General features: G+C 40.2%; 4 protein-coding genes across 4 annotated transcripts in view; all 4 read left to right on the top strand.

The window, feature by feature from the left end:
- Positions 1–21,123, top strand: part of LOC112964031 (cytosolic phospholipase A2 epsilon-like) — a 33,724-nt gene extending 12,601 nt beyond the window's left edge. Inside the window, exons 3-20 of the mRNA XM_026061619.1 lie at positions 2,346–2,482; positions 6,214–6,345; positions 6,899–6,939; positions 7,401–7,443; positions 8,191–8,254; positions 8,959–9,122; positions 9,406–9,498; positions 10,813–10,850; positions 11,502–11,637; positions 12,908–13,044; positions 13,933–14,155; positions 14,722–14,836; positions 15,360–15,497; positions 17,575–17,682; positions 18,237–18,431; positions 18,966–19,132; positions 20,300–20,486; positions 20,915–21,123. Of these exons, the coding sequence (XP_025917404.1) occupies positions 2,346–2,482; positions 6,214–6,345; positions 6,899–6,939; positions 7,401–7,443; positions 8,191–8,254; positions 8,959–9,122; positions 9,406–9,498; positions 10,813–10,850; positions 11,502–11,637; positions 12,908–13,044; positions 13,933–14,155; positions 14,722–14,836; positions 15,360–15,497; positions 17,575–17,682; positions 18,237–18,431; positions 18,966–19,132; positions 20,300–20,486; positions 20,915–21,123 (2,327 nt within the window). The remainder of the gene's footprint in view (positions 1–2,345; positions 2,483–6,213; positions 6,346–6,898; positions 6,940–7,400; positions 7,444–8,190; positions 8,255–8,958; positions 9,123–9,405; positions 9,499–10,812; positions 10,851–11,501; positions 11,638–12,907; positions 13,045–13,932; positions 14,156–14,721; positions 14,837–15,359; positions 15,498–17,574; positions 17,683–18,236; positions 18,432–18,965; positions 19,133–20,299; positions 20,487–20,914) is intronic.
- Positions 21,124–30,880: 9,757 nt separating this feature from the next.
- LOC112964047 (cytosolic phospholipase A2 epsilon-like) lies at positions 30,881–68,709 on the top strand. Its single transcript, XM_026061666.1, has 20 exons — positions 30,881–30,913; positions 40,353–40,425; positions 44,670–44,806; positions 46,736–46,867; positions 48,347–48,387; positions 49,534–49,576; positions 50,385–50,442; positions 50,872–51,038; positions 51,165–51,251; positions 53,312–53,349; positions 55,328–55,475; positions 56,348–56,484; positions 57,595–57,817; positions 59,269–59,383; positions 60,617–60,754; positions 62,465–62,572; positions 64,391–64,582; positions 65,430–65,596; positions 67,150–67,333; positions 68,501–68,709. Exons 2-20 carry the CDS (start codon positions 40,398–40,400, stop codon positions 68,707–68,709), a joined length of 2,352 nt encoding a protein of 783 aa, XP_025917451.1. The 5' UTR covers positions 30,881–30,913; positions 40,353–40,397.
- Positions 68,710–73,214: 4,505 nt separating this feature from the next.
- On the top strand, positions 73,215–95,114 carry LOC112964046 (cytosolic phospholipase A2 epsilon-like). Its single transcript, XM_026061665.1, has 21 exons — positions 73,215–73,256; positions 73,908–73,991; positions 77,580–77,652; positions 79,210–79,346; positions 79,743–79,874; positions 82,483–82,523; positions 83,263–83,305; positions 84,112–84,184; positions 84,381–84,550; positions 84,685–84,771; positions 85,797–85,834; positions 86,504–86,639; positions 87,768–87,904; positions 88,327–88,549; positions 89,263–89,377; positions 89,757–89,894; positions 91,529–91,636; positions 92,283–92,474; positions 93,010–93,176; positions 93,552–93,738; positions 94,906–95,114. The coding sequence occupies exons 1-21, from the start codon at positions 73,230–73,232 to the stop codon at positions 95,112–95,114; spliced, it is 2,517 nt and encodes an 838-aa protein (XP_025917450.1). The 5' UTR covers positions 73,215–73,229.
- A 15,163-nt stretch (positions 95,115–110,277) lies between these two features.
- The window catches only part of LOC112964030 (cytosolic phospholipase A2 epsilon-like), a 42,110-nt gene continuing 8,208 nt past the window's right edge, over positions 110,278–144,179 (top strand). The window contains exons 1-15 of the mRNA XM_026061618.1: positions 110,278–110,304; positions 110,727–110,813; positions 129,934–130,107; positions 130,869–130,997; positions 131,685–131,725; positions 132,284–132,326; positions 132,739–132,802; positions 133,745–133,914; positions 135,057–135,094; positions 137,274–137,409; positions 138,906–139,042; positions 140,226–140,451; positions 141,699–141,813; positions 142,265–142,402; positions 144,162–144,179. The exon at positions 144,162–144,179 is cut by the window's right edge and continues 90 nt beyond it. Of these exons, the coding sequence (XP_025917403.1) occupies positions 110,278–110,304; positions 110,727–110,813; positions 129,934–130,107; positions 130,869–130,997; positions 131,685–131,725; positions 132,284–132,326; positions 132,739–132,802; positions 133,745–133,914; positions 135,057–135,094; positions 137,274–137,409; positions 138,906–139,042; positions 140,226–140,451; positions 141,699–141,813; positions 142,265–142,402; positions 144,162–144,179 (1,543 nt within the window). The remainder of the gene's footprint in view (positions 110,305–110,726; positions 110,814–129,933; positions 130,108–130,868; positions 130,998–131,684; positions 131,726–132,283; positions 132,327–132,738; positions 132,803–133,744; positions 133,915–135,056; positions 135,095–137,273; positions 137,410–138,905; positions 139,043–140,225; positions 140,452–141,698; positions 141,814–142,264; positions 142,403–144,161) is intronic.

Raw genomic sequence — 144,179 nt, 5'->3', positions numbered from 1 at the left:
ACAGCTGGAGCTGTTTTCCTAAATCTGTCTTTGTTTATTTCCCCACCGTCACAGGACACCTGCAGATCTTCTGATCATTGTCATCTTTGTAACAGTCATTCAGGCATTAGAGGACAGAGTATTACCATGTCATTTGTCAGTCTTTTTTTTTTTTAATGATCAAACCCAGTTCTTCAATTCTTCCAGCTCTTGCTCATATATCAGGCTGTCTAAGCCAGTCCTCTTTAATCTGCCCATGTTTAATTTCAACAGCTGATACAATTACAACCTTTAACAGTGGTTAAAGTGGGAGGAAGAGAATGGAAGCGAGCTGACAGAAGGCACTGCGCATCTGCTTGTTCCTATCCAGGACTCTGAGCGTATGCAAAGAAATCTCAGCAACAAAGATTGTCTCCTGCACTTTCCTTTAGCATTGAGTATTTGGGATCTGGTCCAAAGATTAGCTAAATCTGTGTTGTGTATATAATTTATCAGATAATCCCTACAACAGTACAGTTTGGCATAATTTGTTATTCTTCAGGTAATGGTCTGGCTGCAATTGGCTGTTTACAGATTCAAATTTCATTGTCCCTATCTGCATTCTTTTCTTGGGCTATGCTGAGACTCAGGTCTCACCAGCTACTGAGTAAGCTGCTGTTATGTATGGATCATCAAGTTGTGGGACTTTGGTTTGCTCTTATTAAAGGTGAGCAGACTTGTTATAGACTGGACTGATTTCTCAAGTTTGCTGTAGGTTTGTTGTGTTCAGAGAGGATGAAGGATTGAGTTAAGAATTCACCACTGTCCTATCTAGATGCAAGATTACAAGTCACAAGTTTAGAGCTGGCTTCTCTGATACTCTGAAATTAATAAACACCTATCTTTTAAAACAGGATTCTTAGGTAATATGTATGACAAAGAGATATCACAGAACATAAATGAATGAATTCTCTGAAAACACAAATTTATTAAATGTCAATAACTAGCAGGTATAGTTACTGAAGAAACAGCTGTTCCCATTCTTATCTGCTTCTCTGGCACTGTCTGAGGACATAACTATGCAAAGTCAATACTTTCTTTTTTGATGGTTAAAAGTCAATGGAGGGCAAAGAATTGTAGAAAATATTGTTGTGAAAAAGCTAAAGAAATGATTTTATAACCTCCTTGACCAACAAATTGTTACCTAAAGGTACTTTGCACATGTTCTGTATTTTAAAGTTGTGGTAGTAAGTCTAAAAATAGCATAATATTACATTTAAAAAAAAAAAAAGGGGGAAGTCTGCATTTGTCACATTAAAGTCATTTCTTCCCTGCTGTGGAAAGTAAGGGGTAAGCTATCAAATGCATGCTGAAAAAGTGGAAGATGTTTCATGCTCAGATTCTATCAGAAGAGTTAAAAGATAAATCGTGCATAAAATGGTTCCAGACACGCTTTAAGCCATACCTATTCACAAAAGTAACACCACAAGTTTAAAGCGTAGAATGAGAATCAAGGGACTGGTAAAGCAAGAAAAACAAAGTAAAATAGAGAAAGCGCTCTCTTCTTGTGCGTCCTGTGAAAATAATAATAATAGTGGTTACTATTTGTATGTTTTTAATCATGGGAGGTCAAAGCAGATTACAAAAAAAGGGAAGGATCATTATTGCAGTTTTATAGGTGGGGAAATGAAGATAGAGAATCAAGATAAATTCAAGGGGAAGCAGTTGCACAAGGTGACTTAGCAGGCTGGAGCAGAGCTGGGATCAGAGCCAATACACCATGAGACCTTTTCCAGCAGCTTACCCACTGACTGCATGTTAGAAGATGTAGTCTGTTCCCTCATTACAAGGACTGGCCTACAGCTGTGTGTGGGCAGCAGACCGGAGAGGGCAGATCCTTTGTACTCAGTTCCTCATCAGCTTTTCTGTTTCCCTCTCAAGAGCTAAGGACAGTTAGCCACTTATTTTCAGTATGATTTCTTTTTTGAGAGTACCGATCAGAAAATGCTCAGAGTTAATTAAATATTTTGCTCTTTAAAAAAGTTTTCATAAAATGTCAACTTTTTCTTCACTATCACAGAGATCTGTTGATTTGCTTTGAATATGGGACATATAAATAATATATTTTTTTGTTAAATAAAACTATCTCTGCATTTGTTTTTGTTATCAGCTCCCCTTACTGCAGTAACTTCTTTGAATCTCCATTTAGGACCAGAGCTTCCACCTGATCACCAGAACAAGTAGTAGTGCTATTCATTAATGTGGGACAAATTATATGAAAAACAGTATCTCCTTTATGCAGCTTACTGTCTATACAGTGCTATAAGCCTATGCTCTTAAATTTTCATGGAAATTTGTTAGTTACAATATATATCTTTTAAATACAGTTAGTCAAACTGATTGCTATGTAAGCCTCTCCTTGCCCACTGCTTCCTCTGAGACTGTCCGGACCAAAACCATCAAGAACTGCAAAGATCCAGTGTGGAATGAAACATTTTGCTTCAGGATCCAGAGCCAAGTAAAAGTAAGGTGCAGAGTGCATTTGTTTTTCTTTTGGGGCAGAGATCTCATTGTATTATCAGTATCTAGGGTACCTAGAGAATACACAGGTGTGAAGGATGAGGGTATGGGATATGGAGTAAGATGCGGTAGAAATTTAAATTTTATTTTGAGCTCAAGTCACCAGGATATTCCACATCTATTCATAAAATGTCCCATCACTTTTTTTCACTTCAAGTAATTCAAGTAAGAATTCAGAGTAAATTCAGAATTCAGAGTAAATTGAGCTGCATAAAAGACATATGAGCTAACTAGTAGAAGAATCACAGTGCTGTACTTTTTAACTGCTCCTTTAGAACTACCTTGAGTAAAAAAAAGCACTTTAAAGATTGCAAGAGAAAAGCAGCTGGGCTTTTACCTTGACATAGAAATGTGAGAGTTTAAGCAGCTTTGCAAGTCCCACCAACCACTCCCTCCAAAAAGCAGCACCTACATCTGCTCTTCCTCTCATCATTTCAGAGTCCAGGTAACCACGAAGATAAGTGATAGGTTCTAAATCAAACTTACATTGTGCCTGGGGCAATCAAACCCTGCTTTATGACTTGCATCCTTAATTTCGTGGTGCTAGTTACAGAAAGGGGCAAGAGCACCACTACCAGGTGCCAAAACAGCAGGCCAATTTCCTGTCTCTCTTGGACATCAGTAGACTACTCCAACAGGGCATTCTATGTGTTACTATGTCAAAGGGTCTTCCATGAACAGTTCTTCTTTCCTTTGGCTATGGAAGCTGCCAACACTAAAAGCCCTCAAATTCACTTCACTTCCATATAGTTAGGTGGTGTTCATCCTGTTTAGCACAACTTTCAACTTTAAAATGTCTACCATTCTGTGGCATATGGCCAGTGTTTTCCTTGCAAACCTAAAAAATTCCAACTTCTTTCAAGATACGACTGAGGCACAATTTCACTGAGCCCTGCAGACTTAGCATGAAGGCATAAAGGCAAGCTACAAACATTGCAACGTGGGAACAAACACCCGCTGACTGATTTGTAACTCTTGCACCAGAACACTCTCGCCTTGCAATGCCTTATGGCTGACAGGTCTTTCAAAACTGTGACACCACATGTAAGAGATGAAAAATATCTTGGAGCCAGTGGCCACAGGAAACTGCTGAAACTAGTCCCTGCTGGAATAGCATCTGGGAAGATCCTATGTTTACTTTGAAACTGGAAGTAACTCTGCAGCAGGAGACAAGACATACGGCATTAGCTTCAAAAACTTTCAGTGTAGCAACAGCAGTGGTACTGTATTGCTGTGGCTTTAGTGTGGGCTGCACAAAACGTGTCCTGGGGATTCAGGACAACCAAACCATTCTAGTGTGTCTGCACTGCAGCCTCACTAAGTTAAACCTCTCACGGACTTCTTCACATATACACTGCAATTACACTGCTTGTTACACTGTGAGAGGAGTCGGACTCTGCTGGTCTGGTTATTTTCGCCTCGCCTGTCGTGTATAGTTCAGATATTCCTCTTGCCAAAACATGGGAGCTAGAGCTCAGTAAAATCACTTAATACACTATCACTTTGGAAAAGAACAAAATCTTGATGCTTGGGTATGTTCAGCTAATTCCCATCACAAGCTGAAACATTTATTGAAATGCATCTGTTTGGATGAACTTCTGAAAAAAATAATCAGTGAAGACGGACTTCCTCGGACTGCTGCCGTGAGACAGCTCTCCCTGTGGTGCATGAGGGCTTCTGGACACACTGCCATGGAGCTGGGAGGCTGGATGTCCTTGGAGGTCCCGCTCTGGTAGACGCTTGGTGCCCAGTGCTACTGTGAGGTGCTGACACCTGGAGGGTCCTGGCTCGAGCCCTCATTTTAGGCTTTGAGGCTCCCAGCACAGCCATGCTCACTTTCAGTTAGTACATTTCCAAGCCAAATGTTGATCTAAATTCTGTAGCAAATAATTATGCTTTATATACCCTCTTTTAAGAGGCACTAGAAGCAACAAATTGCCCAGAGAGCCCTTTCTGCTTCCCATGCAATGACTGCAAGTTGCAGCATCTGACCTACCTTAGTGAATCAGCATGTCACATACGTCATTCCTGGCTAGCTCTGAATAAGTCAGGGATTTTAAATCAATCAGTCACTAAGAAAATAAGTCAATTAGTTTAGCCAAATAATGACAGCCTGTAACAGAATCATAGCTAGGAAAATTGATCTGCTATCCAACATAAGCATTCCTTCTACAAATTACAAATTATCACTTTTAAGCACATTCCCTCCATCACCTTCTGTAGTCTTTGCAAGCTACTTATGCCTGGTATATTTTGTATATTTCTATCTTGTCATTCTTAATCATCTCCAAACTAATACATAGGCATTTTAAAATCTCTTTCCTTTTCCTCTGAAATTATGTTCTACAGCTTATTGACCTAATTGCAGTGGCTGCTTTTCTCTGATTCTTGTCAGTAGGTTTCTGTTAATGAGTTTGGTGGGCATGAATCTTGTATTCCATTCCCTGCCAGCACCGAACAGAGAATTTTATTTGTCTGAACCATGATGCTCTGCATTTACATATATGCCCTTAAATGGCAGCAGCCTTTCTGTCTTCTGACAGCAAACTGCAGACTCAGGTTTACTACTGCTTGCCATCCATCACTTACTAGTTTCTTCCAGAAATGAAAGATGTCAAAATTACCCTGAATATTTGGATTCTGGATGATCTTCTTTTAAGTGCACTTGTCTATTCAGTTGTCTGTCCAGTTTAGTTATGGTTCTTCCTGTGATTTATCCTGAATTTTTAAGGCAACAAAGCTCATGTGATCACTTTTTTTATGCATGTGTTTGCGCATGAGACCATGTACAGTTCTGTTTGCGTGTCCTTAGTAAGCATTTAACCCATTGGCAAGTTTCAGTTAAATCTGACAGATAGGTAGCAATCTGTTGAGATAAGAGTTTTCATTTTGGCTATATGGAGAGAGACCCACTTTCCCCACTGAAAAAATAGCTGTTAACACTAAGTTGCTTAGCCATTCTGTTAGGCATCTCTGAGCCAGCCAGCGTACATATAGCTACAAACTGGCCACAGAATGTGCTGTTACAGGCAGGTGATACAGGAGGGAGAAGAGGAGCACTGTGCAGTAGGAAGAAGGAGTTGGGGTTTGAGAGATGTAGGATATAAATCCAATGGAAACAAGCCTTTGTTCTGCTGCTTTCTGTGTACTTTTTTCATCAATTTGAAAAAACATAGCAGTTTCCATAGATTATGTGGTGAGTATTGCCATGTGATTCATTTAATAACTTACAGGAAATAGTTAAATAACCAAGCAATAGTTATATAACCCTTCCTTAATGTATTTTAATCACTGTTTATATCTGAGGATCTATATTCTGCAGCTAGCAATAAAGTCCTGACCACTAAGTAGTTTCCTACAGATTAGAGAAAAGTGGTGACTTCAAACCAAATTAGATGTCAAACCTTGATTCTCAATATGGAAACTGCATATTCAATGATTTTACTAGACTTTGTCATTTAAACTGCTCTGCAGAGGAAAATCAGCAACAAAATCAGCTATAAAAGGTTCAGAACATATTTCTTCAGATCTGTGTGGATGAATATTTTGGACTTGCTCTCTCACTTCTCTCCATTCTTTCTCTGTCTTCCTTAATATGCTAAGCACATCATACTGTTCCTCCAGCTGCAAGGGCTTAGAATAGGAACGTTCCTGATTCTCTACCTCTGTTCCCAGAACATCCTGGAGATGAAAGTCTATGATGAAAATGCAGTCACTAAAGATGACCTTCTCTTCACTGTCCTCTTTGACGTAGCTAAAATCCAGCTTGGAGAAACTGTTCACTTGACTTTTCAGCTAAATCCACAGGTGAGGAATAAAACTGCCTTGGCCACAGGAAGGATACGTATTTTTGGTATTACCTCCTAAATAAGTTCTTGTAAAGCAGTTGTAGGTGGAAGGGTTTATTTCCTATTGTACTGCATGCACCTTATAAAGTACCCTCCAAACCTTTCTCAGCAGAAAGTACTCCTTATCTTGGACTTCATCCTGAAAGTTTTGACTAGCTCCTTAAACCTCTTAGCAGGGTTTTTGATACCAGAGTTCTCTCTTGTCTTTTTCCTGACTCTGATGCTCAAATTGCTGGGGATTATCTAACTGATCATTCTGCTCTGCCTCACAACTGAATGGACAAGTGCAATCAATTACTGTCCATTAGCTGAGGGCTGACATTTACCAGTGTAGGAAAAATAACTTCCAAAATAACTCCAACTCATTTGCTTTCACTCATCTCAGCATATCATAAAAGAGGAGGGAAATTGGATTTTAAGAGCTATTTCAGGAGCCAGAATAATTACTGACAAGAGTAGCTGGTGAGAAAGAAAATGATTTCAAATGCTCAGTATTAATTCATCTTTTACAGACACAAGAGGTGCTGGAGGTGGAGTTTGCATCAGAGAGCATGTGAGTAAAAACTGTATGGGACAGAAGAATTGTACTTTGAAAAAGCAAGCAGTCATAAATACAGGTAGGGTTTAATATAATATAGTTTAAAACAATTAGCAGAAACACTGTGCTCCTTATCTACCAAGAATCATCCTGTATACTAATCTACCCCAACATTTCCTGGAGAAGGAAGAGGAGGAGGAGGAGGAGGAGGAGGAGGAGGAGGAGAGAGAGGTGTAATAAGAACTGCAACCACAATGCTTGTTATTACTATTCATTACAATTACCTTTAACAAGAATAAGGAAGCCACATCTCAGATATCTCCTTTGAAAACAGCAGTGAGTTTAAAAATAAGTGACATATTAGAGACTGTACTGGGCAAGGCAGCCTGTAAGGGAAGTGTTATTCCTGCTGTTCATTTAAAGTGGCATTTAGCTCAGATTAGTTCTGATTATATATATTTTTTTCTGTCTTTCAGTCCGGTTCCTCCTGAAAAGCTTGTCAATAATGGTGTATTAGTGGTAATTATTCATTGCTTCTATTTCTCTTCTACCTTATGTTCATTTTCATACTGGTGGTGGGACCAGTGAATCTGGGAGGGGCCCCAACACCTCACTGCAGACAGAGCTGAAGGAGAGGTAGATAGAGAACTGAATGCTGTGTTTGCCCTGGCCACCATCACACTGTGGCCCTGGGATGCCCACAGAAGTGTCCTCCACCACCAGCTGACAGCAAGCCTCTTGGCTGAGAGGGAAGTGCTGCTCCACTGACTTACTGTGTCTGTATCATCCCCTGCAGGGACTACTCATAGCAACCCCATCACAGCCGTGTTTTCCCCACCTCTGTAGGATGATACAGAAGTAGCTCTCTTGAATGCTCCTGACTGACTGTTTAGAGGAGGTAGCAGCAGACTGTGAAACTTCACCAAAGGCAGCTGTCTGCAAGGAGAGCCTTGTGATCTGGCTGACCCGCTGTCCCACCCTCGTGAGGCCTCTGCATGCTCCTGTTCCTTCCCTGGTTATTTTCCCTCTGTTCTCAACCCTAGAAAACCTTAGGATAGACCACAGCACTGCCATTTTTCTTTCAGCTAAAACCCCGGCACGTCTTCAGAGTGCCTGTGTCATTCCCTTATCAGCCTAAGTAAACAAAAGGTGGACAGTTTTCTGGATCCCGGGAAGCCCTGGTGGCAAGGCATAGATAGCAAGGAAGTGACTCAGATGTGGCATGTTTTGTATACTTAATTCTTTAATCTTTCATCCCTGCTACAGTCTCGTGAAATTTCCTGCATGGAAGTCCAGGTGGACAGTAGATGGATGAAGAAAGAAGCTTCAGGTTAGACTTCAAACTAGAAAGAAAAAAATTTTTTTTATAGTAAATAAAAAAAAAAAGCATAACTAACTCTTTCAATTTTCATTTTTTTATGTCAAAAAAAGCGCTACAAGGAAGGAAACACAGTGACTGTGGGTTTTGAACCCTGTGAAGTAGAAGCAACTTGGATATTTCAGAGCTTCTCATTTTCTGTCATTTTCTCATCCTGTAATTTTCCTATTTTGTTCTTTTAGTCAGAGCAAAGGAATTGCATAGTTAGGAATACATGTGGGACCATAGATCCAGCAACTGTACAATGTATGTCTGTCTGTGCTGACTAACTATGAAAACTGGACTTTGAAATTAGAGCGTGAAACTAATTAGTGCTGTAAAATAGAATTAAATAAAATTTTCTATATCAATAATTTATTTTCTGCTGAATTTTCCTTCATTGCTGAGTTTCTACAAGGGCTTCTGCTGCTGCTATGTGAGCTCTTCATTTCTTTTCCTTTTCCTTTTCCTTTTTCTTTTTCTTTTTCTTTTTCTTTTTTCTTTTTCTTTTTTCTTTTTCTGTAGTGCTCTTTGTTTGGATAATTATTATTTAGAGTCTGGAAGCTTTTTAACATTGTTAGTGGCTCATATGTAAAAACAGCTTCTAAGTGATTGCTTTATGTTCTGTTTCTGTAATCATAATCATTAGTTTCTCCATATGCTTTTTTTTTTTTTAGAAAAAGACTTCTTATTTGCAGTGAAAGGATCCTATGAAGAGAGGCAGAAACTTTCACTGCGCTCTCCCCTCAAGTCCGCAGAGCCCATTGTGTTCCATTATGTCAAGTACAGTCAATCAGAACTATGCATTGCAGTACCAGAAAAAAAGTCACATTTCTGCTTGGTACGTGATCATTAGCTTAAGTAAGCACAAAAAACCTGATGATTTTCTGTACTTATAACAAACATCAGTGAGGCAACAGGAAAGAATTTGTATTTTTAACTAAAAATCGTCTTGCATGATATTCTGCCCTGGAAAAGCACAGTACCCACTAAAACGCCTAAATATTAGATGCCAACTTGGAAACTGCTGGATATTGACCCTGTCTGAAAAAAATAGGTTTGTAATAGTGCTTTTTTGTGGTGTGTATATTAAATATTTTTCTACATTATAATATATTTTTCAGTGTCCGTCAGGTGAAGAGAAAAGAGACTGCAATGCAACCCTTACTATTCCTCTGGATTCACTTCCCTTCAAGGAGAAAGTAGCAGTAGCCAAGGTGATTGATGCCAACTTTTTAGAACAAATCTGAAGATATGATCCAAAGAGTGATGGGCTTGAGCTAAATGGATGGTTGTGAAGTAGAGGTTTAGATATATAACTGCTAGTCCATCTCATTTATACTCCACTGGGAATTAGAAAACTATGCCAAAATAATAACAGGTTATGCTGGGGGTGTGAAGGAATGTAGGACAGGTATAGGGCCTTTAAGATACTCTAGCTATCTCATGATGATTGTCCTATGAAACAGACTATATTAAATAACACTGTTTAATTAAAACTTGCACACAGTATAGCAGACCAGTCTCAGAATTTATGGCTTGTTTGATGATGTATGTAAGATGCTGGCAGTATATGATCCTCAGGCCTGTCTGTTTCTTCCTACCTTTGTGCTCCAGTGTGCTACCTCTCATAAGTTTTTTATAGGACAGAAATTCCCAAGGCTGGTATTGCCACAGAGGCCCCACGTTATTGAACCACAATCTCAGCAGGTCCTGAGCAACATGGAGGAATTTTACACTTCTTTTGGAGTTATTTCCCAGTAAAAATACATTCATAGTGTGGCTGGAAGTGAATTCTGCTGTTCGTGAGCTGGTACTTAGATGGGATAAATTTACATTCCTAAATAAAAAGTGTTATAGACCTGTAAATTTTCATCTGAATGGAGTAGAAACAAAAATCAGACCCCCAAACATCTCAGACCAAATATTTACCAAAATGGGAGTATTCAAAGTATTTGTAATGTTATTCAACACAATTCAATATATTCTTTCGTGGCTTTGGAGGATGTCCTGAACCCCTGGATATGGCCCCATAGTGATAGTTTAGGCTCACCTGCACCTATTAAGGATTTCCTGACCTTGTCTTAAGGTGAATGTCTGTTCTGGAGCCTGGTATGGTGCTGTGGTCTGTTTGTGAAGGGGTGAACTCCATCTATATCCACTGGTGCTTATGCTGCTCCAAATCACAGCCCGACATTTGAAAGAGGGATTTTTGTGATTGCCTAGAGGTCTAACGCAGTTCAAAGTGTATGCAAACACTGAGGCAAGACTGAGGGCAGCTTGGTGGAGTCGGTGATGGTGGTGTTTGCTATATACAGCTCTGTATATCTAAAATGGCTGAAACTTTAGGATAAAATATTTGAGTGAAAATAAGGTGCACTTGTAGAAGTTTTAAAAATTATATGGATTTTCTGATTGTTTTGGCTTTGGGCTATAGTAGTGCTCTCAGAAAAAGTGAAGGGTTTCAATGCTGACTGAAAGGAAAGGATAAAACATAAAATCATCTCCAGTACTTACATTGTGTTTTTCAGGATGAAACAATCAATTTACATGTGAAGTCAAATGACTGGTAAGAAAACTTCTCTTTGGGTTTTGTGGTTTTGAATAAAGATGTTGGCCATCTTTGTTGTCTTCTTACCTCTTTATGTATCTAAAGGAGATAGTATTTAGTCGTTGATTTCATTTACCTAGGGGAGTGTTAGTTATCTGTGACTAGAAGCTAGATGTTTTTAACTGTGCTGGCTGAAATTTCCCATTATCTGTGTTACGCAGCAGTCCAGGTTTGATGGGGAGAATAATYTTTTCTGGCTGCAAAATCCCTGGAGCTACAAGCTTAGAAAAATATGCATTTATTCTGAACTTTCAAAAAATTCAGAATATTTTTATATGTACAACCTGGAGGCCTTCATCAGGCAACAAATTGTAAATATTCCACTGTTAATAGTATCCGTATATAGATTGTAGTGTTTGTTAGTTCTCGAAAATCAGCATAGAAGTAAACAGTATTTCCACTTTTTCCATAAGATTTTACAATTTTTTTTATCTCTCTCAGCCTCTTCTCCACTTTGTCTATGCCCTCTGCTGATGTGCCTTTGTGGGGCTGTAAGACTGGCTTTTCTTAGCCTAGTTACAGAGTTTAATACTTGTAAGTACAGGTCCAGACATTAATTGATCACATAAATAGGCTTTCCTTACTGTTTCACCCTGGCCTATGTTTAAGGACAAAAAAATTAGATGTTCGCTTGGCATTTGATCTATGCACGGAGGAAAAAAATTTCCTACAGAAACGGAAGAAGTTTGTGGCTTCTGCTCTGAAAAAAGCCCTTCATTTAGAGCAAGAGCTACAGGACCACGAGGTATGTGGAGCACTATTTAGCTTAGACTGTGCTGTGTAAATGTTTTATGTTTGTAGCCGGTAGTATATTGTTCCTTAATGAGCTCTGATGTATTCAGTGTCTCATGTTAAGCATCCAAAATATTTAGATGAAACAACGGGAGAGCACGAGTGGTATCAAAACTGCTTGCTATACCTGTTTACTGAGAAAATAACCATGAACCAGAATGTTTTTTTCTCTGCCTTATTTCTTTTTCATCTGTAACTTATAGTCCTACTCTCTTACCTGAGCATTCAGACACCAAGGCCCTAAAGAAGGTATTTTATATTATCAGATTTTAGGGGGATACCTATTGTAGTGATACATAACAATGATAAAGTTTCTTACTGCAGACTTTCTTTTGGTGCTCATCATCTCAGCTGTATTGTCACTGTGACAGCACAAAGACATTCACATTTTTCTTTCATCTGTCTGACTTGGAGCAATTGTCTTTAGAAATCATACATCATTCTGGATAACCCTGATACATCAGTTTCTGTTTGAAATTTAAGACAAGCATAGATCTCAGAACATATGAACCACAGTTCCTTCAAAAACAAATCTGAGTCTCAAACTCCATTTTCCAGTTTAGACTTCGAGTAAAAGAAGTATTCCAGTCTTTCAAAATATCACTTTGATTTTTATGTTTATACCTTAGAATCACCTTATTTTTTTATGACACTGATAAGAGAGAAAAATACAGTGCTCCTTCCAAGGAGACATTCCTTAGGGTCCATAGATGAGGCACAAGATACTTCAGCATTTAGTACTGTTTAAGTGTAAATCAGGTTTACATGCAATTAGGCCTTGTGGTTCATCACTGTGATTAAGTACTCTTGGTACTTCATGACAAATATAATCCAGTCATTGCACTTATAAGAGAGAATGAGATCTTCTGGTTCTCAAAATGCAGCTGTCATGAGATGATGTTCCAACTAAGGAAAATGCAGTCTAATACTGAAGTGCATTGAAACAAGAAGTTATGAGTTGTTTCAATAAGCCAGCATGTAACAATTTAGAAGGCTGGAATCTTTTGATCAAAAATGTCAAAACTAGCAAATTGCCACTTTTTTTTTTTTTAATTTCTGTGCCAAATACCAGCATTTCATTTTTTCCTCCCCTATTTTGGGAAATACTGAAATGAGACACTGTCTTGTAGGACATAAATTCTGTAATTTACTTAGCTCTAATCTGATGTACTGATGTAAGCTAAGTTGTTGCTTACCAACTGCTTGTGTTGATGTGTAAACAGGTACCAGTTGTAGCAGTCATGACAACAGGGGGTGGCACCCGGGCACTGACATCTTTGTTAGGCAACCTGCTGGGCCTTCAGAAGCTGGATCTCTTAGATGCTATTTCATACATCACTGGGTCATCTGGCTCAACATGGTAAGGAGATCCTGAACAAAGCTGTCATTCGTCACCTCTGTAGTTTGCTCTATGAAGAGATTTATTCTCTTCATTTTGGTAAAAGAAAGCATACTTTTTTAGTCTCAGGCTCTTTTGTTGTTACATTGGGATAGCTTCTGAAACTAGGATCACATTGTAAAATATTTCACTTGTTTTTATCATGTTGGAGTTTTCAATTTCTATTCCAAAATTGACTCTATCCTAATTTTCACCTGCCTAATATTTGATAGTTAACTCACAATGTTTAGCATGTTGATTTAGTTAAATGCAGTAACTTATTTGTTCATACATGATAGATTTTCTAGAATCTCTAGGAATCTTTATATAGCCACACTGAGAGGTTCAAATAAAGACAAACAAGCCTTCCACAACAGTTATTTTATTTCCTCAAGTTCTGGGAATTTCTAAAGCCCAGCCTGAAAAGGGAGATGAGGTCTCTCCCTGGCCACATCAGCAGCAGGAGAGGGGAACAGTGAAATGATGGAGCTGCTCCCCCAGTGCCTGAGCCAGCATATGGCCTGGACATTGCTAATGGGGAACAGCTTATTCCCTGGCCTCTTGCTTCACCTTTAGAATCTTTCCTGGAAGCTGATGTGGGATTTGAGTGACCCTGGTGGCAAATCGTAGCTTTGTGTGCAAAGTCTGTGCCCCAGATTGCATGGAGGGGCTTTTCACAAATCCTCAAGTTTTGCTATGGATTTGGAGGTCCTCTAAATCCAAAAATCTTTTCTCCTCCTTGATAAACTGAGCCCAAAAGGTGTTTTCAATGGATCTCAAGTAGTTCAGTTGATGTAGTCCTTAAATCCAAGCCTAAGAAGTGAATGTATATGTGAGGATATGATAATGTATTTCCTTTCTTTCCCCTAGGACCTTGTCGCATTTGTATCAGAGCACTGACTGGTCACGCAAGGATCTGTCTGGACCGATTAGTGAAGTCCGGAGGCACATGACCAAGTGCAAGCTGAGTTGCTTTTCCTTGGAAAGCTTTAAGTACTATGACAAGGAATTAAAGCTGCGGAAGCAAAAGGGATACCAGATCTCTAGCATTGATTTGTGGGGGCTTCTACTGGAAAAAGCATTAAATGATGGGGTACTGTGCATATATTTTCCCTGTTACTGCACACCATTGTATGGAAAATGAAACTCTAGAGACTGGTGCTGACCTAAYAGTATGCCAGCGTTATCCAGGCAGATGATTTCTCCTGACTAACAGGGGATTTGACCCCATGTGTCTCTCAGCACATAATTACCAGCTCCAAAGGTGCTCAGTAGAGCAGGGAACCTATGTCTCCTTCTACCTGTATGAGTATTTGAGCTCCTAACAGCAGAGTTCTGCTCTTGCTTTCTTTTTCTCTTTTTATCCCTGTAAGAAATTAAATAATCTGTACAAAATGGGTGCACTTACTGGGAGGAAAGAGAGCCTGTTTTACCACAAAATGTCCTACAGCTCATCAGTAACTTAATGAGCTTATGTGGATGTGTAAATGTTTAGGTCATTTTTTTTGTTAAAAAAAATGTATGGACACAAAATGAGTGAAGAGAATAAGAAAATGTAACTGGAAACAAATATTTATTATTCTTTAATCTTGCAAACCCAGACACAATGGATGAGAGGTCCTTAGTTATACACTTTGTCTTTTTTTGGTCAATTCACAGAAAAATGACCATAAACTTTCAGATGAGCGACAGGCATTGGATCAGGGTCAGAATCCTCTACCTATCTACATGATCCTCAACATCAAAGAAGATTACAGCCTTGCAGAGTTTAAAGGTGATGGCAGAACTGAGTTGTACCTGGGCTCAGTTGATGTATGAATGACTTGCATTATCAGTTAATAAAGGCCCTGCATCCCCTTGCACTTCTGAACTCCAGCACTCATGTCCTCTTCCTCTTTCAATTTCTTTTATGCCCAGAATCTCTGAGGAACTCAGCTTCTACAGGTAGGAGAAATTTGGGGAAAGCTCTTTAGGACAGCCAAGACACACCCAGGTCAGAGCCTTGGTTCCATATGTAGAGTAACTTAAGCCAATTCTTTCTGGTGTAAACTTCATTTCTGTCTTATCTGGAGAGGCTCTTTGGAAAGTTCTGTATGAAAACCTTAAGGAAACATTGCTTCAGTGAGTGGCTGAAACTAGATGAATGATAACTCCTTACCCTGATGAAAACCAGTCTGTGATCACTCTGTTGATAGGGCTTGTCCTGCAATTGTTTCCTTTTCATTTCAGAGCTCTGCCTGAAAGGAGGTAGGGATGGGATTGAGATTTAAAAGTCCGTTTTGTGTCTCTACTTGCAGAATGGGTGGAGTTCACCCCTTATGAGGTGGGATTCTTAAAATATGGAGCCTTCATTCGTGTAGAGGATTTTGGCAGTGACTTCTTCATGGGTCATCTGATGAAGAAGCTCCCTGAATCAAGGATCTGCTTCATGCAAGGTGATATGCTCACTTGGGAAAATTTGGATTGCATAAAAATGTATTTGCTATAATACAGTTTCTGCACACTGCAACCAGTGCCCTGCAGCATGCAGGACTGAAATATAATGTACAACATGTTGTTCCCAATTCTGACTAAATTCCTCAGACAGTGACTGGAGATGGAATAACTGGGTAGAAAAGTGCTCAAAGAAAGTTTCAAATAATGCTATTCACTTCTGCTTTTCAGGTGATTCTTAAGTCTGAAGTTTCAGGGCTGTTTAAGAGCATCTTTTTTTTTTTTTTTTTTTAAACAGCTCAGCAGCAGAGTTTTACATCGGAAATATTTGTATATTGAAACTGGAATCCTAAAGCCAAATTTGTCTACGAATGGGCCTATTCTAAAACAAAATGCAATGTTATTGCTGAGTTTTTTATAAAATACAGCAATTTTGAATAGTTTCCCAATTGTTAATAATATTTTTGCAAGTTTAATAGTGTTCTAAATCCTTTGTAGCTTTGCTAGCATGATTAAATCAGTGAGTTTTGCCATCCTTATCTCAGTAAAGTGGGTGGCTCCCAATAATGGATGAAAGACAGCTTTGAGGTTTTTATGCAATTCTTCTTGATTTAATTTTACATAATGCTAGGATTCTCTACCACACCCCTTTATATCCTGGTTCTCTGGAGTTAAGTTGTCTGTAGAAGAGTCCTTAAACTCCGAACAGTAGATGCATTACATGTAAATAAGCATGATGCACTGCAGGACACCAAGGATACCAGCAATAGCCATGTCCAGTAAGAAAATGGTTTTTCTTACAGGCTGAAAAACCTATATAACCAGCAACATGGTGTGGTATTCCTTATCTGGTATGCAGAAAACTTGTACTCCTCAATGTATGATGCAAAAGGAGTCCAGAGACACATTAGTACAATCATGAGAAAATATCTGGGTATGAAGAACAGAACCTTGTGTTTAACCATACAGACAGCTAATTCTCAGAACTTTAATAGCTATGCTTGGAGCTTTTAGCAATGTGATGAGTTAAGAAAGAGGTGACTTAGGAAGAATACTGTAGACAGCTATAAAATCCTGAATCAAGTGGAGAAAGTGAACAGAGAATTTAAATTCCCTGTGTCTTACTGTATGAGAATAAGGGGCACAGAGTGATGCAATGGGAATTGGGTCCAGACCAAACAGAGTAAAATCATAGAATTCATTGACAGGAGGTGTCACAGGAGCCACAAGTATAAATAGGTCCAAAAGGGGGAGGACAAATTCATAGAAGGTAAGGCCATTGGTGTCTCTGAAACATAGCAGTTTAGATGCAAGACTTAGCATTGGAAGTACAAATCCAAAAGATTCGTGAGATGCTAGGACAGTACGGTAAGGAAGAAATCCCTTTATACTTGCCATTTTCTCATTTTCTTCCCTTAAGCACCCTCTGCTGACCACTGTAAGTAGGAAGTAGATTATGGAGCTAGGTGGGACTACTGAGCCATTCTTCTGAGAACTCGTACCTCAGTTGCAGTTTTGCAATGATGATGGTGTGGTCTGGGCATACCCAAGGTGGTCTGTTAGCAAAGAACCCAGCATCCCCAGCCTGGGCTCAGTCCTGATCCCAGTACCTGAATTTGGCAGGTGACCCCAAAGACATACATGTATTTTTAGAAAGGATAAGATGGAGAGTTAGAGTAACATTGCCACCTAGTGATATAACATACAAGTGCCCCCTTGATTTGCAATTAAAATGTACTATCAGCTATAGCATGATGGTTTAAGGATACAAGTGAGGTGTCATTTGGTGGAAGAGGTAATATGTTTTATAAGAGCAGTGGCTAGAGCTGGAAAGAAGGACAACAAATTATAGTAGCTAAAGGCTTGGCGCAATGGTTAAAACCATTTAGATTCTTATCTGAAGACAAAATGTAAAAGAAATTGCTACAGATTTTAGTGAGAGATTGGAAACCTTGAAGCTTTCCTAGACTTGTTGCAAGAGTTAAAAGGTTATTTTTTTAAAGTCTGTAGAAAAAGCAAAGAGATGTTTTCCATTAAAATGTTTCCAAAGTGGTCTCTCTCTTCTTTACCATTGCACAGGCCTGTGGAGCAATGTCTTCTCCTATAACCTGTTGGATGCCTGGCATTTGTCAGATCCTTCGGAAAGATTCTCACTGAGGTGCACCCAACCCAGAGCTGTTGATGTTGGTTGGTTATGTTTCTATTTCTGTTTTATCTGTTGTCTTATGAATCTTTAAAAGTTATGTGCAATTGTACATACAAATATCGTGCAATTTTTATGAAGGCTTTTTATATCTTAAAGGTGGGGCCAATACTGCACTGCTTTTTTACTCTTAGCTGTCACATTGTTAGTGATATGTAATTGGGTTTCTGCTTTCATGTCTGAATGCATTCTTAGCAACATTATTTCCATTAGTCTCCTAATCTTGGAAGAAACAGGTCCAGATTCTCAGCCTCCACTAATTTACACACAGAAAATTCAACTATGGCTTCTATCAAACAATAGATCACTTTTTCCAGCTTTAAGGAGTTTGTTTCCACTGTCATTTTGTTTTCTAGGGAATATGCTTTACTGAATGTTGATTCTCTTCTTGTTCCTACTTTGAGATTGATATGATTGTGTGTTGCCACATTTCATTAGGATCTTTTCTCCTTTAGCTAATGTTAGATGCCTTTGGTATTGCAATTATTACAAAGAACTGCATCAAGACAATAATTTGTTTGTATCCTCTACCAATCAGGAGAACAAGAGCCTTTTCTACCAGCAAGGAACAATGAGTTGGAGACTTACTTGGTGACCCCTGAATGTGGCATCATGGGTATTGTTCGACAGTTCTTGACAGAGAGGGTGATGGTTTCAAAGTTCTTCAACTTCCTAAAGGGATTCCAGATGCACAATGAATACCTACAGAGCAAAAGCTTTTGTATATGGAAAGGTGAAAAATCCTGAATTTTGATTTTGCCTGGGTAGATGGTTTGACATTTTTATTAGTGAAAAGAAGGTAGAAGATGATTTTCAATGAATTTCAATGTAACTAATTAAATGTCATCCAGTCAAATCAGCTGGACAGAGCTGAACATCCTTAACAGAAGTGACTTTTTAATCTCAGTCACTTTTTCAATGAGCCTCAAGTGAATTTGCAAAACAACTCCAATTCTGGCACAGCTCTGTTTTTACTGAAATTAGAATCTAAACAGATACTCCAAGAAGTCCCTTTGTTCCAGAGAAGGGCAACTATTGCTAGTCAAGGATGGGGGAAGAGCTGCATGAGAAGGGAAAGAGATGGTCTTTTTACCTTGGACAAGATCTCTTTTTTTCTGAGTCAAGGCTGAGCTTCAGTAAAGCAGCAGGGTCTTGCAAGAGCAAAAGCAATGGGGAGACAAGTTACATTTTATTCCTCTTTTGCTAGCCAGCCAAGAGATCTATTACTTCTTCAGTATCACTTATCAAAAGAAATATTTCCTTTTAGATACCGTACTAGACAATTTCCCCAACCAGTTGACACAAACAGCAGAGTTTCTGTGCCTAGCAGACACAGCTGGATACATCGATATCAGCTACCCACCACTCATGAGGCCAGAGAGGAAAGTGGATGTTGTCCTACACTTAAACTATTCTTCTGGATCACAGACGTTGGTGAGAGCACTACTCTGTTTTCTCCAATAATAACCACTGTCTTTTAGCCCTTTTTAATTCCTAAGGAGTCACAATAGTTTATATAGAAGAAACTTACTATAGGAGAAAAAAATTCTTGTCTGACAGTTCCAGTTTCTAGATGTCTAGATCTCATGGTGATGCTAATATACCATGGCAAATTCCATAAAGAGAACAAAAATAGTATCAATTTTCTGAAGTTTTTATTTTAATCAAAGCTATGATAGCTAATTGGCTATCTCCTAGACCCATGTGCTACTGAGACCTCAATACAGCTGGCTACATCCTCTCTATTGAGTATTTTTCTGGAACCAGTACCACCACTTAGGAACTCATTTTGTTTCTGTCTCATGATATCTGAAGATAGACACATGCAGTTGGATTAGAAGTAACTTGTCCAGTTGTCTTTAGTACAGGAACTTGTTATTTTTTTCAAAGTCATGGAGAAGAATGTCCTTTGATATCATATTTGCTGTTTGAAATACCAGCTAACAACTTGGTCTAGAATTCCTGTTACTAGGTATGGATAAGACAGAGCTTCTTGAAGACTAGAGATGAGTTTTCATAAGTGCCGACCAGATTCAGGAGCAAATGTCCTATTTTCCAAAGTGACTGACACAGCTGCAAAATTGAATTAACATTTCAGTCAAGATGTTTGTGCCATGATGCCTACATCACTTTTTATAGCAATCTTTAGGCATCTAAGACAGTTAGGGACTTTTGAATATTTCTTGCCAAGTTAACAAGATGTCTGTACCTTTGTGAATCTGCATTTAAAAATGTACCATTTCAGATTCCTGGCCTTTCTGCTGATTTTAGGATTTTCTCCAGTAGTGGGCATGTTTCTGTGCTCTAACTAGCTGGGCCAACCCCTGTCTGCAACTATGAACATTTTATTTATCTTGCAGATAGTTGCTGAGGAGGAGGTAGGACAACAATCAGGAGTTCAAATTAGAGGCTGGGTCTTGAAATGTTATTCTGTTAATAACTAATAGTTAATATCTCACAAAAGAGACAAAGACCAGAAGAAACACTGATAGCGAGCACCAGTCTCTGATCTTTGTGAGGAAGCCTTTGGTGGATGTGTTGAGCACTGAAGAAAGTTGGGGGAATAGCATTTCCAACTTTTTTTTTTCTGTCTAAATGCAGCCTTTGGAAGAAGCCTCTCAGTACTTCTTAAGGCAGGGAATCCCATTTCCCAAAGTTCACCTGAGTGACGAAGAGAAGAAGAACCTAAAGGAGTGTTATATCTTTGAAGACAGGGAGACCCCCGAGGCGCCTATTGTGGTATTTTTCCCGCTGGTGAATGACACGTTCAGGAAGTACGAAGAGCCGGGTAAGCCACCGGGGCAGCCAGTCGCCCCGCTGCCGCTGGATGGATGGGAGGCCGGGGTCCTCCTGGGCCGGGCGCCGGCCTCCCTCTCTGCCCCGGGGCCTTGCTTCCTCGGGGGGGGGGGATCCCAGAGGGGCGGGCTGGCGTGGAGAGGCCTCGTGCTGCGCTGGGGCGCCCCGTCCTCTGGGCAGCGGGAGCAGGCGCCGAGGCCCGCGCCGCTCTGGAGGCCACCGGGCCGCTCCGGAGGCCGCCGGGCTCCTCTGACCAGCCTGGAGCGGAAACACTAGATCCTGCTTGAAAGACAAGTGGGAGCTAAATCTCTCAGTACAATTGCTGGAGAGAAAACCTCCCTTTTTGCTAAAACGGACCATGACTTAAAAAATGCTGGGACCACAGAAGTGTCCTGTTAACGGTCTGTCTTTATTTGGCAGGGGTGGAACGCAGCCCGGCTGAGATGGCCCAGGGTAACGTGGACGTTTCCAGCCTTTTCTCTCCTTACTGTATAAACAGCTTTACCTACACAGAGGAGGAATTTGACAAGCTGGTAAAACTGACCAGCTACAACATTCAAAACAACAAACATTTGATTCTTCAGGCTTTGAATTCAGCAGTAGAACAGAAAAAACAACAGAAAAAATAAATGCCATTCCAAGTTTCAGAAAGATGTTTGGATCATTTTTTTTTCCATGCAAAAAAATCAAAAACCTGTTTGTGAATGAACAATACAGACTTTGGAAAGTACTAAGATTTTTTCTTAGCTTGTGGTTCCTCTCTGCCAAGCTGCAAGCCAAGATAAACCAATTAAACAAAATAATGATTAGCCTCATAGGTGCTTATTTAATTTGATTTTCACTGTTGAACATTTTATATGTCTGCATGTGTGTGTGTGTGTGTGTRTRTATATATATATATACACATAGGTATGTATACATATATACACTAAATGAAGAGTTGCTAGGAAATATGGGACATATTGACAAGCTCTTAAATACATGAATGGAGGACAGCAATGCAAATTCTTTTAAAATTTACTACACTGGTAAAAGTTACATGTAAAGTGCAGATAAATAAGCTACAGATGTTTTACTTATTCTAAACTTAGTACAAACAGAAAAATATGTAATAAATCTGGACAGTTTTAAAGAAATACAGAAAAGTGTATTTTATTTTCTATTTCATGTCAGCATGAAATTTAGTTGCAAATAACATGCAAAACTATACATAGAAATTATAGAAAAGAGAGTTCATGTGGAAAGTATATATTGTTTGAATTTACAAATTTTATTTTGGTTTGGAAAATCCCCTAGAAATGACTGTTCCAAACTGTGAGTCAAGATCAGCTCTTATGGTGCATGTGTAAGTACCTAACCTGGGGTTGTGCTTTTCAGTAAGGACCCTTGGCTCCAGCTCAGCATCTACTTCCCATTAATTTCAACAAGTTTAGTGGTAGTTCCCGTTATTATAATGTAGGGATGCTATGAGCATAAAAACATTAAAATCTGGAAGACATTCAGATTTTGTGATAATGGGGCAAGCTAAGTGTTCTATGCTGATACTCATAATTTACATTGATAGGTAATTATATAACTTTTTCAGTTCCTAAATGTTTACAAGCAACAGAAGCTCTTTTCATTGAGCTCATTTTTGAGCTGAAGACCAAAATAATTATTTGCTTTGTGAAGGATTTTAATAATGCAAATACTCTCTAAAACTGTTTCATTACAGCAGAGATGTTGATCTAAAAGAAGATAAAATGTTTCAATCAGTATCATCTACTCTTAATTACTTCAAATTTGAATGAAACTCAGTAACTTGTCTATGTTGAAGTAACATGTATTAGCACACACACAGCTATGACTGGTACATTATGAATTATGCAATCATAGTGAAAATAGAAAATAAATCCTTAAACAAAATCCTAAATGAAATGTGAAGCTCTAAAAGGTTGAAAATTTCTCTTCTCTCTGGCTGTCATCTCCTGTTTCTCACTTTTCCTTCTAGCATTCCTCCATGACTTGAAGCCCTCATCTTCTTCAGACTCCCACGCTCATCTTCAATGACTTCACCTTCCTTAGCGATAGTATGTCCTTCCTCCAGCTGTCTTTTCCAGGCTCTCACACCTCTATGCAATTTGCAGCCCTGGTTTAAATCTTCAGTGCATTAAAATGGCTGTTTACTTGATTGTGTTCATCAAGTACTCCTCTCCTTGTGATCTCTGCTGCTGAATCACACAGTCCCTTTTGGCATTGCCTCTCCTCTGGTCCAGGCTCACACACAAACATGAGGAGCCATTCCAGCTCTGACCTCCCTCTCAGGCTTCCCAGTTCATCATTATGGCAAAACCGTTTTGTGTGACACGTGTTTGCTACTTTTCCCATCTGCTCATCTTCCAGCTGTAGTTTTGGGCACCTTCAAGAGCTGCAAATGGACTTCCTTTCTTTGCCTTCCAAGGCCTTTAATGAGGCCAAGTTTGAAGAGGTCTGCCTCTCTTTTTCCATTCCTGCCCTTAACTAACTTCCTCTCACTTCCCTTGCTGGTTATTTTATTTTATTTTATTTTATTTTATTTTATTTTAATTCATTCTGAGCATGCCATTATGGTGTCCTTTGCTTTGCTGTACCAGTCCCCCAGGTGCAATTCCCACCTCAAGGCAATCTGGCCAGATCCACAAGCTGGCTCCTAGCGGTGTTTCAGGTATGGCTGAAGTTCTTGGACAAGAACTGGATCTTCCTGTCAAGCCTCCTCTTGTAATCCTCAAACATCCCATGACTTTCTTCTTGCAGATTCACATCTGCAGCTTGCTCTCTCGCCTGACCCGCAGCCACCTGAGTCATACAGTGAGGTCCTCAGTGTGACACTAGAAAATACCTGTTTGTCCTACATTGTTGTAGACCCTGAATAAGGTCTGGCTTGATCCTCTATCTAGCAGTCCACCTCCTTGGACACTGGGGGCTTTCACCCAGAGATCCCGTAGGCAATGATTCTGAGTCAGGGGGAGGACATGGGCCCCAGCTTGCCATACTCAGTAAAGTCCCATTGCACTGTCCCAGTGCCCCCAGCTCCTGTCTGTGGTATGTGCTCAGCTGCCCTTCAGCATGCTCCAGCTTGTGTGCTGCATCCCAGCAGACAAAGGCATGTTGACCCTGCAACCAGTACACAAAATTATGTGACTAGATGGCCTCACTTAGCAGCCTGCCACCTCTAGGCTTTCCTTCTCGTCTAGAATAGACATTCAGGGGAATTTGTTCCTTCATCTCTGAGATATTGTAGAGGTTGCTCTGGGTGACAGTTTCTCAGTGATGGCCTGTTCTTCTGAATCCCAACTAGTCAGCACTCCTGCTCCACGTTTAGCAGAGGTGTTTTTTTTTTTTATGACTTAGCAGGTTGGTTAATTTATTGGCCTCAGATTGCTTTTTATCTTTAAATGTATTAATTAATTACACAGACCACTTACAGAATATCCTGGTCATCAGTTCTGCTTGCAAGCTAGTGTGGAAGCTTTGTTTGGTGTTGTTTTCTGGCCTTTTTTTGTTTTGGTTCAGCTGCTAATTGACTGTGCTCAGCCTCTGGGCTGTACTAAAGCATTGAAGGAATGTAGGTGACAGCTACAGATGTGAACTTTTAAAAGCCCTTTTGGTTTTGCAGATTGAGAGTGCCCCTTTTTACAGGAAATAGGAGTAATTTCATGGAATTATCCCTTAAAGGCAGAAAGCAAACAAGAATAGAAGTAGTACTGTAAAAATCCAGGCCCATACTGTATTACAAATATTAGCCTCAATAGGGGTAACATGATTTTTCTTAACTATTTTAAAAGGCAAAATTCTTGGTAGCTGTGCTGATAGGAACTATAAGCATTAATATAGTGACCTCCTTAATTCTAATGAGTAAGTTTTGCATTTTTTCTGTGTCTGGCTTTTATTCTTACCTATTCATTATCTGTAGGTAAGTGAAGGGATTACCATGCAATTGCATCCTTGCCCCAGCCCTTATGATTATCACAAAGATGCATCAAGAACTGGGCAGCTCAGTGTGGTGAGTCAGCCTATAAGAACCTAAGAAAAGCAGCACTGGGAATTTTGAACCCACTTGCAAGGCGTGAGGGTACTTGGATAGTCATGTTGAGTGAGTGCTGCTGATGAAGCAGAAACTAATGGCATTCTCAGGGTACTTTAGCCACAGTATTATTTTGTCTGCTGTGATGGACAGTGCCATTTTATACTGTTTTAGTTCTTCTGTAGCCCAAAAATTGATCAAACAAAAAATTATTACAGTCTGAGTGAAGTGAGCTATTCATTTCTGAGAGTACCACTTGTTTCATTTGCATTACAGGAAATGTGTCTGCCACTGAGAATGTGAGAAAATACGGATGATAGAGCAAGATTCCCTTCTGAGAAACCCTATGCCAAAACTTATTCCAATTTAAAGTTCAGCTGTGTATGTACAATATCCTATCATCCTACTATAGTGATAAGCCTCAGAGGAGGCCACCGGGGCCTCATTTCTAGCAGGTTTGATTTCCTCATGCCCTGATCTTGGTACGCTGGTCAACAGGTAGCAATGGGTGACATATGTGTGTCTTTTATGCCATGGAACATTTGTACCTTCGAGCTCCTCCTGAAAGTCATTCTCTTGCAGGTTTCCTACCAAAACATAGCACACCCTCTGAATTCATAAAGCACCTCCCAAAACCTCTCCCACCTCTCCAGCTCTTCATATCAAAACTCTGGAATATCTTTTTATGTCTCCAATTTCTTTCTCCTTGGTTCCTGAGGCTCCTTGGTTCCTTTTCTCTCTCTTTAATTGCTTATTTTAGTACTATCACCTTTTCTCCACACAGTTGGGTGTCTCACCTGGGCATTGTGACATGATCCTAGCTACTCTAATGGTTGTAGCTTTTCATGCTGATTCCAAATATGACCAAACTCATATTGTTCAGACTTGAAGCTTCTGGAAGCTTCAGACTTGAAGCTATTGCAGTGTGGAAGAGACATGAGAGAGAAAGAGGAAAGATAAAGAAAACAGGTTAAAAGGCAAGGGAGGGACAACTGGAAGAAAGAAAAATTGTTGTGTAATCTCTGAAAGAAAGTGAAAAGGGAATTACAGCTATGTGGTATTGAGATGGACAAAGGAAGGGAATGGGTGTTTTAGGAATTCAAGGAGTTAATAAGAAAGGAAATCTGGAAAGAAATGCAAAGAAGAAAATGAAGAGGAAATCAGGAACAAAGAGAGTGGAGACAAATATTTAAGATGAGATAAAGGTGTCTCCCTCCTCTGCTTTCTTCAAAGCAGTCTTGGTAGGCTGTTCCCTTAAAAAGAATAACAAGCAAAATCCCTAATCCAGAAAACATGATGGTATTAAATACTACTGCTGAGACTGTGACTGTAATTCTCTCATTTTGTGCCACACAGATTCCTAATACACATATTCTAAATGCTTTCCAGCTCCCAGATTTCTCCTGTTTTGGCTAAGTCTCCCAGGTTAATTTTCTGATGACTAGTCCTACACACTGGGAAAAGAGGGTCACCTGCACCCTAGAAGTAGCATTTTGCTGCCAGCTGCTGCTTACTAAATGAAATGTTTGCTCCCCTCCTATTTCCTATCTTCTAGCAAGGTAATAGAGTTTCCTTAGAGGCTGATAACTATCAGGTAAGTACCTGCATGTTTCTACATATAGTAGTGCTCACTTTTAAATCTTAAGCAATTAATAGTTGTTTCTTTACTTTTGCAATTTCTGCTGCTGCTCAGCTGGCTGACAACTAGAATTATTCCAGCCAGTCTTGAACCAAGCCATGTTCCAAACTCCTTGACCTGTAGTCATTTTGGTTTGTTATCTACTTTGTAAATGTATGCTGAAGTTTATTTTTGAGAGTTGACAGATGATGTAATACCTCACACAGACCAAGCTCTGTGGGAGAAGGTATAGGCAAAAATGGTATGAAAATGTCTTAGGATTCCTTAAAAATTAATGTCTTTTGGTTATATATGCACAAAGATCTTCAAAAAATCCTTAGCAGAGCTTTAATATGAATATCTGCTCTGGTTATTCTTAAATTTTGATCCATTGTGACTACTGATACCTGAGTTGGTGGCATGTAACCCACAACCGAATTGGGGAAATCAGAGAAAGCAACACACAGTTCAGACTGCCTTCGTCATCATTAATGATGTCAATCTCTACTGGGAAAGTGATATGTCTCTGTATCAGAACTGTGTACCAGTTATACGCCTAATAAATGCACATGTATATATGTAATGGATACAAAGCTCCATACTTTTCTCCTTATGATCATCATATCCTCACAGGAATATATTATAGTATTTTTTTAAGTCTTGGCTTAAAGGCTTGTTTTAAAATTTATTTCCCAGAAAATTCCTGCTTGCCTTTAACAAGAGTAAAGACAACAGATAGCATCAGTGGTCCTGTCTCCTCTCCTACTCCAACTTTCCTTCCTTGACTAACCTCACAACTGATGTACTAAGGCATTGCTACTCCTGTGGGAAAAGCCGGAGTACTCATCTGACTCTGCTCTCCAAATGTATATTTTTCAGAAGTATCTAAATGTCTGTGCACAGTGAGGTGGTCACAGCCAATCCAGGCTATATTTCTAGTTTGCCAGAATAACCCCAGGCTCATTTCTCCTGGTCTATTCAAAAACTAAGCAAGCAAGGCATTTAAGAGGGATACAGGCTATCAGCAGCTCTGGTCAAGCCCAAGAAGGTGCAAAAAGAAATTAAAGACACTTTTGAACTTGTTAAAACCATAAAGAGTTCCTCATGGAGGTTCATTTCTCCACAGCATACCTGTGCAGTCTGAAGTAATACAGAGACCTCTGCCAAGTGATTAATTCTTCTCTGAGCTATGTAGTATGTGTGATTAAGAAGCCTAAGTATTAGAGAGACTGCAAGCACTGAAGGAACAAAGCAATGTGCTCTTTGCTGTCAGGGCAACTGTAAATGAAATAGTTAACTGTAAAGGAAATAGGTTATTTTGCTTTATCTGTCTTTAAATTACTGAAATATGAAATGTAAAGAAATAAAATAATAGCACTTGGAGACTCCACTTTTTATTTTATAAATTGAGACCCTTCAGCTTTGTACATTCAGATTTTAAATTAGATCACATTATTTCAATTGTTAATGACAGCCTCAGAGTTTTCTTTTGTACGATGTTTCTTGCAGAGACAGTCAGGTGGGAGCAGAATAACCTTGGCTACCTGGCCACATAAATCCTTTCAGATGGCTGAGTATGCATATAACTGGGGAATTAACTCCACAGGCATGGAAATCTGTGAGCAGAATCTGCGTATGCTTCTCCATCTTCCCTGAGGATAGGGATTCTCAGCTTTCTTAAGATTCATCACCTTTAGAGGGGTTTCTGAATGAACATCATCATTTACATTAATGTTTGTCTGGACTAATGGGCCTTGGGAAAGCTGGCCATGTCTAATAGCAACTGTACTGGTATTTTCAGCATCTCATGGCAGGTCTTCCAAGGTCAGGCAGGTTTTCTTTTCTGAGGAGGTTAAAAGAAAATTAGATGATTGTTCTCCAAATTCAGCTGCAAGAAGAGTTTTCAAGGATGCAGTTCAGAGTGTCCATGACCTGAGGCCAAAAGATGCTCTTGCACTTCAAGTGTGGGCAGAACTACTTCTCATACTGGGAATACAGATGCTATGACACAGCCTACTGTTACCGGAGCTGCTAGTTTGTTATTCATTTGTTTTTCTGTGTTTGAAGATAGTAATTTCTTCTGTGTATGCACAGAGATGTTGGTGTGCTCCTCTGTTCACACTCTTTGGTTGAACAAAACCTCTGTAAAATGAAGCTGAAACACTAGATACTGTATTTGATTAATTTATTTCACTTGATATGGGTTTTCTACAATTGCTCTGTAAAATTCAACTGACTTTTTCCGGAAAAATGTACAAAAATGTAACTCTTATCTGCTCTGCACAGTTATTATATATTTCCTTGCCTTTTTGTCTAGTATAAGGTACTTTCAGATGCAGTAGTAGCCCTAGGTAATGCTCGTAGCCTTAGTCACTGGCCTCAACAGCTCTCTGGTAACCCCTACAACTGTTCGTCTCTTTCTCCCCTGTCGTCTTATCAATCACATGCAGTTTTGGGCTCCTAGTCCATGTCACTTACTTACTACCCTACCTACTGCTTGTCTTTACAAACCTAAGACTCAGCCCTATGTCCTTATCTCCCCACGCCTTCGCTGTCACTCCTGGTACTGAACAAGAAACATGAGCCAGCCCACAGGGAGCTGGGAGCTACTGGTCCATGCAATAACCAGTTAACTGGTGGAGGTGGCACTTTCCAGGGGGAGGTTATCTTGTGGCAGAGTCAATGCCTCTTTGCAGGTAGTTACATTCAGGTGTCACTGACTATATGGAGGTTTTCACCAAGGTGGAAAGGTAAGGATCTGCGTACAGGTTGGTCACTGGTAATTATTTACACACAGGCACTTTTTCCATGGCTCAGTTTCCCTCACGCAACTACATATGACCTGCTGTGACTTACAGCTTGATGCAGTTCATGTATGGCAGGTGGGAAAGCTCTGGTTTAGAAGGGATAGGTCCAGATAGCTGTGCCCTTATTGCTTCTCCTCCTCTGCTCTGCAGAGCGATGTGGATTATCATTCACCGTGAGGAAAGTTGGCTGCAGGACAAATTCGAATGCCACTGGGGAGGCACAGGCTTCGGGATCCGGCATGAGGAAGGCATCCTGCCCAGCAGGAGCGGGCGGGCCCCTTTTGCTAGCACGCTTCCCCTGAACAGCTATGAAGGAAGGCTTCCCCAGAGCAGTCATCCTCCACGCTCAGTCCTCTGTGGCAATGGGAGGGGATTCCTCTACTCATAGCACTGAGATGGGTGGGGCCCCAGGTAATTTTATAAAATAACTTGTCATTGACTCCTACAGGAGTAAATCCTGCAAACACGTCTCAGGAAGAGCTGCCAATGGAGGTGACAGAAAAAAGACATTTTAAGAATACAGGAAAGGCCAGGATAGCATCAAGTACCAAAGCACCGCAGGTAAGAAAATAGCTTTAAAAGTTTAAGTTATGTTTAAGATACATTTGACAGAAGACAAAATCTTGCTTTGAGATTGCATTTATACACAAGCTACTGTACATACTTACACTCAGATGGGACTAGACAATGTCTCTGCCTCAAGGAATTTAAGTTGAAATGCTCTTTTCCTTGAGATCTGTAGCAAAAGGTCTGCTGACTACACTGGAGCCAAAAAATCTCAGCTTTTAGGTGAAATGAGAGCAGTCAGCCTGGCAAAGGGGACAGAAAAAGAAGAGAAAGTCCAAAAAAAGAACGGGGAAAGGAGACAACTTGAAGATAACAGGGGAGCAAGTTATCAGCCTAAATCAAGACCAGGACTTAAAAAAAATGTTTTCCATACTTCACATTTCTTTAGAAAAAAATGACTAGGTTCATTTTTAGTAGACTTTTTTCTTCCATAATCAGATGTTATTTTTGTTAAAAATTGAATACTTCTGTATCAATATTGATGGCATTTTGATATATTTTGATTGGTAGGTCAACTTGATGTTTTGTTATTGGAGAAGGGCTAAGGGTAGGCTACGAAATATGTTTAATTTTATATCCATATTTCCATTTTGTTCTGAATTTTACATTTTGCTTTGCGTTCTCTATGTCATTTCAAGATTTGCATTTAATTTTAGCACAGTATACATTATTCTCTGTGTTCTTTGACTGGATGAAGACACATTGTTTCAGGAAGTACTCTGAAAAAAAAATAAAAGCTTTTGACATTTTTCATAGAAACTGTCCTGCAAAGATGTTTTCCTATGAAGCATTACAAATAGGAGCATCCTACATTTTGAAAATACTTTTGAACTTCTGTTTCCTGAAATGTTAGATTTAAATTTTTGCAATTACAACGTTTTGTGAATCAGAGATCCATTTTTTTTTTTAATCTAGATTTAATTACTCCTGAGAGAGGGAGCAGGTAGACAAAAGATCACGTTTAAAGCAGAGAGCAAACCTTTATTCACGGAATAAATATAAAGGCACTTGGGTTTTTTTAGTGCCTCACAACTAAAATGGTTCTCCCTTCATTGCTTTGTTGACATGGTACCACTTGTATGGATTTTGTACCACGATACCCAGTAATATCAGTGTGTGCAGAACCACCGTGTGGTTTGTTCATTGTTATGAGAACAGCAACACAATGGGGTATAACCATCAGCCATTCTTTTGGGAGTTTCAGCATGAGTTACTATAAGTAGGAATTAATAATCTACCCTAGAAAAACTGTTGTGGTTTGAATGTTATCATTTATCATTCCTTTCTGTCATCAGAACCAAAACTTTGAAACCTATCCTCTGGGATATGCTGCACCAGAAAAAGGAAATGAAGAAAGTACTGAGCCAGACAATGGTGATTTCAAGGTATTATGATAAGAGAATTCTGAACCGAAAAGGGCTAAGGGTTTTTGTTGCTGAAAGGGAAGAAGCCTCAGATAGACTGGCTGCTAACCAGTGGTTTGAATAAATAAATAATCATGGCAGCAGTTCAAGTGTTACAAGGGAAACACCCTTAAGTTTATTGTTTGGATAATTTTATTCTGTTCACGTTTGTGATTTTCAGAATTGCTTGCTGTATTTTTCTTCTGTGTTTTATTGGAAGTGTACAGAATATCTACTGTTTTAATCGCTCCCTTTTTTGTAAAGAAAAACCATCAATGGGCTTTCCGTTCCACAGTGCTTTTTGCAACTGAATTGACTGGAAGTAACAGTGATGTATACAGCTTCCACAAACATAATCTCTAGCCTAGCAGTTTGTATAAGGCTGTTAAAGATCCTGGGTTACTGATCCCTGATTTCCATCACTTCTGTACTCCTTTGGAAGAAAACTGTAACAGGGGGATTCAGTGAAATGAGTGAAGTTTGTATGCAAGCGTTATTTCTTGTGTTTGAAGAAGATCAGTCATAAGTTTATTTTTGTTAGAAATTACTGATTTAGAGGGTTCTCATTCAGCTAGATTCTTTGCTATCTGTGCAATAAATACAGGCATTGTTTTGTATCAGAATTAGAGAAATTTAAATGAAGATATAACTCATACTTAACAATGTTGTCCCAAGAAGTGTCTGATTCTGAGCCCGACAATTCTGTGAAGATTTGGYTGATAATCCATGCAGATGAGTTATACTGAGCAAAATGAAGCTGAAGTAGGAGTTTTTTCTGGAACTTGAAATGATACTGTAAATTGGCAAGAAGGTGAGCTGGGTATACGTGTAGGTAGTCCTAGTACAATGTAGGCATCAAGAAATTAAATTAAATTCTCATTTTACATTCCCAGTATTTTTACTTTTTCCACATATGCTTTGTGCAGTTTAGCCTTCGTATTTGCCCATTATTAGGATTTATATTTTAAAATAGTCAGTGGCACTAAAAGATTTTGCTGTGTTTCCTCAGGAAATGTTCTGTCAGTTTGTAGTCTTTTTGCCTTGTACATATTTATCTTACAAACTCCAGTATCTCCAGACTGTGGAGATATCGAAGCTTTGGACCATGTATTAGATCAAGGATTTTTCAGATAGTAAAAACAGGCTGAAAAACAATGAATCCATAGGTCATTAGTATAATGCTTCCTGCTTAAAAGCAGTAAGGAACCTAAAATCATGGAGGGAGAAAGCAAAGAGATTTGAACTCCTGTGTTATAATTACCTATGATAATTATACATATGACAGGCAAAGTCTCATCTCCATTTCTTAATCCCACACAGTGATGTGTTTGTTTTTCCATTATCTGCTCTGGGGATGGGCTTAGCTTAAAGCCAATTAGGAGTGGTGAAATCTAGAAGAGGTAGATGTGACAGAAGTGGACCAAAAGAGGCGCCTTATGTGCATGGAATCGTGACCTTCTTCTAGATCACTATGTTGCAGCTGTTGCTCACAGAAAGATTATTTTTCACGTTTCAGAATTGCAGAAGTTTCAAAAATTAATGAAAATCCATTGATGAGAGACAGACTTGTTGGTCTTGTATCGGATACATGCAAGTGCCAGTTTTTTCTTCTGTGATCAGAACTCAGCACTATATTCTATGTACATGAATGAACACAACTCAGTTATTGCAGCATATCGTGTTTTGTGTGAAGGACACGTGCATGTTCTTATCTCTTGCTCAGTCTTTCTTTCTGAAATGTAAATGTTTCATCACTGAAACATATGAAGACTTAAATATGAGAGTCTCTGCCTGCTAAGGTGAATAAGCTGTTAGAAACATATCATAGCATGTTGTAGCAACTGAGCATGCTTTATGCTGATTTTTATCTGCATGAAAAAATCTATGTTATTCAGGTCTTGACTGTTACTTTGTCCTGTGCTACAGTAGCAGGTCGAGCCAGCTCTGGCATTCCAGGCATCACTGCATATATTAAAACATTTGAGGACTGCAGCTGCTCTCATACAACAATTAATGTGGGGAAAGGGAGGGGGAAGATTTGGATGTACAGTTCTGAACTTGGCATAAGCCATGTCTTAAAGAGGGGAMGATACCTCATACCTCAGGTCAGTGGTATTTCTTCCCTGCCAGGCAAGGGCTCCTGGTTTTTGCAGAGTTTATGCAGCTGTGAGAACAGTTTAGYAGGAGAGGAGCAGGTTAAACTCTCACCCCTGTGCAAAACAGGAGCTCCAGATTCTGCTCAGTTTTGAAAGCTGGAAGCAGATCCTAAGATCACGGGAACAGTGGGGAGCTGCTACCCTGTGTGGAGAAAAGACCATCTGGTAGGAGCTAATGACTAGTTCATAACCCAGGGAAGGCTGGAGCCATTACCTCTGACACAGGCCAGGCTTTGTCATAAGAAGCAGCAGCACCTGCTGCTGCTGAGTATGGATGCGAGGAGTGTGGGGAGTCAGGAGCCAGACCCGAGGCCAGTGCAGGAACTGGAGTACTAAGCTGCTGCCTCTCTAGGGGCAAGGGCCTGATGTCCAGGGGCCGCACCTCCAGCAACACCAGCTCCAGGCTCAGCAGCAGGCATTTCTGTTTGTTCAGGAGGCAACAACATCTCCTGAGCCACCCTGAGTTCCACAGTGCTTGCAAGAATGCAGCAGCGGCAGTAGTTCTGCTCGGCTGCAGAAGTGATTCTGAGCCTCCCTCAAAACGGTGGTATGAGGATACCTAAAATGCAGACTGCCCAAATGATGCACTATCTAGTGCCTCCCACTTCAAACAAGGAACCTCTCAAAGTCAAAGGAGGTCACTTCCTAACTTTGAAAAACGGTTTGTCTGACCTACCTTTGACATCAAAAATGTAAAACATCTACATTGGGATAGACCCCAAGATTTCCCTGAGAATCTGTAGTGATGCATAAAGATTTTTGGAATGTGAAGCATTTGTTCTGGGTTAGTGTCTGACTTAGGATGAGACTCCAGAAATGCCTGACAGCTGTCAGATGTAAACATCTGTTCTACAGTTACCTAGAAATAGGCAAGGTGAGTCCCAGCCCTCAGCCAGTTAACCCTCAGTCTAATTTCTTTCTCTCATATTTGTTCTGCTTGGGAAGGGCAAAACAGGATAAGAGGCCTGGACCATCTGTCATATGAGGAAAGGCTGAGAGAGCTGGGACTGTTCTGCCTCGAGAAGAGAAGACTTAGGAGGGAATCTTATCAACGCATATAAGTATCTGAAGGGAGGATGTAAAGAGGATGGTGCCAGACTCTTCTCAGTGGTGCCCAGAGATAGGACGAGAGGCAACGGGCACAAACTGAAACACAGGAAGTTCCACCTGAACATGAGGAAAACCTTCTTTACTGTGAGGGTGACTGAGCACTGGAACAGGTTGCCCAGAGAGGCTGTGGAGTCTCCATCTTTGGAGATATTCAAAAGCTGTCTGGACAGGGTCCTGGGCAACCTGCTGTAGGTGACCCTGCTTGAGCAGGGAGGTTGGACTAGATGATCTCCAGAGGTCCCTTCCAACCTCAACCATTCTGTGAGTCTGTGACTGTGCCTTTCACTGATAGACTATCCTATTCCCTTGGGTAAAATTCTGTGTATAGAAATAATTTTGCATGCACAATTTAATTCTCTATGTTTTCAAATGGACCTATTTTTTCAAATCAGAAAAAATCCTGTTGTTAAACATCTGGAGACACAAAGAAACGAAAAAGCACAATATTAATCAGTACTGAAAGTGAAATGCAAGAAGCCTGGGTTATCTGTCAAATAATAAATCTCTGCTGAAGTTCCAATCACTGTGCACTAAGAGTATCCATGTCGTGTTAATCAATATTTGAAATTCTGTTTTTTGGAAATATGCTTCAAGTAGGGAATTGGAAATCCTGTGCACAATCTTATTCCTGGAAAGTATTCAGAGTCCCCTGATGGATATATGTATGAGGAAGAAATGTATGAAGGAGAAATGATCTGAAAGACACTGTTCTTGGGGCCCTACATATACATCTGTCATGCTCTTGTGGGCACAGATAAATTTTCCCTGCTGAAACCAGGGTTATCATGGCTATATACATAAAAGGAATGTTTCTACTCAAGTGTGGAAATGTTTGAATCCACAAATACCCAACCAAGATTCTGCTAACTCTGGTGAAAAGCAGGTCTGATTAAAAGGAACTGCTGTTACTACAGCGGGAGGTACAGCTTGTGAAAATCAGACTGGCAACAGTCATCAATGCAGCTGGCATCTCTGAGCTTCTCAGGGGCCAGGACAGCCCAGTCCGCAAGCAGAAGAGGTGCTGCAACCCGAGTGTCTGTAGGAGGCAAAGGAAGGAAGCAATTAGAGCAGCTGTTTTTCCGGTGTGGAGGCTGGGTTTGTCGGGAATGAGGAAGATCCACAGAGACATGACCAAACACAGCAATCAGTTGTGCTTAACCCGCACAATGTGCCACAGTGGGTTCTCCTGTGGTGGGAGATAAACTCAATCACTTGCTGGGGCATGGCTTGACCGAGTGATTTTCAGTGCCTGAAGCATCCCAATTACAACTGCAAAGAGACCTGGTGGAAACTTGAGGATGCACATTCATTAAGAAAGCCTAATTCACAGGTAGCTCAAGATAGGTACTCCTCCACACACCACCAACTCTAGATACTCTGTCAGCAGCAAAGTATTTTGACTCTTTTGGTGTCTGGCTACCATCTAGTTAAATTAACACCTGGAGATGTAGACAGGAGTGCCTCTGCAACATCCTGTGAGTGACTGCGTCACAACAGAATGCTTTTCAGGGTCAGGAATGCAGGGGGACATCAGTAAAGGTACAAAAATCATCTTTGGATGGCTTTTGTGTCAGAAGACACAGAAATGGATATAAGTAGTATTATTAAGTGACTGCAGGAAAGGTGGAGAGGAAGCTCTTTTCATGGTTTTTATAGACAACACAAAATGTTTCAGTTTGATCAGTAGAAATGGTCTTTTTCAACTATTGAAAAGGTAATTTGATTGTCCTCATGGTTTTTTAATTTCATCTGATCTTTTCAGGATAGCCAGTGGAATAGGATGCAGTGTAGCACTGAAATAGGTAAAGGTACCAGCACACTTTGGCACATAATTTTCTGTGCTTCTTCATCACACTTTTTCATCTAGCGCTGAAAGAGGCCACCTCCACACAAAACCCGACAGAATGCATTCCATATTTCATGTAGAAAAGCAATAATTTAACACTTGCCTGGAAGAGAGCTGCTTTATGATGGTGATATAGTTTTCATCACACCCATTGAAGATGAATTTCAGGATCTCTGCACTATGTTTCTCTTAGCTTATAAGGACTCTGGAATAAATATCAGTCTAAAAAGGGCAATAATCAAGACTCAGGATGTGTAGGCTGTCCCAGGAGGTTCAAGTGCAAATTTTCCCTTCTGGAATCAGCTACACTGGATGACTGTTCTCTGTCTTGGGAAAGCAGTTACCACAGTCTGCTAACCGACTGAACATCTATGGCAAAACAGGGGACTAAAACTCAAAAGCAAAATATGCATCGATATTGGCATATATTTGACCACACTGTCATAAAACTGTGAAACTGGGGCAAACTACAGTATACATGGTGAGTGTCTGTAACATTGACATCGCAAACTGGGAAGATACCGCTAGCAATAGCCTATGCTGGAAAAGTCTGATAGAGGAAGAAGCCCAGAAGCTGAAAAAGGCACTGAAAGAACAAGTGAAAAATGTAAAGAAGACAGATGATCCTTTTGCCTCATGGGCTCTCCTCTCATTAGGGAAGATTGTCATTTGGGAGCTCCACAGCCCCTTGTGATATGACAGGATGTATTATAGCTAAACTACTCTAGTATTTACACCATTGCTTCTCAAGATAGATGCATGCCACACATACCTACATCTGAATATGAGCATGACTTTATAGAGGGCTGGAATAGACAGACCAACAGACAAATCCGCATGGAATGCAGACTACCGGGAATCCTCAGAGTGCTCACTATGGTGAAATTTCTGTTTGAACTTCTTACTAACCTAGTGGGAGAAAGTTGGAATCATCGGTACCAATGGAGATATAATTTACTTCCACCAATATAGTAGCTTGGGGTCCAGTTTCATACCACGCTATTCTTTATAATAGGAAGTGATGGAAAAGTGGAAGAAGAGAATAGGAACTCTGGCCTATGCGTGATGGAGGTGTCATTTGGAAAATCCCAGTAAATCATTTGATTTCTCTGGAAGTACAGAGAAAATAGCAGTATACACCGTGCTAGTACACTGGCAAAGGAGCATGCTGTTATGTTCTTATATGCATGTGTACATATAGCACACATGCAAACAATTTTGGAAGCACTGAAATGAAGACAGGTTGACAGATGGAAAATCAGTAAATCAGTCACAGAGTGAATATATCAGTATTGAATTTATCAAAAGGAAAACCACAATTTGACAGAGCTAAATGAGTGTTGTACTAAATCCTTGTTTTGCCCAGGGCAGAAATCTGACTGGAGCCTGTTATTCAAGCTGTATTAAAAACCCCTACCATGTGGTACATGCTGACATAGCAGTACCCTTCTTTGTAAATGAGATTATAATAGGTTTTAAGTGAACAGAATAACAGAACTTATATCCTTTGTTTTGCATATGCATAGCTTGTATTTTCTTTGTTTGTATAACTAGATCCTAATATAGCATTGTTACAATTGTCACAGCTGCTATTTAAATACATTTCCTTTTTTGAAGAAGTTAGTTACTGGAATTAATTAAAATAGCAAATCATCCTGGGAGCAATAGAACTAGTGAGGCCCGACTACCTGATGATTTCTGTTCTGCTTGCAGTTTTCTATGTCCTCCGCCAACAGGGCTGACCTGTGCTGTGTGTTGACTGGCCACTGGGTGCAGGATGGCTGATAGCTGGCTGCTTCCTTTCCTTGGGTAAATGGCTAGTTGTATGTTTCTCTCCCCAGTGGAAGCACAGCTCTAGATTTCCATAGTTTCTGTGAAGCTACTGGTTTTTTGGTGAAACTTCAGGAAGCTTTCTGTGAAACCCACATCTCTGAGTTGACTTCCCCACATCAGATTTCTTTGAGTATGGCCAACACATTAGGAAGACATTACATGGGAAAGAAGGGACAGGTGATCAGATGGCAGCAACTGTGTAATAATGATTAAAAAAGAAACAAGCTGCGCTTTCGTAATGTCTCTTATCTAAGAATCTCAAACTGCTTGGCAAATATTGAATCCATCAGTTCTTACTCAAGCAAGAGTGCCATTTGCTTGAGGAAACATACCTGGAACCGATCCATGAGCTGGTAGCACCTTGCACAATCTCAGGGTTCTCTTGAGATAAACAGTTGCATTAATTGCCATGTTGCTTATGCAGATCTTACTGAACTATGAGTTTCTGCCTTCTAGGGTAGATGCTGTGCTCTAAGGTGCCCAAGCTCATTCCAAACATGTGAGTGCGGTGATCCACCTTTGCTAATTATCCAGCTGAGAGGATGGGTTAATTAACTGGGTGGAGAACTGCATTAATATCATTATACTGTTTCTGAAATGTGAACTAGTGTCTTTGCATGGGGTAGCACTGAAGATATACTACTCCACTAACTGCTGTTTGCAAATTTTGCAGCTTCTCTTGCACTTTTTCTCCTTCCAGAACACATGAAATAGAAGGCAGATGGATTGCTGAGGGTGAATACCATGCAGAAGTACTAAAAGGAGGCAAACAAAGCATTTTTGAGGCTCACGGAGGAGGCAGCAGGAACTCTTAAGATCTCAGCACAACATTATTTTAACATAAAATGTTTTAGGGGAGAGAGGAGAGGATTTTAAACACACACAGAAAAAGTAATTTCTTGTAACAAAAGAGGCCTAACTGTCTTCACAGCTGAAAATAAAGCCCTTTTTGTTCTGTTCTCTTACCAAAAAAAAAAAAAAAAAGGAAAAAAAAAGGAATTTTGGCAACAATACACATATTGTTTTAAGTGAGGTTCTTCCAGCCATTCTTTATCTGCCTTGACATCTGCTTTGTCTGCTTGCTTACAGTCRTTCTAGGAAGTCTCTGAAGTTTTATAGAAATAGAAGGATGCTCCTAAATGAGAGGAAATCAGCTGATAAAAATAGCAGTTGTCAAAAAGAATGATTTGGAGGGCTCTGCTGTAACCATTTATGCAGGTGGAAATGTTTCTAGGAGTGTGAGGAAATGGCCATGTGTCACAGTCACTGGAAATGCTGATTTATTTATGGACTTTGTTAGAGTAGCCTTTTGCAGATACAACTGAGCTACAGACAGCTTTTTGGAATGAGCCAGCAGGAAATCACCTTCCTTAGAAAAAGGAAATCACATTATCCTCTATTAATAAATAGGAAGAGGTTCCCACAGTCACAAAATCTGGAGGGACTTGTTTTATGGAAGGTTATGGCTGAGATATTCAGAGGGGCCAAAAGAAATTAGACACTTTCATTTTATAGGGTTTTGTTGTTGTTTTTCTTTTTTTTTTCTCCAAAGGCATCCCATATCTAATTCCTTAGTCTCTAAATTATCTGTAGATAATTCTCAGTTGTTAGGTTACCACATGGTCGTGATTAACTAAAGTTCCATTCAGATTACTGTTCTTGTTTTCCCCATATAGTTGTAAAAGAAAAAAAGGAAAAATTGCAAGAGGCCTTTTCTGTGTTTTTGAAGCATATGATAAAAATGCTTCTCTAGGTACAGTACTGAGGGTTTGCCCTGTGAGAGTCAGCAACAACAGATGTTCTCAGCAGAGTTCTTTTTAGTGTGATGGGACCTAACAGATGCTTATTAAGGTGATCTTAGCTTTGAGTAAGATTATACCAGTATTTTGACAGCTCCATCACAGTGGTCATCAGTGCATTTACTCTGTTCAAGAGACTTCCTGTAACTATGTTCTGGAGGTAATCTCAGCAATTTCAGAGTGCAGGAGTTTGCAAGCATCTAGCATTCAGTATCAGTTGACATGGATTTATCCCTTTCTTTTCTGCTATAATGATCAATCCAGACTCTCAGAGCAAAACACACTAAAATGTTAAAAACAAAACAAGGCTTCTTAAATAGAAGTTTATGTCAAATACAATGAAACCACATCTGGCTTAGAAAGTCCTTAAGCTGCAAATTGTTGGAGGCTTGGAGAATGTTCATGGGAAATATCACTCTATATTTCTCTGTCCCTTTCAAATCCTCTTGTTCTGTGGTCAGATGACACAGGCTACTGAGCTCTCTTCTCTGACCCAGTACAGCCACTCCTCCACTGTGTTTTTAGGTTGCCTTGTTGCAGATTTTCATCTGCAAAACAATGAGATGGCTGACACAATTTTACTGACTGTATTGTTGTTTTATAACATTTGATTAGGTTGCTCATTTGATATTTTTTCCGTTGAAGGTTAATTCATAGTCCATATCATTCTTCTCCAGATAGAATCATCTCCCTGCTGCTTGCTCACTGTAAGAATCATACGAATGAGAAATGTCCAACGAGGGGATGCTTGTAAGTAAATCTACGGTTCCAACAGATGTTTCATTTTCCTGAAAGTAATTAGGGGATAACTGAATATTGTAAACACCCTGCATTGAGAAAGTAAAAAGTTGATGGTTTCATTAGGATATATCCAAATAACTATTATTATATTATTATTTTTCAAATAACTAATTATTTGAGAGTTGGGGTCTACTTAATTCTGCAAGGATAAATAGTTAAATGAGAATATGTGTATAGCAAGGAGACAGCATATTGTTCAAAAGAAGTTAAGTGGTGTCTCAGGGTACTGGCAACATGTTTTCTTTTATAATTGTATAGCAACCTCTTGCAAGTATTTCTTAAATAATCCATGACTTATGTAAATAAATTGTTATAAACCAGGTTAGTCCTTGCTGCTGTTAAATTGAATGTTATTCCAGTGCTTGCTTTGTCCTGGGTGGTTTTAAGAGTGAATATTATTTGAGGGTAAATACTTACAGAGGAAGGAAAATCTCTGGACTGTATAGATGAAAAAAGACTGTATCCCTGCGCCCACCAGTCAATTTATGCTTTTTTCTAAAATACCTATAAAAGATGTGATTCATGAATTTAGCTGTACTTTCAAAATTATCTAGGAAGTTTAGTTTCTTAGGAGCAGAAATGAACCTGAGGGATTCCTACGAAAATACTGCTCAGTGTTGCTAGTGCTTGTAGCTGTGCACATTTGAGCAGCATGGGCTCCCACAGACTTTATATTTCACCCTGAGTCATGACCATTTACCCATAAATAAATTGCATTCTTGCCCTGGCCCTTTCCTTTTGAGTTTCCTCTGGCCCAAGGGATACAGTGGTGTGACTGGTGCATATAAAAGCCTGGAGGAGTGGAACAGAGCAAACTCCACCAGCAAACAAGATAATGGGACCAAGAAACCCATTCCAGTTCAATAGACCTGTTTGCACCTTGCCAGCCCCTTGACATTTCAATCATTTAAATGCTGTTATGACAATGTATTGGAAACGAACAAGAAAGAACTTTCTAAAATCATTACCATCAGGCTAATGTTGTTAATTACCCTGGAATGACTGTCAAAAAGGATGCTGATGGAGGTCTGAAATTCTTGTCTCTTTTAATGCTTGTATAGCATTCTTGTAATTGTGCAGGTGTGTGAGTCATATTGCAAGAAAGTGATATGAGCAGGAAAGGAAAATGCCCCTGTTTCATTAAAATAAAGAACATGGATTATCCCTATGCGCTGTGATGCATTTGAAACAAAATATACCTGTTAACAGCTGATTTTTTTTGACTCAGTACAGCTATGTGACCACCTGTAAAAGGATCCAGAAACTAGCTCTAGGGTGAGTGTGGAAGGGAAAGGGTGTAACCCTGCAGTCTCTCTCGATTTTCCTTTTTCATTTTGAACTGTAGCAATCTACACCATAGTCTCTTGCCCTGGAAGAGCCAGGGAACACATTGGTGCAAGAGGGTAGTGTAGAGCAGTATTACAACCATGTGATACCTGCAACTTAAAGGCGGGTCAGTTTGCTAGAGGGCCAGCACCTATCAGGGAGACGTGTGTGAGCCTTGGTGCAAAGATACTGCAGTGAGTTATTGTATACTTCAAAGAACCTTTTAGGACATAAGCCATGCTTCTAATGACTAGGACTAAGCTCTCCAAAGAGGAGCAAAATGTAATATGATGTTACCATTGCCAAAGCCAATACTGTGCAGTGTCCTTCACATGTGAACAAAGAGTTTTACTCACTCTGGTAACCAAGAAATCAATTAAAGTCAGCATTAAAAGAGAATGTTCTGCATAGACAGCAACACTAGGTGTGGAAGCAGCATAGCGTCACCTGAAAGACCAGAGTCTAGGTTTACCATGCAGCACTGTTTTCCATCTTACCCCATGGCTGTCACATGTTTCTATGGGGGATGTATCAGTGGACTTCCCTATGTCACACCTCTGAGTGAGAGATATACTAGCTATATCCCAGGTCATAACATAGGGTCACTCTCTCTGTACCTGCACCTCCCTCCCATTCCATGGTTGTGGCACATGTGTAATGATGCAATAAACCAGAAAAATTTCATCAAGGACTCTTTTAAGCTCGTCTGCTTGTCGAATGGTAAGACAAAATCACAAATAACTAGGTTGTAGAAAGAGCTTGTGCAAACAGAACTGAAGCAATACTTTGAGTTAAATACACAGCTGACTAGTTTACCTACATCTACTCATATAATTAAGGATTGTTTGATACACTTTGTATCTCAACGTACATTTGATACACAAGAATGACAAATCACATCAGTAGAATAGAGTACTTTGTCAGTGAAGTAGTCACTGATCTCTAAGTGATAAACCTAGGGTCATATAGTAGTCATACAGAATTACATTAAAATACTTTTAAATCATTATCATTATTTCTGGGATCTCCAAACATTTCTGAATACTTATTTTTGCAAATTTTGCAAAATTTTTCAGAGCATTACTATCTGCATTGAATTTCCTCCCCCTTAAAAAAAAAAAAAGATTAAAATAAAAAACACAAGCAGACACACAGAATCAAACCAATGCAGTTCACTGCCAGGGATGTATTCACTAGGCTCACTACAAAAGCTTCTGATACTTCAGGTAATGAAGTAACAAGAAAAGTTATAGAAAGGAATAATGATTATCACAGATATGAAACAGCTCATATATCCTGAGAGATAAAACAAGCTACAGGTTTTAAATGTGAAAGAGAAATGACTATGAAGGATATGGAAGCTATCTATACAAAAATAAATAGGAGGGAGAAGGTGAATAAGGCGTGATTTTTCACTGTTTTACACAATGTAAGGGCAAAGGAGCACTCAATGAAATTATCAAGCAGGAAATTTAAAACAAATGAGAGGAATATTTAAGTTAGCTGTGGAACTCATTGCCACAGGGATGTATGGGCGTTAAAATATATCGGGAAGAAATTATTCATGGAGGATAAGTCTAGCAAGGGCTTTTAAAAATGATATTCCAGATGCAACTGGTTTTGGGAGATCCCAAACATAGGAATGCCAGATTGAGATAGTGTATCAGGTGAAGTATTGCTCTACACTTACCTTGTTTCTCCTGCTCTGAAGCAAGATGCAGAAGGGCTAGAACCTGACAGTGAAGTGACTAAGAATTTATTTTTTAACGTGATGAATAAAATCTAATGTTTTTTTACTCTGCCTTGTTTTGGGAAAGCGATAAACTCTTTCAGTTGAATCTTTCCCAAAATATCCAGCACAAGACTGACATGCCTCCTGGAAGCTTTCAGACTGAATGCTAGAATTTGACAAGTTGTAGGTAATTAAATGTGATGTCTTAGGACAGAAGGAGGGCAGCCTTAAATCTAGGTCCTAAGTCAACTCTGTCTATAAGTGGAATAAAGACATTCAGTTCCTTAGGAAGGAGAGGGCACAGATGGCACACTTTGTTTCTCTTTTAGGGAAAACCTATGTGTACAAACAAGGCAAAATGTATAAGGTAGCCAGACTAGCCAGAATGACTAGACCTACGCTTACTGGGGAGACATTTAGGATGAGCAGCCAATGTTTTGGATTTTAGCAGTCAGCAGCTTCAAGTTGCTTCAAGCAACCTCCTAGCACCTTGCTGCAATATGTATCATCTGTGTACTGCAGTGTCTGCATCGTCTGCTAATAAGCAGGCTCTTGTTGCTGTTGGTTGTTCATCTCTGCCCACTGGAATGCTAAATACCCTGGCTATGTCTCCAAGAGGTTAATGCTAAATGGGCATGGCTGTAAGAAGGGAGCAGGATGCAAAGGGTATGCAAACAAAATGTCTGAAGTGACAGACGTGTCCTTGGGAATCACAGTTCCAACAATCACCAGTTTGTGAGAAGCCTGTCTTGCCATCTGCCTGCATCCAGCTTCCTCCACATCATAGAACAGTACCCCTCTCCCTGCTCTCAGTCTGAGTGTGGCACAATTGCAGTGTAGGGGAAACAAATGCCATTGGTGTAATATCTAATGTTTTGACCTGTGGGTTTGAATACAGAGCAGGAAGGGAGCCTGTAGTAGTCTTTTTCCTTCCCTGTAGGATTTTTGTTCTTCAAGGAAAGAAAAGGATCAACTCTGAATGCTGAAAGTGAGATTTCCTCTTAACTAACTCAGTCAGGAAGAAAGTATGGGGAAGAAAACTAAGACAAAAGAGTGGTGGGAAAGTAGGAGAAGTGTCATGTAGCACTAGTTACTTTGCCACATTAACAATTGTTCTGTCTCTCTTCCTATTCAGTAAGCCAGGCTGATTGCTATGTGACATTGTGGTTGCCTACTGCTACATGTGAAAAGTCCCGCACCAAAACTATAAGAAACTCCAACAACCCAGTTTGGAACGAAACTTTCTACTACAGAATCCAGAGTCAGGTCAAGGTAAAGAGCCAAAGTTATATGTTTTAGCTGCCTGAAGATTTTCAGTCACACACATATTTTTCTATCTTTTAATTTTAAATTCAAATAATTCAAATACATCACCCCCCCCCCCATTTTTATGTCACTTTCTGTTAGAAGGCTGCCTACTTGGCTCCTGGGGCCACACTAATGTTATTAAATCAAGTTAAACTAACCACACTTTAGCACTGAGGCCAGCTGAAGTGGAAAAAGCCACATCCAGACTACCAGGCTCTCTTGCCTTCCTAAACAGTTTCTGCATGCATCCTGCCTATTGGGAACAGTGCATGGTTGGTCCTATCTGTCTCCTGAACTGTGCCCAGAAATTGCTTAAGAGATAGCACATGATAAGGTACTGTGCAAACAGTTTAACAGAAGAGATGATTGAGTTCCCATGCTTGGAAATGTTCACTGGTGCTGTTTAAATTGCTCGTAGAGGTATAGCCACAGGGTCCAGACTTGAATTAGGACGGCAAACCTTAGATCTTAAATAAGCAATAGTGATTCTTCAGCGTTTGTTGGAAACTATGAGAAAGAGCAGAAAGCTTCCCTGGAATTCAGACTTATTTTAGAATTCCACTTTTACATAGCCTTCCCTGCAGGATCTCAGCTGGTATAATGTCGAGGGAAACTTTATATCATGTGAAAGTTCTGTGGAACTCATTTTTGCACTGGCTTCTACTTAGGAACATGTAAAAAAAGTTTGGTGTGTAACCAGCAAGTCCAGCATCCTGCAGCTCTGGTACCCTTTAACAGTGGGGGTGTGCAACAGCTGGTAGTACCCACTTCTGATATTTCCCCACTGTACCTCTTCTGCAAAGAAAATGACTAAGCTTTCCATCCATCCTGGAGCACTGAATGACTGCTTGTGGGCAAAAACATTATGCTAATTCGAATAAGAAGTCAAGCTTCTCCTATGTCATGGGAACAAAGTGGCTGTGCCTCATGGACAGGCTGTGCAGCTTTGGAACTTGCCTCCAGTTTTCAAGCACAGTCTACATCATATAGCTATTATGCACTGAGTCCACCCAGGTGGCTTTCCAGTGCTAATAATTTTTACTTGGTTAACGTGTGCAGGTCTCAGCTGGCCAGTGCTTTATCTATGACAAGCAAGAGCAGGACTCCATAGGTATTGTACACTGTCAGTTTGCCACTTTGATCAAGTAATTGAGAGCCTTTTTGACTATATCTATACAGTTCTGGTTCTGCTATTCTTTCTGTGGATTTCAGATTGTTTTCGATAGTGCAGTCTGTAAGAACTCGGGCTGTGTGCAACTTTGTGCCTGCACACAGTGTCTCCAGCATGTATCCTGGGAAGTGTGAGAGAAGCACGATACTGGTGTCTCTGGGCTTCCTGGGCAGCTTTATGAGCCAGAATGAATGAAAAGCTGCTCTTTGCTGTTACGTATCTTATTGGTCTATCCCTCATGAGATGGTTTAGGAAGCAGATAATTTTTGTATTTTCAGGTGCCCCCCCATATAAACAGGTTTTCACAGGACAATGAGATGAGGAAATGATTTTATTGAAGATGGTTTCAGTCTGCGTAGCCTGGTATGGTGTGTCAGGGCTCTGGTCGTGGATGCTGGCCCGGTGTTACTGGTGGGCCAGAGACTGAGCTCTGTACTGAAACTTTAAGGAAACGAGGCTTTTATGAGTCAGTGCAAGGCTGATGCAGATTTGGGGAGCTGACTAAGCTGTCATGTAGATACAGCCAATGTATCACTCATGTTACAGTAATTAAGCTGAACTGAGGAAGAATCTATGTTTGATTACAATACACTTCTCCAAAGTGGGATGATACTTAATTCCTCCACTTCTCTTCTCATGCACATCCCCCAGACTCCTTCTTCGCTAGACCCAGTAATGTCCAGACTGCCGAAACTCTAAAAACCTTCTCCTTCTCTTCCCAGAACGTGCTGGAGCTAACAGTGTATGATGAAGATTTTGTTACTCAGGATGACCCTCTCTTCTCTGTGCTCTTTGATACTGCTAAACTTCCAATTGAAAGAAAAGTTTTCCTGTATTTTAAGCCTGATCCAAAGGTGAGATTTGTGAGATCAGTGTCTGTGAGATCTCACAGGCAGAGGGCACACTTATCTGAGTTTTCAAGCCTGAACTATAAATTATAATGAACTTCTGTTTCCTGGCCTGTGTATTGCATTGCTCTGCCCTACTTCTGTATCTCTGGCTATGCTTATTGAAGCTCTTCTTTGTGGTATCTTCCATGAAGTAGTCTGTTTTGGCTACAGGTACTTGAAGGCTGGAAGTCAGTATTAGTTAATTCTCTTGGCAAAGTATCCTTGTTTTATTTCCTGGGGCTGAACTCAGATATTGTTGTTCAAGTTTGTCACTGGTCTCGCAGCTATGTGACTTTAACATTTAGATCAGGCAGGGATTTAAAACAAGACAGATAAGAAGCCAGTGAAGTTATACAACGCTTTCAAAATCTTGGGGTGCACTTTCTGAATCTGCCATGGATTATTTATCCCAGTAATGGATGTTTGAATTGCCATTTAAAATATAAACAGAAAAATGTGGCCATCCTAGTCAGGAATCTGTATTTGAAAGCCTGAGGCCCTCACAAAAAAATCTTAAATGATTAAATAGAACATATGGCTGAAATGGTGTGGTGCAGAGGGGAGGCATCTCTCAGCATCACCGAGGCTGCTGCACAGTTGTTGCAGCTGGAAGATAAGGAAAGATTTTTTCCGTGTAATTCATACACACTGCCCTCTGCCCCTTTGATTGTACCTGCATTCACACCAAAGGAGTGCTGGGCAGGAAAGCTGAAGTTGTCCCTGTGTGTATCCCTGAACTGTCCTTTGCAGTGCACTGTAATGATATCTCAGCTAGCGCTAAAACTAGCTGATTCACATATCAGTTAGTGCTGTTTTGAAGGTCTGAATGACTAATTTACTCTGGTTCCCAGTTTTCCATCTATAAAATGGGAATAAAAGCCTTCACAGTCTGTGGGGGAACCTTTGAGCTCTGTGGATGTGATCCATCAAATGTCTTGCACAGAGTTTCTTGCTACCATAGTCAGATCGCTTCTGGTACCCAAACTAGGTCACTTACAACTAGCTCATACGTATCAACACCTCCTTACAGGGTGTTGCATAGCTGTAACTCTAAATCACTCACTAATAGCAGTCTCTGTTTACTATGTTGAAGTGGTGGGTGGAAAGGACATTTAACTTCCAAGCTAATAACAAGGACAGTAACTCATGGGGGAACAATGGCAAGAAAAGGAAGGAGAAAAAAGGTAGAATTCAGAAGATGAAGCAAATTGCAAATTGTCTTTCTGGAGCAACTTCACGCTAAGAGATAAAAGTTCAGATTACTTTGAAGATACATTGTAGAAGGAAGGAGGTAAGGAATCATTAGATTATCTAGTCTGAAATATTGCTTCAGACCACCCAGTCTGGAAGTTTGTCACAGGCTGTTAATATTGCATACCCAGTTTAAACAAGGTAGAAGGCATTACATAGTGACTTTGTTTAATTTCTTGTTCTCATTCTCAGGCCACGGAAGAGCTAGAGGTTGAATTCAAATTGGAGAGCATGTAAGTGATGTACATGTTCATTAAAAATATAAAAATCATTAAATGCTAAAACACAAAAACAGCATTAGAAGCCATGCTCCATGTGATTTCTGTAAAAAGCATGCCAGACTTCTCATACAGCATTACTATATTTTCTGCTGGAGTGAGATACAACAGCTGATTCCTTCCACCAGTTGGTTCAGTTGTTTAGTTGCTTTTAAAGAAGCATCTCCCAGCATCATTTCATCTTTCTGCAACATCAGACTATGCCTACTCAGGGGCATGTCAGAAGACTTTCTGAGTGTGTATGTGTCTGTGTACATGTTCATGTGTGTGTCTGTGTATGTGTGTTAGTCTTTTCATGTATGTTCCAGTTTATGAACCGAAAAGACTCCTGATGCTGGATGGGCTGGTTAGTTTTCAGTGTAGCTCTGTCTCCTCTGATTGTCCCTTGCAGCACTGTTTTGGTCCTAGAAATTCTGTTTTCTTCATGCCCAACGTAATGACAATGTGTTTAAAGCTCTAGTACAGAGATTTTTCTTCAGCATGGTCAGCCTGCTGTCCATATGAGTTACCTTTTTTGTCCCTATGTTGCCATGAGGTAACTAAGGAACAGCCAAAATAAAATGACTGACCTAAGGTCAGCAAGCAAGCCAGTGGGGAGCCAAGAACAGAATTCAAATCTCTTGAGTCCCAGCCCGGCATGGCTCCACATCATCTCCTGACTTCACCTGAATGATCTGGAAAGCTTTTTTTTCATGTAATTTATACCCCCTACCCTCTGCCCCTTTGCTTGTATCTACATACCAGCATATACATAAAGCTGAACTTCCCAGCAGGGGTGTGCTGATATATTAGCATGTTGTTGATATGTATTTTCTGTGTTATACTGAGGGAAAAAATTTGACTGCCTAAATGAAGGTTCCATTATAGACAGTCATGGGATTGCACTGCAAAAAACTAGCCATGATAAACATCACTTGGCTTTGGTATAGGAGTAAGTCCCTTTAGAGCATTCCTTAGTCCAAGCAAGTGCGAGAAGGAGCTTGTTGCTGAAGTCCCTCAGGCTCTCATTCTTCTAAATGGGGAGAAAGAGAAACACCCAGGAAAAACATGACTGGGCATTTGACTGATCTGAAAATCTGTGTTTTTCATTTTGTTTCTCAGTTCTGGTCCTCATGAAGCCATTGCTACCAATGGAGTCCTAGTGGTAATGTGTCTTTTTCCTAAGAAATTTTCTGTATTTTCTTAAGATAAGACAGGCCACAGAAGCTGTAAGCTATTAGACACCCAATAGGCCAGCTCTGTCTCCTTCTTCCCTCTTCCTGTTGAGATAGTTTGAGAATGAGGTATTTTATTTCTTTGATCATTTGTGGTATTCCTTTATTTCCCATATGTCCTGTATTTCAAATCCCTCCCCCCACCTCTCTCTGGTACCAGTACTCCTTTAAAAATGTGCTCCTATTTATCAAAACACAGTGGTTAGAAAGACTGTGAAACCACTTGCTGATAACATACCCAGCCCTTTCCTCCCCTGGGAGATGAGTCTTGAGTAATGGTAAGCACTGCACTAAATACTGACCTATCACAATTTCATTCTCTGAAAAAGGACTGAGTGCCACAAAAAAAAATTAATAGCAGTGCTTCTTCAGGAAGTGCTTTACACTATTGGCTCTTGGTCTCTCAACAGACATCTTTCATTTATGTTTTTCCTGGTTTAACCCTTTTCATCTGTGCTATTATCCTGAAAATTCCCCTGATTTTTCTTTCATGGTATCCTTCTCATATTGGGAGAATCATGTGTCATTTTCACTGGAGGATGCTCTACAACTCCCTCCAGAGCTTTTCCCTTTCTTTAGTCAGTGGCTACTAGGCAAAAGCCCAGAAATGCCAGGGAATTAGGTACTTCAGGCAACCGGATATGCCCAAAAGCTGAGTGCGCAGGATTCAGAGTGCTCTGTAACCAGGTCAGAGTGTGATGCCCTTTCTCATGCATTCTTATTCTCCATCTGTTACAGTGTCGTGAACTTTGCTGTTTGGAAGTTGAAGTGACTGAGAAGCAGCAGCAAAAATCAAGTAAAATTATTGCTTTGTTAACTACTTACCAATAATCACATGTTCCTTTCATATAATGAATAAGTGAAATAAGTAGTATCTACACTATTCAGTGCACTTAGCACCAGGCTAATGCATTAGGTTTGTTAAAGATTGTAATGACTACATCTGGTACTCCCTTTTGTTATATATCAATAAGGTCTATTAGAACTACATTAAAGTTGAAATCTCAGTTGTACACAATGGCAAGAACAATTTTCTATGAAAATAGTTCCAGTTTTGCTCCTTTCCTTTCACTGCTAGCACTCCCTTCAGAGTGCTTTACATTAGATAAAGCTGTGGTTCAAAATCTACAGCTCTGCTGTCACGATCCAGCTTTTAATCAAGCCAGGACAATTTTCTGGCTAACTTAAACTAATGTTTCTGCTGTCCTTTGTTTTGCTTTTTTAGAGAAAGAGCTCTCCCTTACAGTGAAAGGTTCCTTTGAAGGGACCAGGGACATTACACTGGGACCTGAAGGAGTTGCCAGCCCTCCAGGTCCTACCAAGTTCCATTATATCAAGTATGCGGAGCCAACACTGGATGTCATGTTGCCAAAGAAGAGGCGCTACCACCCTGTATGTTAGAACTGGCCTTAATAATGAACTCAACATGAGTCACTCTCTAGAAAGTGCGAGGGGGTGGGGGGGGGAGAGGGTAAACCCTTTACTTTTTTTGTAAAAAAAAGCATGTTGTTTTTCCAGCAGACCTGTAAGTTCAGTACAGAGACAGGTTCCCCAGTGGTGATGCTGAATTCACTGCCCATGGGAAAGAAAATGACAATTGCAGAGGTGAGTATCACTTCTAGCTTTCAGGAATAAAAGGTTACCTGGGTAAAAATCATTCCTTCTGTAAACCTCCATAATATTGTCCTGCAGGAGTCCCTATAGATGGGTTCTAAGAGGGGCAGAATTATTCTGAAATTTTCTCAGATCTTGAATGATGAGAAGCTCTATTTCTCTGGCTGTTTTCTCCATAGAAGCCTGTTGTCATGTTGTCCCTTCATTATTCTCCTATACGTGCCAACAGAGGATACAGAGACCAGCAAGGATGTCAGAATGAGATAGTTCCTTCATTACATCTCTCCCTGTTTACCCCCAAATTTACTGACCCCTCCATCACTTAGAGTCCAAATAGAAAGTTGCCTCTTGGACATGAGCTAGGAAAATGTCAAAAAATCTGCCCCAAATAAACCTTATGCTTCAAAGGACTGTGTATGAAAAAACCTTACTAAAAATATTAAACATAACATATGAATGCTGAATGTATGGAGAGTACTGCTTAAAATAAAAATATATTCAGTATAATTTTGAATGCAATTAATAGAAGAAAAGGATTCTTAATTAAAAAAAAACATATTTCTGCTAAGAAACACCTACAGGTTTCCAGGTTATTAGGGACAATCTCATCCAAATTTTAGGTATTATGTTGTGAGAAAGTGAGACAGCATCAGATTACAGGGCTATAAAAACATCGCCTCAGAACAGAGGAATTTTTATCAATTAATTAACACTATGAAGGTTGCAATATGTAAATGCATCATCAGGATGCACCTTGTTTTGTCAGCTGTTCCAGTGCCGGCTAGGTCCAATTTCAGTCTAATTTACTTACTCAGTGGTTATTGTGATCTTGTATAAGTGGTTATCATTAATTGTCAAAGAGGAAAAGCTCATTATTTATACAGCATCTCAGCTCTCAGCAGTTCCGCTGATTCCTTTTCCCTTAATGCTTTTTGCTGGCCTACTTAGACTGAAACGTCTTATCTATGTGTAAAAAAACGCTTGTTTCTATAAACCAAATTAGAGATTATGAAAAAAAAAAAAAAGGAAAGAACCTGCTCAGAAATCTACCGCCCACACTGCCGTCTGCAGCCCGGCCTCCCCTGCGTACCTCCCCTGCCTGCTCTTCGGGCAGGAGCAGTCTTTCTCGCTGTGTGTTCGCACAGCCCATGGCTGGGCTGCTCCGAGCCCCCAGTCAGCGGTCTGGGCAAGGGAGGTCATCCCCCTGTGCCAGGGGCTCTGGGGGACCACGTGGCTGCTGTTACTAAGAGAATACCCGTGCCATGGCCTCAGCTTTCCTTTAAAAAGTCAAGACTCTGAGGCGCATCCGGGAAAGCCCAAAGCTGTTTCCCTTCCTCCTTTTGCTCAGTTTGGCAGCTCCCCCAGCTCATCTGTGCAGCCGCCCTTTGCCGCCCCCAGTTTAATTACCTTTGCTGCTCCTTGGATTCACAGAGTAAGGGGAAGAGCTGTTTTTCTGTGCACAGTATGATTTTGGACTCAGCTGTGTTGTCCATCTATCTCCGTCTCTCCTGACTTTTGTGCTCGTAGCCATATATCCCCATCAGGTCATGGTTACAGCCAGTGCTGTCCATTCGCTTACCCATTTGGTTAAGGAAAGACTTGATTTTAATGCAGAATGAAATCTTGGCAGTAGCAAATGCAAATGCGCAGTCTGATAACTGAGAGATTGTGGTTTGGATGTCAATGATCTGCTGTGTATCCCATGGGGCATAATGAATGGGAAGTGTACGAAAATGGTATTTGAGGATGCTGYAGAAAGGCTCTTGAATAACACAGGAAATGCAGTCTGTTGCTTGAATCTCAGGTGCCTTCTGTGCCAAGATTATTTACGATTTCTGTGGCCTGGAAGCAAGTGGGATTTGTGAGTAGGGATGTTCCACTAGGGATAAGTAAATGGTTTTGAAAATGTACGTAGGGATATCAGACACTTGGCTCAGTCATTTGCAGACCTAGTTGTGGACTAAATAAAACTCTGTCTCCCAGACAGAAAGGGAGAAAAGAAACTTTAAAACCAAAATAAGAAATCTACAGTTTATAATTTTGTTTTCCAGGAGAAAAGATTTGATTTGAATGTGAAAGCAGAAAGCTGGTAAGGGATCTTCTTCTATTCCTGAAGACTTTGTTTTTCAATTTTGCCCTTGTCTTAGCCACATAGAAAAGAAACAAGCAAACATTCTCAGTCTGGAAACTGGAACGTGCTTTTAATAAAATGTAAAATGCTTTTGCAGAACATTATATATAATTAGACTTAGCAGGATTTGATCTAAATCAATACGTGTCGATAAATGTATTTATTTTAGCATTATCCCTTCTCTGACCAGAGAATACTATTGTTGATCAATTTCAGTGTCTGAAATTCACAAAAAAGACAAAGTTTTGGCTAGAAAACCATAATGGAGAGGAGTAAACATAGAACTTGATCAGAAATTACAATGAACAAATTATCAGCATTTATTTTTTTCCTAAGTGTCAGTATTCAATAGAAATAAAACTTGTATTCTCTTAGGTCTAATGATACTGTATATTTGGTAGAAACTGGGGTAGACAATGTGGCAAATGATTGGACATCTATACCCATACTCATTAATATGCTGCAGTAAATATTAAGGTGTTTTGTGTAATTCATAACCATATATAACACACAGAAATAGGCAAACTGATCTTTTCTTTTGGAGGTTGACTGGGAAATAAAAAGGAAAAATTGTTTCATTTTTGAAATCAGAATTTTCTATCATTTGTTTCAGAAAGGCAAGTAATCACTGACAACAAGAAAACCAGTGGTATTCCAAGACAGAGAAAAATGCTTCCCATTTATTTATTTTACATTCAGATAACTCTAAAAGCAGTTTGTTTATATCCTGATTTCCCATGGAAACACAGTTATGCAGCTCTGCCTAACTTAGTTCCCCTTGTGTATCTTCCATTTACCAATACAGCTGTAATCCTCTGGCTGCTTTTATGCAAATCTGACAAGGGGAGGAAGTCCCATAACTAGTTTCACTGACATTATGGACTCTGTAGTAGAGACAAGAGGCTCTGTAAGAGGCTTTCTGTCACGGAAAGAAAAAGAAAAATCCTGCTACTTTCCAATGCTTGGCCATGGCTAGCTAGGCAGCCAGGGAGTCCATGGGTAGCTCTGGCCTGGACACAAGCCATCAGGTCTCTTACCTTTGAGAGCTGTCTTGTAGGCATGGGGCAGAAAGAGGTTGAAGGGATGTTAGTGCACAGAACAGCACAAATGCACAGGGAAATTAGCTATAATAGTGGAGATATTTAAGGAATGACTTACTAAACTTCAGATTTAATGCAAATGAAATCTTCCTCTGAGTAATCTTACGTTGTATAATTCTTGAGTAAAACCTGACCTGACAACTTCTAGAGTTGAGGTGTGAAACAGCTTGTGCAAGTACAGAAGCATGAGAACAGCAGGGGTGAAATCCTACTCCACTAAATTCAGTAACAAATGCCCATTCCTTCAGGGCCTGCTTGTCACTGATTTCATCCTTATGCTGATTCCAGAACAGGGTTACATGATCAGGCTCACCTCAGAAATGGGAGGGTTTTTTCTGCCGATGCAGTTCTGCATCGGTGCTCAGCCACTAGAGGGGGATGCATTCACACTAGAGTTGCTCTAAATTTGACATTTCCTTCTCACTGGAAATGCCAACATTTGAAATTTTATTTTTATTTTAGATTTAGAATGAGAGAACATACGTTGGAATTTCAAGTGAAATGAGAATCAATAGATGTATTTTAGAATATTTGCACAAAGAAACACAGATATTTTAATTTTAGAGTATTCATGTTAATATTTTGTTTCATTTTTAAATGCTGTATATTATTTCTTGATCAATTAGCAATAAAGGGATGTAATGCCACTGATCAGTCTTCCTGGTTGAAATATGCTTTCTTAGTTTTAAAAATAGTTATAATATTCTCTCCTGTTCTCCCTCTCATATTGCATCAACCTGCTTGAAGGGAAGAGTGTTGTAGATTAACTTTGATCTGAGTCCTAAGATTGATAAGGGTGTGTTAATACGTAAAATATGTACATGTGTTTATCCTAGTAATTGCTCATGCAACCAAGACCTGGACATGCGGTTTGGCTTTGACTTATGTTCAGAGGAGAAGGATTTCCTGTGGAAAAGGAAGAGACATGTAGCAAATGCTCTGAAAAATGTTTTTCACCTGCAACAGGACCTCCAGCAGCATGAAGTATGTGTTCTGGGGAGTGGGTCTTGACTTTTCTAGTGTCTACATGGTCTCTTCTAGATTAATGTTGAGCAAATTGGACCAAGCGTGAGTATCTGTTGTATAAATAACAGCTAGCACATTTATCTTAACTACTGTCACCAAGTTTTACTATTTCAAGAAACGCTAGTTGCATCTTATATGTCCGGTAAAATAAAATTTGTTAGATTTGAGATGTGTTGATCTCTTCAATCCTATTCTATAATTGGCTTGGTTCTTAAATACTTTGTGCCTATTAAGTACATTACATAACAAGTATTTTTTCTATTGTTCAAATTTAATCATTCTGTGAGAGTTTAGTATCCTAAAGCATGTCCTCTGAGTGCTTCTTAAAATATCTTCCATTTCTTCCAATTTTGAAATTCCTCAAAATTAATATCCTCCATTTTAAAGCAGCTTCATGATACTGAAAAAGAATAACCTTGATGAGTGTAATTTAGTAACTTTATGTGAATTTTGTGGATTTTTTCATGGGGTTGGCATGCAGATGTAGTAGTAGATGTGCAAAATAGAAGGAAGTGACAAAGGAATGAGAAATGTGGAGAAAATACATTGTTTCATCCATGGAAGGTTGACTTCTTGTTTGTCTGTGCCCTCATTTGCCCTAAGTAGAGATGGGAAAGAACCCAGATTTGGGTTAATCTCTAATCCTGTATTTATGAAAAGGAAAGCAGTAATAGGAATCATTGCACCATTTCTGAGCCTTCCCTTCTGAAAAGGGACCTGAGCTCCGAGCTCGGGAGCTGGGCTGGGAGCAGTGGCCAGATCCAGTGTCAGTCTGGGGTGCCACATTGAACATTGCCCATCTGAGTGTCCTGTCCTCATGTGTCCAACAGGTCCCTGTGGTGGCTATCATCACAACAGGAGGAGGACTGAAATCCATGACAGGACTCTACGGCGGTCTACTGGGGCTCAAGAAATTAAATCTCTTGGACTGTATAACATACATCAGTGGGCTATCTGGCACCACATGGTAAGGACAGCTTGCACAGAAGGTTTTATTGGCTCTGTTGAGGGGTGAAGCTGCTACAAGGAGCTGTAGTCACAGGGGCGCTAGTGGCCACCAAGAATGAGTCTGTTATGGGTGTCAGCAGCTACTCCAAGAATTATAGTACAATCTCTTTGCATTTTAAAACAAGTTTTAGGTTCTCTACACTTGAAAGTGAGCTTGAAAAACTGGCTTGGCCAAAAATAGATGGAATCATTCTGAAAGCAAACAAGAGTGGGAGGTTTTCTTCAAACATCACAGAAACAAACTACTTCTCAGTTGCAGGCCATTAAATATCACCTTGATCCAAACCTCTGATTTTTGATTAGTGGTTCTTTACTGCCCTTTTCAACTCTGCATTTACAGCAGTTAAATATGTCTATGACAATTATACTTATCAAAATGGATTCTGAGGAAGCCGTTACTGGGGATGTAATTCTGCCCATAGTATCATGTATGATCCCATCTCCACAGATGTCCATTGTTCCTAATAACTTCTGAAACAGGCTCTGCTTTTTAACTGGTCCTGTGGAGAAAACTGTAGGACAGCGTGCATTTTCCCTTGCAATCTGTCAGCTTGGAAATGGGCTGAGTTTCCTTGGACAGTGTTATGCCCTGTTCACAGGATCTACAACTGTCTAACATCTGATGGTCCCATGTAGAGGGTAACATGGAGGATGACATTAAAATACAGCATAGTGATACTGTAAGATTGACACTTGAGTGATATAAAGCCAAGAGACAGCAGCTGGTCTGAACTGATTTATATTCTAGAAAACAAGCAAAGAAAATGTATTATAATTTTGGGCCTTATTTATGCTTCCTAGATGAACCAATGTTCACCCTTAAGGTACTACTGGGTCTATTTTAAAAAAGTCAACAGCACACAAAAAATACATATACTGCAATCTTCAGGACCATCTTTAAAACAGTCATAGAAAATCTGGAGTGTTCATTCTCCAGAACAGAACAGCAAAAACAAAACAAGCATGAACAGTTACCAATACCTGTGTATACCTCTGTCCCCAAAGGCAGAAAATTTAAAGTCTTCTTTTGCTCCTTTTTATTTTTGTTGCCTGTATTATGTTTCTCCAGGACCATGGCCAACTTATACAGAGATGCCTACTGGTCACAGAAGGACCTAGACTGGCATATTTGTGAAGCTCAGAAACAAGCAACCAAATGCAAAATGGGCTGTTTCTCTGTGGATCGCATGAAGTACTATAACAAGCAGCTATGTCAGAGGAAAGAAGAGGGATACAGGACATCATTTATAGATCTTTGGGGACTCATAATTGAATACCTACTAAATGATGGGGTATGATGTATATTCATTTTCTTAGATAATTTTTTTTTTTAAGAGCAGAGAGGAAATTAAGTCATCATAGTTCTCCATATCAATAAACTCTCGGACTTTCTATTTTCTTCAATAGACTGCTTACAGAGAAATACATTCCATGTTAATAAATTACATTGTTTATGCAGCCATTCGGAAAGTGTAATTAGACTCTTGCTGGTGTTTAAATAGAAATTGGACGCAGTCTCAGGCAAGTCTGCCTGAAATGCAGATTACACATGCAGAAAGACTTCAAGATGCAAAGCAGAACAATCTCAGCAGTGTGAAAACTATGTGAAGCAGGCATTGGTAAGAAACAGCTGGAGTGCTTGCTGATTTGCACCCACTGACATGTAACATGAGGTGCAGGTACACTGGAGGCAAGTGCATATTCTGCTTTTGCTGACAAGGGTTGCTCAGACAGTAGCTGGTTTAAGAAGTATTAATTTTTACAAGCAATAAGAAATTTGCTTTCATATTATTTGAAGTGTTTTCTACCCCTTCAGTACAGGTGTACATTCCCTCTTCTCTCCAGTTAGACTACAGTTCAAAAATGGCTGATTTGACATTCAGGAAGTAGGAATGAATGAGTGGCTGAGGATAGAACAGATATGTGCTCCAGTGGGGACAAAATTGTTTATTTATTGCAATTATTTATTTATTTTTATATATATTTATATATTTTTATATGTTTATATAAGTATATATTATATTATATATAGGTATACTTATGTTTATATGTAAACATAAATATTTGTAATTTATTCCCTGATACTCAGAGCTCCTGGTAGAGTACAGAGAGGAATATTACATATTAAGCAAAGGTATAAGTTAAACAGATGTCTCTCTTTTTTCCTTAGCTCTATGAGGTCTCCCTCACAATCTAGCCAAGTATCTTTCCCTTTGAGCAATACGCACTATTTTTATGTAACCATTAACCTCTGCCAAATCTTCAGGAACTAGTGGCTATCAAATTTGTCAGGCAGCTCATGAGACTTTGATATATTTCTTACAAACTTTTTCAATGAGAATAAGCTTTTCTAGAAAAGAMGTTAGGTGGGTTGCAAGTATTTCACTTTCAGGTTCCAGTGGCTTGTTCAGGGTTAGACCGTGATCATTTTTGTGCACTGAGAAAGGAAACTCCATGCTGACATACTCAAGGGTTTCCTTCAGCCTGAGGTGAACAAGCACTGCTTGCTACTCTCTTCAACCTAAGGAGCAGCTTGCCCTTGCCCCTTCCTGGACAGTACTTTCAAGTATGTGTAGAAGTATATGCAGAAGTAGATTTCCCTCTCCTCCTTTTGGGAACGAGTGTACGAAGTCAAGCTAGATCCCTGGGGAGAGCAACCTGTTACTCCGCAGGTGGAGCTCAGTCAGGTTCATCATGCGTTGTTTCCATGTGTTCTCACACAACTATTTTTCTTCAAAACCAGAAAGATCCTCACAAACTTTCGGAGCAGCGAGAAGCACTGTGTGAGGGTCAGAACCCATTGCCCATATATGTGTCAGTCTGTGTCCGGAACAACTATAGCACTCACGATTTCAAAGGTAATAATGATGTTTCAGATCCTGTGGAGCTAAATTTTGCCAATGGAATTCCTGTTTTTKGGGKTTTTTTTTTGTGATTTGCTCTTCACTGCTTGGTAGAACTTAGAGACAGCAGCCCTGGTGTGTTAGCTGCTTTATGGAGAAATAGCCATTGCCTCAGGCCATATGATTTTAATGCAAGAGCTTTTTGCGATCATCATTTCACCTCTCTGAGTATATGGAATTGAAATCCTGCCAGAAAGGCCATTTTTGAAATATTATCTGGTCCAACTAAAATAAGAAAATATTGGAATTTCCAAGAATTAAATGCTGCTTTTTGTCAATTCCATTATATTTTAAAGATGAAGAAGGACTGCATAGTTATGATAAAGCTTGGGAAAACATCCAATGTAGTCCCAAGTGAATCTTTTGTTTTGCTCATTGTTTTGGTTATTTTTTCCATGATGAGAAGAAGCTGGAGGAGAAGAGGAGGAGAAGAAATTCAAATCAGATTTTTATGGTTGAGGTGAAAAAATGAAGCATTTCTGACTGAAAAGGAAATTATGGTCCGTTACCTTTCTGTTACAGACTTTCCTCACACTGCAGTTATATCAGACAACTGTACTTCACTTGGAGTGACATCCTAGAAAGTCAAGGTGAAGTTCTGTCTTCCTTAGCACCACACATAAAGAGTATAGTTGGCCACTTATATCAAACTCATTTTTTGAAAAGCTGAGTACCTCTGTTTGTACATATCTAAATTATTCAAAGGGAAGAAAATTAAATGCATTCTATTCTGTTAACTGTATCCATAACAAAGGAAGTATAGATGTAGCGTATGTAAGGACAGAGTGTAACCTAGTGCATGTCTGGAGAATCCTGTCTTGGTGCATTCACATGAGGTGTGTGAAGGCTGGAGTCTTCCCATGCTTGCAGTGTGGATCTGGTGCCACTGACAGCACTTCCACCATGCACATGTTGCGCACAGACACAGCAGGTTTGCAGCATAACTGCTCCTGCCTCCTTGTATTTGAGGAAACTCCATAGCAATGATGTCTGAGTGCAGTTGCATGTAACGATCTTTAAATGCCTGACCCTGTAGGTGGTAGTTGATAAATAACATTTTGCGAAGACAGGGTAGAAAACAGAAGGCCTGTTCCACTTCAGACTGGTTTATGCTCTAGCAGCCTCCCTTTTCACCCTCAGCCGAAAAACTGAGAATGCTCTAAGTGTTGCTTTGTGGCTGTATTGCAGAATGGGTGGAATTCACCCCGTACGAAGTGGGATTACTAAAGTATGGAGCCTTTATTCGCACAGAGAATTTTGGAAGTGAGTTCTTCATGGGACGCATGCTAAAAAAACTCCCAGAATCCCGGATCTGCTACCTTCAAGGTGATGTATTGCAATGTCCTGGAATAAAGGCAGTTTGGTACGGTACAAAGCTGTGAACCAGAGGGTGGAATTTCTGGTCTAATGTACCGAACACTGGTGCGGTATCACCTGCCAAGAGATGGGTGTGTGTGCTAATATGTCCAAAAGACTGTCGTAAAAGATCCCTCATCTTTTTTCAGTTTCTTATCACTCGTCTTGGTATCCATARACTGTGATAAAGCCACTTTTAAACATTCTGTCTTATAAATGGAATAGATTAAGCTCCTTAACTCTTTCATTATAAGGAATGTTTCCCATTTCTTTGGTTATTCTTCCAATTCTTCTCTGAATGCACTCTGATTTATGACAATTTTGACACTGCAGGAAACATGCAGCAATGGATCCATTGAGATGTTTATATTTAATCCTAAGCAGAGAATCCAATCTACTAATGATGCAGGTAGTCCAGTGTTAAAAATGAGATGAGAGAATATTTTATGTATCTGTTTTTATTTTCTTGGGAAGTAGTAGGAGTTCAGTTTTTGCAACTCAAAGCATGCATAAAGCTGTGCTAAAAGGCATGTATTGTTTAGAGCTAGTCATATGCAGGGTGTCAGCTGAGCACGCCAGCGGGAAAGCTTAGTGGTAGCACCCACTGTTAATTGAGTCAGTTCTCCAACGATCAGAACTGAAGGGTCTCTACCCTGAATCTCTTTGATTAGTTCCTGTCTTGTGTTGATGGGACTGTGGGTTTAGGGCTGTGCGTAAAGGTAACAATATTCCTTTACTGAGGAATTAGACTGGAGTAGTTAGAATCACAGACAAACCCAACAGATGAATACAGAACTGTGCAAGTTCAGTTTCAGTTTTCTTTTCTTGTACTTGTGCTCCTTCAAAACTCCTGGGTTTCAGTGAACATGCTGTGATATTAAATAGTCAGTAATCCCAGGAAACATCTTTAAAATACTGCCTCTCTGGTTGACCCTTTTCTTCCTGGTCCACTACATGGAAATTCATTTTCTAAATACTGTGTATACTGTATTTGATTACCTATCCCTCTGAAAGTTAGGAAGTCTGACTGCAACAGACTAATTAGAGCCCATATTTAAATTTACAACAGCAGATGACATGGTAACATTGCAGGGGTCGCATTTTGTCAACAAAGCCACCAAGGGTCCCTGTGGAAAGTAAGAGGGGGGCAACCCTGGACGGAGAAAAGAGTGTGCAGTGGAGAAGGAGCTAGCTGAGTCTGAGAGTCTTTAACTGTTAAAAGTGCAAGGTTTTCACTTGTGATTCCAACGGCCAAACAGCCAGTGCATCGCTCTGTAAAAGGGCTCATGAAAGCTGACCTGAAGCGTGTGCAGAGAAAGAGAATCTAAAGTAAGGAAGACAAGGAAGAAAGGATGATTTTGCAATATCTGTGTTACTGTGAGGAGTTCTTATTTTGCTTCTCAAGAGTGTCTTTTTCACTTTTACTTCTCTACCATTCTTTTCTCTCTTTACAGTGCAGCAGAACCATGCAATAGATTAGGTACAGTACTGACTTCAGTGTGAATTTAACTCTTCAGTCAGAGCCAATGACATGGAAGATCAAGAGGAATTTAACAATTTAAAAATTTAGAAATACATGAATTGTGCTGATTCAAAAATTAATCCAAAAAATTGAAAGAGGGAAAAAAAGGGCAATTTCCAGTTCAAATATGTTCTTGTGTTCACTAATTCCCTTTATAGGTATGTGGAGTAGTATATTTTCTGTGAACCTATTACAAATATGGGGACTGTCCCACAGTTCAGAGGACTTCTGGAAGAGATGGACCCAAGACAAAATAGAAGATGTCGGTGAGAAATTCTTAAAGTTTTCACTTGTGGTGATGCCTTTCTGCACCATCCTTTCGACTAGTTTAAAGGCAATGTTGTAGGATCCTCCTAAAGGATAGTGACTTCTTCTCCCAACATGTGGGCTTAGGGAAATACTGTTGTAATTATTAGGCTTGTGTCAGAGTCCAGTACTCTCTGACCAGGTTCTTTTAGATATTCCACACATACGGAGAGTGCAATGTTTAATATAAAAGTTTATTTCGAAGATATTTGATGTTACACAGGATTTTTGATTTAGCAGAGTGATTCAGCGATATACTGAAATCACAATTCAAGTGTACACTTATACAGTTCAATCACAATACTAATATGATTGCCATTACCAGTCTCTATAATATGCTCACTGTCACGATGCTGGCGTCCCCAGTCGCTGGAAAGGAATACATGGGTTGAAGCCAGCTCAAGCCCATTGTTCTCTTTGAAATTTCTCTGTTAGTTGTTCAGGTTTTATACCCTATGTTGGGCTGAGCCATGTATACACTTCCCTCATGCTGGTCTGGCTAATCTCAGGGAGACAATCATAGTCTTTTGACCAACTCAGGAAGAAACGCTTATACCAGTTGATCCACTCAACAGTCTCATCTGCTTACCTAACACAAAGGTCATCTTCTGGTGCCCTATGTGTTGAGATAAAGTCAGTTCTCTGTGCAACAGTGGTTATTAATGAGTCACATCCTATATGATTCCAGAGCTTCATGGGCACCTCACCCTTGCCCATCTCCTCTGAGTCTTCTTCCATTGTAGGGGTTATTGGTCAGTCACAACTTACTAAAACTCTTCTGGTTAAAATGCTCAGTTGTTAAGAGCAAGCTTTACAGGAGTTGCACATTTCTCAGAAAATGTGGCTTTGCCCCTTCTGTCTCAACCATACAGAACCAAAAATCAGTAGCAGAGAATAGTTATTTTACTGCCTGTACAGAGAATAAACCTGAATATCAATTGGCTAATCGATATTTCCTGAATTTTTATTTTATTACTCAGTACAGTAATTACTGCATTGGATTCATCCTGGCATGAAGACAAATGAGGCCCAGAAGCTATTTTCTGAAGCAATACAGAAACCACAGCTTTATTGCTAAATCATTTAACATGATGGTAACTGCAATTATAGGCATCCCGAAAATAAAGAAATATATCTGCGCAGTCTTGGAAACTGCCAAGTCTGTCTTGTTGCATTGTCAGCTACCTGGTCTGGCAAAGCAGGTTGTGATTTCAAGAAACCACACCTTGTGCCATTTCTTCTTTTCACCCACATATGATCTTGTGTAGTCACCCTGAAAATTACCTATAGTTTCTAAGTATGAATATATTTTCTACATTTTCCTGGGATGCACTTGTTTTGTTGATTAAGCAGATGCTCATGTAACTACAGGTCATTGCTTTGTAGAAGCCTTCACTGTTACAGTAGACCTTATGGTGTATCTTTGTTGCCCATCTGGCTGAGCATAAGGGTATGCTCTAGCCACTTTTTCTCTGTGCTTGTCTCTATTTCATGATATTTTCCCATGAGGATATGTAACTTTTTGCCTGGAAATTTATTGAATTATTTAGTTCTATTAAGGCGTCCCTTTTCCAAGACTAAACACGGCTTGATGAACCATCTCTAGGCTAAAGCTTAAGACCATCAACAAAGCTTTCTAACAGTGGCTGCTGTTCTTCAGAATTATTTTTCGGCTAGTGAGTCCTCTCAGAACACACTTAAGATCTCTTAAGTATTAGGCCAACCAGAAATGAATATGAATTAACAAACAGTTTGCCTATTTTTCTCCCCTCCTCTAGTTGAAGACCCAATATTGCCTACAAGACCCCATGAGCTAAGGACTCGCACATACACTCCTCCTGGTCCCCTTTCTAATGCTCTTCGAGGTGCCTTAACTGACCGCTTCTCAGTTGCCCAACATCACAATTTCCTAAAGGGCTATCAGCTGCATAATAACTACCTTGAGAATGAACACTTCTGTCGATGGAAAGGTAATAGGAACTAATATTTAACAGGCATGAATTTCACATGGTTTTTGGTGGAATTTAGGAAAGAAACTTGTAAGACTTGAAAAAAGATTGCTTGCGTCTCCCAAAGGAACATTTTTTATTTCTGAATAGAGAGAAGAAACTAAGAACTCAGTGCTGCCAAACACTTAAGTATGGTTTTAAATATAAGCATGTGTTTATGTGCTTTAGCTGAGCTCTCTCTGGGCCCAGAGAGGAAGCGTAGACTTGCTGCTGAGAGAATGGAACTAAGGTAGCAAAGAGCAGAGAGAACATGGGAGAAATCTTAATTTGGCAAGACTGGGCCTCTAACTTCATATGCAACAGGAATGTCATGGAAAATATGACCCTATGAGAGAAAGCTGGAAAGGAATGGGGCTTTGTAGTTTACAGAAGAGAAGACTGAGAGGGAGACATAAATCTTTAAGCATGTTAAAAAGGATGGGAATATTTTATTATCCATGTCAATGGTGGATAAAATAAGGAACAATGATTGAACTGAAGCAAGGGAGATTCAGGTTAAACATTAGGAAAAAACTTACTGGTGGTGATGAGTATAGCAAATTACTGGAATAGATTACTTGGGATTCTCAGCACAGAAGATTTTTAAGAATAGGTTAGGCAATCTGTCAGAAATGCTGTATAGTCCTGGCTTGGCATAGAGAAGCAGACTTAGACGGCCTCTTGAAGTCCCTTCCATGCCTATTTTACAGTTCATTGTTGTGACAATTAAATTAAACCAGGTGTCTGGAATAGTCAGTTCAACCTTGCAGTTTTTTCCATCAAAATATCCACAGATCTTTTCTTATGCCAAGAAATGTTTTCATTTCAGATACTGTGTTAGACACATGTCCCAATAAACTGATGCAAAACCCTGATCACCTGGGCATGATAGATGCTGGATTTTTCATCAATACCAGCAGCGCACCTCTTTTAAGGCCACAGAGGGAAGTGGATGTCATCATATATTTAAGTTACACTACTGGATCACATTCATCGGTGAGGAGGATCATGTTATGAAATGCTGTCTGTCCTTTTGCTTGTAAATGTCTAGCCTGTAGAACCTAGAGACACTAGTTATTTCAGCTGTTCTCTTTCTAACTACTATTTCCTTTTTCAAATGCTAGAAGAGATTGGTGATTCAAGGGAAGAAGAAATTTATCTACTAAGAATGGTTTTAATCTCCATTTCAGAAGCTCTGATGTTACTAATTCATTTAAATACATCTCACTTCACTAGCACATTATCTTGCTGTTAGAGAACATGCATTAGAAGCAGCAGAGAAGGAATGGGTTTGCACGTGACAGCTGAGAAAGAAGTTATTCCAGGGTTATGCTTTTCACTGTAGTAATTAATATTGTTCCTATTTCTTCCTGTAACTCTTGGAATCTCCCTTGCTGTTTTATGAACATATTGAATTATTCAGGAGAACATCAGCATGCTTTTTTCCAGGATGATGGAAAGAGCCTCTTATGCTTTATGCTGAACCAAGCAGGTTACCAGACAATGCACAGGAACATGCATAAATATGAGAATTGATTTCTTATGACTTAAATTAGAATATAAAAGAGATTAGATGGATAGTCAGGGGCAGAACATTCCTAGGGCTGGGAAATGAGATGCTACAGGGAAGATCAAATAACAAGCATCTTCCTGCAGAAACTCAAGTTTCATAGAGATAAAGTTGCTTAGCTGTCTATAAAGCTCTGCAGAAAAGAAGTTTGGGTCTTTATACCTCAGAAATTGAGTTTATTTAGAAACTTAATTTTACCCCTCTTGGCCAGCATGGGTGGAATTACATTTTGTGAATGAGAACAGCTGTGCTACTGTTAATAAGCCATATGATGCATAAGACATACGTGTAATGAAGTTTCATTTCAGCTTCACACCTTGTCTGAGATTAGACTAATTTTTTGAAGAAAGGCTGCTGGGATTTAAGCATATTAATAGAAACTGTTTCCTATTTGATGATGTCTGCTACTAGATGCTGTATAGTAAATAGCACAGTACATAGTGGGACATGATGTTGTTGCATTAAACATTTCAGGGAAAAGGCACAATATAGCCTAGTACTTCAGAGAGGATGTTTTTTCTCATTAAAATACTAATCTCAATAAACACTGCGCCATAATGCCTGCACAGACATAGACATAACTGAATGTACAAACTTAACTTTGTTATCCTCTGGCTTCCTGGCTTCCAAGCACATAATAAGTTCTCTTAAACATTTTCTTACTGTTGTTTTCTTTTCTGATTAATTCTATACAATATATTAAACACAGGGTCTTTCCTTTACTAACACTATGTGATTTACTCTAAACTTCTGCAGATTGATTCTATCTGAAATTAAGTATTCTCTRTCTCTGAAATTCTGTTTACAGCTTGTGATCAGTATTCTGGTTTCTACGTGTGGTAACTCTGTATAGAGTAACTCTTGGTGAGAAGGAATCCCCATGGACCTAAATCACTAAATCTTAATGCTAGATAACCCTTCTTGGGCTTTAAGACAACCAAGTTGAATTCTGACGCTGATTGTTTCTGTGATATTCCAGTCTCTGAACAAGGCCTGCAAATACTACTCAGAACAGAAAATCCCATTTCCCAAAGCTTCTTTGAGTGATGAAGATAAAAATCTAAAGGAGTGCTACGTCTTCCAAGATTCAGATTCGCCAAGATGTCCTATTGTGATTTTTCTTCCACTTGTGAATGATACCTTCCGAGAGTACAAAGCACCTGGTAAGTTTTAAGTGGTGGCAAAGCATTAAACAAAAGACAGCATTATCAGCTTCCCTGACTCTGATACAGTCTTATTTCTCCACTGCTGGCTGTCTTTGCTGGCTGGATTCATGTGGGATCACTTTAGCTAATYAAACTTCCTTTTCCCATATCTGCCAAAGTTGTTATGTTCATTCATGTCATCTTTGGCCCTAGGAAGGAGAGACACAGCCCTTGCTTCTGGCTGGTATTTACCTTCATCTCTTTCCCACTGATAACACAAAATGTTGCCAGCTATTGTAAAAGTTTTTCCTAGGAAAAGTATGGCTCACTCAGGTATGTTTTCCCCTGCCTATGTTGTCTGTTGCTCAGGGATTTAATCCTATGTTTGAAGAGACATAGTGTCATGTGTGAATGGTGAGGGAGCAAGAACTTGGCTTTCAGGCTAAACTCCTGCAGTGTCAAAATCAATGTGTGTCTTCTTGGTAGTTATCTTAGTTGTCATTTTGCTCATTGTGCTATGGCTGGCGTTCTTTTTTTTTGACACAGTCAGCTGCTTGGTATTCTCCTCCTTTACTGCCAGTTGCGAGGATGCATTTACTTTTCTTCTTGGGTGGCAGGCAGGTAAAGTCCAAACGCTATTTTGCCTTCCCATAATCAAAGAGACATCAGAAATGCAAATGCAGAGATGGCTCCAGGTGGCAGGTGTCCCAAGACTGCAATCTGGATTGCAGGAACTTTAAGATTTCACATGTTTCTATTTCTCCTTTCTTGCTTAAATGCTATTCTGTTACTAGCAACTCCACTCTCTCAGACAGGGTCCACAAAGGTCCCTGCTGCTCAGGGTAAGGCCAACAGTGCATTGATAGCTGGCTGTTAGAGCACCCTTTCAGACTGATGTTCCTCATTGAACCATGGCTTTAGTAAACAGCTGTTCATCAATAAACTTCAGATACCATTACAATGCTGTCACTCACATTTCCCTTCTGCCTTCATCACTTCAGGCACCTGATGTTCCTTTGACTAAGAATGGTGATGTGTGACCTGAATCATTGTCTCATACCCAGAACATTTAAATCCCATGAATTCTCTCCCAGAGAAAAGTCTCCATCCTTGGGCTGCTGTGGGCAGCTTGTCATTGACTAAGATAAACTCAATGTCACACCAACAATTTGTCTTTTTCTCCAGGTGTAAAGCGCTGCTGCTCAGAGATGGAGGGAGGACAACTTGATTTGACCAGTCGCTGTTCCCCCTACTGCATGTTCTCAGTCAGATATTCTGATGAGAATTACCGTCGGCTGCTAAACCTCAGTGAATACAATGTCCTGAATAACTCTCAGATCATTATGCAGGCCTTGCATATAGCAATGCAACGGAAAAGACAAAATATGTGCTAATCACCGATCCAGTTGCCTGTATCATCGTGGAGGAGTTTCTCATGCTCTAGCGCATGAAAGGAACAAAGCTTTTTGAACACTGGCTGTTCTGCACTACAGAAAGAAACTACTCCAGGTGGCTCAGAGGGGTTTTTTCGTTTCTATAAAGTGGCCTCTCCAGGCAATCAAAGACATTGCCTATGAAATCTTCATATATGCTTTGTTCCCTAAATTAAGGTTGTCTGTAGAATACACTTTACCTAAAATCCTTATTAGATTTTTAAAATAGTGTTATTTTAAGTTATTTTATTATTGTGTATGACATATAGGAAACATTTTATAACACCAAMGTGCTGCAGTAATACAACCCAGCTAACACACCTACAGGCCATAAGAAGAGGGTATGAACTTCTGCTCCCTAAAATTTTTCTTCGTTGAACACAATGCACACCCAAACCTGGAAAATGAAGAAAATCTGAGATACTTCTTTTCCCCCTTCTAACCTGCCTTGCATTGCTGATCATCTCCCTAGTGACTCTATTTTCCTTCTCCTTCCTGCTTGTAATTCCCCTGCTGCTTGGACTTTGTCCCGTTCATCTATTGATACCACCTGCAGCAGAGCCAGGCGTATGAGCCACAGCAGTGCTTCTTCCTACCTATGCGCACCAGTGTGGGAAGGGCATATGAAAAAACACCACTTCTGGCCTGTCCGCTTTGTTCCTCACACTGTATGGTAAGGGTGTAATATCAGAGAGCGTCCTGGAGGAGCTATGCGTTCAAGAGCACTGCCCAGAGAGCAAGAAGCAGACTATTGGAGCTGGAAGCTGGCACTGGATCCCTGAAATGAGTCTTTGGCAAGTATCCTGAAGAGAAGACAAAGAGGTTGGAAGTGTTACAGGGACAAATGTCTGTGCACGCAGTCAGATCTGTGAATTACATCTGTCTCCTGAGCTCTTTTGGACTGTGAATGAATCATATATACAAGGAAAGCAGCAATCTCGGAGGAAGTGGGGTAGGGTTTTTCACATGCAATTTTTGTTCCAGTGAAAGGTATAATTTGAACACATCAAAACTTTTTCTGAATTTATGTCAGTTTTGATTGTTTTGTGTTGAAAGGATATGAAAAAGAATCAAAATTTTATTTTGAAGTTTTCAAAATAAAACACCCTGTTTTTTTTTCCCAGCTGAATTACTTCTCTTACTAAACTTCCTTTCTTAAATTTAAAAAAAAAAAAGAGTGCTTGAAATGAAAATAGTTTACTTCCACTGTGTAGTGAAAACCCTTGTTGTTTAAACCACTGCAATTTTAAAAAATATTTTAGGACATAAATCCATTAACAAATATGCTGCTTTGCTTTGTTCTAGTTGTTCAAACTGTGCACAGAGCAGGAGTGACTTAGTAGTCTGCAACAACTCAGACCACCTTAAAATGATGGAATCTAGCAACAAAAATACCAGTAAAACTCATGGACCTGTGGGATTCTTTATATTCCCTTTTTCTGGAAGATGTCTTTTCTGAACTGTTGAAAGTGCTGAGGGTGAGCTGTAAAAATAATAAATCCATAACAACCACTGCATTCCAGAAGCAAGTTAAATTGAAAACACCCATTTTTTATTAATAAATTTTGTGTCCTAATGACAGTTGAGCAAAATTTTTGAACAAAGAGTTTGTTAATGAAAAAGGGGTTACCAGGTCAACCAGACATCCTAGTTTGGGGCTAAAATAAACCAGGGAAAGTGCTTGAGTAAGTTGAAACATTTCATGTTAATATTCTCCAAAAAGCTTTATTTTGAAATATAACTTCCTTTTATTAGCTTGCCTACCTCTTCACCCCGGAGAACCCAACTTGAAAATAACAGGCTTTATTTACAGCCAAATAACATATTTGGCTTGGTGCAAAATGACACTCTGAGGATTTTCATTTTCGCAAGAAGCAATGACAAATTATCTTTACAAATCGGTCACAATGACTTTTTCCAACACTTTTGTCATTTAGGACATCAAACCAACCTGTAGCTTTTTGTGCAACTAATTGTGTCTAATATTGCAAGCCTAAAGATCGGGCATAAATGGTAACGTTTGGAACTCTTTTGAGTTCTGAACAATTATGCACTTCTGCTTTTTTCTTCTTCTATGGTAGTTTCACTAGTGATAATCTGAAATCTATCTGCTATGTGCTCTGCATATTACCCTGGGAATTGCCTCCCTTTGAACCTGAAATCCCTGCTGTGAAAAAAAAATAAATTTGGTCATAAACTCATACCACCTCCAGATCTGAAGAAATGTTAGTTTCATGCAAATATTTCATGTATACAATATTGCACAATAAAGGCTTGTTTGCAAAATTAAAATTCTGCCTTGCTCCACATATTCAAGCATTTCAGTAACATGCTTTAGGTTCACAGTGTGTTCCTTGTTCCAGTAAAAACAAAACTGTTGTTATTTAGGCAAAGAGCATAAGAGAGTACCAAATACTTGTGGTGAGCACAATGAGTAAAAAAAAGTCTCAGAGACAGATTTCACAGGGGACAAAGTGAGCTGTAGTCCCTCCCTCCTGCATTAGGTCTTCCCATGAATATATATGTCCCTGGACCATGTGACAAAGTTACACATCCATTGAGGCCGGCAGGCTGTCTGATATGTGCTTAATTAAATTTAGTGTACCTATTTCTGCAGAACCACCTGCCATGAGACAAATAATCCTGCTGGGGCTGCCTCTGATGTGGATTACAAATCTTATTGTTGAAGACAGAAGAGTAGTTATAGCGTGGCTGTACCTCATACCGCAGAGAAGCAGCCTGCATCACAGCTTGGCTGACGCTCTTGCTGACGGACACTCGTCACACTAATGGGTCTGGGACTGCATGGTGGACGAGCAGGCGTAAGCTCTCCCTTTGATCTGGGAGGCTGTGATCATCACCCCTGGTGTGGCCACCTGCCGCACCTGCTCAGCCCAAGCTCTCTCTAATTCTTTTGAAAGGCAGGATGATGCAGCCCCGCGATCAGCTCCTCGGGACACTTGTCAGCTGGCAGYGCTATAAGAGCAACTTTCTCTGAGCTCTGTCCTGGCAAACAGTCTAGTTTATAGCTTAGTCCTCCAAGCAGGTATAATAATAAAGCATTGCCTTTAACTGTTACTGAAGGACACAGATGTTGTCAAAGGTCTTCTATGACTTAATGAAAAATGCATTTCATCAAGCTATATAATTGCAGCTAGCACATAAAGGAAACATGCCATGTATGTAGACACAATTCTTCACAGTCTTGTGAAATAACGTAGCCCATAGCAAAATTTATTTTACCAAGTTGACCATGATGACTGCTGATATTATTTGACATGGGTATGTGCAAAGGGGAATTGAGCTGACTAGTAACAATATTTAACAATTAAGCTCAAGAATGCTCAGGAAATGTCTGACTTTTTGCTCATAGACAATATACCAGGACAACAGGGAAGCCAAAGGACTTCCTCCCCGCAGAAATTGTGTTGACCTGCTGAAGATATGGCAGTTTTTGACTGCTCTCTTTAATCCTTTTCTAGTGAGCTGTGAGCCATGCTGGTTTCCACAGTATGGGTTCATTGGGTGCTACCAGAGGTACACACAGCTGTCTCGCAGTGGTGGCTGGTTTGTCAGGTTTACAGAAGAGCTGTTCCACCAGTGCAGAGGATAGTGTGGAGCTGGCATCGTGTTTTGCCTCCAGTTAGCAGGGTTCATTGGGTCAGGCACAAGTGTTTAAATATAGCTAGATTACGACCAGAGTCAATCCAAGCCTGGAAGTGACACAGAAGTATTCATGGAGGTGGAGCTAAGCTAAAGAAAGTCATTGCTTCAGGACTCATTGTCTAAATTAAAAAAGTAATAACGAGCCATAGGAAGGAAGGGGAAAAGAAGAAAACCACCTGAGGAGAGATCCAGCCCTGCTGGACTTAGGCTGTGTAGATATAAAACACTGTATGAGTGTCTCTGCTCTGTGCTCCTAGACCTGGGATAGCAGGGGTATGTGGTACAGAAACCCCTGAGCTGGCTTTTGCCAGAACCAATTTAGTCCAAGAGCAATTGTATTGTCCCTGTTTTTCCATTAGCTGTTGTATCCTACTTACTATCACAGATAACCTAAATGCAATTAACGTACTGTTGTTGCATCTTATTGCAACGTTTATATTCCTGCAGGTTTGGGGACTTGCTGACTGAAAATACAGTGTTCAGGTAAAATGGCATCTTTCTCTTAACTTTAGTTGTAAACCTGCCATTGGCCAGTATTGGGCAAAGTGACTCAAACAGCATACTTCCAGCCATTGTACAGCCAAAGGCATTTTTTCCTACTTATTCTGCCATAGGATTCAGTTTCCTAGTATAAGAAAATGGGAGGGGAGTGGCTGGGTTTAAGAAATCAGACAGAGGTGGGGCTCTGAGTCAGTTCATAAAACAGTTGCTCACCTGCATATGAGACATTTAAACCACTGGTGTCTCTGGAAGCTGGGAGATGTGAAATTGCCCTGCCACTGATAACATTGGACGTGCACGTAACAGGGACCACAATGGAGCAAGATGGCATTTTGTCTCAGGTAAGAAGGGCGCAGAACAAAGCAAAGGTATCTGAGATGTCAGCGACTGTGCTGTACACAGCGCAAAGATGGCACTACTTGCTTGACCTACCACTGACTATAAATGACTCTTTGCAAAAGAAGAAGAAAGTCAATACTTCTGGAGCTCATTATCTAAACAACAAAAAAAAAGGATAGCAAGCCATAGGAAGGAAGAGAAAACTACTTGGGGAGTAAGATTTTATTTAAAAGGCAGCCCTTTTGCATATTTTGAGTTTTCTTCATTTCAGAAACATGATATATGTAACCTTAGAAAGAAGTACCAAATAGCACAGAGATGAGCTTCAAGGAGAAAAATTAATTACAGGGTGTGTTTACTGGAGGCAGGTTTGCTGTTCCTTTAAGAGGCAGAGCTAGGCGCAACCTTCCTCCCCATGTGTCACCCGAGGGTGGACCTCACCTGTCTGGTAGCCTCTGCTCAGGCTTGCTGGGGCAATCCTAACGCCAGCGGTGGCACGGGGTACAACAGGGAGCATCCTTATCCGCTGAGGCTCTATGAAGAGCACTGGCCATGGGCTCTCGTTCTCTGTTTCGCAGTTATGAATTCATAACAAAGACTGCTTTTAAGAGACAGGATGATTTTTCTGGGGGTAACTTTAGCCCTTGTTGCAGGAGCTGATCACGCAAACCAGTCCAGTAGGAGACGGAGTTATGCAGCTGCATCCTGATGGGGAACAGTGGACTTCTGCTACCAAGGTACTGCAAAGGAGAATTTCAAAAGAAAACTTTTAGAGGGACTTTTCTGCTGGGTGGCGCCAGGGTGAGAACAGATGGGTTTCACCGTCTGGTTAACAGTCTAATTAGCTACCACAACACATCCAACTTCCTCAGTGAAACACCCTCCTGCTTATCATTTTGATCACTTCACTTACCCAGTCTTGCTTCATGTTAAAGTCCTGGTGTTGTTTTCTATCCTTGGTATAAGGGGAAATGAAACTTGTTTTAATAAGATTAGTATTTTCTAAAAGGATGGGTTTGAATGGGCTTCCTGCTAAGTATGTCTCACTAAGGCGCAAGGGCAAATTTGCTGCCAGTGCAGTAATAATAGCTGTGAAACTGTGCCACTTATACCCGCAAAGAGTATGGACCAATCTTGCAGTGGATTTTCAACACCTGATTTCCTGGGTTAAGCTTACTTCTGGCCTCTACAAAGAAAGAAAGTAAGCCCTATCACTAGTTCCCAGGGAACTTCAGGCATGTTACATGAAATCTTTCTTCTGGGAAATCAGAGAATCAGATTTGTTTAAAAAGGCATTTTTCCACCAATAAAATAACTCCTTATGACCTTTGCTTTTGCCATCAGAGAGTGTATTTAGTGTTAGACAGGATGAAAGCACTTTGCTCTGTCCCTTTACGTCTACCACTGTACTTGGTTCTGGCTCAAGAAAAACCCCAGTAATGGCTGTAAGGAATGAACGGAGCCTGCTAAATTGTCCAGGATCTCCCAGAGTATGATGGGCTCCGTCTGTGCTCCTTAGACATCAGTGAATCATGGAGTTTATGGGGACAAACTAGCAAAGTGGTAAAGGCAGTGGGCTGCCAATTTAGAGGGGCCTGTCTGAACCCCACTCTGCATCTCTATAGAAAGCCTGAGTGCAGGGAGCTGGGTATGATTTGTACTAACGTTATTTTTGTACTGGGTGCAAAAAGTGGCACCAGCCAAAGGAGTTCCCTGAGGTCCTTTTGACTTTGTTATCTCTAGTTTATTGCCATTTATTAATAATTAGGTACTGTCCTTTCTGTTTTGAGCTGAGTTAAGATACTGAGTAACAAGTATTGTGCTTGTGGTTGAAGAATATTCAATCTTTCTGTTGATTAGTTGAATGGAAAGCTGAAGATAAGAAAATATATTCTGAAGTACAACTCCCTATAATTCAAGGATCATTAAAGGTTTAGAACAATGAACCAAACCTCTAAAGCTTTTTTAGGCAAAACTCACCCCCATGACAGAATTGTGTCTTTCATTATTTATATCTGCATGACATTAAGTAAGATTCCCTGACTATATCAGGATATGTCCACATGCTTGAGTACAGGCAGAGCTTTCTTCAATCTGAGATCCCTCTCTGATGCTTTTAGGTCACCACAGGGCATGAGGGTGACTCCAGGGGACACTGCTCCTTTAACTGATTTGAGCCCTTCCAGGGGAATGCCTTCTCCAAAGCCAGCCACCAGCAGCACAAGCCCTTCCTCACATCACTCTTCTGCATTCCTGACTATGGCTGCCTCTCCAGCATCCCTTCAGGGTGTAGCTCCCTTAAGGTGGTCTGTGCTTCCATTTTGCATTGATAATCCATGCTTACCTGCTTTTCAACAACTAGCAGGCAGCATAGTAAAAGCTTTATATGGCAAAAATAAGGTCAGGGAATCTTATCAAGCTGAACACAGAAGGCTTACATTAAAAAAAAAAAAAAAGTGTTAGGCACCAAAATACACTCAGCACAGGATTTCTTCTTAGTTGCTTTCGGTTTTCTTCACCTCTGCTCTGTCCTCACTGAAATCTTAGAGCATCAAGGTCTTAAAGAGTCCCCTTGMCTTTCTGGTGGCTCTCTGATTATTGAACATTTTCTGTCTGTATCTGCCTCATTTATATTCCCTTGGAGCTAGATTTTAGACACAAATGCAAGTGCCTTTGATGGTCTTATCCTGAGCTAGTTTTTGTATACTTAACAGTGTTTTGACATCCTTGATTCACATACCCAGTCATCCAGTATGTAACTGAACACAAAAGTTGCTGCTGGCTCTTCCTAGGATTGGGTGCTTTGGTTACTTGAATGCTACTTTTGTCTTGTTCTTCATTAACCTGCTTGCTAACTGCCCCCCATCTGGACAGTATATATTCCTTAGCCCCAGCTGCAAGTATTAATACACTCAAGTTAAATATTACTTGAGACACCATGTAGACATATATTCCATCGAGTCTGTGACTAGTGAGGCATCTTCACTTTTTACAGAAGGTAAACCTGGCACATTAATTAACACAGAGCACGCACCAAATTGCTTCGCTTGGACAGGTTCAGGCAGAGCAGAAGCCCTGCTCTCCTCTCCTGTGGTACCTGTATCACATGTGCTTCTCAGTGGCACTAATGAGGTCAGCATCATCCTAGTGTCACTTCAGGACTGGCCCTGGCCCTTGTACAATCATTTTGCAGTACAAGTGGAGTCAGCAGGCAGTGTCACGACCTGTCTGTGTGCCTTCAGTGGCACTAAATACCTTTGGTTATTTCAGAACCTCTGGAGTAACATTTTCCTGCTGATTTATATTCTAACATATCATGTCTTTTTCCCTTTTCCACAATTCTAAAAATGAAAGATTAGATGGAAATAGAAAGTAAATGTATTTATTGGTTTATTCTATGGTAAAAGGACAGGGGGTAGGGAAGGGCAAAAGCATCTTTTGGGCTCCAATGTGAGAACAGAAGAGCAATTTGAGATACTAAGAAGTGAAGCACAAGGCCTTAATGTGGAAGACATGGGCTGGTATGAAGGAAGGAAGCCAAAGGAAAGTGGCAAGAGTTGCTTATACAGGACCAGGTTTAAAACAGTGTTTTCCCTTTCTACATGTATTTCAAGCAAAACAGTGCAAGGAAACTCCAAACATGAAAGGCTTATGTAGTCCAAAACTAGAGAAAAAACTTCTCACAAGAAAAATTCAGAGGTGAGTTCAGCTCAAGAGAGGCAGTTACGTCACTGAAAATGAGAAAACACATGCATAGTGAGTAGCACAGTGGGATGCAAAGTAGAGATCTCTTCCTTTGAAGTTAACCACAGTATGAGGATCAGAGGTTAGCATTTAATGCTGGGGAGTACTGTATGTTTAAAAGAGCTTTGATGAGAAAAAGAGATTTCATATGCCAGGACACAGAACATGGGTAATGACTGGACGGGAGCTAATCCCCACAATGATAATTTTATCGCTTGCAGAGAACATAAAGCAGCTTTTCATTTCCTGCCTTAAAAATTCACCAAGTGACTACTTCTCCCAAGTTGAGTCTGAATCTTGCCACTTTGCACAGCTGGCTTTTAGTTGGAAAGCAAAGAATTCTTCTATAATAATAGAAGTCCACATCTCATGTTACACCAGTAGAGAAATCATTTCAGTCTAGTACTTGACTGAAATATTAGTATGAAAACAAATGTATTGGCCATTTTGTAATCATATAGAAAAGTTCAACTGTGTAAGTTGCTTATGATTTGGATAGCTCACTCCCAACCATTTCTATCTTCTAAATATGCTGTGTACTTTTAGTATTCATTCCTGTCTTTCATATTTTTTTTCTGCAGATAGAATTATCTCCATGCTACTTGCTGACTGTAAGAGTCATAAGAGCAAGAAATATCCACCAGGCAGATGTCTGTGAGTATCGGTAGCACTGTGTACAGTCCCTTTGATCTTCACTGTTGGACTAGCTAGGCCTGCTCCAAGGAAAAGTGCTTTCTAGATTTCTGCTGTGGATGGAGAAAGTCCCCTCACAGGCATACCATTTTCAGCAATGAGCATACTTGTTGGTCCTATTCTTTGTTTTAACCATATTCTGCATGCCAGCACAGAGATGACTGAACAAGGTTTCAGCTGTGCCTATTCCACAAATTTCTCTGCATCCCCAAAGGGAAAAGGGAGAGCAGTTACTGTCTTTAGAAATCAAAAACTATGGGAAGGTCTCCTGTGGTTTCCTCTGGAATATATTCATGTAACAGAAGATCAAACTGGTTGGAATAAAGAAACAATCACTGACAATGAAGTAAACTCATCTCAAACTTATTATGTACTCAAAGCTTTCTCATAAGTAGCTAGTCCAAAGTGCTGAGACCGCCCTGATTCCCTGAGTACCAACTTTCCTAGATAAAGCCTCATTAGGAATTGCTATTTTCTGTAGGTTCATTTCTGACACCTCACATCTGAATTATAGAAGAAGATTATAGCTTTACTTATGCAAAAATCGAGAAACATTTTTCTTTGTGTTGCTTTTTTAATGTTCTATCTGGCTAAAATCAAAGCAATCACTTTGCTTCCTTAACCCTTGCAGAAACAGGGAGGTATGGTTGTCTCAAGCTACTACTTGAAGGAAAGGCTTGGAAAATTAGCCTCTGCTATGTGCTCTTCATACCTAATTTTATCCCCCTTCCTCTTCTTTTTTCCAGGTGTCTCTTGGTCTTGTTGGCTAAAGTATTAGGACACAATTCTCACAAATCTCTTCAGGCAAATTGATATATTATTGCAGCTTTGACCTTGCACCTTGTCACCAACTACAACAAATCTAGCACATGACCCAAATATCCTAACACAAATATCACATCTAATTTCCTTTCAAGCCCGTGGACAAAGTCACTATGACCTCACTAACTAGTAGTTCCTATGTATTAATAAGCCCACAATGCAATTCATTTTTTCCAAGCATGTACCTGTGTCTAAATTCTTCTGCTTGCATTTCTGCAGTGCTAAAACTCCTCAACATTAATCTATGTGTGTGTTTATTTGTTCTGTGCAGTCCCACTTCCACATTTCACTTTGCTGGTTTCATTGCAGTTGTCCCTTTTGCAAGAGCTGAAACTGCTCCCAAATCTGAAAAATAAACTATAAACAAACTGGCAGTTCAAGTGACGGAACAGAGTGCCACAGAATTATTTTTTTTATTCTGGGCTAAATTGATTGATTGATGACATATAAGGAGAAAACCCTTCATTTTTAATGCATTTATTATATCGCTAATTGTGTTTATTCAGAGAAGAATCATGTCCCTCTTCTTTTTTCTCCATTCCTGTTACCTGAATTGTAACATTTCTGTTGGACAGATATGATACCAGGTATCATAGTGTCTCTCTTTTAGAAAACAAAGCTTCATGTTGTTCAGTTCAGTCAGTCTTCTAGAATAAATTCTCAATTTAGATGTGTTTGTGTTTTTCTAACATACAGTAAGCCAGACTGATTGCTACGTGAGCCTGCGGCTGCCAACTGCTTCAACTGACAAATTTCAGACTAAAACCATCAAGAATTGCAAAGATCCAGTTTGGAATGAAACCTTCTACTTCAGAATCCAGGGTCAGGTCAAGGTACAGAGCAGAGATTTCCCTGTTAACTGTAATCTAGGGAGCAACAACCAGGTTTCATCCTTTTGCAAAGGGGACATAGGTAGTTTTCTTGAGAGGCAGAAAAAGATGGAGAAATATGTGAAAATAACACATGTCCTCATGATGTTATTCCATGCCAGGAAAAACAAGTATATTATTCAGTCACATGTAGAATATGACCTTTGAGATGTCTATAATCTCTTCTTATTACTCCTCACAGGCAGATAGGTATATGCAATTCATTTCCCCTCCACCTCCTTCCTGCTCTCTTTCCTTCTTCCTACTCCTTGCAAAAGTTGAATAAAAAAACTGTCCCCAGGATCTTCTGCTTTGAATGAAACCTGTCACATTTCTAAAGTCTTTCCCTTCTCTTCCCAGAACGTGCTGGAGCTGCGGCTCTATGATAAGGATGTTGTTACTGAAGATGATCACCTCTTCACAGTGTATTTTGATATAGCCAAACTTTCCCTGGGAGAACAAGTCTTCATGCACTTCAAGTGTGATGCACAGGTGAGGTCTGACATAAGAAATGGAGTTGGTTAACATGAACATTTTCATCTGCTTTTCCATTTAAAATGTTATTTGCAGCATTTCTTTTTTCTTTCTTGTGTATGTATTGCCCAACCACATAAAAGGAAGTTGTTTTTCACTCTGACTTGGGAAAGCCTTTTCACTCCTGGATCTGCAGGAACAGTGAAGAGTTTTGTGTTGMTGTGTTTGGTCACAGAGGCTAGTAAACTTTAACTGTCTTTGCAAAGTCGTCTCTTTGCTGAGCCTGCCCCCATGGAGGATCTTAGACGAGTTTGTCCGTACCAATAAAAGTCACATGATGCTTTTTGTCATTACTAGTTACTTAACCTAGTAATTAGCAAGTGATGACTCTGCGGTCGGAACCAAATGTTGAACCAGACTAGAATAAAAACAGTTGCTAATTATAGGCTGTGACAGGGGTGTTCAAATAACATGTCTAAATCCCATCACTCAACTTGGCAACATGAAATATTCCTATTTAGAATGTCCAGAGAGGCTTTGAAAGCCACACTTGAAAATTTGGGGCCTATATCATGCAGTCATTTCCTGAAGTGATAAAAGGTGACATAATGTGTATCTGCAGAGGAGGGTCATCCGAGCAGAGTGCCCAGCATCAAGGCCTTTATCCAGTGTCTGACTGTGCTGCCACTACCAAAGCTGAGGTGCAGAGAGATGTGAATTTTTGTTGCTCAYCTCTGTGGAGAGCCTTCGTGTACTGTTAACATCTACCAGGGAGGCCAAAACAACAGCCATGGGCAGCTTGCGTAAGGAGGGATGTCCTGTGCTACTAGGAAAACCTTCTACCCTGTGTGAAAAGCACAAGGAACATGGTGCGTCCTCTGGCTGCAGGGGCTGCTGGCTCCATGCCTTGTCACTGATCTGAGCTGCATGCAGGTCCATCACATCACCCTTATTGCATGTGTGTGTGTGACCTGGGACATCAGTGCGTTGCGTCTAGCCAGCCCCATGTTTAGCAGGGGAGCAGTACTGCATTACGCAATAAAGGCCAAGTATGTATCTTGGGGATCTCTGCTCTCTGCTGGGAAAGATGAAGTCTTTGCAGTGAAAACTGTAGGTGACTTTGCAGAAGTTTCTTGTGTATTTAGAGGCCTAGTACAGCACCTTGGCAGGGCTGCCCTGAAGCCTATATTTCAAGGATGTTCAGTGTCAGTCCAAAGAGAAGGGGCCTCTTGAGGAAGCCACTGGTCTCCCACAATATTTCTGTGACAGCAGCAATGCTGACCAACAAAATGGTGCAAATGTAGTCTAGGCTGCTGCTTCTAGCTATCTGTCTACTTCACTGACCACTTCGTTCCTTTACTGGCTTCCCAGGGCCTTGGCATGGTACAGTGTGGTTATTCAGCTACTAGCTGCAATTTGCCTTTCCGGAGCCTGTTTCTGAATTCATTTTGGCCAGAGGGCAAGATTCCCTCAGCCTTGTCCAGCAGCCCCGGTCTTGTTAGGCTGGTTTCTTTATTCAGGGACACCAGTAAATGCCTGGATAACTATGTTCTAGCAACCAAATACCAGGATCAAGCAGACAGAGCCTGAAAGATGAAAAGGCATATCCCACCTTCCTGTACACTTAGTCAGTCCCTCTCCTTTTCCAGTTCCCTCCTGTTTTCTTGTGTGTCTGTCATCCACCCTTCAGTTGGTTAATTACCTTATCTACACACACCCAAACTCCTCTCTGCAGTTCATTATCTTTAAATGCCTTATCTGAGCATTCCTTTCACTGCAAAATACCAGAGGAGCAGTGCGTAGACTTCCACTAGCCCTTTGATGGAACAGAAGCATTCTGCCTCTTATAATCTGATTATTATCCAGGTGATTATGGGTAGCATATCCAAGCCTTTCATTACTGCATTTGCACAGCTACAGTAGTTAGAATTCATATTTTTGAGGCCTTCATCACACTGTTTTATCCTATATTAGGTACTTTTGTATGTCTTTAATGCAATAAGTACTTTTGCCCCCACTAAGCACATAATTAATGTGGAGTACAATTTTACCTTTCCATTCATCATCCTTTCTGGCCCACCTTTGTTTTACTCTTTCCTGCACTGTCTTCTGCCAAGGAACTCTACTCTCCTCCACTATCAGCAGATAAGGCCTTAATGTTAGCTATCTCTTTGCTCCTACGCCCTCAACATGTTGCCAAACAAACTGGTTATCCTCTTCTACAGCTGCTTTGCATGTCACCAGTTCTTCTTCTTACACCAGAAGGATTCAATGGTTCCTAGCAGGAGACCCTCTTTCTCTTCTCACTGGCAGACTCAGTCTGAGACAGCATCTTGCTCTAGTCTGTCCATTAGGCACCAGGGGCTCCCAACAGAAGCAGGCAAGCTGACTTCTTTTCTGTGTGAAATCCTGCCATTACCAACATCCAAAATATTTGCATCAAAAAATAACCTTGAGGCTCAAGCTACACACGAATGAAATGACAGGTGTTTGTATTTTACATGCTCTGCCAGTCATGAATAATGCATGCACATCTACCTTATGAGAATGAAAACTTGCATTATGAGAACTTCCAGTAGACTAGTGACAAATACATTTCCCCTATTTTTTTTCTTAATTTTTCCAGAGAAAAGAGGAGCTGGAGGTCAGATTTGCATTGGATAATATGTGAGTAAATGTCAAAAGTAACATAATATGCAGCAAAAAATCCCCAACAGTTCAGAGGCATGAAATAGTCTAATATAATTGTCCAAAATACATTGTTCCTTGCTGATGTTGAAGACAGGCATGGTTTTCCATGGAATCCGTGGTATGTGCTGTCTGACTAATTAGTGCATGCCAGGATGATCTTCCATGAACTCCAAGCAGACAGGGAGAATTACCTAAAATCTCTTTTTGTTTTTTTTTAATTTTTTCTCTCCTGTATATTAGTTAAGACTAAATTACTGGGACTAGTGTTCATTCTAGCTTCCTGGTTTGCCTTTGAGATTAGCTGGGGGATTTGCCTCCCTTTATGGCATAAAAGTATGCTGAAATAATGCACTAAATTTTGATCTAGAGCCCTTTCTGTCCAGTCATTGGACAAACTGCAATTCTGGAAAAGCTGGATTCACTGGAGTCATCTACAGGCTCAGCTTGGGGCTTAATAGAAAATCACTACATGGTTTGGCCCTATAGTACTTTTATTTTGCTGAGCTCCAGGACTGGAATAGCTGGTATGATGATGATTGTGCCTTGACAGAGAACTGTGAGGARACTTGTACTGCAACTCTCCTGGAATTTTTCCTTCAGATCCAATACACAACTAAAAATAAGCAAGAACAAAATCAAGAGAAGGGTGTGACTCATGAATTATACTGCAGTTATACTGAGTTATTAAAAAGGTAATTTTCTTTCTGTTTTGTAGTTCAGGCCCTCCTGAAACCATCATTACTAATGGAGTACTAGTGGTGAGTGTTATGTTTTGTCATCTTTCTTGTCCTATTGCCACACTTCTTTCACTTGACTCTCAGTCATCATGCCAACATGCTCTTTGAGTAAGCAAGGCTAGCACCAAAACAATGTGATTTCCCTCTTCATCATCTGCATCACGATACATCCTCATGTGTGTCACCTATGGAGAAGTTGTGACTGGAAGAGCTGTAGGATTCCCCATGCTAGTGTTCCTCCAATTGCAAAGACAACACAAGGAAGTGATTTAGGTATAAGCCCTATCCTACCAGGTACCTTACAGTGAAAGACACAGCCGTGGGTGTAATAGTGAGCTGTCCCTTGGATATTGTTGCTCCAGAACTCCCCATATTGCCAAAGAGATGGAGCTTATCCTGTCCCGCCATTTCCTGCATTCATACCTGCACATTGCATGCAAGGACTTTCTGACCATGGCACTTCCACCTTTATTAATTAGCTTTGTTTCCTCAGTATTTTTGTTTAAATTAGTCTTTTGCATCTCTGTTAGGATCCCAAGAGTGCTGTTATTTAGCCCGCCCTTACCTGCTCCGTTGGGCAAGCCCTCTTTCTCCACACCACAGCCATCTGCCTTGCAGTGGCTGCATCTGATTTCTCAGCGACTCCTTTCATTCAGCCAGAATCTGAAAGCAGGGTTGCCACTGAGGGATAAGTTTTTGTCGGGAAATTAAGTGCACGGCCTGTAAAGCACTCATATTATCTGCAGTAGGAGGTTAGAGTAGGAAACACAATCTCAAACTGAAAATTTCTCTGTCAGGAAGTATTTTATTGTTCATGTCTCTTACAGTCTCGCAAAATATGCTGCTTGGAAGTTCAGGTGGTTGAGAAGAAGAAGAAAAAGCAGAAGAAATCTGCATCAAGTGAGGTTATTTCTCTTTCAGCTGTTTTTAAATCATGAGATGCTAATGTTATGAAGGCAATTGGCTAGTCTTGTTGAAAAAATTTTTAAAAACCCACCCAAAACAAGAAAACAGCCTCCTAATAGATTTTGAAACTACTTTTGTTTCAAGACAGGTAACAGAATTGTTTTGTATCTGCTTTTTATCACTTACTTAGAAAAAGAATTCCTCTTCAAAGTGAAGGGATCTTATGAGGGCGCCCAAGACATCACAATGGGATCTGACCCTGTCTTTAGCTCCGCAGCTCCTACTACTTTCCACTATGCCAAATATAAGCAGCCAACACTGGATGTTACGCTACCAGGGAAGAAACCTCATTCCTCCATTGTATGTTTTAACTGGACTTAATAAAACATACTAGTGGCATGTAAAATAACATGCACCATAAACAGTAACATTAATCTCTCTCTGTGGAAAGAGAGTAACATTTCTGATGATATAAACTTGGATGTATTTTTCAGCACTCCTGTTTGTATGATAAAAACGCAGGCTCCCCAAATGTGGAACTTCATTCCTTTCCAAGTGGGAAAAAAATGATCTTAGCAGAGGTGAGTACCCGCTGTTTTGTGGGAGAGGTTAAGAAATCTGAGTGTTGAAGTTTGCATCTTCAATAGATTGTACAGTCCCTTGGAGCCCCACATCCAGCTCTTCCCTGTCCTAGGCAGTGTTCCTCCCTGCCTTAGAGAAGACTGGTCTCACTCCAGTACAGCCTGGTGACTCTGTGCATGGGATTGGGGGGCCCAAGCTCATTGGGCTGATGTAGTTTAATGGGAATAGTGAGTCTGAAGAGCAGAGACCTCAGTTTCTGCCTTAGAAGACTGGGAATTTTCCTGATTCACTTGATCATTTTGAAACGCTCTGACGATTGCCCAGTACTTTCTGATGCTGAAAGCATGCAAACAAAAATGCCAAAATTAAAAAAAATGGTGGGTCATTAGGTGATAAAGCCAGGTTGTATCTTGCTGTGTTTGAATGGGTGCAGGAATATGGGGAATCTTGTCAATCTGTCCTGATTTTACTTTATGCTCGATTTGGAGGCACTGCTGTTCCCCTCCTCTCACGCCAGTGGGGCACCTGAACTAATGGTGGAAGTAGTGCCAGTCTCTGCTGGCATTGACCATGCTTTGTAAAGCACCTTTAGATCCATGGTTAAGCAAAATACTTACAGAATCAAAGGATTACTGTTGTGGGGCATAAACTGTGGAAAGTGAAAAACAAATGCTGCTGTGTAAAATAGTAAGGTCTTTTTATCCTTGCTGTCTGCCTTGTGATAGCCTAAGAGAGGTGATATTTATAGGGAGGGGTAAGGTATTAATTATAATTACTTTTCTCTGTAAACAGCAACTGTCTTAAGATGTTAACATTTACTAGAAAGCATTGGGAATTACTGAACAACTTAACTTCCCTGACAGTAGCCCATTGCGGTCAATTTGCATAGGCTGCTGGATTATTCAGAGCCCCTGGTTTGCTGGGATTGCTAGGACAGCACACGGTTAAATTCCCTCTAAGGCTGCAGGGGAGGAATGCTTAAGCTGATTATCACACTTACACCTCTCCCATGCTTGCTTTCCAGGATAAAGGATTTGATTTACATGCGAAGGCAGAAGACTGGTAAGAGATCTGTCCACTCTTGGAGGATGTCTTCCTTAGCCAAACTTTCTCTCTTTGCTTGTTGCTGGGGAGGATGCATTTACAGCAGGACAGTAGGTTATATGAACAAGTGATCTAGAATTCACTTGCGCTGAAAACTGAAGCTATATGTGTAAAAGTAACAATACATGTCGATAATCCATATTGATACAGGAATGATGCATAAAATAGAAGAAATAATATTATTAGCCAGTTATCTTTGCATGACTGTATTGTTTTTATCCTCAACACAGTTTTTAATCTTTTCTGTAACACTACATAACAGTGCAGTTGATCACCTAGTATTATTGATCATGAAGTAGGCATGCTTTGTGGCCTATTTCCACATAAAAGTAAGAAACTTTTCATACAGCTGTCAGTACTGGCTAAAATATGACAGAATCCAGCCAGCGGGTCTCTCAGAAGTTAGCTGCATGACTTTTCTCAGGTTTGCTTTTGATAACTCCTTAGAAATTTGACTGTCCCTTCCCATCATTCTTCCATGCAGCRATGTGTATCCGGGAGTGTAGGAAAGACTCTTCCTGTAAATGCAGTACTTTATGGAATTGGTTGATTTACTTGTGTTGTAAATTCTGAGATTGTCCATCAATAATAAAATGGAATATTCCTTTTTCCTGATCTCTGCTCCAGCCCAGACCACCTTGATATTCGTTTAGGGTTTGACCTCTGTGTGGAGGAGCAAGATTTTCTACACAAAAGGCAGAAGTGTGTTGCTGCTGCTCTGAAGAAGGTCCTCCAGCTGGAACAGGATCTGCTGGATCATGAGGTCTGTAGGGCAAACATTCAAAACATCTAATGACTGCTTAGCAGTAGGGACATAATAGCAGTGGGGACGCCTTGTATAATATTGAATATTCACTATATCCACTATATTCACTATATCAGGTTGCACTCACTTGCTCTTCTGTTCTTTACATCAGCCACTGTTGTTGTCTAGATCTTCCCCTCTGCCTTCTCCAAAACATCTGTTTTTAGTCCCCACAAGCCCTACCCTGGCTAAGTCCTGAAATCTGCATATCCCTCTCCTGTTTGCACCTCACTGTGATGGGAATGAAGGGTCCCAAATAATCCATTTTTTTCCAGTATTATCTGATTTTCTTCTCCCCCTGTCACCATCGCAGTCCAGCTGTATGACTTTTCTTCCAGTGCCATTTTCCCTTTGTCCTTCACCTTCCCATGTTTCTGCAAGCGTTGCTGTCAAGAAGAGAAAATTGGTACAGTTCCTCTATGATCTGTCTCCTCCCTTTTCTTATTTGTCCCACTTTCTCATACTCTTCTACTTGCTGTCCATCTCTGATCCTTTCATGTGTCACTACAGTTTGACTYGGTGAAGCTCCTTACCTTTTTTTCCCTTTGTTACCACTTTACTCTCCTCTGCATATCCCTCCTGGACTATGGCTTCTTTTCCTTCCCAATTCAAATATTTTCTGTTTTTTCCTCTCTTCTCACCCTCTTCCACAGTCTTTACCCTATCATTATTATCCTTGTTGATAATCCTTCCTCTTTTTCCTTGTACCTGTGAGATTTTGTTTTTCTTCCTGCCTTTACAATTGATGCTCTCTCGTTTACTGTTTCTTTTGTCTTGGATGAATGTATATTCTTCTGTTTTGAACCAAACTTCTGTGTTGAATGCATTCGAGAGAAGTGTCAGTATTTAATTTAAAATTACTATTACTATTATTCCTATCCTTCTTTGTAAAATAGATGGTATATTTGGTTCAGTAGAAACCAGATGGAAAGAAGTCTGTGTCTAGGCATGTGCGGTGTGAGTTTGTGCCGTCCTGCTTCAGGCTTTGTGTAATAGAAGGTCTCCGTCAAGAGCCTGACATCCCACTCCAGGTCTACCTGCAGCCTCTGTTTTACACCAGCCTCTTCCTTTTTGTGTGTTACACAGACCCCAGTGGTGGCGATCATGACAACAGGAGGAGGGATGAGATCTTTGACTGCGCTGTATGGCAGTCTGTTGGGCCTCAAGAAACTCCATCTCTTAGACTGTGCTACCTACTTGACTGGCTTGTCTGGTACAACGTGGTGAGTAGGACTGAGCAGCTCTTCCTGTGAGTCTTCATCATGTCACTGATGCACTGAAAGAGGTTAAAGCTTACATGCAGTAGCCAGCCTCTAACACCTTCTTGGTAGTCCTATTTTCTGATCTTCTTCTGTGTTGACAAATTAAAATCTTTTCATGGGGGAAAGGCACACAATTTGCAACAGCATGAAAATAAGCATCTTTTAAAAAATAACTTATGGAAATTTGCTCAAGTTATTTTGACAAGGAATACTGATTGTGACTTTTAAAAGGGAACATGATAGTTTCTTTGGGAACACATAATTTAAGACAGGAAACTTTTACTGAACTTTAAATCAAGGACTTAAAATAGAAGCATCAAATGTAGCTGTTGCCTAATTCAGACCTCTTTTTTTGCTCTTCAATATATATTTCTTTTTCCTAGGACCATGTCAAACTTGTACAGAGATGCTGACTGGTCACAAAAGGATCTTGATAAGCAAATCAGTGAGGCTCGAAAACATATGACAAAATGCAAAATAAATTCCCTTTCCATGGAGTATCTGAAGTATTATAAAAAGCAGCTATGTCAACGGAAAAGAGAGGGCCGCAAGACGTCTTTTATAGATCTCTGGGCACTTGTCTTGGAATCTTTGCTACATGATGGGGTACAGTATGCCATAAAGCAGAGTTTACAGTGGCTCACAATTTTCTGAAAATTAATTTCTGGAGATAATATTTTCATTTTTGTTCTGAGAAAAGTAGTTTGCTACAAGACTCTGCCTGTATGCATATGTGCAGTCATTTTCAAAACATTTGGTGGCAGTATTTTAAATATCCATCCATGGTGGAAAACATTATTCTTGCTTGTGAGGTTCTGGATATTTTTTTCTGAGAAAACTCAAAATTAACATTTTGAAAAAACATGGTAGTTTTACATCAAGAATTACTGTCATAGTCTGCAAGTATTTTGTTTAGAAGTAGCAAAATTACAGTCAGTATCTTAAAGCCCATGAGAGAGAGTAACCTGGTCTGCAAACTTTTGAAATATGTGTGAAAAGTTTTACATAAATTTGTCGTGTAACACATCACACTAGTTTATAGCATAAGTATTGCTTTCTGTCCTTGATCATTTCCTTCCATCTTCATCTTAAGGGGTCATCAGATAGTCTGGGATAAATAGTTATCAAGAGGTTGCAGATATTTCAGTAAGAGGATTCTCACAGGAAGTTTGGAAAATGTGAAACATTTCAAAGAATTTAACCCCAGCACATGTTATACATTAAAAGGCAGGAATTTTACAGCCATTCAAGCTTTGATGCAGAGAAATCATTCCTGTACTAATTTTTGTCACAATGTAACCATGTTTCTGGAATTACAGAAAGACAATCATAAACTCTCTGATCAGCAACAGGCCATTGATCATGGTCAGAACCCATTGCCTATCTATACTGCAGTCAATGTCAAGAACAACTATAGCACTCTGGATTTCAAAGGTAATTAGGAGATTTCTGAGTCTTTATATTTAAAAGGGTCAATCTGGGGACAGTCTCTTTAGTCTGAAAAAAAAAAAGCCATCTCAATTAAAGACCAGAAACTCAGCTGACATATATTGACATAATATCCTTGAGTTCAAGTGAAATTTTGACCTTTTACACAGGAAATTCAAAAATATTTCAGAGACTTTTCTTGTTCACTAGTTTTCATTTGTACCGCACTCATAATTCATTGCTTTTGGTCAGAAATATTAGATTGAACTGTAGAAATCCTTTTCCTTTTTAACTCCTTTTATTCCCATGACAACAACATCACTTTTATCTACAGCTAAGGGGTCATAGTGAAACATTGTTCTCTTCTTTATGTCCCTTTTCACAGAATGGGTGGAGTTCACCCCTTATGAGGTGGGATTGCTAAAATATGGAGCCTTTGTTCGCTCTGAGGATTTTGGCAGTGAGTTCTTCATGGGTCGGTTGATGAAGAAGCTCCCTGAATCACGGATCTGCTTCTTGGAAGGTAAATTATTGTCTTGAAAACATCTGAATAATTGTTTTTAATTGTGAGATATGTAAATCAAGAATGAATAAAGCACTGGTGCAGTGGCAGGGCAGTTTCATTGGAGAGAATAAATATCTCTTCTCTGAGTTAATACTTAGTATCATAAATTCAATTTACTGTAAAAAAAGACAATTCAAAGTGGCAAATAGTCATTTTGATCTTTAAAGCTAATTTTGAATAACAATATAGTACTGCTTCCAACCCAACAGCAAAATCCAGGCCCCTGGGAATCCATAATTCAGGTCATGCTACTCCAAAAGAGCGATGTCGAGAGCAGTTTCAAGCATGCTGTCTCTTGCCTGTCTCACGGATAGTCTTGTGTGTGCTGCCCATAGACAGTTTACACAAGCCTGCATGCTAACTCTCTAATGCACCAGGGTGTGTTTGAACTTGCCAGGTCCTACCTACTCTGCAGAGTCTGCTTTGGCCACACAGGCTCCAATCTCCATATAGTCTGGGCTAGGCTGGAGGGAAAACAGTAGTCATATTCAAAAATATTTTTCTGTTGACTTAAGAAGAGTGTGGATTTCAAGATACACATCCAGAATTTAATTCTGAAGCATAGCCTTATGCAGAACTCTAAACTGAGACAGCAACTATATAACATTAAAGCAAAAGCATGTAAAAAATGCATTGAATATTGATCAAATAATGTTCTATAAGAAAACTGCAGCAAAGGTCTATAGGTAATCATTCAACAATGCTGTTTTTCTTGAGAATCTGACATCCTGTATGTAATTATGTATCCCAAAGTTTTCCAGACAGAGAGACAAGTTGATAATTTGTGACTCAGTGGAAATACAGCCTTCTCTTCAACTGGCTACTTGAATTAGAGTTAGGGAAAAAATGTGCCCTTCCAGTGTAAGTCTACATTGAACCTGCATACATTTGCACTTCCTGAATGAAAAATCAATGAGAAATTGTGCCATAAGGAATAACCAGAGAAATTGTTTCTCAAGCTCCAAAATACATGGTCAAAATTGTTCCCTCAGTGTTAACAGGCTTATTCTTAGAAAGGGAAGTCTAGAAATGCAGAGGATGGACCTTGCAGTCTCCAGATGTGGGCTGTGTTCCTTCGAGGGTGTGCAAAAGAGAGGAAAGTTCCTTACATCTGCACACAGAGACAGAGAGAAATATTTACTAACCCAGTAATTTGGAATGGGGCAGAGGCAAATGCATGCACAAAATAGAAGAAATGGAAAAAGTTCAAATGAAAAATTGTAAGATCATATTGTAGTTAGCTCCTTACCAAAATAATTCCCCATCAAATCTCTCAGATTGCAAATTTTCATCCTTTTTTTTTATACAAACCTTGTTTTTTTTTTTTCTGGAAACGCAAGCTCATTGAATCACATGAATTCAAAAACATCTCACCTTTTGTTAAAAGAAAATATGCCCAACCCCAAATACCATAAGACAAAAACTGGATACCAAAATGAGGTTTAAAAGCCAGCAGCCAAATTAAAAGGACAGAGCATCCATTTAAAACAAACCAAAGAAAAACATAAAACTCATGAATTTTATTTCATGATAACAGTTTTCAGCTTCATGATATGTGAATGTCTGAGCTAGAAAATTCTTTCCTTTTACAGGAATATGGAGTAGTTTATTTTCATTGAATGTGTTATATATCTGGAATTTGTCCCATTCATCGGAGGATTTCTGGCACAGGTGGACCCAGGACAAAATAGACAATATAGGTGAGCTACCATCCTTTTTCCTTAAAGTATATTTATTGTTAGATAAATTTAATGTTAGATAAATTATCATATCCATCTGCTATGTGACATATTCACAGTATATTTGGCATTTTATTTTAAGTGTTTCCTCAAAGGCAACAGTGCCTTTCCAGAAGGAATTGGTTTCAAAGTTCCATATTGTAAAGCATAATTGGTTAGTCTATAGGACTCCAGTCCCGTGATCGACATGTTCATTGAGGGCTAAACACCAATTTGGGCAGAAAAGTAAAATGTTCAGGAATAATAAGGTTGATTTGTAAATGATTAATAAAGCCCAAAAGATTTCAGCTATGCAGGAGTTACTGTACCGGAAATAAGTACAACAGTCATCCTTTTCCAAAGCCTGTGTTCAGTCTGTTCCAGGACTATGTGGATGTCTGGTGCAGATTTTTACCAACTGACTGARGCTGGGTCATGTTTTCTGTCCAGATCTGGACTGTGTAAAGAAATTTCATTTTCATTTTCATTTTTTTTCAAAGTGCTCATGAAGTCTTTCCATCCCAGGCCTTTTAAATATATAAAACACTGATTTTTATTACTTAATTTTATATTCATGGGGATTGCCTTATTCTAAGCAGGTGAAACTTAACAGTCTTGCATTGTGCAGAGGAAGAGCCTCTTCTACCACTAAAGCCCCATGAGCTGAGAACTCGGCTGTTCACCCCTCCCGGCCCCCTTGGCAGCGCTATTCGTGGCACCCTTACGGACCGCCTCTCCGTTGCCCAGGAGCACAACTTCCTAAAGGGCTTCCAGATGCATAAGGACTACCTTGAGAACAAGCACTTCTGCAGATGGAAAGGTAAGAGAGAGGTGAGAAAATCAGGGAAAGACCAGTGTGCCCCGGGAGAAAATAAACAAACAAAACAAAACAAAACAGAAACTCATGTTCAGTCTCAAACCTGTTCTCCAAGGTTTGAGACCGTGGTTATACAATTAGATCTGGGAGTTGTGGTATACTGGGATGTAGCATGCAGCAGAGCAGAGCTCCATGCCCGTGCTACGCCGGTGGTATAAACCTCCTTGGGCAGGGCTGTGGGGTGCTGACGATGGTCCTGGCTTTCTCTGTGCGGAAGAGACGCTCAGTGGATAGGCACAAGAAACCCCCTTCGTGAGTGTTGCCACTGCTCATCCAAAACTGAGTGTGGTGGGATCTGGGAAGGCAAAATAGCAGGGATTTGGCAAAGCCCCTCCCCAGAGGGGCTCTGCAGTCATGGTGTAAGGGGGGAAAACAGGCCGGCACAGCTGGAGGGTGAGAGCTGAATGACCCTGTTGTCTTGGACAGGTGACTGGTTTTGCACTGTTTCACTATCAGCAAGAAATGTCTTTTCTTTTAGACACTGTGTTAGACACATTTCCCAACCAGCTGACAGAATCAGAAGAATATCTGTCTCTAGTAGACACAGGATTTTTCATCAATACAAGCATCATGCCACTTTTAAGACCAGAGAGAAAGGTGGATGTCATCCTGCATTTAAATTACAGTGCAGGATCACAGATACAGGTGAGAGAAATTGAAGTAGTCTGTATTTCTTCCCTAAAAGCCATATGCCTGGCAGCTTTGAATGCTTAGGTGTTTGCTTAGGTATTGCTCCTACTAAAAGTCTTAACTACTAGCATTTTTAGCTTAAGGCTGCAGTGCAATACTTCATTTATAGGCTGTATATTCTCATTTATTTTTTTTGTATGATGAGAGTGTTTTGTGCTAAGAACTCAGGCAAAGCAAATACCTTCTCTCCACTGATGCAATGCTTTCCAACAGGGGCTTCAGAACTCTCTCACAGCTAGCCTGAGAAAATTTCTCATTTGTTACTGGACTCCAAGAAGTCCTGGGGCCAGCTTCTTCTTTAAATCTTAGTATTGCTGTTTGTTGATCCAGGCTTTGGACCAGACCTGTAAGTACTGCTCAGATCAAGGAATCCTCTTTCCCAGGGTGGAGCTGCATGAAGAAGACAGGAAAAAGCTAAAGGAATGTTACCTCTTTGAAGGGGCTGAGACTCCAGGAGCTCCAATATTGCTATTTTTCCCACTAATTAATGATACTTTCCAAAACTACAAAGCACCAGGTAAGTAATGAAGTGTTAAAAAAAAAAAAAAAGAAAGGCTGCCAGCATGGCCAGCCTATTAAAAGAATAAATTTAATTCTCCAACTCCTAAACTTCACTGTTGGCTCATTTCAATATATCAAGCCTCTCTGTTGCCTAAGGTTACCTTTTTTACATTTTTCCAGTAAAAGAGATTGCACTTGTCCCTCCATGTTTTCCTTTATCTTTTCCATTCAGTTACTTTATAGTTAAAATAAATTCTAGTCAATAAAATAAGTAAAATTTGCAGGTTTTTTACTGAATTGCATACTATGATAAGCTTCCCTTTTTCTTTAGTAGACCCTTTGTTTTAAAGCTGGCCTTTAATACCAATTTAAAACAGACTGAACCATTCTACTGTGCCTTTGAGTCCTGGCAGCTTCTTTTTATTATAAATTAATCTCCTCACTGTCAGGATTCACTTTTCCTCTTTATAAGTAGGATGCACTTTCCTTTTGATGGGTCAATGTTTCACATGTTGTAATGCATTCTGGGGCTGCCACTTTCCTTTCACTTCCATTTTTTTTCTTCAAATCCTTTAACTTGCAATAAGTGTCCTTCTCATTTGAGTCACATACATGTGAAGTCCTCATGGCCTGTCCTGAGCAGACACTCATCATGTATCTGCTCTGCAGTGTTAGGGTGTAATTGCAGCTCATCATGGAGCTGATGTGACTGGCTTTGACCTATCATCTTCAGCAAGTGCCAGCCTCACAGCTGTAGCAAGATGGCACCTAGTCTGGGCTCAAATGCTTGAGTACTTACCCAAGTTCCCAAGTCAGATTTCCTGCCATGGCCATACTGTTTCAATCCCCAGACTAGTTGATTTGCAGGTAACTTTGGTATACCTATATGAGCTACAGGCACACCTGAAAACTGCAGTGTAGACCCATATAAGAGGAATAATCACCATTCTTTTCCCCTAGTCATGTGAAGCAGTTGATACCCACCTGAACCAGGGACTGAGCTGTTTGTTTGAAAAAGAAATATTTGTTTAAAAAATAATTTAAAAAAACCAACAAGACTGATGTGTATTATGAACTCTCTCTGGAGAGGGACATCTCCTTTCCCTGCTCTGTTAGAGTTTGCTTGCCGATAACCAGAGTAATTGCCATCCCACAGCTGTGATTTGTTACACATTTCTCCTAGGTCAGAAGCGCTCTGAGTCAGAGATGGAGGACGGCAAAGTTGATCTCTATGGCTGCTGTTCCCCTTATTCAACATACTCAGTCAAATATACTGAGAAGGTATATGATCGTCTGGTTCAGCTGGGTGAATACAACATCCTGAATAATGAAGACCTCATTATGCAGGCCTTGCGCACAGCAGTGGAACGGAAAAGACAGAAAAAGAAATAAATCACCATCCTACTTCTCAGACAAGGGAGGATGCTGTTGTGTCCCTTAACCCACTGAGAGACTGATGCTCCCTTAAGATGGGCCAGCAGGCTTCAACAGATTCCTGTTCAACCCCACGAAGCGGCAATCTCCGATGACCAAAGAGATTGAAGAGAACCCTTTTTTCCCAAAGAATTTCACTGCAACAATTCATTGCAATTCAGCCAGGATAATGGAGTACAATTCATTATATGGTACAGAGTTGGGACAGCCGTGAGGATGAAGGTGCTAATTGCCTTCAGAAAGTGTTTGAAATGTTTAAGTCTAATGTGTCCAGGGCAGACCACATTAAAAGCATACTTTATTAACATAACTTGTGTTTTGTGTTTGTGAGAGGGTGGCATGGCAAGCAGCAGTCTGTGGGCCAGGGCTTTGACCTGTGCCATGGCACACTGTAGGAAAGCGTTTAGAGAAAGAGAGGCACAAGTCATACAGAACCCTGGGGACATAGGTCACCTCAGAGTGGTGACTTTGGGTGGAGGGGGAGGAGGCGCAGGCCCAGGGCACCAGGTTGACAGAGACAGCAAAACAGTATTGATGAAGGTCTCCACTGCTTGACTGCCATGCTCCTCTGTGTATTTGTTTCCCTGCTTCTTGGCTCCCCATCCCTCTTCCCACTCCCGGCATGAGAGGTGGTAGCGCAGTGAGTACAAAACCAAGCAGAACAGCACAACACTCTACTGGCGCTGACCCCCTCAAAACCAAAGCAAGGATGTGCAGGTCCCAGGATTCCTTGACCCTGCCTGCCCTTGCTGTTGCCTTTGCATGGACTTTGCATGGTCTTGGTGAGAGAAGGAAGATTTTGTGTGTTACAGCACACAAAGAAGACATCCTGCTCCAGGAATGTAATTTTTTCCTCTTGAGATAGCAAAAAATTATTTTACCTATGCTACTGCTATGAGCCTTCTGCCATTGTGCCAGCTGTGGCAGTGAAGGAGACAAGGAGGGTGCAGACCTGCAGAGATCCCTGATAGCTCTGGGAAGGTTTGCTATATCAGGCACATCCTTTTGCATGGCATGGTGCTGCAGGAGGGTCTGTGCCTACTGAGCTGTAATTCCTCTTCGGCTGGCTCTGCATCAAACCCAGCAACAACACAAACATATTATGAATTGTCAGTGACTTTTCAACCAGGCTAATTTTGAACACAGAAACATACTAGGGAAAAAGTCTGTTATGTGTTTAATTGCTTTCTATTCATAAGTTAACCATTCTTAATGTGTATTTTCTCTTTTGTCACCTCTCCGGCTAATTTTTAATGTACTTAACAATGCAAAGGTGTGTTGAGTTTCTCACTGTGTGTAACAATACTGCAGCTACAATTTGTAGCCTACTAAAAACTGCTATGGTTATATTTCAGCATTAAAATTCTTTGGATTGCAGAAGGGGTCTAAGCTTCTGGCCATATTTCAAGGCTGATGTCAGGATTTTATCTTTACTTTCCAAATGAGCAGATAACAGTACTTCCAGCATGTTAGGCTGAGTCATGTCACTCTGAAGCTTTAAATAGCATCATCAGAGCCTGGTAGAGGGAGCAGGACACAATGTTTCTGTAGGACATGACAGCCAAGGACAAATGTTCTGTGTAACTCCCCATTTTAAAATACAGGATAGAAGGACGGACAGTGATGCAACAGATAATTTAGCTCGCATTAGRTGGGGAAGAGTGTCTGTGAAATACCCGCCTTGTTCCCAAATATTTTAGTCAAAAAAAGTGCTGAGAGAGAGCCTCAAGGGGCTTGGGAAACCTGTCCCAGAATGCAAAGGGTGACCACACATGTCAAAGATGGTGAAAAACAGGGTCTGTGGCCTCACACAGGAAAAAGATATTGTAAATTATCACATAGGAAGATCTCTTCCCTCATCACCCCTAACTCAGAAGGTGCTAATGCCTCTCAGAGAAGAAAAAAAACCTCCTTATTTTCAGAGATATCTTGTTTATGTCAGAGAAATCAACTTATTGTTTCTGGGTCCTACTCATCTGGAACACAGCAGGAGACAGGAACATCAGGACCCTTGTAATCCCCTGGCTTGGGGTTAATTTAAACCTCTTCTTTGTGACTACAGAGTTATATGTTTCTAAAAATCATAAGTTATTTCTAGGCTGAAATTCCTTTTGGTAAGTAGGGATTCTTCCTGTATTCACTACTRCAAGAAGCAGTTTCTTGTTGTAAATAGAGTTTGTGCCCAGACTTGTGGCTGTGAAGCATTTTTGTTAAAATCCACATGCATCTAATGCATTTACAGACTAAGCAACATAGTTTGTTACTCTTGGAAAAATCTAAAATAAACTAAATCATCATGTGAGCAAACAGAAAAATTTGCTACTTATCCTTTGGATGTGAAGTATAGAGTTCCCACTGACAGGCATGGAGATAACATTTTCCTGTAAGAAAAGTCTCAGCCTGTAGTCAAGCTTTTATTTTGGTACTGCCAAAAAGTTGCAGTGTTAATAGTGTGGTTTGTATTGGTGGGTTACGGACAGGTTCTAGCTCTCAGCCCTTCTTCACTTTGCATTTACCCCTCTGGAATGAAATTCTGAGAGTTCATCTTCCTGTAGTCAGTCTGTATTGTTTTCCTCATGACCAGTTCACTTCCTTCACAAAGCCAATGTGAACCTCTGAAGAGATGGCTGTTATGGCTACAAAAAGGTCAGATATAATTTCCTTCCAGAATATCACCAGCGCTTCAAGCTTCAGCTTTTTGTATATCAGGGAGGCAGCKGGGGTATCTCCCATGTAATTTTGTGCTTGACCTTTCTTCTGGGATGAAGGTGCTGTTCCCCAGATTTCTAGTCTCTTATAAATGACTGTACTCATTTATAAAATGTCTCTTTTTAGGCTGAGATGTTGTAAAATGCTATATTTACGGTGGCCACTCATCAAAACCTCTGGTTTCTGATGCCAGCAATTTGTATCTTCCAAAGGCATTGCCTGAGCTCTGTCAGGCAAGAGCTCTGTCAGAGGGCATTTTATTACCCTTCAGCCCTTCTAAACTGATATTTGTATGGCACAGGTGAGTAAGTTTGTGAACCAGTCTGCCTAGTATGCGGTAACCTTGCCTTTTAGGCAAGGCTCAGTCAAGACAAATTCCAGATTCAACAAGCCTGGCGGAAGCGTCTCGCACCTCTCCGACCGGAAACCAGAACAGGAGTTACAGAAGGAAGCAGCAGTTGGCTGCAGTATGTAGGACTGGAAGGCCTTAGAATAGGTGAGAAAGACTGTGAAACTCTGGAGGGACAGTTAGGCTGTTTGGATTTCTTTGTCTTTGCAATCCTTGTTTCCAAGTACATAGTAATAAACCTTTAACTAAAGTTTGAGGGGCAGTTTTTCTGGGCATGGTTTTGCCACTGTTGCTTGCCAAATGGGCCTATCAGCTTGCCCTTATTTAATCAATCCATTTTATAACACTATACAGAGCCCTTGAATTGTTTAGCTCCTACTAGTTGGTCTGTGGATTGAAGAACAGGGTAAAACAGTGAACACAGTTTTGTATTTGTACAAGATTATTCATCTTATTTCTCCCCATAAACTCATAAAAGCTGGAAGTACCATTAGATCACCTTATTTGACTTGTTAGATGTCACAGCTGTTACCAGTCATGCAGTTACTTAAATGTTAATCCTGATCACCTGTGGCTGACCAGTCTGTCTTGAAGAAAAGTGACCTCTCTTCTTTCAAAGATATAGAGAATAGTGAAGTTGCCACATTTCATGGAAATATCTTCTAATGGGTGATCCTCTTCCAGCAAAAAGTGTGCACCTTGTTCCCCATTGCATTTAGTTTGGTTTTGGGGTCCAAACATTAGTTACTGTTAAATCTCTTTCCAGTAGCTTAAAAGCCATTGTATAAACACTGTTTTTCCCTTATGATAGATTTTATAAAATATAACAAAGTTATGCCACAGTCTTTTTTTGGCAAACTAGGAGATTCAGCTCTTCAAGTTCTCACTATAAAAGTTTTCTTTAATTGCTCGATTCAAATCCCTCCAACTTACACTCCCTCCAACTCTTCATTGTCCCTCTGTTACCAAAAGGCCCAGACAAGAAAGAGTCTCAARGGGGGGGGGGGGAATGGGGGGAACTGTTACCAGCTCGGACCAGAAGGAGTCTCAACAGGAGCCTCAGACAAACATACCCAAGGACACCGGTGCAGCTGGGAATGATACACCCTGAGAAAGYACAGATAAACCAGCAGAAGCCAGTGGGAACCAAGGTTAAGAACAAGACAGCTTTTCTCAAACAAGGAAGCAGGCCAAGTTGAGACCAGGTATGGAAAAGTAGAGCAAAATTCAYGGCAAGACACTGAGTGACACCTCTTCTGACACCACTAGGGACCACCAGAGACCACCAGAGACCCCCCACAGAAGACCCCCAGAGACTCAGACCGCATGCGTAATGATTATGTAAATGTAGTAATTAGTTCTAGGAAATAGAATGAATATGTATAATYATTCCTGGAAATTTAATGCATATGCATAGGATAGAGCAATATAAACTTTAGATGATGTGACACACGGTGTGCACGTTGGGTGGAGCTATCCCCTGTGTACCCAGCACCATAATAAAGAGAATGCCTGCTTCTTAATGCTACATTGGTGTTAAGGAGTTTTTCTCCTGATTTCGGTGACACCTCTATCAAATGCAGATTCCAGTATCTTCTCACTAATGCTGTACTTATAATGAGGTGAAAATTGCTTTGTTATTCTTATATTCTTCTATATAAATGACTTCCCTGTTTGTATATACAGAAATCCAGTTGTCTTCATTTGCCATTAGAGACTTCTGCAGAGCTGTCTGTCTGGTATAAGTTAGTGAGTTACTGTTTTCCACGTTACAGTCCTCCCTTTCGTAAGGGGGAGTAAATTGTAACATACATTTGTCATTCCTTTAATCACGACTTCACACTTCAGTGCATTAAAATTAACTGTGGTTAATGAGGTCTAGTTTATCAAGCAGGTCAGACCGTTCTGTATGATTGTTCTGTCCTTAGTATTACTCAGCACTCTCAGTCTTCCTCTATTGCAAATTTTAACTGTCATTATGTCATGCTTATTTTCAAATTGTTCATGAAAATGTAGAATAGAACAGTAAATGCTTCGAACTTTCTCATAAAAAACTTTTTGCAGTGATATTTCTCACTGAGGACTAATTTTGAAATCAGGTAAATACTTTTTTGAATCTTGGATAGAATGACAATGCCTAACAAAAATGTACTATCTTTATGCAGTAGCCTAAGGGACAAAAGCTTGCAATTGGAACATAGAATGAAATCACCTTCTCATGATAAAAACCTATTTTTCATAAAACTATACTGACTGGCTTATGAATCTTCCAGGAGGTAGCTCAGGGATCACCAAAGCTGCTCATCATCTTACAGGGAATCTGTGGCTAATGCCAAAGATTTCTCTTCCATGCAGTTGCCTTGCATCACTGGCTTATTAGCSCATGCATCTTTCTTAGGAAGCACTCTCTCATTTTTTGGAGATCCTTTACAGTTTTATTTCACTCCGGTCACTCAAAGAGAGCTCTGTACCTGGGTCTACAACATCAATGCATACAYAGGAACAGAACACTTCAGTCTTGGTAGTCTATTGGCATCACCTGCAGTACATACCTAAGGTAAGGAAACTGAAGAAGAATTTATGTGCATAACCCAAATATGAGTAAGACTTTCACAAAGCTTCACAGTTGCCTTTAAAGAAATAAAAATAAATGTGCAATTATATCTGCCTTTACTAAGATCAGCTCCCAACAATTTCTCTGTCCATGTATATCCTAGCTATGAAGTTCTTAAGCTGCTTACCCAACTGTATGGCTAGGGATTCAGTTCTTTGCAAGCCAGGACCCTTATTTTTGCCTTCATGGAAAGGATGATATTTGATATTTGGAAAGATATCATTTTTACTCCAAATCTCCCCAGGTGTTTATATATATATGAAATTTGGCTGGGTGGAGTCATCTCCTGTCCAGATAGTAAATAGAACCAGTTAATGACTGTCCTAAGGCTAACTAATTATAAGTCATCAATCTTTTGGGGGGAAAAACACTCCCTTACGGGGTGGAGTGCAGTTTTCAGTGTATAATTGCTTTATATGCTGAAACTTGTATTTCATATAAGCATGCATACATCAACATATGTTATACAAAACATATGAAACTTAAATGAGAAGAATGCCTGTGATTTGAACCTACCTCTTAATTAATAGCCATGCCTATTTTGAGTCATTTCAGGGATGATGATGATGCATTTGTTGTGTATGACTACCAAACCAAATTTTGAAGAACAGCAAGAGAACCAACAGTGATAATATTCTGGTAGTCTATTTTCAATTGATCAGATATTATACCCACTACTCCACTGGCACCATGGAAACCAACCTACTATCACCCTATCCCATCCCTCTTGCTATTTTCGAAAACTGGTGCAGCATTCACTTTCTTCAAATCTTCTGGAGATCTCCAGTATCCCAGGACTTAAAAAAAAGATGAACCACAGGCAGTCAGGAATCTTCCTCAACTACCCTTTGGGACTATTTGATAAGAATGCTCTCTGTTTAGTCTTAATATATATTGTTTAGTGGCTATGTGTCACAAAGCGATTCATCATATTCGCTGATGAAACATGTAATGTTTCTTCTTTCCAAACACAGAACTAACGCTTTACTAGCACTCCTGCTTTAATTGCATCATTAGTAATTATTTTGTTATCTCTGTGATGCAATGAGTCTAGCAGTGATTTTTTTTATATGCACTTCCTTTATACATACATATGTGTGTTTATATATATATATGCTTCTTATTATCACCCTGGCAAATCATGGTTTTCAATTTATTTTGAAGGTTTTGTTTTTCTCATTTTCCCATATGCTGTGCATTGCTTTTCTCACATCCAGCTGCTGCTTTCTTATAATCTCTGAAAGAGGCTGGGCTTTCAGCCAAAACTGTGAAATTAGGATAGCCCATATCACACTGCTGAGATTTCCTCAACTTCAATGGGAGCAGATAGTTAAGCCATTAGAGACAGCCAATTCTCTTAGCTCACCCTGACCTTCCACTTAACACTGATTTGTAGCATGCAGCTAGAATGTTGAGTCTGTAAAGCAGTATGGATTCCTCTTTGTCAATCATAAAGGGTTTTTTTATCATTAGCTATTCTGACTTGATCATCGACTTGTACTTGCAGATATATAAAAAGCAATTTGTTTTCCTTTCACTTTGTGTCTGTGCAACATGATCCGAGTGGGTTTTAGTCATTACATCACATAGGGTCAAAATATTAAAACCGTGTGAGAGTTATATGTAATAGCTGTTTAGACAGGCTTCCACATGCTTTAGTAACATGTGGCTCCCCTATGTTTATTATAATGGAGCACTTGCCACTACAAATTTGTCTTTCCTTAATTTGTGTTTTCTTGACCTGACCTAAGAGTCATGCTTGTCTTTGAAGTCTGTAGGTTTTGGCATGGTATCATGTTGCAATGGTGATTTAATTTAGCATGTAATAGGACGTACTTACATAGTTGCCTATCTTGATCTTAAGAATGTTTCTTTCCTTACGCATTTCTGAAACACTTCCTTAAGAGGTTTTGCAATTGTTTCTTTAAAGCCTTTCCATATAGAGTTGTTAACATAGTTTAATCTTTGTGATCAGCCCTTTTGTGAGTAAGTAGCTGTGCTAGATTCCTTAATAGGTTTGTATTTTGTTCAGCAGGAGCATCTGGAACAATAGCTACATTCCTTTGCCTCCCTACCCCTAGTGCTCCCACACTCAGCATCCTAACAAACTGGGAAGCCTTTTGGAGCTCCCTGAGAAGCTGCTTTGCTTTGGTAGCATCTGAACAGGCTCGTGCATGTAGTCTCGCTGAGAGCACATCCCATGAGCAGCTGGTGAGAGGCATGAACAAGAGCTAGATCTGTGATGGCGCAATAATGCAGGTCAGTAGGGTGTCCCTGTGATTCCTGCCTGAGCTTGGGCTTATTAAACACTGCTTACATGAGCTAGCAGGTGCCCTGGAAAGGCTGTCATTCCCTGCTACCAGTGACAACACACTGTATATAGGGCAAGATACACTATTGCTGCCATGCACACCTCTTCAGATTGCACAATGGGTCACAAGGCTTGAAGTCAATGTGGCAATGGGATGTGGCATGACTTCTGCACATGTGGGGAGAGATTGTTTGCAAGAGCTTCCAACATAGCAGGGTCTTTATCACACAAGGAAGAGGTACCAGGAACTTCAGCACAGTGAAATTAGCTAGAGTGAATGCATCACCTAACCCCATGCTTCCTCTTTCTTCTCCACCTGCAGGTCGGACAGGAAATGCTCACAGTGTTTGGCACCTCTTCCCTGCCTGGGTGCTCCATCCCTCAGAATACCCTTTACCCCTAATTTGCGTTTTCTCCCCAGGGCTTTCATAATGGAGGCAGCCACCCACCCCCGGTTGCAGCACCCCAAGGGGCCGGCAGCAGGAGGAGAAGGGAGAAGGGTCTTTTAGGGCAGAATCTCTCGGCTGTTTCTGTCCCAGCTGTTTGGTTACTCAGGAATGCCTTCAGTCTCTTGCAGCCCTGCATCAGATGTGGGCTCTGATCTAGCAAGGCACTGTCCTATCCTGTGCCGGAACATAGAAAATGTCAGAAAAGTTAGGAATTTCATTACAGCAAAACTTGAGTCCTTGACATATTGAGAAGAGCAGTCTCCTGGTGTCTGCTGAAATACCTGGCTGTGTCTTTCTTGGCTGAAATCACTATGCACTCAGGAAGATGCCATGCTGGCCTTTACACAGAGGAAGTAAAAGGGATCCTGGCTGATAAGGTGAGAAGCTTTGAGGAACTGCCAGAGTCAGTGGCAAACATGTCATCTGCACTGGGGTCCCCTGAACTAGCCTGGGATTCTCAAATAACAATGCTGATGGGAAACCCTGGTTGTCTCTCTATAGTCAGCAAATGCACACTCTCTTGTCCAACACTTATGCATGGACTATATTCATATAATATCTTTTTCTCCTGAAGCTAATGGAAATTTAAAGCTGACAATAACATATGATGGCCCATATATTAGACAGGAGCAGGAGACTCAAAGGCATACCACACCAGCACTTGGTGATTTAAATTGGATCCTTCCCTACTACTGAGTGAATATTAAGATACCAACATACCATTAACTTACCACAGCTGAAGAAGTTGAGAAACCAGTTGTTTCAGGATACACTGCTTTAGCAGTTCCAACCCATTTTACTATTTGATGAGAGAATACAGTTACAGATTTTATGGTAAGAACTAAGGTCCCGTTTAGGGCATGCCTTGCAAAGAGAGAGATTAATTCAAGAACTGTATATATTAACTTGGGAATAACAAGTATTGCACTTAATACTGCACAGGTCTCCTACTAGTCAAATATACCAAAAGAGAGATTACTTTCTCCATCAGAATAACCAGACTTTCTAGACTGCAGGAATTTGCAGATGTGATTTACTGTTGGTATTTGTCCAGGTATCACTTGGATTGTTTATGGAATATTTGTGAGTTAGGGTTTTCTCTGAGATTGGGGAAAGTTTGTATACAGATAACAAGAAATATCTATACCCCATAATCATAATGGGGAGGAGCATACAGAGCGTTCCTAAAAGCTAGATAATACTCCTGGTGGCCAGAAACACCCTTCTTTCTGCTAATCGAACTTTATTGTCCAAATTTTCACAAGCCATTCAGATTTTTCTGTCCTAATTTATTCATGTTTGAATGTATTTTTCTCATAAGGACCAATCTGATTATCTTTTTAAAATAAAGGGTATATGAGTCATTAGCAGCAAGAATAAACTTCAGTTGTATGATGTGGATCAGGCAAAGCTGCATAGCAGCTATCGTATTAGGGCATGATTCTGTGAATGATATTTGGTATTGCTTTCATAGAGGTTGCTATGATCTCTGGATTTCTGACATGAACTTGAACATTTCTGCTTTTATTCAGACAGGCCACCATGTATTATTACTTTTAATATGAGTGAAGCTTCATACTGCTAAGAATCAAGAGAGTTGCACTTTCCTGTACTGTATGCTTGGGGAGCAGAAGATGGCTGATCCTAGTAAAAATAATCATCAACTATCAGGAATAAAGCAGCGACACTTTTAGGAAAGCTGGACCTTCCCTGTGTGGCTAGAAAGGTTGTCTGGGAAGTCCAAAGGGAAGATGCGCTGAAGCAGGAAGAACTTGTGACACTCCTAGAGCATGATATGAAGGGGCACATAGGATGAGACATAAAGGAGAGYGCGTAGGCTGCAGAGGAGCTGGAAAGGGCACAGAAAGAGACTGAAGAGGGTTACCAGGAGAATAACTAAGAAAAGGGCAGAAGAAAACATGTAATCAGCTTTGACTGTTTATTCACTCTTAGCTGCCACTGCAGTAAATCTTTGAGCAATTATCTTCAATCCTGTCCATGTGTTAAAGCAGTAATATTAAAATTAGCCTAGCTCAGTCACTGACTGTAGTCTTAGATCTTTTTGATTGTAATCTTAGACACCATCAGACTAGACAGGAAAAAAAAAAGTCATGTATGAAATGACAGTCAGTTCACGGCAGAGCAACTTTGGCTGTTTTACATTTTCACCTTTCTAGTAGCTGACCAGTTGACTGACAGACCCCAAAATTGCCATAAATGTGGATATCTAAGGGTGGCATGGCATGATTTTTCTCCTCCTTGAGCTGCACTAAAAGTATCATCTGACTCCCAGGGCTCTGACCCACAAGTAGGGAGTGAGTTACCTTTGGATAGCTGAAGCACATCTCTCCTTTCTGTCCTTCTCTTAGACATTTCCATTTGCCCCAAACATGTCTCGGATGCTCATGAAGCAGCTACTTGCAGCCTGGGGTACCACAGAAAACTGAACTTGATGTTCCTGCCCTAATATACCCAACCATGAACTGTCACTGCAGTCCTGAGGTAAGTTGTCTCTTTCATGATCACAGGGGCCTTAGGCTATCCAAAATTAAAATATGGAAGTTTGTACTCAAAAAGCTTTCTGGTACTTTTACAGCATTGCATTTTGCATTCTCTGCTAACCTGGATATCAAAAAAATCTTCTATTTGTTATTTGAACGGATCTGTGAGAGGTTTTTTCATTTATATGCTAATAGAGTTTTGCCCAAAGGTGTTTTGCCGCTTCACATTGCAACACTGTGAGTCACGTGTTAACAACACAACCAAGTTCCTCAATGTCAGGTTCCCTCAGCATCAGTAACTTTGAAAACAAGTGATTAAAGAGGATATACTGATTACTCAGGGGGGGATTCATCTGACCTACCTTTAGCTATTCAAAAGCTAAGTGTCAAGTATGAGCTGGACATTTAGGCTTCTTCTACAGTCAAATAAAAGAGAGAGAAGAATTTAATATAGATGGGCATAGTCACTACCTGGCATTGCCATGTCTCCTTTTTTCCTCCATTCAATACAGAGGGAACATAGATAACCAACTTAGACTAAGTCTAACTTTTTGATGACTAAATTTAGACAACATCAAGCTTATCATCAGTGCATGTCTTGTGAAAAGACCTTGTTTGCCTCAAAAGGAATGGTCCTTCATAGTGAAAATGAATTTGAACTTTGAACTAATTTAGGAAATTCAATACCAGTGCCAGCTTTCAGTCAAAGGTACACCTAGCTACATCTGACTTGAGCTTAAAGAACAGGTATTTCATATTGCGAAGGCCTGAGTCAGGAAAGAAGAGTTAGTTGTTAGGCAACAAGCAGCTCTTAGTCACGTTCCTGAGGGATGCTGGAGTTTTTTTTCCCCCTCATTTCCTTTTGTCTTAAAACCAAAGGTGCACTATGACACATGTAAATGAAAACTGGCTCTCATGCAAAAGCCTCACAACCATTAACTTCCATATATTGTAGAAACAAGACCTGGAGCTAAAAACCTTTGTGGGTACAATTATAATGAAATTGTAGCTAACGTTCTATTTCCTCCATTGTGATACTGTACTTCTATACACTTTAATCAAGAATACAGATAAGCTATAGCAGAATAAACAGAAAATGCGGGTGCTTTTGTATGTACATGCACTTTTCTCTAAACTGTCTCCAGTCATCATTTTTACAGAAAAAAAAAAGCAAAAAAAAATTTTTAGAAACACATAAGTGTTCATGCTAAGCAAAGCATTGGTCAAGGGGTCTGGGAAACGCTTGTGACCACTGCTCTGGAAAGCTTCAAGCAGGGGATTGTGGCTATCCTTTGCCTAGTGCTGTAATTTATCTAATTCTGATTTCAGTTAGGCATTTTCTGTTCCATCAATAAGCCTTGACACGATGAAAATGGGAATGGGAGTGTCTAGCAAACCTTAACCTTGCACAATGTGAGAAGGAAATGGTGGTTATTTAATAAAAACAGATATAGAAAATGTAGATATAAAATTAAACATAAGAAATTAAACTTTTACAATTAGGGAATATTGCAGGCAAGATGATCAAACTGTCTTAACTTGTTATCCTTCTTATCCACCTTTTCATCTTAATTCCTTTGTGCATATAAGAAATGTATGTAATGAGCTGGAATGCTGGAAGTGACYGGGTTTGTGTCTAGTTTCTGTCAGTCAGGGTTCTTGTACAACACTCACCACCACACTCAGAGCGGCTGTGATTTCATACTTATGCAGGTTTCTAATAGGAAGCATCATGCTTTGTCATCCTATTAATCTCAAGTCCTTTCATAAGCACTGCCTYTAATCATTTGGGAGGGTTTTCAATATAGATGTGTGCATGCCTAATGATGTTTGCATAATGGATTAGAAAATTTAATCATTGAGCCTCCTAGAGGTCTGCTGAACACATGCAGATCTTTACTACACCAAAGGTTCATAAAATGAGCAGACTCAGCCCATTAAATTCTTATAATCTGCTAGAAATGTCCTGCCAGCTGATAATTTAAATAAAGTTGCTCAGGAATCTGAAAGTTTTTTTGCATAACAAAATGACAATTCTGAACTGGTGCAAAACAAAAATGAAAAATCTGGATTTCCTAGAGATTTGAAATGGAAAAGTGATACATTACATTTTAGGGAAAAAAATGTTACATATTAAATTTCTTCCTTCTTTCACAGAATCACAGAATGGTTGAGGTTGGAAGGGACCTCTGCAGATCATCTAGTCCAACCCCCCTGCTCAAGCAGGGTCACCTAGAGCACATTGTACAGGATCGCCTCCAGGCAGGTTTTGAATATCTCCAGAGAAGGAGATGCCACAACCTCTCTGGGCAACCTGTTCCAGTGCTCTGTCACCCTCACAGTGAARAAGTWYTTCCTCATGTTCAGATGGAABYGTCTGTGTTTCAGTTTGTGCCCGYTGCCTCGCGTCCTGTCGCTSGGCACCACTGAAAAGAGGCTGGCTCCATCCTCTCGACACCCTCCCTTCAGATACTTGTACACGTTGATAAGATCTCCTCTCAGCCTTCTCTTCTCCAAGCTAAACAGGCCCAGCTCTCTCAGCCTTTCCGCATAAGAGAGATGYTCCAGTCCCCTAATCATCTTTGTAGCCCTTCGCTGGACTTGCTCCAGTAGTGCCACATCCCTCTTGTACTGGGGAGCCCAGAACTGGACGCAGTACTCCAGATGTGGCCTCACCAGGGCTGAGGAGAGGGGGAGRATCACCYCCCTCGACCTGCTGGCAACACTCTTCCTGATGCACCCCAGGATACCATTGGCCTTCTTGGCCACAAGGGCACATTGCTGCCTCATGGTTAACTTGTTGTCCATGAGGACTCCCAGGTCCTTCTCTGCAGAGCTGCTTTCCAGCAGGTTAACCCCCAACCTGTACTGGTGCATGGGGTTATTCCTCCCTAGGTGCAGGACTCTGCACTTGCCTTTGTTGAACTTCATGAGGTTCCTCTCCGCCCAACTCTCCAGCCTGTCCAGGTGTCTCCGAATTCATTTATTTTGAAGTAGAATATTATAAAAACAACACATGTGCACAAATCATGATGAAACAGCATTTTTCAATGGAAACATATTTCTTCAGGAAAATTCTTTGTATCTTCATGCTTGAGTGTCCTCCTTCCTAGTGATTCTCCTTTTTTTTTCTCTCTCTCTTTCCTTAAGCCTTTTTAGCACTCAGGTCCTCAGGAAGGATAGTGTTTTCTCACATTTTCCCTAAGCATATGTCTCCTCTTAGAATATTGTTTAGATCTTCTGTAATTGTATACATCTCCAAGGCTGCACCTCAGCTCCAAACATAAGATCACAGATTAAATCTCTTCCTGGCTCTCCCCACTCCCCCTGTAAAGCCTGGGTCACACCTAGCTCCTCTCTTCCATACTGGAGGGAATGAGAAATCTCTGCTGGGTAGAGGAGAGGTAGAAGAGACTGGATATGTGGAAAGAGTAGGAGAGATGTGAGGAACAAGTAATGTGTTTAAAGACCTTTTGTTGATGGGAATACAGGTGGGTCTAGAGATTAAGTCACTTTAATACTATGAAGAACTCTGTCCTCTTGATAGTGGTAGCTTGGTAATGGTAATCTAGTTTACTGCTTAATGGTCATCTGTGCAAGTCCTTAAAGAATAAGGTACTGTGTGAAATCTATTGACATTAAAAAAGTCCCCTGATTTTTTCTAAACCAAAGAGACATGCCTTGCTGACTTTGGTGGACTTCTCTCCTGACATCTCCCTTGTAGAGGGAATAGTGCATACCATTTCCCAGGGTCTTTGCACTGAAACACTTGGTAGACGGGTCTATTAAATTATATACTGTCTTTTAGATTATCACTGCAAGACTACCTATTGTAGATGATTATCTCTACCAGATCATCAACCAAATTATCACCTTTTTTACATTTCTGCAGTCCCCTAGGTGGAAATGGTTTAGTCTCTTTACATGCTCTGCTCAGTCACAAGAGCTGCAAATGAACATTCCCACCTTGCAACAGACTTATTCTTAGGACAAGCAAAGTGGGTGGTGAATTTTCCTGTTTCAAAAATCCGGCGGGGTGGAGCTCTGACTCAGTGTAATAAAACACCTGTTCAGCAGCTTCTGACACTCTGCAGGTCTGTAAATATGTTTCAGGAGACATTGGGAACTGTGGAACCTCATATGTAGGTGCCCTCTGCAGCACCTGCTTTTCATGCAGCAGCGATCTCAATGGCATCAACAGCTGCCTTCCACCAGGTAAGTGGAAAATAGAACAAACCTGGCAGGATTCTCTGAGAAATTGATTCAGATGTGTCCCCAGTGTACATATAGTTCAAGTCCATCCTTATCTGTAGGACATAACTTTGCAAGAAAAAAAGATTGTCTTTCCTTGGCTATCTGCAGATATGGGGACCTGGAGTCAATATCTTTTTATATTGCACAAAAACAGCTGCCAGTATTCTGGCACATTCATTTTATCTACCACCTTGCTGATATAAGCAATGAGGGAGTACAAATTGCCCAGGTACGCAGCCTACCAGCGGTATCATAGTGGGAGTTCATGAACAGCAACATTTTCACRTTGAGAAGCTGAAATAACATGTTGCAATTAGGGACATAAAATATGACTGAAAAAATCATACTCTCCTTTTCATCCTTTGTTTTCCCTACCTCAACAGGATTCAAGCAGCAAAACAAGCTCCTTGGAAAATGAGCAAAGAAAATGGATGATCCAGCATGCAGCACAGCACAATGTTCATGACAAGGTACCCCATTCAGCAAACTAAAAATGGGAGGGACTAAAACAATAATGACGTATTTTTTGAGAAGGGCAGAAGCTTTTTCCCAAATTTGCTTATTATCAAAGATTCGTGTGCTTATTTAGAAATAGGAACAACATTTCATGGATGAAAATTCTCTTTAGGTGAAACATCTGCATTCCATTAGTCTTCTATTCTATTCCTTTGTCTATTTACACAAAGTGTATTATTTTCCTGGGTTTAATTTTTAGAGTAAATCCCTGGGGAAAATGTACTCGATTTACTGTTAAAACGGGACTGATTTTGGCCTTCTTTTAATACCGTCCATCTCTACTGACTTTAATGGAGTTTTAGCTCAGCATGAATGGAGAATGTTGCCAGCATCAGCTACTCAGAGCACGGCTGTCGGTGATCCTCTGGATTTTAGTCATGAATGCCAGTTTCCAGAATAAATGTCCATTTTGCTTACTGTGCAAGTCATCACAACAAAAGGAGAACAACTCTAGTAGACTTTGCAGGGCCTGAGACAGAGCTGTAATTTTGTCTAACCTGTACTGTTTTTATCAGTGACGATTTTTCTCTCCGTTCTTGGTTAGTTTGCAACTGGCTGTACTTTCTGACAAGCTGCTTCAAAGTAAAACTGGATCATTGTAAGCAAAAAGCTAACTCATACTGAATGATATCTTAAATGGGGTGTGATTCAAGTGTCTCTAGCTGACAGGAGACCTCAATATTTGATTTCGTGTTTGTAATAAGTGTTCAAAATCTATAGAAAATGACAAACCACTTTGTTTCTTTATTTATATCACAAACTTGTCAAAATGATTGAAAACATTCTTGTTAATAGTACTCTGACAGCTCCTACACGTGGAAATTAGAGCAGAAAAATGGTAACAAATTATCAGTGGGGTGTGAAATTTGATGTAAATGGCAAAGTAGCATAACCAGTGCTGACATGGCATTTAGGTGTTCAAAATTTGCTCTGTGTGTGTCTGTGTGTGTCTGTGCACTAAAGGTGAGAAAGGGTTGAAGCAGGAAAAGCAACTACCAGGGAGTGTAAGGGTCCAATCTCTATATCGTTCTTGTAATCATTTACAGTATCCATACAGAACTTGTTTTTTGCTTTAAAACATCTATGGCTAAAAACATCCACGACTTCTTTACCACTAATGCATCTATATATATATATAAAGATTGTTAGAATCCAGTATATGCTTTTGAATGCATGTAAAGTGATACAAAAAATTACGTGGTCAAAAGCGCCTGGATATGGGGATATGGGACTCTTTCCACAGCTTTGATTCTTTGTTCTTGTCCTCATTTTTTCCTTAGTGAAGCAGCTTCCAGAAGTTCTGCCTGGCCATCCCCAAGTGTTTAACAACCAAGATGTTCTCAGTCATTCTGTATTTGCCTCCTGGCTTTAGAACATCTGTTTCTCTCTTCTGTAATAAAGCCTGGTAGAAAACTGACATTAAAGGCACAGGCTTGTGCGAGCTGGCCAATTTCTGCCTCTTACTGGCAACAGATTTCCTGGACAGCTTTGAGCAATCCTTGATTTTTGCTTGCCACAGCTTGCCGTCTGCAACAGGAGGATAATCATTAGCAGAGAGGTGTTATAAAGGATAAGATGCTTATAGAAGCTCTAGAGTCCAAGGCCCAGAATGAGTAATCAGGTGCAAAGCTCTCCTTAATGCCAATGCTTAAATATTTGCCTGAGTAGTTGCTTTAGTTTGATTTCTAAGAGGACTTTGCGTAACTGTGATAAACTAAACAGTTACTGGGTGGGTTTTAGAAATACATGCCCAGAGGCTGCTGCATGGAATTTACTGTGACTGTAAAATAGTAATAGCCATCTTGCCTATCTACAGCGGAAAGCCAAATATCCCTCATTGCTTTATTTTCCGACAATGCATCAATGCTATGAAACCTCCTTCAGATTTTAAAATGGATGAGAGTCTCAACTGAGTGCACCAATAGAGTGCTTTAGAGTGCTGTGTCTGGGCATCCTGAGTTGATAGTTTGCCTTTTAGCATGTTAGAAATGAGTACAAGGAAGATGAACCATAACAAATGAATATCATAAATGGTTGTAAGCCAGCCCATAATTACAGTAAATCTAGTAAATTTATCACTGAATATTATTTGTTAGTGCATTGCATTTCTCAGACTCCTACACTGTAATTTGTCATTTACATATATGCAAAAAACTGTGGCATTTTTCCTTGATAAATTATCAGCTTAAAAAACCTAGCTGTTGGCTTATCAGCTGTGGATGTATTGAACATTTGTGTGCAGTAATGCAAAGAGCAAGAAACTGGCAAGCATAATCTCAAGATTAGTAGCATGAACAGTGAGTGGAGCAGCTCATCAAGGTATTCTGCTGGACAGGATATCAGAAACTGGAGGAGCACCAGCAGGAGCTCTGTCAGCTTTGAATTTATGTAAGCAATATAGAGCACATCTCACCTTTAACAATTTGCTGCAAAACTAGAAAAAGTCATGACGCTAGGACCAAGCCACCTGTCACCCTTCCCCCTTAAAAACTACCTGGAATTGAACAGTGACATGCAGGCTTATATTTTGCAAGGGTAAAAATGAGCCTTTAAAGAAGGCTACTTAGTCTGCCAGGCACCCTGCCATTGTAGGGATGAGTTTAAAGGTTCAGGGTACAGGCATACCTCATTTTATTGCGCTTTGCTTTATTGAGCTTCGCAGATACCACATTTTTTACAAATTGAAGGTTTATGGCAACCCTGCATTGAGCAAGTCTATTGGCGCCATTTTTCCAGCAGCATGTGCTCACTTTGTGTCTCTGTGTCATATTTTGTACATTGTTTTTTTACACATAATGCTACTGCACGCTTAATAGACTACAGTATAGTGTAAACATAACTTTTATATGCACTGGGAAACCAAAAAATTAATGTGACTCGCTTTATTGCGATATTCGCTTTCTGGCGGTGGTCTAGAACCGAACCCGCAATATCTCTGAGGTATGCCTGTATACAGTTTTATCTCATTGTTAGAGAGGACTGCAAGTCTGCAGTGAGAACAAACCACACTCTTCAGGGCTTTGCCCATCTGTGGAAAAAACATGATGTACTGTGGATCCTCATGTTTTGGTAACAACGCTTTCTTCTTTTAAAGTACCAGGAATTGTTCATGACTCAATATGGAATGCAAATGTTCTACTGAAAAAACCTATTTATGATAATTATCTGTCATGAATAGTTGGTTACATTACTAACTCTCTGAATTAATAATTTTTTAATGTAACACAAATGATCAGCAGCAGCAGCAGCAACACATTGTTACTTTTTAATTTGTTAGCATTTAGCTTTGCTCAAGGTGTTATTGTAGTGAAATGATGACCCTAGAGGAAAAGAAGGATTAGTTACATGATTTCCATTGATGACACCAGGGACTTGAGCTTCAGTTAAAAGAAGATGTTATTTTGCTCACAGAATTTTCTGGAGTGGCTTTCATGTCTGGCTTGGGCCAGCAGGAAAGTACTATATGGAGTAGTTTTTCATTAACTGCCTTCTCTAGAGGATAGGTCTCGTCTTCATTTGTCTCAGAGACTTGCTTAATACAGAGCTGGCAGTTCTCTCCAAAGGCATTGCTGTCTCATTGCTGTTATGATGAGAAGGAATAGTCACTGAGTACTGCTCCTCCTTTGATGCCCCAAAGAGGGGACAAAAATGTATTCTAGAACTGTTTTTTTTTTTTTTCCTGAAGGACCTTGGTTTGGGGGATATGGCCAAGTGTTGTACTGAGAGAAAGCAAAAGCAGATCAGGTTACAGACTGGTTCTGAGTGCTATGAAAATGCTCTTTTAGCTGGTAGAAATGTTGAGAACATGGAGATAAGACTAACATTTTCATCATTCCTTTAAATTTAGAGTAATCATTATTTTGGTGGGCAGGCTAACACTGGAAGGAATTTTGCTGAAAAACCTGCTCAGTGAATGAACAGAATCAGGCTGAGGGAAGCTTAGTCTCCCTTTTTCCTTCACTTCACTTGCTTGGCTGCTTGTTCTTTACCACCAAACATTCTTACTGAATGCACCTTCTAGGTTCACATCACTGTCCTTTACCTCTCTTGTTAATTCCTTGAATGTTCTTTTTCAGTCTCTTTCTCATGGTGTTTGTTCCATGATTATTTGCTGGGTATCCTCCGGCTGACATATCCCGTATGCTGTCAACTCGTAGTACTCAGATTTCTCAGCCAGCACTCTGAGATTTTCCCTGATGGGGGCTGCCTGCCTTGTGGTACACAGTGTGTCTGTACAGAGCTCATTGGCTTTTCTCTTACTCAGCACCCACTCTGAACTCTCCTCCTGGAGGTGAGAAGTAATTCTTCTTCAAATCAATTTCTAATCTGTACATTGTAGATGATCTCATACTGTGCGCTATCATTCCCTAGCAAGCTCTTAAAATTTAAATGAACTCCTTCCCTTCACACTGAACCATCCTCCTGTGACACCACACATCCACGTTCACATTCTCACCATGATTCCACGCAAATGGCCATGTTTGAATCCTTGCATCATCTTTGACACACTGTAATCCAGGTAATATCTTATTGTTCTCCACAACTGTGTACATTGTGTATTTTTTTCCTAACATAGCCCTCCCACACTGTAGATCTCTTATCAATTTGCCTTTATTTGCATGCAAAATATGATGTCCTTGTGAAGTATTCTTCTCAGAATCTCTCTTCCAGTCCACTGCAATGAAGTGTTCATGGCCCTCAGGAATGAGCATATGACTGATGCTTCACGTAGATGCATCCTCACAGAATCCACACTTGTTTCTACTTCTGCCATTCTGCTTCTTAAAAAGTCATGGTAGTCTTAAAAACATAGGTTCCAAAATGTTGGTTGACAGAATGATGCCACAAGCTTTCACTAAATAAGGCTAAGAGAACTTCAACACTAAACTCACACACAATTTCTTTCACTCTGCCCTTTATGTTTCCTAAAATACTTCTGCTGAAGGTTKTTCTTTTTTTTTTATTTGAGGTCTACTTTTGAAAAAAACCCAAGCCCAATGGATTTGTAGGTTTCTTTGAAAACAAAGCAAAACAGAATCAGTTAAGCAGGCATAGAGTTATGCCTTTCTGATGAAAAAGGAGTGGGTTACCATAATGGCTATGCAATAGTTTTGAGGTGGCTCAACCCAGATCCTAATAATGTGGAGATCTTACCTCCCTAGTTTAAAACAAACACTTTAAAATAAAATATAAATAAACAAAATATTCTGCACCCTACCTCAGACTTTATGCAATAGCTGTTAGCTTCCTACTTTGTTCTGTTCACCCAGAAGCTCAGTAAAATGCAAATATATCTTCTACTCCTTGTAGCGTGATCAAGAGAATGTGTTTATTCAGCACTGAATAGACGTCTTATTGTTTTGGGTGTGTTTCTGTACCTCACAGCAAAAAGTACTAGAATTTTAATTAGCCAAGTTATCAAAAATATTTTGAAATTATGATTCCTGGTTATAAGATAGAGCTCATGCACAAAGCTTTATGGTTATTTAACATATCAGTTAATTTTTATCTAATACACCATTAAGTTACTCAGCATTTTCTCAAAAATTCATTCTTGCCTTTTCATCAGATAATTTCAGAGCTTGACAACTACTGTATTATTTGCAAATTACTTTTATTAATTTCATGTCCTTTATCTTCATAGAGATGGAGACAATTTGGGGGATTAAGCTAAGTTTTGTCATCATGAATTCCCTATGGTCAATACTTTACACACTTCAGCTGATAGACTGTCTTGTCCCACTGATTTCTTATACTTTGAGCTTTTTTGCAGTCTTTGACTTTCTGTCACAGCAGCAGCACCTATGAATATGTCACTTGCTCTTACTTCACTTAAGAGTTTCTCCCTATTATTTTAATCAAAGTTTCTCAGAAAATAGATAGTATCATCTTCCACTAGCACTCCACCACTTTCACTTCAGATAGTTTTTTCAAATTTTTGGCCATTAGCTTTCACAACAGCTTTTTTCTCTTTCCTCTTCCTTCTTCTTTTCTTTTTTTTTTTTCTTTTCTTTTGTCAGGTGAAATTACTAAGAATTTATATCAGTTTACTCAGAGGTCCTTAAAAAAAATCACTGTGATTCACAAACCTGTATCTTTCTTTAAAGGTCACTTTTTTGTTTTTTTTAAATAAATTTTGCCATATTTATATCTTACCCTCTTATTGGAGGTACTCAATTCAGAATCTGCTGATGACATCTTGGTATGCAATTAAATGCTCTTATGTCATGATAATGATCAGGCTTGGTGATTTGAAAAACTAGTATTTTCTTTCTTGCACAGAGCTTCATTCTCTGTGACACTCAATGCAGTCTTACTGTGTTACCCCAACTATCTAATGAGCTATTTCTATTATAACTACACATCAGCTTGGGACACTGAATTTACTACTCAATACAGTTCTTTCTGAAACCTCTCTTTTTCTTCTGTTTCTGTTCCCATGTTATGATGCCCTACCAGTGGCCTCCCCAGTACTGATTTATCCTTTTCACTCAGTCTGTTGTGTACAAGTGTGCAACCCTCTTTCCTGTCTAAAAAATTTTTTGACTAATTGACTAAACTATTTTGACTATTCTTCCGTAACAGTTTCCACAGTCAGGGACTCCAGATAGTCACATGTTCCACCTGCAGAAAGCTTTGCCCATTTTCTGCATCTTTCTGCTGATGCTTTAATTGCTGATGCTGAGTGATGGATATATTCTCTAAATATGTAAACCCCCTACAGCACATATGACTGGCACAACTTTTACAGACCCAGCTGGTCAGGCCTGACATCTTCTACATGAAACTGAATATTTCCTTCTTTGAGATGGATTGTAGTCAAAACCGTGTATTCTGTTATACTGCTCCACATATCTAACAATCAGATACCCACATCTGGTAAGGAAAACTTCTGCTCACAGTAAGCAAACTGTGAGTATTTTTCAGAAGTTCAGTGTTGCACTGGCTGTGTGAGACACGTCCTAAGGAGTAAGAACGCATCCTTAGACATCCCACACCACAATCATGATGCTGATTCTACCTTTTAAAAACAAGCAAGAAAACCTCAAAAGATCCCTCTTATATTTTTTCCTCCACTCATCCAAGAATTCCATTTAAAGCAGAAACTTTTGTGTAGGCCTTCAGTATAACGCAGGCTGTTGGTCAATAATCAATCCAAATCAGAGTATCTCTGATCTGTGGATTCACTGAATTGTGTGTTGTCATGTTGGATACAAGTGGCCACTTGTATCTTATATGATTTGATGTAGCTGGCTAACTGAACTTTCTCAGCTGTATTTACCCTCTGTCTCCACTTTCGTATTTACCCTTTCCTTCTCCGCTTTCTGCTGTATGCTTAGGTGGCTGCAGACTTTAGCAGTTGATTAAGTTTGCAGAGAAAGTGCATTTTGTTGCTGATTGTGTTTCTGCTGTGATGTGCATTGGAAGAGATACGTTCAGTAGAACCTGGGTTCCTTTCAGTGTTTGGTTAGCATTAAAATGAATACACATACCCCAACCTTTAAAGCTTATGCACATCTCCTTTGTTATTTTTCAGCAGAAAGAAATGTCACCTTACTGCCTGCTCACCGTAAGAATCATAAAGATGAGAAATGCTCATCAGGCAGATTTTTGTAAGTACCAGATTTTTCTTAATGACATACAATTCTAAAATTACTGGATCAGGCCCTGCTTGTGCTAGCCACTGCACAAATACAAAACACAGAAATCATACTTGCTATTAATTCACAATCTAAGCCAAGTTCTGCCACAGAATATCCATTTTCAGTTTCAGAGTTCATTTTTTAAGAATTCACCAATGTGTCAATGCCAGGTCATATACTGTTTGAAACTTAAACGCTATCATCACTCAGCAAAGCACAGAATTATACATTAGTTATCTGACATGTTAGCTATTTCAGTGGTGTGAAAATAGCTTAATATCAGTTTTAATAACCAGGTGTCTATATTCTATGTCTATAACAAAGAGAGAGAATGCAGGGCTGAAATCCTTACACATCAGTTATATATACAGCTTACGTGCAAAGTGCTCTGAAAATGTGTGATATTGGCTAGCCCTTACTTGATGCTCCACTTCCACAGAGTTTTTTTCCAGAGAAGTTTCTCCTGCCTTTCCACCATGTGCCTCCTTAACTTGGCAGGTCACTAATAACTACAGTTTTGCATATTCCTTTACCACACTCTTCTTCCTCCCCTTGCTGTGCACTTTTTTCCATTTTGGGAGATTGTGCTGGAATTTACTAACACCACAACCTCTCCACTGCCCAACATCTCATATAACTTCTTACCTCTCTCCACTGTCTTCCTATTTCTTAATATTTGTAGGTACTGTCTGAGCCTCCACCATAGTGAAAGGTCATTTACTGTTGCTGTTAGCTATGGTACTCCAAAATATGGTAGCTTTGGCGCAGTACCAAAGCTGTCAGATGAATTGCCTGTACATCACATGGCAAGGACTCTCTCAGATTATTTTGGTATATTCTTTGAAGCTAGAGCCTAAGAAAATGTCTATGATGGGCACAACTTTTCCAAATAAATAAGATGAGGCTCCCCATGCTCCCAGTAACCAGACAACTCTGCTCCATGCTACTCTTGTCTGAGAACCCAACAGTTTTTCCCTTCAGAAGACTCCTTCAGACCAGACTCCTTGCTAGGTGACAGGCAGACAGGATCCTTATAAATCCCTGCTCCAAAGATGCATCTTCCCATGAGGCAACATGTCATTGGACAGACTTTGAGGAAGGCTAGGAAAATGGCAGGATGTTCCTTGTTGTTTTCTCCAAGAAAGCTACCTAAATTCCATTGGATAATTAAAAGAAGGCAACATTTTTAGCCAAAACACTACCACTAGCTTTTATCTGCATCTCCTGATGGAACAATATTCTACAAAGAAAAAAATCTCACCATCTCTTTGTAAAACTCACTTTGGAGTTTTAAGATCATGGATGTCATTATTGTGAATTTTCCAAYCAAATGAAGAGAAATGTTTTGTTCACCTGGTCTGTAATACTGGGTTGCAGAAAATAGAAAAAATATCATAGGATGGTAAAGAAGGTCAAATTAATTTCTGTAGTGTTTCACAGCTATGAAACACTATATACATGTGCAAGATCTTACCTTCATTCCTTTGAAGTGCTGGTTTATTTTCTTTTAATATCATCTTTGATCTAGAATGGAGGTTGAATGACAAGATAAGAACCATGATTCATCAGATTATGCCACGGGATTACACAAAGTAGAATGGTGCTGTGTCCTGACAAAATAGTTTTACTGTTGTGAACCCTGTCTTCCATCCTGAGGACACGGGGATTTCAGAGAAAATCTTGCATAATGAGCTGCAGAGGTTTTAGAGCTGTTAGAAGCTTTCTTGTTGATTCTCATTATCACCAAAATGTACTTCACTGGACTAGGGTTCAAGACATGCGGGCTCAAGTTTCTAGCTCTGCCAACAGGCTTCTTGTATGATTTTAGGCAAGTCATCTGAACATTCAGTGCCTCTGTTCCACCATCTATAAAACATTGATAACAAAATATCTTTTCCCAAACACTTTGTCTATCTTGTCTACTGAGATTATGTACTCCTTTTGAAAGGGATAATCTGTTATTATAAGCAGAGGGATCCTAATTCAAGATGGGAAGTAAGTCTTAGAAACAATGGGAAATATCTTCAGACTCCTTTTTGGCACCAAAGACCCAAGACATGAAAAAATGCCATATAAACTACCAGTAAACAAGTTTTGGAGATCAGTAGATGAAAAAGAGGATCTCTTTCTGTCTCTTCCATCAGTAATTCTCCAGCTACTCTGTGGCATTGAGTCCGTTTCCTAAGGAAGTCACACCATAACAGAGCACCGTAAACCAGCATGCCATTGAACAAGGAGGATAAAGCAATATTAAATAGCTCTTTGTTGACTGAGCAGCATCCATCCTGTGCTCTGAAAGAGGCTGCAGTCTTGCAGAAAAAATAGTAGGTGATCATGTAGTTTAAATACTTTAGTACAATGCACACAGAAATCTTGTAATTTTTGAGTGCTTGCTTTTGCATTGACACCAGTGTTCTTTTAACTTAATGTTTGTTTTGTTTTTTTTACATTGGAAAGTATTTCAAGTATTGTAAAACTAAAATAGCTACACATACTACCATGTGCTGAGGAGAATTTAAAAATGTCATTTACCTAGCCTCAATTACAGGTCTCGGCAATATGATCTTTTCCCCTAGAAAACTGCGTATTAGCAGATGATGCATGTGCCACCAGACTGTGAGATATCAGTGGGAGGCAGATAATTTTGTAATGATTTATTTCAGATTTCCCTAGATTTTCCTCTTCCAAGTATCAAATCCAGGAACAAACCACCTTTCCAACCAAGTGCAGCAGCTTCTACGACTTCCTTTCTCCACCACTGTGTAGGCTTCCCATGTTTCTAAACATGCACCGTTATCAACTTGCTCAAGTTTCTGTCCACCTCTGCTTGATAAAACAGGCTTCCTTTTTCCCTGATTTTTCTCAGTTTATTGCAAGTGCTTTAGCCATTAGTTTTTTTATATTTTTCCTTAACTTACTTGCTAAATCCTGGCTTTAGGATACACCACTTTCTATGTACTTCCAATGACATTCATCACTATAGTTTGCAGCCAGCTTGATCCTGGGTGTTTTTTTTAAATATGTATCTCAAGAATTGTGGGATGGGTGTTTTGCGAACCTGGGATGGAGTCCCATCTTATCCTGGAATCTAATGCCACACCTTTGCCTTTAGACAACACGCGCTGGTGGAGTTCTGCAGTGATTGCATCTATTTACAAACAAAGACAAAATTAAAACCAAAAAAAATCCATCTCACTCCTCCCACTCCTGCTCAGTAGATCAATTAGCTCATTTTATATACCTACTGTCGCACCACTACTTTTGTGGGCTCCGCTGTACTTAAGTAATGTTCAGCTCTGACATTTGCTTAGTACTTCGCACAACTGGTTTCTAGCTTATCTTTATTATGCAAATGCTATTTACAAACCTGATCTAATTAATTTTCACTTTATTCCTAGCTGACCTTTATGCCAATTTGTAATAATGGGTCAGAAACAAACACAAATTTATGGTACTCCCTAATTTTATGGGGACACTAAAGAGGCATTACGATAAGATCTCTTTTACTCATCCCGCTGTCCTGCAAGCAATGAGTGTCATCACCATACTCTAATATGTGTGCACAGTTACACTGGGGAAGTGGTGGGAATACCAGTATGCAAGYAATTCAGGTGAAGTTTATGGGACTTTCATAGCCTGGTGCCTGCTTTGCAGTGGTATCTCCTCCTTATTCCCAAGCCTCCACACAGTCTTGGGCACAAAGAAGAACAATTTTGGGGGAATTATTGATGCACAGAGGAAGAGAATTTCACTTGTACCTCCTGCCCAGCAGAGGTGGGGAGGGCAGACTGGGCGCTCAGTCTGCCCACAGGGAGAGGCAGTGAGGAAAGCCACCAGAAACATTTCACCTCAGGGAGCATGGAAAAGGCAGCTGTTTCACATGCGTGCCAGAGGCTTTTATAAAAGCTCTTGTTCCCTGGCTCCATTCATGGCATAACTTCTCCCTAGATAATTCCCTCCCTATGCATAGGAGGAATATCTGACCAGGCTGAGGCAGTGGCAGAAATGGTGCATTAGCCTCTTTCCTTGCTGCTAACACCTCCTCCAGTGCATCTGTTTCCCAGAAAGGAAGAGGAAGGAGCCAGGCCAAGGGAGAGGAAGAGCGTGGTGGCACACGTTCTGTCATACTTTAAAGCTGCTCTCCTTAAAGATATGAGTGACTCTTCGGCTACACAGAGTTTCACCCAGCCTAGTCCACCTTCACTGCCATTAACATTTATTCTTTATTTCATGGCAGTGCCTAAAGTCCAGTCACAGCTGAACCTCTCCCTACCCCCATCCCCATGAACAAATACATGATTAATGACTGCATCTGCCTCTTCTAGCATGTCTAAAGCGGTAGCACCAAGAGAGGGAAAGAACTGTATGAYGCTGTGAGGGGAAGTAGACCTCTCTCAGGTCCTCAAGGAGTGCGAGTGACAAAGTCCTGGAGTGATGTGACCTCCCTGCTGGCCTACAAGGGCCTGGAGGCTGCCTGAGCTCACTGGTCACTGACCCAGGGAACTGTGTAGCGGAAATCTGTCTCCAACATGGACCTATGATTCAATACAAGGTTAAAGAGCAAAACTCTTGCAACTCTACTGGATATCACATAATGCCCAAAACCTAAATAAAGAGGTCTCTGTAACATATGATTCTTTGAAACCATGGTGGCTAACGTGGATATCAGCTGATAAGACATAGCAAGAGCTGACCTTTGCTGCTGCAGAGCATGTTGTGGCTCAGTAACACAACACAGGTAAAGAGGGGGTGTGTCTGGTCTGGCTTTACATGCTCAACCTAACTAGTACTGAGTGTTTGCAACAGCCTGAATTGCAGAGATGAATTTGAGCTATGTGTCCTAATAAGAAATTATTTGGAATGAGTTCCAGATTGACAGGTGCTCTCTTCCCAGAGACAGCAGCTTCTCTGCTGGGTATTGTTCTATCAGTTTAAGAGGTTGTAGGTAGTGGGATCTCCATGATGCAGCTGTCAGAGCTGAGATAAGCCTAGGTGAAATCTTGGGAGGCTGAAATGTGACTGTGACTGTACTAACTGGGTATAGTCTCCAACTACAGAAATCGTGCACGTAGAATCTGGGATGGAGTGTGGTGCCCTCCAAGTGGTATAAAGTGCCAGAGGTAAATTTGAATCTTCCTCCAGATTTGTGCTGAAGGCCACCGTTAGCTGGCTCAGCTGTAAAAAGATACCTGTTTGTTTGAGCTGGAGGGTCAAAAAATCATACTCCCTTTATCCTTCCTTTTGTTTTGGGGAAACCTTTTGATGAAGAGAGATTTTGTATAATTATAAAGGAGAAAAGGGCTTTTCTCCTCTCCTGGCTTGAGAAATTATTTTGTGGACGCTGTCATTCTATGTGTTCAGAAGACGTGCATCAGTTTGGGGATGATACACCTGGAGTCAGAGTGTTTACAAATTAGAGTGGCTCTCCAAAGACAATAGGCATTATTTTTGCTAAGGAAAATAATCAAATGCACAGAAACTAGGAAGAATACATTTACTACTACTTGTTATGTGCATTTCTGTTTGATATTGGTCATTTTAACTAAACAAATATGATAGAGCACTGAGCAGTCATTGACTTCCTGGAAGAACTCAGTGGGAATTTTTGTCTTTCACTTCCCACCAACTTCTCTTCTGTTACTACTGCACAGGTGTGATACTCATGGATACTCCTATTCTAGGAGTGCAAGCGGTGCCAGTGGAGCAGGAGGTAAAGCCTACCTGGGGCACAAAAGCTTCCCTCTGTGACTGAGCCAGATACTGCACCTGCTGAGTCTGTGCCCCAGGGAGCCAACCCGACCGTGCCAGATGGCTTAAATGGCTGGACAGGGTGGAGGGCTAATTCATGCAGGGACTCTGTTCGTTCCTGGTAAAGGACATTACTGATAACACATAGCAGATCCATAAGCCTTTGTTATTTCCACAAGCAAGCTGCGGAGACTGGTATCACTCTCACACATAAGTGTTGCATCTGGTTACCTGTAAAGGACAGTGCTCAGTTCAAACAGGCTCTCAGATAGATGGCAGTTGGAGGAACTTCTTAATACTGTTTGCCTTCTACTATGTTGGTGAGGAAAAAATGTCCCTGAAGACTGTGTTTGATGATTGAGTAATGGGAGTGACTCTCCTCCTTCTCTTAGGTAAGCCGTAGTAAACTAGGATTCAAGGGGAACCTGTCTGTCTAGGTAGGGAGGAATTCACTAGAAGAAATTATTTTTTTTTCTTTTTGTCATTATGAACTGCAGTAACAGGACAGATTTTTTTAATGGTTATTTACATTCATTGTTCTTACAAGACTTGCTTTTCTTATATGCTTTGTTCTTCAATGCTGTAATTTTCTTTTATCTGTGACAGAGATGAGTGATTTTGGTGTGTGATGGTTTATTGTAGTAACATGTCACAGGACTATACTCTCACAGTGAAGCAAATAGCTGGATGAAATTCTGAACTTTTAGGTTCAGTTTTGAATGTTTAGTCCATCTTTCGTTTGAAGACAGAAATGAACAATACTCCCATCAACACACAAATGCAATTGAATCAGAAGAAGCTGAGAAACGGGGGAGGCTGCCCGTGCCACTTAGTACCAACTTCCAGAGGGACTGAGAGTTATGACATCCCAGCATCCCTGCAGGGTGATGTCATGTCATTCATTAGGGAATGAAATTGCAACATTGTGTGCTGATGTATGGGCCTGGCATGGCATGAAATTGCAAATGATGCCCAGCCACACTGAGTTGCATTACAGTTTGAGCATGGAGGAAACACAGATGTACCTCCTTTAATTAGCTTGTAGGTAGCAATGAATAAACTGAAAGATTTTCATTAGCTCTTCTGTACACCTTTTTGCAGGGATAAAGGGAAGCAAAAAAGCTGGTTAGTCATTTCAAATGCTCCCATGTAATAAGGGTATCATCTTCAGCAGACATCCCCCTATCCTGGTATTTTTCATCCATCCCGCTATTTGCTTCATAGCTTAGACTGGCTTCATGTGCACTGCCACTTCTACAGAATCATATAAGTTCAGTTAGAGTCACAGCATGGAGAACAGCTGGTACTGTGTACAATACAAGGAAAATACAGGAAATAGGATGAATTTTATGGGATACAATAAATTCTTCTTCCCATCAGTAGGCACAGTAGATGAATTATGGTACAAACACATCTGGCATGGTTCCCTTTCTTCATGGGGAGCAGAGGTTCCTTGTCCTAGTGGTTTCACCTCACCTCATCTTGAAGGTCACATCTGTACCAAATAGTTACTAACAATTGCATGTAATTTATCTTTGGCCAGCTGGCTCTGCTGTCACAGAATCACACACAGACTCAGAGAATGGCTGAAGTTGGAGGGACTGCTGGAGACCCTCTACTCCAACTCTCCGCTCCAAGCAGGATCACCTACAGCACATTTCTCAGGGTTGTGTCCAGTCAGGTTTTGAATGTTTCCAAGGATGGAGACTCCACAACCTCTCTGGGCAACCCGTTCCAGTGTTTGACCCACCCTCACAGCAAAAAAGTTTCTTCTTATGTTTAAATGGGATTTCCTGTATTTCAATTTGTGTCTGTTTCCTCTTGTCCCTTCACTGGGCACCACTGAGAAGAGTCTGGCTCCATCTTCTTTACTGTCCCCATTAGGTATTTATATGCATTGATAAGATCCCCTGGAGCCTTCAGCCTCCAGGCCGAAGAGTCCCAGCTCTCTCAGCCTCTCCTTATACAACAGAGGATCCAAGCCCTTAATTGTCTTTGTGGCCCTTTGCTGGACTTGCTCCAGTATGTTCATGTCTTTCTTGTACTGGGGAGCCCAGAACTGGACCCAGCACTCCAGGTGTGGTCTCACCAGGGCTGAATAGAAGGGAAGGATCATTCCCCTTGCCCTGCTGGCAATGCTCTGCCTAATGCAGCCCAGGATGCTGTTGGCCTTCTTTGCCACAAGGGCACATTGCTGCCTCATTGTTTGTTGTCCACCAGGACCTTTTCTGCAAAGCTGCTTTCTAGCCAGTTAGCCCCCAGCCTGTACTGATGCATGGGGTTATTCCTCCAGAGGTACAAGACTTTGCATTTCCCTTTGCTGAATTTGAGATTCAGGAATTGCCCACCCATTTCTCCAGCCTATGGAGGTCCCTCTGAATGGCAGCACCACCATCTGGGGTATCAACCCCTCCTCCCAGTTTTGCTGAAGGTGCACTTTCTCCCACCAGCCAGGTCACTCATGAACATGTTGAACAGGATTGGATCCAGTATTGGCCCCTGGGGTATAACACTAGTGACCAGCCTCCAGCTGGACTTTGTGCTTCTGATGACAACCTTTTAAGCTTGTCAGTTCAGCCAGTTTTTAGTCCACCTCACTGTCTATTTATCTAGCCCATAGTTCATCACTTTATCAAAGAGGAATTGTCGATAACTTAAATTTTAAGTAAATATTTATGAAAGCAAAACTCATGGAAAAATCATTTGTGAAAGTAGCCTCAGGAAATTGTTTTGTCAGAGAAAACACTCTAGCAAATGAATAGATCCCAGAGAAAACAGTAACAAAAGAGATTCATAAATGCTGTGGCTGTTCATTCATGCTTGGCTCAGACTTTCAGCATTGTCAGCTTTCTCAGTTTTATCATGAGTCTTGTTATATACACTGTATATTTGAAATCTGGAATTTTAAAAAAGACTAGGGCATCTCATGAAGAGGAGAGGAGAGGGAGAGGGAGGGGAGAGGGAGGGAAAAGGGATGGGAGAGGAGAAGCTTTGCAGTTAAAGCAAAAATCTTGAAATGTGTTCTTCACGCACCCTACACAGCCAGAAACCCAAAAGGAAAAAAAAAGAAGTCTCAGATCAGTTTAATAGTTTTTAAATTACATCATCTCTCAGCCATTTTGGTGATTTCAGGGAAGGTAGATTCATGTTTTTGGAACACTTGAGATGGCAGCAATAAGTGTATGAATGAGAAGAGGGATGGTCTAGATGACTTGAAGCCATATTCAGCTCTTGGCTTTTGTACAGGTTTCCTAAACGCTCTTGAGAAACTCTGTAGATCAGAACCAGTGATACCACATGTCAGGATGAGTGCATCGTAGATTAGCAGGCCTTCAGACAATACAGTCAGAGGAGCTACTTCAGTGTATCAGACAGATTGGTAATGATAGTTATCTTGCACATGGTAAGTAGAATCTTACACTGATAATTACCAAAGTCAATATATCATTCTGTCACTTTGATTGTGTAAAAATCTGCCACTCTGAAATATTGTCTGTGGAATCCGTTTCAAAGGCAGAAAGGCAACACACACCCTTGGTGAAGAAAGCACCTAACAGCGTTAAGAAATTCCTTCAGATTCATCAAAAAGCCTTACCTTAGAGCCTCCCCACCCATAAATCATCATCCTCTGAGGATATCCCCGCTCTCCTGACATGGCCCTTGGATTTCAAGTAACACATTATATTTAGGTAAAATATCCCAAAGGGAGCTCATCCTGAACAAAGATACCAGGATTAGCTGTCTTTTAACCTGAAACTTGATACATTTTGTCTGTAATTCTGATTGCATCACAGCCTGCCCAGGGGTCAGGGCAGCTGAGGGGCCTATGGTCTTTTGGGAACACCTGAAATCATTAGAACATGCTTCCTCTCCTCCCACATACCATTTCTCTGCCAGCTTCAGTGGGTTATAAGTGATTTACAACAGTTTATCAGTGGAGGATTGATCTACTGCCTTGAGGAATTCACTCAAGAGTTTGGGCTGTGATTACAGAAATTAAGTGCTCAACTCTCTCCCCATGAGGTAGGCAGCTCTATTAACTGACAAGGGACCAGACTTCTCCCCTTCGTCTTTTCCCTGCACCAAGGCCTGTTCTACACAACAGGGTGGATCAGCCTTTACTGAAAGGAAAAGATCCTGCTGAAGGTCTGAGAATCTCTTTGCTTGGCTCATGATCTATGGGGACTGATGCCTTATAGTAAATGCAGGTTCACTCCATCCACAAGATCTAAATCCTTCTTGCCACTTCCTTCTTCCTGGAAAGAGAGATGGAGTAGGAAATGGCTTATGGATTTCTTTCAGGCATCAGTAAGCACCAGGAAAAGGATCCAGCTACCTACTGACCTCCTAAAGAGGTAATCATATTGCTAGTGGGTCTCTCTCTTCCTACTCCGCCTAAGGAGGCAACACTCTGGGTAGGAGGGATAATTGATTTTTTTTTTCATTGTGAAGGGTTAATAACCAGCTATATCAGGCATTTATTATCTGAATCAAAGTCAAACCCTGATTCTTTTAAGGATTCTCATAAAGCTAAGTTGTAGACATAGAAATGAGGATTTAGGAAGTCAATATTCTAAATCATGAGCAAGATTAGAATATGCTTTTCTCTAAATATAGGTACTGTGTGTCAGTATTATACACCTACAAAATCCTGACTTTAATGGTTACAAAGCAAAGTAGTTAAAGCTAGGAAATGTCAGGATTAAGTTTGCTTCTGTCTGGTACACAAACCAATACAATCTTCCCAGTTTCCTCAGTTGGTTCCTTTATGGGACTAGCACCTTCTTTTCTTTCCATTTGACCCCTGTTTCACCTGAAACACATCTTTCTTTGCTTATTCCTACTGCCAGGCTGGATCATCCAGTGCTGGTGCCCTTCAAGGTCCAACTCGATGACCCAATGGCCCATTCTTGCCTTAAAGATTATTTACACTCCATTATTCTCAGGATCTGAGGCTCTCACTCTCTGCTATGTCAGTGGCAGTTTTCTCTCAACTCCCAGTCCTACGGTCCTCCTCTGCAAGCCAACTCCAGAGCATTCCCCATATAGTCCTTGTCCCATGACACTCCCTTGCTTCCTCACCTGGGTCCAAATGTTGTCTTCTCTGTATTCAGATTGGACAATGTCCTTCTCCTCCTCACTTTCTGGGACTAGCAGCATAGGTGATATATCTGATCTTAGGAGAAGGACCATTGTGCTTTCAGCTCCGATGCCTGACACAGAAGGCCAGAGCTTCAAGTAATAACATCAGTGAGTCTCAGACTAGGGTATGTAGGGGGTTTGGGATATGAAGGTCTAGCAAATACATTATAGTATTCACAGTTTTTTGAAGGCTGATAATGTGGCCAAATGTAGACAGATTTCTACATGGCAAATTTCTCCCCCTGCCAAACTTCCAGAGAGAAGAAATAATGTTGATAAGGGACAATATGGAACTTCTTGCTATGCATATTACTCTGTCCACTGGCTAGTGTTTTTTTTTTTTTAATAACATGTAAGATTATGAAGTTATTCAAATACTCTGCTTATTAAAATAGTGTTGTGATGGACAACAACTTAATTTTATACAGCTGTGTGATTCCTATCTTCCTGTTCTGGCCTAYGTATGTCAGAAAGAATTGGCCATGTCTTATCCATGTTCAAACTGCTGAGCGTTTCAATGCCTTAGTCTCTTGTGTCCTAGTTCCACTGCCAGATATTCTGTGCCTGTATTTCTGTAGTAAGTCAATCTGATTACTACGTGAGCCTCTGGTTACCAACTGCTTCAGATGAAAAATTCCAGACCAAAGCCATCAAAAACTGCAGAAATCCAGTGTGGAATGAAACTTTCTATTTCCGGATACAGAGAGAAGTCAAGGTATGCAAATAAACCAAGAACTCTCTTGTTCATCTCATCTGTATGCAACTTCTTTCAGTTTAGACTAAAGCAGGGTGTCAGGTCTTCTAAAGCCTTGCTGAGTTTACTGAAAATCCCACTAGCAAGCTAGAGTGAAACAATTTGAGCTTTTTCTGGGATCTACTTCTCTCCTAAAGGATACTTATTTGTATATCAGTAATATGAGCCTGACCTTGCAGAAGACTGATGAGCAAATGAGTGACAATATAGAGAAACAATGAAATAAAACAGTAAAGCAACACTATGACAGCAGAATACATTTTCCACTGAGAGGTCATTAAATAATGGCATACCAAAGACAGGAAGATACTAAATTCTATATGATTAAGATCTTTATTCAGTCTGGTACCGCTAATGACACTACACCCAAATACCTATCAAACACAGATGCTGAAAGTTTAAGGCCCAAGAAGAACACAGAAAGGTGGCCTTGAAAGTTCTTAATATGAAGTTACCTCTATTTAAGACTACGTTATCTGGGAGAGTTGCTGGCAAGCAGAAATGGTGACCTGTAAGAAATCTCAGCTCAGCCTTAACTGACAAGACTAGAATCTGTTTCTTATAAGTGAGATTATACTCACTCTCTTTCTCTTCCTTGTGAGTTTCTTATCAGTATGTTTACATTTCCTCTTTAAAGCATATGTTAAACTTGGAATAGGTGCAGAACATCATGTTTCTTGGGTACTTTCTAATGAATTGTACATTTTCCATCTCTTTTCCAGAACATCCTGGAAATGGCTGTTTCTGATGACGACATTATTCATGATGATGAGCATGCGATTGTTCTTTTTGATCTAGCTAAAATCTCCCTTGGGGAAAGAGTACATATGGCATTTCCACTAAATCCACAGGTAAGGACTCAATCTGAAGTTTAAACAGAGGCAAAAGAAAATGAATGTCTAGATTTACTAGAGAGATCTGCTGTCTTTTGTGTTTTACCATCAGGACCAGCTTCCAAGTAGCATAAAAAAACTTTCTCAAATCTTGCAAACTTAACACTGGTGGAAAAAACTGACAATCTCAACAAATTCTTGTCTGTTTTCTCTGGCACAGATTCTGGCCAAATCCCTGAGCTCAGTAATAGATGCAATTTTAGAGRAGCTTTGTATTTTTACTAATCTGACAGAAAACAACAGAGATTACCTGATGCTCACAGAGATTATGAAAAGAAAAACAGTACAAGGAAAGGAAAACTGTGTCTATTTCCACAATATTTTTCTAAACACTAACTCTTAGCATATAGTGTTCAGCACATGGAAGCTGGCAGGGAAGAAAGTGTGACAAATAAAAGTTTACTAGGAAGACTTGTAAACACCTTTTGTTCTGCTAGTTCAGTTGATAATGCCTCTTCCTTTGGGAGGAAAAAGGTGCCTCTGTCCTCTACTGCTGACAATAGCAAGCAAGAAAGAGAATATTGTTACATATTAAAGCATAAAGGAAACCGCTTGCAAAAATGAAGGCCACTTTGTAAACCTCCACACATGCAAATTGAGACTGTTCCTTCCCCTCCCACCCCCTCTTTTTTCTTTCCCTTTTAGGGGAGGGAAGAGCTGGAAGTTGAGTTTGCATTGGAGAGCATGTGAGTAAAACCAAGTATTATGGAAGCAGCAGCTCAGAGTGGTACATCAGTGCAATGAAACATTCTGTGCACCTACTATCCTAACAGCCAGATTCTCCCTTTTTCCAAAATTAATGTGTGTGTTAGCAAATCCTTATAAGATGGGAAAATGACATGGTGTGGAGAAAGAGCCCACAATTTCCCATTCAATATTTTTTCTTAAAATTAATATGTTACTTACATAGTTCAGAGTTGGCTTTCTGGGATGGGTACTGTAGTAAGTCTGTTGATTTTCTGAAGAGGATTCTCTAGACAGTTTATGGTTTGGGGGAATGTTGTTACCCAATCTGGGACATACCTGTGACATTAAGACTGTTAGAATCATCTACCTTGCATTTTATTGCAGTTGAATCATTTCTGCTAGATAGTTACGTGGCATCTAGTTAAAAGGGAGTGTACTTCTATAAACAATAGAAAGGAGCAAAAATTCATGTTTAAGAGAGAAAGATCTGTCTTGTTCAAAAAAAAATCCAGATTATATTTGTTATGAAATGCATATTATTTGTTCTTGTTTTCTAGCCAGGGTCCTCCTGAAACTATCATCACAAATGGAGCAACAGTGGTAAAAGATTATTTGCTTTGCTTTCTTGTGTTCTTTCCTACACCACTCTACCTTAGCTGATTATGATGGTAGCGAGGGAAACATAAGTCTTCATTCTTCAGTGATACTTTTTTCTCTTAGGCTTTACTTCCCTCTGAGGAGGCCAACATGACCCTAAGGGAGCTTTCAGACTGCTATCATTTTCCTCCTGCTTTGTCTGTATCCATAGAAAACTACAGCATGCTTAGCATAGCACCATCTTTCCATGTGAGGATGAAGTAATTCTCACTATCACAGAGTCTAGCAGAAGCCTCCAAGATGTTTAGCCCCCACATTCAAGCGTTCTGCTTACAATGACCCTTCCAACATCTGCCAGCACTGATGGTGAGATGGTCGGATGAGTAAACTTCTGTCTCGGTCATGTTTGTTACAGTGTCGTGAACTAGCCTGCTTGGAAGTTCAGTTGGACGGAAGGAAGAAAAAGAAGCATWGTGCAGGTAAGCTTATTAATTCTTTAACTAGATATTAATGATTTTACCTTCTCTAACAGTGCCTAGAAATGGCATCATCCAAATATTAAGGGTTGACTATTGACTATGTCTAAGGCAACTTATAAAAACTTCACAGCAGGAAATGCCACCCATTCAGCAGCAGGTTTAGGTTCAGGGTTCTGACTTCACAGGGAACCTTGTGCCAACCTAGAAACAGGGTACCAGGTGCCTGTACAGAAGGTATCTAAATCCAAAGTTGAGATCCTGTAAAACTCTGCTGTAGTACTGCTAAACCCTGAAGAAACTTACTTCCTTTGGCACTGTAGTCTGTGGCCTTAACTTTCCTCAGGATCTCTGACAGCTCGACTTCTGCATGTGCACAGAAACACCTCATTTTTTGCAGGTGTTAGCCACTCAGCAGCTGGCTCATGCCTGACCCTGATCAAGATCCAGAATCTAGAAGTTCCTCTGCCTACATCCTCTGAGGGGCTGGATCTGGTAGGCAATCTCGGAGCATGCATAACACCCTGGCAGGATTAGCCAATTTCTTCACAGAAATAGGGTCAATGTCTGTTGCAGAGTCAGATCTTATTTTAGGGGACTGTGAACTTCTGTTGCTTGTTATTTGGCTGAGATAAGAAATGATTTACAATGCAAGGTACCTGGCTGCGTTTACTGTATCCTGATATACCTGCCATAGAAATACAGAAGTCCAAAACTCAGTGCCATTCACATCACATTCACATCCAGCTTTTTGTTCAGCCCATTATAAAAATAGAACCACCTGTAGTGTTTGGGTCTTGGGTCACTGCTGAATGTCAGCTTTCAAAGTACACAGGAAGAGGGGAAGGGGACTTTTCAGATCTACCTTTTGCTTTTTTTTCCCTTTTCTCTCTTTCTTGCAGTTAAAGGTAATTTTTGTGTGTGTGCATTTTATCCTTCTTTTAGAGAAAGAGCTAACGTTTACAGTGAGAGGATCCTTTGAAGAAACCCAGAGAATTTCACTGGGCTGTGACTGCTATTCCTCTCTCCCAGATCCCACTTTCTTCCACTATGCCAAATACAAACAACCCTCACTGGATGTTGCACTCACAAAGAAGAAGAGACTTCCCACCTTTGTACGTTACCCCAGAACATGGTAGACAACACAGACAGTAGTATGAACTGACCTTTATTTGTGAGTAAGCAGCAACAAAGGAATACTTCTGTCTTAAAAAGAACTCCATGCTCATTTTCAGTGTGCTTGTATGTCATGTGGAGCAAGAAAGAGCAGAAGTGTCCTGTTGTCTCTTCCTCTGAAGTCACTCCCCTCTGAGCAGGAAGTAGTTGGTGAGGTAAGTGCCTGTTGGCCATYAGGAATCCTTCACAAACTTTTAAAATTGTTGCTGGTTTCAAAGAAACAGAAACCAAAGGCCACCTCTCTTGCTACAGAACTGGTTATTCTCCTACCTCCCTCAAATCTAGGGCAACGCACAATGTAAAAAATTCTATAGAGCAAAATAAAAAGGGGAATCCACAGGGGACAGAGGAGGAAGAGAAATGTAAAGATGCCACTCATGCTCCTGGTATATTCTATATCCTTAAGCAGGCTGGAGGTCACTGGGTGCCAGTGGGATAAAGGGGAGAGGCTACAGCCAGGCTCACTAGCACAGGCTGCAGACTGGGCTGCGCACCAAGCCATACTTATGTGACAACCTCTTCATCTTTCTCCTCACCTYGGTGGCTCTCTCTCTCTCCCTGCTTACTCAAGAGCAGAAAGAAACCAACATTCTGAGATTCTGGAAAACCCTGTGGGACCTACTGGTCACAAAGCCTAACAAGGCAGACTGAACCCTTGATACACTTGCATGTCAGTCTGGACACTTCAAGTTGCTTTGTGAGATACTTTAGTTTCTGGATCAGTGTTAATGGTAGATCTTTTCAGTGAGATGCATCACTGCAGTTCTTCTCATATTTATTTGTGCATTAGCTAAGCAGTACTAGAACATAAGCTGTCCCACACCTGAGTTTTATAACAGAGAGAAGATGCAGGTTATCCATGAGAACACTGAAGTCGTGACTTGTTAAATTGGTGCACGCCTCCAGGTGCTAATGAAGTGTTGAGAGAACTGTTTATCTCCCAAAATCATTTTACTGAGATTTAGAGCTTTGTAGATGTAATAATGACCCAAAGAAGCTACGCCTTATTCTGAGTGGGGAAGGAGGACTGTGTTAAGCAGAATATCAATATACATTATTTTACCTTTCTGATTTTTTTCAGCACAGAAAATTTGACTTGCACTTTAAGGTGAAAAACTGGTAAGATATCCTGTTTATCTTCCTTAAGCGTTTTTCCCCTTGGTTCTTTACATTCAAATAGTTGCCAGTCAAGTTCCAATTCCTTTGTTACTGCTCATGTCTTGAATGCTTGCTTACCCTCATTTCAATCTATAAAATAAAATGAACTTAGTACAATAACAATTTATGAAACCAATCCATTAAATAAAAATCCCAAAATGGTTTTGAAATCTCAGGACAGAGCAAGCTTCTGCTCTGTATTTCACAGATTGTTCTTTTCACAGGGGTTTCAAAAGATCACTCAGGAAAAAAGTACTGATGCTGGGGTATTCTCTGGGAAGAAAAACTAGGGGGATCATGGGATGCCTTTACACTGCTCCAACAATTTAGCTAATTTAAATGGTTAAAAAGAGTGAGTCAGGCTCTTTCTCCCTCTGACTTAACTCTTACTGTGGCAGTCCTTTCATGTTCTTTTGATGGGTCAGACATTGTACGCAACACAGATACTTTTAGTGACTGTGATTTTGGGTAATGGGACTACACAGTGATTTAAGAAAAGGTTTCATAAAGAACATGCCAATTTTCTACTCATTTTGCTGTAACCAAAATTTGCACTAAGGTGGCTCTGTAGACACTCTTTGATAGCCCTACTAACCTTTGTCAAATATAGACTTTCAGTAAAGGCAGCCTTTGAAAACTAATTGATTGAAAGAAAGCATAAACATACATTTTTCCTTTGTATGTCATCTGTTTCTAACACTTTTGCTCTTGAAAACTCCTCTGGTAGGTCATATTCTGTATCTGTAGAATACCACAGAAGTAGTTGAAGAAGGTATTTTTAATTCTGGGATCTGATGACTTAAAACTTTGCTGGAAATTAACTTTGGTTAATAAACATACTGCTTTCAGTCCAATTGTGAATTCTATCGAAAAGTCTGGAACTGGGGAGGAGAGGTCCATCATTCAGAAAGACAACTTATAAAGCATTTGTGGCTTTGCATACTAAATTCAGTGAAATAAACCTATCTGCTGGACTACTGTTGCTGTTAATGCAGATCTTGGCCTGCAAATTGTTTATCAAAATCTTTGTGTTGGGGGGGGGGGGAACTAGTCAGACTTATTAGAGAATAGCAATGAGGTATCCAAGGAGAAGCGGTTTGCCAGCATGGATTTCACTAGCCATGCAGATGTGCTGTGGCGACCAGGCCAGCTCCAGCAGCAGCCTGTTAAATGGCCTCAGTCTGGATGGTCCTTTCTTCCTGGGCTGTGGGAGTCCCCATCCCCTGGGCAGCACCGGCTGTTCTAGTCACTGCCCAGACTCTGCAAAGGAAGAGAGGACAGTTCAAGCAACCACTTCTGTTTCTTGAGTAGAGCCAAAAAACCTAACAGACCAAAGCCAAAAAGCCTGGTCACTCTGGGGTGTGAATGAACTGAAATAATAAATGTATCTGTGTTCATTTTTAACCTCCTTTCAAAAAGATTAAGCTGAAATTAAACTCAAGTTAATTCAATCAAATGATTGCTTATTTTCAAACCAAGGAAACACGGTGTATTTTGAGTTATGGCTAAGGCCTTAGTAAAAATCAGTATGTTGCATTTTGTAGGCAGTACAGTTCTCTTCCCTTGTAAAAGCAAGTACATTTTTGATTGTGCTCTTTATTTTCAGTATATATGCCATGAAATAGACATAGTTTATAACTGCTTAAAATCTCTCCTTTACCACCTCTATTCAAGACTTTCATAGCAGCTTCAAAACTGTAACTGTAGTGCCTATAAATATTCATAAATGACCATACACCCGGGGGGGGGGGGGAAGCATTTGAACATGGAAGTCCGCAGCTTTAGTCCGTGAATTGCAGGTATGGGTGGAAGTTTGTAACTTTTGAAGGTGCACTCAAAAGCCATCTTTAAAACATTGCCCTCTGCAGGCTTCTGGCTTTATGCCTGAAAGGGAACAATTCTGTTATTTGTAGCTATATTCAATTTCAAGCATTTTCAATAAGAAAAAAAACCTCACTCTCAGTCCAAAGGAAGAGGTGCCGTAGCTCTCTAGCAACAGAAAAAACATTTCAGCTCTTCTTTTCCTGTGTTGCTTTATACAGATGTGGGGGTGAAGGCATGTCTATTTATGAAGTGGAAACAATTTAATTACTGAATTAAGCTATAAACATAATGCGTGATACTTTTTCCTGTGTTCCAGCCAGGAAGACCTAGACGTGCGCCTGGGGTTTGACTTGTGTGCCCAGGAACAGGATTTCATTTGTAAGAGGAAGAAGGTGGTTGCAGCTGCTCTGAAGGATGTCCTCCAGTTGGAAGAGGACTTGCAGGAGGATGAGGTATCTGAGACATAATTATTCTCTGCTTTCTCCACAGTACTTTACCAACTAGGTATCAAAATGTGGTGTTTGTGCTCCATATTCACCATTTCCAAGGGATCAGGAAGTTTGATGTGCCAGATATGGACTTTTTTTCCCCTCTATTCTAGGGAAGAAATGAGTGCTCACAGGGAATATTAGTAAAAACCTGTAGCCTTGTTCCTACAGGATCTCGCTTTGCATTGAGAAGCAAACTGCATGGTAATGCAGAGATGGGCTAGGTGCTCTCAGGACTATAGCAAAAGCTTCTTTTTTAGGATTAACAGTAATCTCAGCCAGCTCAAACACATTGATTCAGCAGTTCTTTCTCCAGTTCAAATCTGGAATTTCTTTTGTTTGCATTTTGTGCTGACATTTAGGCTTCTATTGTGTGAGCACAACATGTTTTCAGTCTGACTGCATCATCATTTGAAGGTAGAGCGTGTAACTTACTTCACAAATGGAAGTGACAATAGAGGGCCCAAGGCAGGGAAAAAATCAGGCCTCTTTTTTAATAATACTGCCAAGGCTACAGTGCGAAGCCTAACCTCAGAAGCCAAGATGCCAAATTTTCCTCCTTTCCCCCTAAACTGAGCTCAGCTGTTCTTTTGCACAGCTGGACCTTTCCCACACAAGACCTTGTCAGCACTAAGCCACGGGCCATTTCCTTCCCCTCTGATTTAGAGGCACCAACACTTCTGTGCAGAACAGTCTCCCTAGAGTCTCCTGACTCTTTGCACAAGAGGTGAATACACCCCAATGCATGGTGTCCGTCTTTAGTGTTAACTGAGCTAATATGTTTTCATGGATTAATCCTTCTTCTAAGACTACCAGACCCTGGGGTTTTGTGTCATCCCAGAAAGAAGTAATGACAGCTCACTTGCAGTCCCAGTATTGTATATACATACATGGTAGGTGGAGTGAATATGGCTCCTGTTTCCCTCCAGCAGCTGTGAAAGGTGGTAGGGTCATCAGCTTTTGGTCCTTAGGGGGTCTGAATTGCTCAGTGCTCCCTTAGAATCATTAGTCATGATATATCTGAATATGACCCATGAAATTAATGCAAAACAGTAGAAATCATATTCAGCAAACTTCAGTAACAGAGCAATTATTGTTATTCATATAGAAAGTATGAGACAGCACCTATATTTCCTGGTCTATTGTAGTTCGGATGGAAGGAGGCACCATTCATTCAAGGTTTTTTTGTTGGTCTGTGTTATTGGTTTTGCAGAATAAATAGAGCACTGAAATGTGATATCCGAGATGGTAGATTTCACCTTCCTAATGCACAGCTGCTTAGCAGAAAAAACATGAAGTATTTCTTATTCCTGCTACGCTCCATGATTAATTCAGGTCTTGCTTCTTGCAAACTGATGGCACACTTCTTTATTGCTTTATCAATGCTGCAATGCTGTCTCTTCTAGTCATGGACATCTCCACACCATTTCATTAAATGCATGTCTTTTGGGATTGAACAGGTACCTGTGGTGGCAATCATGACCACGGGTGGTGGAACCAGAGCTCTGACGGCCATGTATGCTCACCTTCTGAGTGTCCAGAAACTGAATGTCTTGGACTGTGTCTCATACATCACTGGTTTATCTGGCACAACATGGTAAGGCCAAGATAAGTAAAGTTTTCATAGGAATATTCTATAAATGATGCCAAGAAATGACAAAAAGAGATGTAACATCTTGACAGTGGTAAGCTGTTAGCTGAAGTGTAGTTAAATATTCAGTGGTTATTAACTGCCAGATCAGAAGCCATCATTGTTCACAGTTCTTTTGGACAGTACTATGCAGAAAAGTCTTTGTTCTTCTGCTGTGACGTTTTCTTGTTTCCATCAACTGGTATTTGCCAGCATTTGGAATCAATTCAATCCTGATTAAATATGTGGATGGCATCACAAATACGTGGATGGCACCACAAACACATGTGCTTTTTCATGTAAACAGCAGCACTGAAGATGGAACAAGGGATGGGCACAAGAAGATCTCTATTGGCAGTTTAAATGCCATGGTTCTAGAGCAAGAGGTAGCTGACACAGAAGGGCTTTGTGAGTTTGTTACAGAGCCCTCACTCCAAACCAAACACACTTCATCTCATTTCAGAGCTTGCTGTAAATAGATAATTTCAGCTCAGATCCAAAACTGATTGCTGTTGATGAACCTAGGTCGAGTGTCAATGAAGTCTGTGCCCTCTGCTTTCAATGGGAAGCATATAAATTTGTTTTTTCAGTAGAAAAGGGCTGGAAGGGACCTTGAAAAAACAGCTAGTCTATCCTCCTGCCTCATGGCAGGATCTACTGAGACTATCTTAGAAGTTTAACTTGTCCTTAAAGCACTCCAGGAGTGAAAAGGACTCCATGAGACTCACTAGGCAGCCTCTTTCAGGTTTTCTCTTACTGCTAGAAATTTTTTTCTGAAACATGACCTAACTTCCCTGTTGCAGTTTAGTGCAATTATTTCTCCATCCTTGCTGCATGCACAAGTCACATGAATAAGGATCTTCTCTGCAACCTCCTTTTACACATCTGAAGATAGAGATCATATTTCCCTTTGGCCTTCTCTTCTTTAAGTTAACCACAGAACTTTCAGTCACTTTTTCTAACTCTCTGCTCATTTCAATTAGGTGTAGTTAGCTTACATTGAGGCATTTCATTTCCTTCAAATATCAAACCCATCCTACAATCGCAAATCAATACATAATACACAAACCTCCATAACCCCAAACCTGTTGGTTTCCCAGTGCTCTAGCTGGAAACTTAAACTTTTTCTTGTGTTTCTTTTTTCTTTAAGGACCATGTCAAATTTGTATGAAGATCCTGACTGGTCCCAAAAAGACCTTGAGGAAACACTCAAGGATGTCCGAAAACATGTGCTCAAAAATAAGTTCTTTGCTTGTTTTGCACCGGATTGTCTGAAATACTATTTAAAAGAGTTGTACCAGAGGAAGCAGGATGGACACCGGATATGTTTCACAGATCTGTGGGGACTCATCATTGAAACCATGTTATGTGATAAGGTATAGTAGAAACACATTTCTTTTCAGATTTGCATATTTAGTGGGTATTCCAATGAGGACAAATAGTAAATGACTAAAGTGTGTGCCTCAGCAGTATCATTCTTTGTGTTTATTGGCTGTATTATGTAGCATTTAACACCACACTTGCTAAAAATAGGGCATGAATAAAGGGAAATAATGGAAAACTTCTAGAATGAATGATTTGTAAATGATTTTATGTGTAAGTATTTAAATAAAAATCCTGCCCTTCTTTAAAGAAAGGGGGAAAAAGCTGCACAGTGTGATTAAAGCAATGAAAAATCTCAAACAAAAACAAAGTTATCTCTGAGTTGCTAACTTTATTTCTTCACTGTGTAACCATTTCCAAGAAACAGCAATGTTCAGACCACGTGCAAGGCTGTATTTTATTATCCATGAATATTTTTTTTATCCCGCCGCACCATTTATACTTGAAGAGAAAACATTCCCCCAGTGATACCAATGCTCCCCTTTTGTAATTCCCCCCCAACTCAGTGCGGCACAGCAGGAGAGCCCCTCCAGGGGTGGTTCAGCCAGGAGGTGCAATGGCTCTCTCCGCTGGACCTGGCGCAGCCTGAGGGAAGCAGGGTGGCCTGGGCAGCACAGCTGTCCCTGCCAGGGCCACTCCGGCAAGGCAGGAGCACCTGCAGCTCTCACAGGGCCTCCCCTTTGAGAAGGTGCTGCAGTCAGCACTTGCCAAGCCTTAGCCCCCCTCCCAAGCTCTGCTGCACTTTCTACCAGTGCTGAATATGCAAGATGCTCTACAGCACAGCAGTGAGGGTCAAACCGTGCTGAATGTTAACTCTGTCTGAGCCTTGGCTCCACCACAGCACTGAGGAAAAGAGGATTTCCTGGGCTATTAGGAGCAGGGGCCACTCTTACTAAATGATACATCTCACGTCAAGAATGCTTTTCAAATGTTTCCTGACATTTTTTTCTGAAATAAACAATATGAATAACAACGTTTTCTTCCTACCAGTTAAATCTCAGGCTTTACTTCAGCATAAGAATTTAACTTAAGAGTACTCAAGTCACAAGGACTATTTGCCTGCTAAAGTGCTGGGGCAGGGGACAATCAGAGACAGGGGTCACAGCACATTTCTGTATGAAGCCTGTGGGACACATCCTAGTTGGAGCCTGGTATGCCTTGTTGGATTCCAGCCTTAGATGAAGTGGGAGGCTCTTTGTGTCATCTAAGTGTCCTCAGCTACTGTCCTTCTTCAAAACAGGAAAACCCCCATAAGCTCACAGACCAGCAGCAGGCACTAAATCAGGGTCAGAATCCCCTGCCCATCTACCTCTCTCTCAATGTGAAGGACAAAATCAGCGACCAGGATTTTAGAGGTAATAATAACACTCCAGAACTGCATTTAACTTCTAATCCCAATAGGGTTCTGTTTAAGATTAGGCAAATAAATTGATTCAATGCACCTAAGAGTAGATTTTTGAGTTAATTTTTCAAAAGCCTTTCTATTTTCAGCTGTATTCTAGATCAAAAGCAGGATGATGGAGGATATTATCATGAAATTGCCTTCTAAACATTTATGTAGAAAGTTTCAAAAATCTAAAGTTGGTAGACACATTTGGGGGGGAACAATCATATAGGGGAACAATTCACTTTTCATGCTCATTACTGTGAAATGTAAAGTGAATAAATGTCTGTTTGCAAAGTATGTTAGTTCAGAAGCTAGTTTGCCTTAACGTAGCTAATATCTTATGTTTTATTCAACTGATTTGCCCCTCTCTTGCTGTAATCATAGTCTGTCTTGTGCCTCCCCCTTTTTTTTGTGTTAAGAATGGGTGGAATTCACTCCTTATGAGGTAGGATTCCTAAAATATGGAGCCTTCATTCGTGCAGAAGATTTTGGTAGTGAGTTCTTCATGGGTCGCCTGATGAAGAAAATACCGGAATCTAGAATCTGCTTCTTGGAAGGTAATTTGTTGCTCTGGGAAACTGTAATGTAATATAATATAATACATTCTCTAGCAAACCTCTCTTCTGAAATGAAGCAGATGATAGTATATTTTCATCTGCCATAAAAAGCACATGGTGAAATACTAGATTTAATAACAGGTTGTGGTCTGCAGGATTTTTAAATTTCTCTGTGAATTTATTCAGCTGAACAGATTTATTTGATTTCATATACAGTTGTGCTGACTGTTGTGAGACCTTTCAATATTTATATATCTTTATGTCAGCAACAGAATTTGTGTACCATTACATTTAATTTAAATTATCAGTCTCTTTTGCAGTCTAGGTCTCTAGAATATAGACTTTTATCTAAAATATCCCAACTGCTGCTAACCCTCATTAATCCTCCATGATAACACTTCCATTTTGGATTGCAAACAGTTCCTAATATTTACCTTTCTCCTTCTTGCATAAAAATGATAAGAGCAGTAAGAGCAACTTTTTTTTCCCTTTGCGAAAGCAATCTCTTGCCTCCTTGTTCTTCCTACTCCCACCAATTGCATAAAGGAAATTTCAGGTTTCTGGAGAAGTCAAGTCATGCTAAGACTATTTTGCCTGTGTGGAGATTATGCTACAGCCAGCGGTGAGGTGTAAGGAAGCAGTCTGACTTAGAAACTCCCCTTCCCTGGATGCCAAACTGTACCCAGGCCTCCTCTTCTGTGGTCAAACATTTCAGCCCCATCTGATGTCTCTCTCCTTGGTAGTCRTCTTCCTCACTGCTGTAGAGTGACTGCGGGACACTTCTCTCCATGTCCACTGCAGATGACCCAGAGCCTCCTCAGTCAGAATATGTTACTTTAGTGACAGAGTTATTTGAAAGGCTTTCAGCAAATTAGGCAAGCTACTTTACACCCTTGCCCCCAGAATATAGTGGGGACTGACTACATGGGTTGTGCTGCTCTTTCCTAGCCTGCTTTTGTTGATCAGGCTGGTATTGACTGTTCAGGTAATCACCAAGCTGCTCAGGTGCAGTCTTTTCTGCCCATCGCTCCATTTCTTCCAAGATGCCAGATTTAATACCAGGGTTTGGAAGGCACAGAAGACATTGTTACACACTCAACACCTCTGGCTGTATCAGGTAGTGGTGTTTTCTCAGCCTGAAACGTTGCAGATAGGTGGCAGTCTGGACTGTCATTAAGTTCACAGCACCTATTACTACAGAGAAGAACTTGAGACTGTAACCCAGATATGCTCTAAACCCTCAAAAATCAGAAGACAAATCGAAAGACCCATACATTTACATTTTCTGTTTTGAGAATTTTTAAGCTAGTCCCCTCATTCAAGATTGATATACTAATCTCCTGAAAATTTGTGGTTGGCAGTCCTGTGTTATGACTGCATATCTGTAACAGGATTGTGTTCTAAAGAAATAAAACCTTTAGAGTCATAAACAGTGGGAACCTGGTGAAAAGGAAACATTGAAGACAGGCAAATTATACTAAGATACACTTGATAAAACATTATTTGCCACACAACAACAATGAATGTATTGGCAGATATATTGAAAATACTGAAATACTATGTCAATAAGTGAGATTCTTTATATATATTATGGATACATATCCTGATTCAAAAAGACACTCCCTTGTATTTTCCCACTAAGATAATTCAATGAACAAAGTTTCCTGGGGAATGTAGGAAGTGATGGAGGTCATTGTGAATGGAAATTCTTGCAGATCTTTACTGTATTACTTTCTGACAAATATATCCTATGTCACAGGGATCTGGAGCAGTGTAT

This window comes from Apteryx rowi, unplaced genomic scaffold, assembly GCF_003343035.1.
Source record: "Apteryx rowi isolate R43461 unplaced genomic scaffold, aptRow1 scaffold_183, whole genome shotgun sequence".
NCBI classification, from domain to species: domain Eukaryota; kingdom Metazoa; phylum Chordata; class Aves; order Apterygiformes; family Apterygidae; genus Apteryx; species Apteryx rowi.
The sequence above is the reverse complement of the archived record's forward strand: the minus strand, read 5'-3'. Positions and strand labels throughout refer to the sequence as shown.

What these genes read in the sequence shown, in the direction of transcription:
- LOC112964047 (XM_026061666.1), top strand. Translation starts at nt 40,398, where the DNA reads ATGAGAAATGTCCAACGAGGGGATGCTT. An exon ending in AATACCTACTAAATGATGGG is followed by an intron (nt 57,818 to 59,268) that starts GTATGATGTATA and finishes CTTCAAAACCAG; the next exon opens with AAAGATCCTCACAAACTTTC. An exon ending in TAGCACTCACGATTTCAAAG is followed by an intron (nt 59,384 to 60,616) that starts GTAATAATGATG and finishes GCTGTATTGCAG; the next exon opens with AATGGGTGGAATTCACCCCG.
- LOC112964046 (XM_026061665.1), top strand. Translation starts at nt 73,230, where the DNA reads ATGGAGCAAGATGGCATTTTGTCTCAG. An exon ending in AGTGGACTTCTGCTACCAAG is followed by an intron (nt 73,992 to 77,579) that starts GTACTGCAAAGG and finishes TTTTTTCTGCAG; the next exon opens with ATAGAATTATCTCCATGCTA. An exon ending in ACGGATCTGCTTCTTGGAAG is followed by an intron (nt 89,895 to 91,528) that starts GTAAATTATTGT and finishes TTCCTTTTACAG; the next exon opens with GAATATGGAGTAGTTTATTT.